General features: G+C 46.1%; 4 protein-coding genes and 1 long non-coding RNA gene across 6 annotated transcripts; 1 reads left to right on the top strand and 4 right to left on the bottom strand.

Moving 5' to 3' along the window:
• Positions 1 to 40,753: 40,753 nt before the first annotated feature.
• Positions 40,754 to 50,047, bottom strand: LOC131572681 (DNA replication licensing factor MCM5). Its single transcript, XM_058825942.1, has 17 exons — positions 49,916 to 50,047; positions 49,492 to 49,674; positions 48,502 to 48,628; positions 48,276 to 48,404; positions 47,817 to 47,989; positions 46,386 to 46,541; positions 46,125 to 46,291; positions 45,364 to 45,535; positions 45,150 to 45,261; positions 44,258 to 44,401; positions 43,892 to 43,957; positions 43,157 to 43,333; positions 42,948 to 43,060; positions 42,588 to 42,716; positions 42,229 to 42,371; positions 41,542 to 41,669; positions 40,754 to 41,115 (listed from the first exon to the last, which is right to left on the bottom strand). The coding sequence occupies exons 2-17, from the start codon at positions 49,656 to 49,658 to the stop codon at positions 41,014 to 41,016; spliced, it is 2,205 nt and encodes a 734-aa protein (XP_058681925.1). The 5' UTR covers positions 49,659 to 49,674; positions 49,916 to 50,047; the 3' UTR covers positions 40,754 to 41,013.
• A 1,968-nt stretch (positions 50,048 to 52,015) lies between these two features.
• Positions 52,016 to 58,230, bottom strand: LOC131573414 (heme oxygenase 1-like). 2 transcript variants are annotated; one of them, XM_058827358.1, is made up of 5 exons: positions 58,053 to 58,230; positions 57,612 to 57,732; positions 54,818 to 55,309; positions 54,072 to 54,183; positions 52,016 to 52,738 (listed from the first exon to the last, which is right to left on the bottom strand). In XM_058827358.1, the coding sequence occupies exons 1-5, from the start codon at positions 58,193 to 58,195 to the stop codon at positions 52,602 to 52,604; spliced, it is 1,005 nt and encodes a 334-aa protein (XP_058683341.1). In that variant the 5' UTR covers positions 58,196 to 58,230; the 3' UTR covers positions 52,016 to 52,601. The 2 variants fall into 2 exon arrangements, with proteins under 2 accessions (XP_058683341.1, XP_058683340.1); XM_058827357.1 differs by lacking the exon at positions 58,053 to 58,230 and having other exon boundaries at positions 57,612 to 57,923.
• Positions 58,231 to 67,446: 9,216 nt separating this feature from the next.
• On the bottom strand, positions 67,447 to 88,256 carry LOC131592918 (target of Myb1 membrane trafficking protein-like). The gene is made up of 15 exons (XM_058864839.1): positions 88,072 to 88,256; positions 80,874 to 80,958; positions 79,056 to 79,134; positions 78,741 to 78,890; positions 78,495 to 78,629; positions 78,107 to 78,253; positions 77,013 to 77,129; positions 76,422 to 76,555; positions 75,733 to 75,766; positions 75,137 to 75,245; positions 74,034 to 74,154; positions 71,576 to 71,651; positions 69,360 to 69,419; positions 68,962 to 68,998; positions 67,447 to 68,856 (listed from the first exon to the last, which is right to left on the bottom strand). The coding sequence occupies exons 1-15, from the start codon at positions 88,121 to 88,123 to the stop codon at positions 68,708 to 68,710; spliced, it is 1,485 nt and encodes a 494-aa protein (XP_058720822.1). The 5' UTR covers positions 88,124 to 88,256; the 3' UTR covers positions 67,447 to 68,707.
• On the top strand, positions 87,978 to 91,542 carry LOC131592919 (uncharacterized). The gene is made up of 2 exons (XR_009280729.1): positions 87,978 to 88,058; positions 88,736 to 91,542. It is a non-coding gene; the product is annotated as an uncharacterized LOC131592919 (long non-coding RNA).
• LOC131592917 (HMG domain-containing protein 4-like) lies at positions 89,237 to 104,184 on the bottom strand. The gene is made up of 11 exons (XM_058864838.1): positions 103,970 to 104,184; positions 101,835 to 101,940; positions 101,111 to 101,226; positions 99,694 to 99,769; positions 97,631 to 98,787; positions 96,081 to 96,162; positions 95,510 to 95,574; positions 95,108 to 95,213; positions 94,417 to 94,586; positions 93,121 to 93,243; positions 89,237 to 91,541 (listed from the first exon to the last, which is right to left on the bottom strand). The coding sequence occupies exons 2-11, from the start codon at positions 101,863 to 101,865 to the stop codon at positions 91,497 to 91,499; spliced, it is 1,971 nt and encodes a 656-aa protein (XP_058720821.1). The 5' UTR covers positions 101,866 to 101,940; positions 103,970 to 104,184; the 3' UTR covers positions 89,237 to 91,496.
• Between the last annotated feature and the right edge of the window lie 37,926 nt (positions 104,185 to 142,110).

Genomic DNA, 142,110 nt, shown 5'->3' with positions numbered 1-142,110 from the left:
TGATTAAGGAAGAGGTGACTCATGCTTCAAGATGCTTGTCAGGCCAGCATTGACATTGACATACAAACACCTTCAGTGCCCCATTAGCACCCAGTCAGAGGTGCTGGGACTTCCCACATGGCAACCACAGAAGCAAAAAGCCTTGGCTGTCCAGGTTAGAATCCCTCAGTGCCTTGGCCTGCCAAACATGCCCTGATGTGTTTCTCAGTGAACCTGGCCTCTTTAGCATCATCAAAGGTGGTGAGGAGCTCAGACACTTCTCAGCTGCTCTGTGGCTGGATGGTTTTTTCTATATGGAAATTGTCTCTAGCCAGGGTGCAGTTTTCCAGCACTTCCAACTCTGAGCTTCAGGGAATTTATTAAATGGCTTGATGGACCAAAGCCAGCCCATACACATTCTTTTGTGGTGATTCCATTTTTTACCATTCTCTGAGATGAAAGCAGAGGAAGGTGGCAGGAGCTGGCAGGCTCATCCCAGCTAATTCTGAAGAAGGATGTACTTACAGAAAGGGAACAGCTACTCAAGCTGCCTTTAACAATCTTTTTGGCTCTCTTCCCCAACTCCTGTCTCACAATTGTCCTCTTTGTGGCACATGAGCATCATGAAAATACGAAGGGAACGGAGAAAGGGACGTTCACACCTCGTGCCAGTATCTCTAGAGGGAAACACTGCTCCTGATAGAGCCTGCCCCAAGCAAGCACAGATTTGTTGAGTTCACAGTGAGGAAGAAGGTTATAGTCTGTTCACCAGCACCTGAGCAAACTAACACTTACATGCAAGTCAGCCTGCACTGAAAGGTCCTCACATTTAGTGGCTTGGGTCTGTAAACTTCCTTCAAGCTTCCTTTTTGATCAACCCCAGCTATAAAATGAATATGAAAATTGCAGATAGCCCTAAGAATGACATGACAGGTACTGTCACCTCCCCTGTGGTTATTGGTGAAGGAAGATACACAGACCTAAGGCTGCAGCATGCCAGTTCCAACTACAATGAGATCACACAAAGTCATAAATGGCCAAGAAAAATGTTACAGAACAATTTTAAACTCTTCCTTAAGCTAAAGGTTTTGCATTCCCTAGTTGTCCCATAGCTGCAGTGCAGAGAGGTCCTGGAATATCACCAATATCTGTGTGTGGGAATGGAGATGTCCCTCAGCTTCCCTCAGACTGTCAGATCTTGCTACTGACCTCACGCAGACAGCATCTCCCTTCCTCACTGACCACTGTCTATCCCAAGAGAGTCTGACACAACAGGCCAGAGTTATGTAGGCACACCATTGCCTTTTGAGGCTGTGACAGCACCCGGTGCAAAACGCAGGCCAAGCACACATGGACTGCACAGCCACGCATGGTTTGCTGCCTGTTTCTCTCCAGTCAGTGCCTCTGTAGCTTTGCATTTCTCCCTTGCCATAGCAGCAAGAGCAACCCAGCATACAGACACAGTTAGGAAGTCAAATCCCAGGTGTTCAAGGGAGTTGTGGGAGACATGGTGAGTGCCTTTCGCAGTGCTTCATTGCTGTTGAAGGAAGTTGACAGGCACCACATTTAAAATGGGCTGAGTGGCTCTTGGAGGGGGTGTCTTGCAGGGGGTGGCAGAGGGATGACACAGAGCTGCTCATTGTTCTCCTGTCTAGCTGCTACCCCCTCAGTCTTCCTGCTCACAAAGGGATTTACCATCCATATCAGCCATTTTCTTGGCCTGACAACCAAAGCTGCCCTCAGATGAGAGGACAGACAGATTCCTTCACATCTCTGCTGCTTTCTATAGCCTGCCATTGTCAGGGAGAGTAAAAGAGGATCACGAATACAGTGTCCAAGCATGATGGAGTTGAAGTCAGTGGCTGTGGAGAAAGGCTAGGAGTCTTGCCATCAGACCTTTAAGGAGCCCTGTAAGACAAGCAGATGGCAATCTGTGCTCAATGCAGCGCTTGTTTTCTGCAAAACCTCCCTTTGCAGTCCTTTGTCCAGTAAGATAGAAGTGAGCATGCACTTAACAGAGCCCTGTTAGATACTGCACCCCAAGTGTGGCACCATACCACTGGAGGCTTTGCCTCCAGTGGCATTTGGGGGTGGGAAGGGGGAATACTACAAATACTTCCCTTTCCTCTGCCACCTTCCTGCACCCAAAACTTCCCTCTTACTCTCTAGTACTGACTCTTACCAGCCCCATGCAAAGTTAGGCACTGGTCCACTTGCTGTTAAGCTCTTCCCTTCTTCCAACACTTGTTCCACGTTGGGTACTGCAAACAGCAAGTGTCAGAAGGAAAATAACCATGTTAACAGAAATAGATTTTTGTCTCCACACAGATGGACAACGAATATTTTTAAACACAATCTCAGCAAGATGTGTTAATTTGAACCTCTGTAACCCCACGAGCCTTTCTCATAAGAAAGCAAAAAACCAGATGGATAATATTATGAAACTCTAGGGAGATGGATGGCTGCATAGTGTACACATTTGATCCTTCTCCAGTTCTCAGACAGGAGTCCAGCAAAGCACTTAATTTTTGAAGCCTAGCCTGCAGTCACAACTAACCCTGAGATTTGCAGACCAGTCCAGGTTCAAAAGCATCAACCACAGTTACATCAGCAGTTTAAAGAGAGAGGAGATATGTAGACAAGTCAGTAAGAGCAAGTTGTGTCAAATGCTAACTGCTGGAAACAGCAAAAAGGCACATTGCTCCCTGGGAGGTAGAAACACAAAGCAACAGTGTCCAATGAGACATGAGAGAGGAATAGTGGGCAGCAAATTGGTCTTGGCTCCACAGGTCATGTATGTCAGCCAGGAAACTAAACACAAGCAGTTTGGTTGGCACTGCTTTCTGTCATAGCCTTGGAAGGCAGCACTTACTATTTAGGTGACTGTGACCAGCAGTCTTATGGAATAGTGATGCTGAGTGTGGGCACTTACCAGAAGGACACTGGGGAAACTCATTGCTTAGAGTCCAGCTCAGATCACTCTCATCTCCCAGAGAGTCACATCCCCCTCTCCTCAGTCACACCCTGCCAGAGGAATTCCACCACAGGAATCTGTAAAAGAAGAAACCTGTTTCTTACATACCTACATTGCCTTATTTAGAGCAGGGACAAACCCAAACTGCTGGAAGTGTGACCTGACCATCACACTCCTGAAGACTCAAGAGTTTAGGACTGCAAATCTTTCTGCAAGTACTCCTCTTTGAAAGTGGGGATGATTGTGACAGACCCTGAAACACTTCTTTCCTCTGCTCTCTTGAGTTTGCTCATGTTGATACAATGATACCTTTGCAAATAAAGGAATTATGAAACTTTGTGCATGAGATACCCATAAAGAGACACCCATAAAGCCTTTCCTATAAAGTAACTCCTCTGTGAAATGAGTAACTAAAATAAGAGCATCTTCTACCTCAAATATGGATAGGTTTTTCTACCCAAATTAAAGGCAGATGAAGGGCTTTTACCTATTACTGTTCCTGTGAAGAGCAGGCGGCAACATTTGGAAAAGGAAATGCCTGGAAGAATGGCCCTGGAAGAGGCTCTGAAGAGAGCCTGGAGAAAGACTGGCATGCTTTATGCTCTTTAAAAGATTTTAGGACCCAAGAGGAAAGAAGCTGCATGGAAGCAGGATTTGATACCTCCTTGTTAAACATACATGTCAAAAATCTCCAACTGCACTAACAATTTCTTTGCTTGGTGGAAATTATGCTTTGTTTGAAAGACACAGCAGCTGTAGATCCATCCCTCCATAGGTATTAAGGCCTTTGCATATGGGAAACACCTAAAATGGGGAAAATAATAGAGGATATAGCCATAGTCCACAAAAGCTCGACAGATGCAGACATCAAGGAAAAGAGAACTGCTTGACATGGTTTGTGGAGCAGACATTCTGTTCAGTGCCATGACAGTCTCTGAATGCTGGGATCCATCTGGTTTTGTACTAATCTCCAGGGAAAATGGTGAAACCCAGTTTGCTTTTTGTTGCTTGTATAAAGTTTGACAGACTCAGACTCTGGGAAGTACCCTGTAGTGAGCAGTCCTCTTCTGGCAAGGAGTTACCATCACGATAAACACCAGCCTTTCTTACCCCTAAATAGACCAAGCAGATGCACAGCCCTGTCTTTCACAAACAAGAGTCTCAGGAGTCCTCCAGGGCAGGCTGCAACACATTTCAGCCTTTAGACACAGCAGGGCAGGGAACTCCCACAGTCAGAAATCCAGGTCTAGTCTGCCATTATCAAAACTGCTTGGAGGCAGTGCACATAAATAAATATGGAGTGCATAAAATGGGAAACTGTCCATCTGACTGGATCCTTGAATAATTTTCTTTGCTTTCACTCAGACCCTGGGCAGCTCCTTCCCTGCTCTGAGGTCTGGAGCTATTCTTGGTAGTGCCACTGGAAAAATTGCAGGAAAAAGAGAGGTGACGTATGGTGCTGTCAGACATGGACAAAGGAGAGCATGCCCTTCTCCTCGGGAAGGAGAAAACAGCACAATGAGTGTGGGAAGGTGTCAGTCAACATTTGCATCCCTCCACAAGGCTGGACTCCAGCTCTACCAGCAGCAGGAATGTTAATCATCTGGGTGAGCTGCTTGTTCCACTGCTCCAAGGCTGACTGATATCAGCAATTAAAACTGCATTTCTTTATGGTGCAATTTGGTGTGGTTGCCACATCTTAGGAGCTCAGGCACTTTGGAGGCAGAGTTCAGAGTGGGCTTTGTCATCTGGAAGGGGCTGTAAAGGCCACACCGGCAATGAAGTGAACACTCAAGTCATACAGACCCTCTCACCATGTTAACTCAATTAGCATGTGCTTTGTGTTTGGTTTTTTTTGCTGGTTTTTTTTTTTTTTCCTGTGTTTTGTGTTTTCATGCTGCAGATCAACTAATTTTCTTGGTCCAATTAGAGATACAGCTGCTAAAGCCTAAGGCATGACTGGCTGATTGGGTTTTGAAGAATGTGACATTTGCAGCTAAAAGCTTTATCAAGGGTAAGCAGTATTAACCTCTTTTCTTGCTTCCTTTTTTCTCTTTAAGCAATAGAGATTTGCTGTCTCCAGCTGGACACACTGCTCACACCAGAGTCTGGGCAGCTCATGATAAATGATTGCTTCACCACAGCTTTGCATCCCAGTTCTCCCAGGTCAGCCAGTGAGTGCCCCAGCCTACTGCCAGGGTGGTAGATCCCTCTCATTAAACCATACACCTGGTGTGAAACAGTCCCAGTGCACAGGTGTGGCAGAAACTGCCCTAAATGTCCCGGGGATCTGGGGCTCTCATTTGCTTTTGGTAGGAGTGTCCTCCTCATCCCACCTCCCCAGACTGAGTTACTGTCACACAGGGATATAACATAGGGATATAACATTCCCTGCTTCTCTTCTCATAATCTTGCTGCACTGCATCTGCACACACACACACACCTGTCTGCACACTCACAGGAAACTCAGTGCACTGGGAGTTAAGGGGACATTACCTTAATAAACAGGCAGATTTAACCCAAGCCAGCAGTGCTGCCAGAATGGCCCCAAGCCCAGCTTCAACGTGACTCTGGAAAGGCCACCAGCACATGGATGAACGAGCCTTGGCTTCTCTGGCTTCTTGAAAGCGAAATGTCACAGTGCAGAGAAACAAACGTCCTTGTCACAGAGCTAATCTAGGCTGGGCAAGAGACACCTTGTCCTAAGCCTCCCTCTGTGTGATTTATCTGAAAAATACTGGCTTGCAAAGATCTGATTAGGAGTCTTCCAAAATGGCAACATCCCTTCACACTCTGTTCCCCACTGAAGGGATTTCCTCCTCTCATCTCACCCAGATTTCCTCATTCTAAAAAGGGTCTTAAGACAGAGGCTGCCAGAGCTGTTCTGGGTCTTGGTACTCCCCAAGCCAAAGGAAGAACCAGGGAACCCCACAAATAGTATTTTTCTACAGATACAGGCTCACAGCAAGAAGGGAAAGGAAATCAAATCCTTCAAAATGTGTCTACTTTGAGGATTAAATCATATTCATTGCAGCCTATTTGTATATTTAGCACATTTTCTTGGCATAGATATAGATGCAATTCTCATTTCGTTTACACAGCTGCAAATCCCTGTCTGAGTTAAAAGAAGAGGGTAAAGTCAGAGCCTGTAAATCCACTCTGGAAAAGATATTCAATCTTGTAAATCACAGTTTACACTAGACCTTAGCCACGAGAAACTGAGAGGTTGTCTATTTACTGTTACAGCGAGGATGCAGGACTTACAGACAGTTTACTTCTAGAAGTTCTGCCCCCATCTGTAACTGCAAAGCATCTCAGCACATTATGGGTAATTAGCTGCTCAGTGGTGAAAGACTGCTGTGGTTTCCTTTGGGATAAACCATATCCATAGTCTAAGCATTGAATGATAGCCTGGCACCCCTGTCAGAGCCTGGCTCATGAGTTGTCTCTGCATCAGCATACTCAGCAATCCAGAAAAAATAATGCTTCCCTCTTCTCCCAAAGGAAGGTTTTAGCAAAAAACCTGTGAGAAGAAATATATCATGGATACCTGGAACCATTGGATACGTTGGTTGGTGTAATTTTTGGAAAACGCCTTTTCTACTTGCTCAGGGAGACTTTAGAGATGATTCAAAACCACCACTAAGACCCCAGTCCTAAATGAGGCATGAGGATCAGCCAGTTCTCTCCAGTTTTCTTCTCTTCCTTACTGATAAAGCCAGCTTGGTGCAATTTCTTCTATCTGTATTCATTCCTGGTAGATCAGATTATTCTTTCAAGATTATTAAATATGGCATTTTACTGATGCCATGTTTTTTACACTAGGTCCAAAATATGGCATCTCCGTATGGCTCCAAAACATATTAGCCAGTCTGAACATGAACATGGATGTAGAGTTAAATATTAGAGATACAGTAAAAATCTGCTATAGCTGATAATTCTGGGTTTCTTAATATGTCTTCAACATGAAAAAAAATATACATATTAATATAAATATATGTGACTTTTACTCCTTCTATTTGAAGCCTGGATCTGGACTCCAGAATTTTCCTACAAGCCTTCAGACTCAGATTTGGACAGATGAAAACAAATATGAGAGGCAGGCAGGTGGAACATCTCTGTTCAGTGCTGGCGTAGCTCAGAAGGCTGTGCATGGGTGTGGGGGAAGATGGGCCTCCACATCTCCTAAACACTGTGCCACATGCCAGCTTTGTGCAGGGGGTCCTTTAGCACACAGCTTACCTGGGAGAAGAGCAGGGAAATCATGAGCTGGGGAAACACTGTGCTGCAGTTACCACCTAGGTGGTAAGACTGATGGTCCCCCAGCCAGTGTGCACTGGTGTGAGTGCAATCAACAATCCTGTGCTGGGAACTGACTGAGGCCCCTCCCTGACAGCTCCACAGGCAGCATCAGAGGCAGTGGGAGAAAAATCAGGTTCTAATATTAAAAGGCAGTTCAAGAGACTCCAATACTTGGGCAAGGAAATAGTCTGCTGCTTTGGCCATGAACTCTGTCTGTCCTACACCCCAGCAGAAGGACAGGGCTGATCTGATCCTGGGTCAGCTTTCTCACTGCAGAGTGTGGTTATGGGAACATCCACACTACACATATGTTAGTTTACTCCTAGACTCTGCTGGAGCAGATAAACCAGCTGCTACCGAGGCAAAAGCTGTGTGTTCTTCTATGGACATTCAGCTTTACCCTTCAGGGAGAATAGTGGAGTCCTCATCAGACTTGTCTTCCTCAGCCCTATTCAGCCTTTCAGTTGTTGTACCCACAGGCACTGACTGCTTATATCTTCTGCCAGGGGTGCTTTTCTGGCTCTTTCTCTGGCCCAGTGCTGACTATCTGGTGTAAGCCTTGGAGTAATCCCTGGGCACTCTGCCCAGCAACCACAGGAGTTTCATGCGCCTTCCAAATCTATGGGAACTGGTTTTGAGATGATGTCCTCAGCAGCTGCTAATCAGTTCTCCCCCAGGATCTGAGACTTCATGGTGAGGTGGCATCTAACTTCCACCCAAGACCTTCTGGAGCAGATTTCTTAGATGGGGAGTTTCCAAGTCTAACTTGCCCCTTTAGGAGTTTAATAAGGCCTATAAAGGCATGAAAAAGCCTTTGATTAGGAACTCCTAACTGCTACTTATTTCTCCGGAGAATTTGGCTGTTTACAGCTTTGCTCATTCCTCTGTACTCTCACTCCCAACCAACTGGAGGTTGTTATTTTGGGGCTGCATTCAAAAACACCCATATGGGAAGAACATAAGTTGTTTCCAGAACAAAAATAAGTCATGATTATGCACATGCCTTAAAAGACAGTCCCTGTCTGCTTCTTGCAGTGGTATTCAAGCACCTTGATCTTTCTACCTTGATCTATCTACCCAGCAATTCAGTCAGCAAAGCACCTGGGAAAGATGTAGCCATAACTCTCTTTTCAGATGTGTATTGTCTAGTTTTGGCACTGTCTTAGTCTACAAGGAAACCAATTGCAAACACTGATTCTCCCAATTAATTGCTTAGGCATCTAACTCAAAGTGGGCCACCTGGGCAGCCATCTCCTCCTCTCCTATACCATCTGCCTGTAGCATCTTCTGCCTTTTTCCTCTTCCCTCTCCCTATGCAAGAGGTGCCTTCTATGCCTGGCTGTACCCTACCCAGCTGCCTTCACAGACTGGGATGAGCTGGGGGACACAGATGGGACAGGCTGTGGAGGCTTCTCTTAGCCTTAAGGATCTGCATTGCTTCCTCTGGAGCATAAGAAATGTGAATGACTGAGGTTTAAAATTAACAGTTGTCAGGAGAGATTAATTGCTAGAAATTAAAAAAAAACTGGTTGAACTGGCTATTTGCCAAGAGTGAGAGTTTACTGAAGTGGATCACTTTGACAACTGAGATCCCTTTTGCAGCTGAATAACATTTTCCTTGCTTTTGTTTCCAGTTTATATCAGTCCGACTGTTAACCCACTCAAAGCTAAGAAGCAGCATAGACAATGAAAAGGGAAAGGCTGTTCTCTTCAAAATTAGGCTGATATCTACTAGTTCTACAGACCTGATGAACACCAATATGCCACTAGCATATTTTCTTTGGGTAACAAACCATATGTTTTAATGTAAAATATTTTGATAAGTGACTTCTGTCCAGCACATGTAATGTTGTTTGACTTAGCTTATAATACCAGTTAAAATGCTATTTTTCTGGATTCTAAGCTGCTTCCTAATGATATTTACATTAGGAATTTTAAAAATGTAACTATTTAAAAAGCAGTGAATGATTGTTCTACTATACTAAGATGTTTAAGTACATGGCCAAGTTGTTCTCTTGGTTTGCAAAAAAAAACCATCTTATTTATTCTTCAGTGTGTAACTAGTTGCAAATCAGACTGACAAGAAGCAAGGGGGAAAGAAAAACTACTTCTTTTTTCCAGGGAAACAATTTAAAAGAAAAAAATGAAAAGAAAAAAAAACTCACAAAAAACTCAAACTCATGAATAACAATAATAGATTAAACTTTCTTGTTTGGTAGCTTTAGGTACAGCTAAATGCAGTGATTTTAAAAACACATTCATTTCAGCCAGCTGCCCTTGCAATGATGACCTGACATTTCTGAGGGGGGCAATCAAATATGATCCTGTTATTTGTTTGTCCACCTGTTACAAAGCAGGGATAGAGAGTGTGCACAGATTCCCTGTGCTGAAATGAGATTGAGTTCCCATGTCCTCTGGCTCAGCTATCTCTAACCTTGTGTGCACCATGCTGTCTCTGTACTCTGTGGGACTGTGTTCTTGCCAGACACATTCAAATGTGCTTCATTGCTTGGACCCTGGGGTCTGCTTAAAGGAGTGAATTGTATAGCTCACGTGTGCAATCTTTATGTGTGGTCCTCTCTTCCTATGCTGAGGAGTTTGCTGTCTCTGTAAGAATCAACCAATAACCTCCCACCCAGTCTTGCTCAGGACGCTCTGGTTCAGTACACTGTGGACCTGAAATACCTTTCCAAGTACAGCAGCCTTGTGATGCAGTGCTTAATGTTCCTTGATCATGTAGCCAAGTAAGTTAGAAAGATTGATTGCCTTGTCTTTTCATGTTGCTGGAGCTCTGAGCTGGATGATGGGTGATTCCTGGCTTTCTTGGTCTAGCTCTGCTCTTGCAGCTTCTCCTTGCCAACCTCTTGTCAGCCCTTTGATGCCTCCTCCAGCTTTTGCCACTGGTGGGTCTGTCTGTATGCTCAGTTCACACAAGCTCCAGAAAAGGCTTTTGCTACAAATCCCTGGGTCTGTCCAGGACATGGATCTTTTTCAGTCTGGGAAGTCACTGCTGAGCTGACTTCTGCTGTCCCTGTGGACTTTGTAACCATGGCTCCTCATCATAGATGTGAGCAATGTTTTCTTCTAGCTCCCAGCAAATGTGTCTCAGCAGCACTGCAGCTGTGGGGACCCCATGTCTCCTCGGTAAGGATGCTTCCTTAGAGATACCTTGCAGATAAACACAGTACCCTGTACTGGAAATACACTGGGGCACCTTTAAGGAGAACTTGAAGGGTAGCACTTACACCTATTCAAGAACTCTCTACTCCTCCCTTCCTACATACACCATACAAAAAAAATAAAGTGCCCATATTTTAACTAAGATTCAGGTTCAGTTAAGTCAAACCAACATTTTAGGTGTAAGTGTACATCCAGGTGATGCTGCACTACAGACACCAGATCTCCATCATCACAGATGCAGTTTTTCTGGGACATGTCCTTCAGTTCACCCCTGTCCAGGTGACACCAGGGCTTTGCCACTCCTCGAAGGGTCAGAAGTGTTGATACCTGAAAGACACTGTGCAAGTGGAGGGAAGGAGCTCTAGGAGGAAGGTGTGGAATGGGGGGATCAGCATGTTCAAGCCTTGCAGGAACCCTGGGAGTGAAAAGCCCAGCTGTTGTGAACTCTTCAGATCCCACAGGAAGAGGAGCTGCAGAAATTCCTCAGGAAGATGGATAAGCACTCTCCCAAATTAGTCAGCATCTAAATATAGTGGCTCAACCCTTGCTGAATGACATGTAATCAGACCTCTACCTTAACGCTGTATTATATTGTTAAGTTGCATTATCAAGAATAATCACCACATATGTATGATGATCAATACCAACGCAATGTATTATAATTAATTTTTTTCCCCCAGAGGCAACAGATATGGGTGTATGTGGTAGTGAAGACATCCTTTAAAGGCAGGCTTTAAACTTTCTCGAAAATGAATCATCTTGAGATGTGTGGGTCAAAAGATCGCTGTAAATATGTCTATTACGAACTTTAGGATTACTGCAGTTCGCTGGCTCTCTGTTCAGATGGGGAGCTTTGTTCTTCCAGTTTCCTGAATTTTAGGGGAACTTGGGGGGATTTTTGGCCAAAAGTATTCAGGTTTTAGTATAGAAGTATAACTCCTAAAAATGTTAAATGGCCAGCTGAAAAATAATAAAGACTAAATGACTCAATGATCACAAGAGCCTCTTCAAAATATTCCTTGTGGAAATATCAATCAGATATTCCCACATTTATAAAATATACTATGATGCTGCAATAGCAACGAGACTTAACAAGATTTCTGTGTAATGCAGAGTTTTTTAAAAAAACTCATTGCTTTTTTCTAGAAAAATGTCTTATGAAGGACAGAAGTGTCTTCTTAGAACAAAGGCCTGGGAGGACCAATTAACTCTATTCCCTTTTCTATTGCAAAAAATCATTGCAATACCCAGTTCACAAGCTCCACTTTAAAAGCATTGCTAGTTTTTGCCTCACTACTCCTCTCAGCAGAGGTTGCTCAAAGGTTAAATGCATTTGTAGAAAACTTTTGCACATTTACCACTTTTTAACATTGTCCTGTGTCTGGAATAGCTGCTCTCCCAACTTGATAATCTTTTCCTCCTGCTGTGTTTAGCTGAAGCCAGACTCAAGAGATAGGCTGTTGCGGCCACTCTTTATACAACAGCATTTCCTTAAACTCCCCAGGAAACTCCTTTCCCTGCCTGTTGGATTCACCTTCCCTGAACATGGCTTGACGAAGATTGAATGCAGCTTGAGTTTCACTGCAGCCAATACCCACTATTCTTTAGATGTCTGAGCATCTGAACAGATGCTCAGATTTTAATCCCCTGAAAAGGTACTCACATGTATTTTCAGAAGTCCTGGACTCACTCCCTGTTCCCTTAGGAATTTCCTGTCTCTTTCCAAAGGCTTCATTCCAAAGGCTTTTAATTTCAGAGGTGAATGCAGAACAGGTGATTAACCCATGGAATTTACCTTATCACAGCTGCTGTCATTTGCTTCCCTATTCCCACCAGGAATCATTCCCACCATCTCATCATTGAGATGAGATTCTTTTGGTGTAAAGTGAATTCTCAGGGAAGGCAGCTCTGGGCAGTTTTGGCTGAAGCAAGCAGCAGATTAAAACCCTCTGTTGTATTTTTGGCTGTGATGTTGACTTGATATTAAGCATTCAGAAGGTCATTCCTTCTCTGTATCCCCTCCATCCATATTTCTATTTTGTCTGTTAACACATTTTTTAGTCAGTCCTTGTGGCATCAGCTCTTCACTATAGAGCACAGAATAAAGCCCAGCACAATGCCTCTTGGATTCAGTGACTAATTGCTGGTGTTCTAAATACTAATAATGGTAATTCAACAAAAGAAATAGTTTTTGAAGTAGGAATTCTGCTCTCATCCCAGAGGCTGATTGCTGTGATGTTATCAGTGCTCAGTTCTAGTTTAGCTTTACCATTTCAGTCCAAAGCTGTAATACTGCATCATGGGAGCTCAGGGCTTTTAGGAATAGCATCTTTCCTATTCATATCAGACCATTCAGCATGTAATCTTTTTATCTCATGCTGCAAATGCTTCTTGTGGTGAGTCCAATCTTCTACTGCAGCATTATTTGAAGTGATTAGCTTTGACAGATTCTTAAATTCTGACTCCCAAACTTGATTTTTTGAGGTATTGAGCCACGATGCTTCATGATACATTTCCCCCCAGATTATGATCAAAAATGGAGCAGTGGTTGTTGTTTGTTTGAGGTTGAATCTTATTTCCCTTTAGGCATCTGAATAAGGCAGTTTTCTGGAGCTTGATACTCACAGAGGAAACACAAGATTAAGAGCTTAATCAAACTAAGAAACAATGCCTGCCAGGAGCCAAATACCTCCCAGTCTCTTTCTCAGTATCAGCCTGTGCTTAGAATCCTCTGTAACAAAATTCCTTGTCAGGAACTTTCCAAAGAAGGTTTGGGTTTTTTTTAATGTTTTCATGCCCATCCACTGAAACTGAGGATTTTTTTTCAGGGATAAACCATCTGAGTTGAAACTTGTCCTTGGGGGAGATTGGTTGTCATTCAGAGACTTTGCTGTGTATTTTTCGCCATTGTTGAAACTGATGAGAGAGACCCATCCCCCAGTAGATTTATATCAATGCAGGAATAGAAGAATATTTGCCCTTCAAAAAACTTCTAAGGATGGAAAAATATATTTACTCTACATATTTATTCTGAAATCTATCTCCCATTGAAGACTGCAGGGTGATTTCCATCTCAAATGAATTGCAGAAACTTGTACTGGCCTGTAGGGATAATCTATATCTATGTGGTCTTCTTATCCAAAAGAACTTGCAAATATCTTTACAGCCCATAGATACATGATCCAGAGTCAATAGCAAGTTTTGCTACTGGCTTTGAAGGCTTTACATTAGTCTTCTCTATACACAGTAGGATTTACTTTAGGAAATTCACATCTGGTATGAAATGTGACATCTGTGTAACAGTCCAGAGAGAGATTTAAGGTTCTCCATAGTCAGAAAAAAAAAAACCAACCAAAAAAACATCCATCCCAAACTGCAGTTAAAGTTTGTCAGACTGCAATAGGATCAGGACATGAGCAGTGTGATCACTGCTCTTTGAGAAGGTACTTACAAATGATCATAAATGATGAGTAGCCTGGGTTTCTGTCTGATCAGAATTTAGAAGGTCTTTTTATACCTGAATGTCAGGCTCCTATTAAAGATATTATTACATTCCTGAGGAAAGAAAATGGTACAGTTATGCCAAACAGCAGGAAAAGAAATGTCTATTTTGTAAGAGTTAGGCTTACACTAACACTGTCACTAGTTTGCACTAGCACTGTAAACAGAGGTCCAGGAGGCGGCCAAACCACTGAAATAAAATGACAGGGTTCATACAAAATAAGAGGCAAGTTGTCTCTTTCAATGGGAAATGAGAATTGTGGAAAATCAATATGTATTTCTAACATTTTGAAAGTTATTCCATTCATCTTTTGGACTGCAGGAGGTGGAATAAGTCTTTATTCTCCCCTGAAATGACTGATAGTTCCTTTTGCAAAGGACAGGACAAAAGGCTACACTTTATTTTAATCATCCCTCTAACTCTAGCTGGTACTGAAAGCCACCTAATTGGCAGCCCACAAGAGTGAAATCTTCCACTTACCCACAAAAAAGCTACAGCTGTGATAGTGGGAAGGCAAGCTACTCACCACCAAGAGAGGACCATGGAGGAAAATACTTAGACCAAGTGAAAAAGGTGCTGTTCATAATACATTTGAACCATTGAATTCCATTGAAAATTACACTGGGGGGCTGTGATGTTGGCATCTGGCCATTGTGTCAAGGATCCTCTCCATTTCACCTCTATTTATGTTGCTCAATGAAAAATCCATCAGGCAGGAACCACTTCTAGTTACTAAGGACCAAGGCTGTGTTTGAATGAGTGGCTGGCAGGGGAAAGTATTAGCACTCCCTAAATTCAGTCTCTTTTGTAAGGACCCTCTTAAACCTGTAATCTCTTGCATTGTTGAGCGTTTGATTACTACTGTTTTCTGAAGAAAAAATACCCTTCAGTTTTAATATGACTATTTTTAGCAAATATCTGTAGTGAGGGAAGAAATATGTCAGTGAGGCCCAGCAGTTATAGGTGAACAGAAGATACCAGCAGTTCAGCATCGAGACAGCATCAACATCCTGGCAAGCATTCCCCATCTGCTGGACCAGTATGATCTGGAATGTGTGGTTTCAAATCCAGTGGCCACTTATCTCTGGTAGGTTTGTCCTGCCCTCTGTCCACAGCCAGGTTCCCTAATCCCTTCCCTTGTTGTAATGCAGTTAGAAAAAATGGTATGACCCAAAAAATGTACCCCCAAAAATGTAGACTTGTAAGCTCTTTCCCTTATCTTATTCTCTCCAGTTCCCCTTACTGGCTGTGTAAATCTCCCACACCCCCTTCCCCTGTCCTGAAAAAGGACTGGTTATCAATACCTCTTCCTCTTTCCCTCCTGCAACTTCACCCTGAAAGATCCCAAGAAATAAAGCTGTGACTGCCATCTCAGCAAAGGGAAAGAGCCTCGTTTTTAGAGTCTTCTTTGGAAGCTAATCTACCTCCCCGCCTCCCTGGCTGCTGCAGGACGGACAGTGGTAGCAGAGGGGCAGGGGAACTAGTAATTATAGCATTCCCTCACCCTGATGATTTTCTGTACCTGCAGTGAATCAGATAACAGGGTTAGGTTAAAGAAAAAAAAATAAATAATTAGTTCTCAAGAGGTTTTTTCTCTAAACCAGTGTGCTGAAGGAGTCGAATGAGCCCCAGTTCCATCAGGAAGGAGAGGAGGGGAAATGGTACCTGTCACACACCTTTCTCATCTGGACAGTCTGTGATGATGGCCAAAGTCTCAGCCAAAGGCTGCAATTAGGATTTGGGAGAGGATTAGGATTAAAAAAAGCCACAAAGACTGGAGCTCCAGGGCTACTGGAAGTGCAAACTCAGTACCTTTTTACAGACTAACCATTTTTATTTTGTTGTTGAACTGATTTTCCTCCAACTTCGTGAGTCAAAGCTGCAAACAACGAAGTCCAATGTGTGTCAGAAGTACCCATGAGAGGCTGCTGGGGATTGTGACTTTTCTCCTTTACTGAAAGCGATACCCTGGATCCATGGCAGTGCTGGTCTTACGTGCCTATAGCTGCTGCCATGACACAGAGTGCTTTTGTGAATTTAAACTAAGGGATTAGACAAACAATCAGCTAAACTAGAGTGCAGCACTGTTCTGTTAGAATTAAAACCTTTCTACATTTTTCACCAGATCTTTATACTTTGTCTAAAAATACATTGCTTAGATATTTCATTTTAACCTTGGCATGTTTCTTTTTTTTTTCCTGCTGTATTTCCCTGTTTGTAACTACAGAATGCAGTGCTGTCTAGTCCTTCTTCAGCTCTACATATCCAAGCAGTTGTTGGTCAGGCTGGGGCCTATACTGTGCCCTTATCCTGCTGAGGCAGTGTTGCTCTTTAATCACCCTAAGCCAAGAGCTGCTTCCTCCTGCTCAACAGATCAGCCTTGCACAGCACCAACCTCTGCACAGCCTGACTCCTCTGCTGCTTGAGCGAGCCTCCTCCCTCTGCCTCCACCACTCAGGCAGGACAGAGCCACACTTAAATACTTGTAAAATTAAGTGAAACTAAATGAAGATGTTGAGACTCTCTGACATTCCCTAGAACTGGACTTCCTGTGTTCCTAGTTGGTATTTTTACAAGGAAATCATTTTCATGGGTTAAAAGCTAGGGGAGCTTAGACGCTTTTTTTTTTAACCCCATTTTCATGGCTTAGAAGCCTGGGGAGCCTATAGCAAAGGCTTGAACATGGTGTGGCACTCACTGTGGAGTCATTCTTCCTTTCTGAGCATACCCAAGAGCTCTCTACCTGTTTTGTTGTTTTCACTGGAAAAGCATTCATAAAATGAAAGGGCACCCATGAGAAACAGGGAACTAAAGGCAGAGTATATAGTACGCAGCCAAAGCCAGAGACAGCGACTCTAAATCATCAGGGATTTAAGGATTTTGGTCTCATGTTGAACTGAGAAGGATGCTCTCAGTTTACTGACAGAGGGGAGAGCATGAGAACAACTCACTGTGTGTGCTGAGCAGCAATGCTGATTTACTCTAGCTGAGGATCTACACAACTATTACTCAATGCAGAGGAGAATCAAGAGCTTGCAATAACTCTCTCCAATTAGCTCTGGAGAGATGACTACTATTTATTCCCTCTCCTTTCTGGAAATTCCCCTATCTTCCTTGCCCAGATCTCTCAAGCATCCCCCTGTGTAATGCTACAGCAATCCTATTATGTGATGACAGACATATCTAGCATATCAGGGAGGATGGGGAAGGGGCTGCAGTGGGAAACAGTAGCTGTGGAGGCTGGTGCACTTCCTGTGGCAGTGTGGTACTGCAGTGCCTCTCCCACCCAGGTGCCATGGATCAGAAGACACAGGACAATCAGCTCTATCTGGCTCAGGAGGGCTTTGGGGAAAGAAATAGCTGGAATATTGTGTCCTACATACAAGGTATGGGACACCTGGCCTGCTGCAAGGAAGAGTAAGGCAATTTGAGTTTTGCATTTTAATCACCAGCCTCTATTGTTATTTGCCTATATTGTTATATATCGTTATTGGCTTATATTGATATGTATTATTATTATTTGCCTCCTATCACCACTGCATGCAGAAATCCAAATCTGCCAGGCTTCCTTTATACCTAGATATTTTCTGTATCCTTGAGGAATATCCAAAATATGTGGGCTTTCCCCAGCCCTGTGGGTGAGTATCCTTTCCCACTGATGTCTCTTCTTAAATATCAGAGAAAAACACAGACATGAACAGAAACAAGTCTAAAGTATTTTGCTGTGGAAGCCAGCTCAAGAAGTAAATAATAGGAGGGAGCACAGGTCCCCATGGGCCCAGAAGATCTGCTTGGCTCAAACTGCTGTGACATCTAAGTGCTGTGTACCTCTACCAGACGCTTCTGTCCCTGAGCAGCCCTAGAGGGACAGATGGCCATTTGTTCTGGTTTGAAAGTAAACTGTCAGGAGAAGTGAATCCCACTCAATTACCTTAAGAGAGATTTCAAATCTCTCAGAGTTACAAGTTAGAGAGATTATAATAAAGGCAACAATAAAGAGAAAAACTGGCTTAAACCCACCAGCTCAGAGTGGAACCTGTTGGTCAGGGTGGTGGCCACTGTCCTACCAAATGGTGGTTGCAGTCCTGTTCAAAGCAAGTGTCCTGTAAATTTCTAGTACTCCTCTGGATCTATCGAGGGGTGGTGGTGGTGTCCCAGGTCTCCAAACCCAAAGATTATATACCCTCAGGTTTGGGTGAGAATGCTCAGTACCTCCCCCAGGGCAGGGAGTTTCACAATGGAATGATGTAATCCTGTGAGTCATGGGGTACTTTGGAAGTCCTTGATGGTCCAAGTCTTTGCAGGTGTCTATTCTGGTGGTGCCATTGCATCCATCATGACCCATCAGAAGAGATGATCCTCCCAGGACCAGGTGACCGTGCTGGTGCTTTCCCCGAGGGAGTTATCACAGCTAAGTCATTTGTGAAGAGAAACAAACGCTACCCTGCCTCCAGAGTTTGCCTTCTTTTACTTATCTAATTTAACACCCAGCTTGTAGCCTGAGGCGTCAGGTGTGCACTGGGCAGTTCCTGCAAACCACCCATCATCAACAGTTCATCAGACATTACTTAGAGGGGAGTAGAATACAGAGTTTAGTTACACTCCCATAGCGCTAAACTGGCACTCTACTTCTCTAACCAGGACACCATTGAAAAAGGGGAGACGGGAAAACTGACTGCAAGTTTTAAAGATGTTGTTTCCTGAAACCCTTTCCTAGTGCTCCTGATCTTTATGTTTCAGTGTGCACCTGTCTCAGTTTTCCTTTGCTGCCTGCAGAGGCCGTCCCTGTTTTCTTTCACAGTTCAGCTCTGTTGCATGCCATGGGCCTGGCCCTGTCACCTGGCCACAGGGAGCTGAGTCAAACCCCGGGCTATGAAGAAACAGTGTTTGAACACAGAAGCTTTACCTTCAAGAAGCATGGTAAGCATCTGCACTTCACCTAAGGGCAGAAGTGAATTTGAGGGGTATCATCTGTGCTTTCAGTGAGTTATTCACATGGAACCAGAGTACACAACACATCTCCCCCTCCAGGATCTGTCTGGGCATTGAGGGGCTTGGCTTCTGTAGCCACCACAGGCATAGCAATGCAAACAGAGCCTGCTTCATTGCAAGTGAGATTAAGAGCTCACAGTCTACTGGCAGTCTAATGGGAAAAAAATTTGAGCCAGCATTTTGGACTTCACCCTCTTCCCATTCCTGTTTCGGCCAGCTTCAGACAAAGATGTTGCTCAGCTGGCTGAGCTTAACCCTCTGCATGCCCATTTGCATAGATTTGGGTCTGCTTTTAATCCCTTTTGTTGCATTCAGTTCCTTATTGAGCTATGATGAATTAGTGTGGCTTTACTGTCACCAGAAAACACATTCATGCTTTATTTTGGATGTTCCAATTAACTCTTTCTCTCTTTCCCCTCAGCTCTTCTCCTGGAGCCTTCCACACTCCAGGTTTTCCTCCCACTTCTTCCCTGAGTGGTTGTGACACCCCATTTGCTGAATTTAAGCATCTACAATGAGGACAGTGGCCAGAACCTGCTGTGCCCCTGCTCAACCATTCCCACCTCTGCCCTCTGTTCCTTCATCACGTAGCCCTTGCTGCATCCCATGTCTTCTCCTGGCCTCTCACCCCAGCACAACTAGATCATCTGGAAAATGTTTTGACAAGCACTAAATGGAACTACTTGTAAAAATCAACAAATAATTTTGGCTGGGAAAAAAAAAAGTTGTGAAGAGAAGGAGGAATTTTGAAAATGCCATGCAATGTCACTTAGACATGTGCAAAATGAGATGTTCCGTTTTGGAAAAGCCTAAATCACATGAAAGATTTTCTGACTGGCTTCAGACTTTCAAACAGCATTCCAATCACTGGATTCCAAAACAGTGGGTTTTGATAGTTGATAGCAGTTTTGTATTAAAAAAAAGAAAAAAAAAAAAGACTTGCAGAAGATTCAGAAGACAATGTTTTCTCTTGGCCTGAGCAAAAAGGCCTCAGGATGACCTGAAGTGCCCTTACTTTTGGGTTTCCACTTTTTTATTTTGAGAAAAATATATTTAAAATTTTCTACTTCACTCTGACCCAAACAATCCCCTCTACCTCTCCAGTATTCATCCCAGTGAAAAGACACATTAAGAAGGATCCTCTCACTCAGTCCAAGCCACGGCCTTGTTTTCTACCATTTTAAACAGAATTTTGTACAGCTTCTTTTATCTTTGACAACAGGGGCAGCTCCCCAGGACAGATTGGCCTTGCTGGGCTAACAGCAGCCTTTGAAAATCCACCCAGGAGGCACACCTAGAGTTTAAATACAACATGAAGAGATTTGAAGTTAATGTGATGTGTTTTTAATGCGGCCAAGCCTAGAGGTAACAGCACAATGCCTCACTTAGAAAATGAAGTGGGTGACCCACTCCACTGAAGTTTGAAATTAAAATGGAAATGAACTTCCTCACTCACCCATCATGACACCCTCACCTTAAAAAAGCTTCAGTCACCAAGAAAAAAGATGGGATGTATTTTTTAATTTTGTTTCCATTATGCTGTGAGTTAATTATCATGGAAATTCTGAGAAATCACTTGGGAGAGAGCTCAGAAAAATAAGGCAAAGGAGGATGGATTTTAAGCGGAATTTGAAAGAGAAGACTCTATGATTCATTTCTGAAGTGCAGTGCCACTTCCTCCAACCAGGGACAGTCCCAGTAGCCTCCTGGCATTCCAAGGAGTGAGGTTTCCAATTGGGACCTGCTGTGCCTGACCTGGCTTGGCCAAGGGCATTGGTGTTCAAAGCAAGGGTGACAAATGGCAGCCAGCAGCACCCCGAACCACAGCTGTACCCCGGATGCTGCATCCCCAGCCAGTGCCTGCCCACCCAGGGCTTGCAGGCTGTCACTGCTCTGCTCTGTCACAGCAGTGATTTGTGCTATCCCATCTGCATCCCATTCTGCACATCAGGGATTGCAGTGTGGGCTCATCTTCACCACACAAAGGTGTCAGCAGAAAATGTGACTTCAAAGGCTGGAATTGCCCCCCGACTAAGCCAGGAGTCTGACTGCAGGGTCTGAATCTGGCTCAGAGTTGAAATGCACAATCCTGTGAACCATTTGTGGCATTTCTTTTCCTCCAGCATCTCTTTGGTGTCTCTCATCACTGCCACTTGCTAATTAGCATGCTTATTGTGGGTTGCTTGCTTCTTTTGAAATGTGCTAAGACACGCAGTTCTGGAAAAAGCATACTGACAAACTTGAAACACCTGTAATTATCTGCACTAATAGCTACAACTTGGGTCCAATGGCAGGGAGCCACGCTATCACACTGTATCACATCCTCTGCTTATGGGCAGGCATATGTCCCCTGCCTCCCAAAGCACCTTCCCCACAACCAAATAGCACTTGGCCCTCCACAGCAAGGAGTGTTCATAACAACCAGGCAGCAGCGCCGTTTCCACACCACGCTCAGAAGTGTGTCTGTTGCTACAGGGGATGATTGAGTACAGCTGCCAAAAATCACCAGGGAATCTTTAAACTCCACAGTTAAGATAATTTCACTGCCTTCCTTGTAATTTCCTTGTTAGATCTGAATCCTTTAGGATTTACTCAGGACCCACCCCATCTTTCTCGCCTGGCCCACAGTGCTGGAATCAAACGCGAATGCTGTGAAACCTGAATCACTGTATGTCTCCTTAATCAAACTTTGGGGGATAGGCAGTATGACACAGAAAACCACTTCTGGAGAAAACAGACATCGTGTTTTAACCAGCACTAACCTCTCTGCCTGATAAGGAGGACACCAGTTTGTAGGTTCTTCCACGTTCTTCCAACCTACGCATCAGTCCCTGCATCCTTGCTCAGATCACACAGCAGCTGCATGATCTGAATCCCACAGGCAGGGTTTATTCATTGTCACATGGCTGGGGAAAACCCACACTCATCACTTGACAGATCTGCAATTTAACCCAGGACAACGGAGAGACCGACAATTTAGGCAGCAGTTGGAAGCTCCCTCTCTAGAAGCTCTCATGGGACACAGGGACCTGATGAAGCTGCTCAGGCCTCTAGGAAGCTCTGTACCAATGAGTGCACCAGCCACATCAGCACAAAATTGAGCATCCTGAAAAGTGCTTTATCTGAAACACAGAAGAGTAACAGGACAGTTGAACCCAAAGAGCAAAACATTTTCTGCCCCTCGTCAGAATGGGCAGAAACACTCTCTGATCAGTCTAGAAAAAAGAGCTCCATCTCTACCTTAAAAGAGTATCCAACCTGTCTGCTCACTCCTGGAAGTGCACCCATAAACATTCTTGCTCCTTTAGCTCCAGTTAAAGGATCCAGCTGCAATATTAACTGGGGCTAGGCTCTCAGGCTGATTCTTGTCACCTGTGTCATTCCTCTTCACTAATTTAAAAATACTGGTATACTCCATTACTTTTTGCTAGGTACAGCTTTCTGTGAGCCCACGGAGTGGTTCCAGCATGGTGATGAATTGCACAGCTCAGGCTATGTGTGGTGAAAGTGCAAGATGGAGAAGATGAAGTGGGAGTTCTACACTTGGCATTTGCAGCATTTGCCCACCCGTGAAACACAGTGATCTGGAAAGGGATGATGACATTTCTTCATCACCCCTGAGATAATGTCTGTGCCTCTGGGCTTTCCTTGCTCAGATCTGAATCACCCCATGATGGTTGCTTGCTTGATTCCCCTTCCTGTTCTCTGCCAGGTTCTCACCTGGGCTTTGGAGCAAGTGAAGACATTGTCCCGTGTGGGCACACACCAGTGACCACCTACAATACCTTTGCACATCCTTGCCAGTGCCAGTGCAGCCTTTGTCTCACAGGTGCATGACCATGAAGGAAGCAGGGTGTTTCCATCAGAGGATGACAGTCTCTCTGCTGACCAGGGCCAGCCACCATGTCAGAGGGAGGACAGTGAGGGACAGAGGCAGGAAGGGATGCTCCTCACTGCATGGATTAGGGTAGGAGGCTGGGAGGGTGGTTGGCCACACTGTACCTCCCTGTCTTGGGTCTGAAGCCATGTGGCAGCAGATGCTCTGCATGATCTGAGGGGTCCTTGAAGAGGCAAGAGGGGTCAGAGTGGTGATTGGAGGTGCCTTGGCCCTGCAGCTCATGGAGCTGGGGCTGAGCTACAAACCCAGGCTGGGACCTCCTGCCTCTCTTTGACACTGCCCTTGGTCCTGCTGGACACCAGTCCAAACCTCAGCTCTGGGTCCTTGACCATCCTTGCAGCCAAAAGCATTTTGGAACACGTATGTTTAAGAACTGGTCTAAAACCATCATGGCAACGGACCAAACCATGTCACCCATCTTCTTAATATAATTTTATATATATGGTGTGCGTACATTCAATGGTCCAAACTCAGATTCACCAAAATAAAGAGAAGCAGCTGATATTTGACAGCTGTTTCTGCAGATGACATAACTAAATTTTCTTACCCTTTAATGCTTGTTTTTAATAGCGAAAGATGATTTAATTGCATCTGTATTTGCAAGACAGCTTAAATTCATTTTATAAAATAAGTAGTGTAAAATTCCGTTACCTAAATTGTCTGATTACTTTTGATTCTTTATCTCTGTTTCTTCTCAATTACTTGTCTTCTTTTCGCCTCTCACATTATCTTAAAATGTAATTCTTCCTTTGTTCACCATACTTCTCCCTCCCTCCTTCTCCACCTTCCTCACTTCTTTACTCATTTTTTGTTTCTTTCTTTCTTTCTTTTTTTACTTCATTGAAATATTAAAAATAAAGGTGGATTTATTTACTGTTTTTCATCTGGCTGTCCTAAGGAAATAAGACATGAGACAATGCAGTCTAGGCATCACTCTCCTTAGTTTCTACAGTGAAAGCCTCAAACATAACAAATTCTTACAAGTTGCATGAAAACCAAGGGCCAAGTGAAGATATTCAAGCTAGGAATGTGCTGAGGGGGAGGCCACAGCATAAATTTAACAGTTATTTTTCCTGTTCAGTATGCAGTCAAGCCAAACTGCAAGTGGGGATCAGACACATGATCACTGTCTGTGTTGTTTGGGCTCTTGAGTGGATATAGAGACAGGGACAGTGGGTACAAATTTACAGGAACTCACACTGCATTCTTTCTGCTGTTCACTGCACATCTTGCTTTCTGAATTTCCTAGAAGACATTTTATTACAGTAAAAATAAACAAAACCTCTGCTACATCTGGTTTATGAAGGGGGGAAAAATGCTGGCACTGAGAAAGAGAAAACATAGCAATAACAGATTATAGAGAAAATGGTTTTGGGACTAAATACTGCCTCAGAGTTGTGAACAAAGAAACTGTTTCCTGCTGTTTCATTCCTGTTTTGTCCAAAGAATGAGGGTTTCATATACCTTCAGTGTAAATAAAGCAGGGCTGCAATAAGAAAATACATGGCTCCATTATTAGCTTTTTTCTCCTAAATGAAGCAGTCCTCAGGACGTTTAAAACTGGCTAAAAATACAAGTCAAAAAGGGATAATAGCTTTGTGAAGTGATAAAAAATGATCCCGACATTGCACAGGCCTGGTGTGTGTGCATTATCTTAACTCTCCACTGGTGTTTATTTTATATGTGTTGTCACGTCAGAGCTCTGACAAGGCTGGAGCTGAGTTTCCATTCCCCTGGAAACACTTAACCCTCCCAAGACCAACAACCTTGTTCAAATGAACAGAGATCAGCCTAAACTTCCTCCTGTTCTCTTCACCTTTCCCCATGCCCAGTCTCCCCTCACCCCATAGTACACCTTCTAAGCAATCCTGTTCTCCAGTGGCATCCAGATTGTAGTACTGATGGCTCCAGAACACTAAACTGGGGCCTAGGAAATTCCCAGTTGTACTTTGAGCTGTGAAATGTTAATGGCTGAGAAACCTTGGGGTCATTGTTTTTCCCTTCTGGTTTTGAATTTCCATGTTGGTCTTTTTTTGTTATAGTTTTCTCTTTTAACCTAAAAAGTTTTTTTTTTTTGGTTTTTTTTTTTTGGTTATCTAGTTCATGGCTTCTAGGGTCTGGGTTTTAGAAAAGCAGCATCCCAGGCCACAGACAAAAGTCGTGATAAAGACTGAGTGGTACTGGCATCTGTTTTAGTACACTTACTCTGCAATTCCTGCCCTTGTGGCTGTGAAAGAGCTTTTTTGACTCCAAATATCAGACTCTTTGCCCTCCTTGTGAGGAAGGGGATTTTTGATGCCAAAAAAGAAAATCATATTGATAAAGTGCTTTATGACTCAGTCCAAAAAGAAGTCACAGATTGTTTTGCTTTCCAAATTATTTCAATAACCTCATGCTAATCTTGAGCTCTGGAATCCTGATATCACCATTTCTCAGATTTTCTTTTGCCTGATTGATGCATGGGGCACTGTCCGGTGACTGAAGCATTAAGGAAGCTTCCTTTATTGAATTGAATTTTCACTCTGTCTGTCTCTACTCTTCCCCACCCCACGCCCCCTCAGGATTTTATAACCTCCATGCTCTATTTTGGCTAGTGATGTCAGAGGCAGAGCAGTTACCATGGAGAAGGGGACAGACTCCACTGAGATGGACACAAACATAGCCTAAATCTACAGCAAACTCATGATTCATCAGCCAAATTGCGTGTCATCATTAATGACTTGCAAAAGGGGTCACTGATAATTCTTCATGTTAATGTATGTGGTGGTGGACAAGTTTATTAAAAACTTAATGAAAGCCTGGCTAATGTTTACATCAGAAAAAGCCACAACACATGTTATTAATGAATAAGTGGAACAATATCAGGCACCCTCTCAAGAAGGGTTACAAGAACATGGCTATAGAAACCAAGCTGGGGGCTGGAAATTTTCACTAAAAGAAAACACAATTACTCATTGCATGCTAGGATCAATGTCACAATGATGTACAGAAAATGCAAGGAGCTCCTTAAATGGTGAAGAGAGAACAAATCCAATGGCACTAGCTTGATTAAAGAGCATCTCTATGAGGATGCACTGATGCATTTCAAAATATTTCTGCTTTTCTTTCTGTTGTTTTGCTATTCCTAGTGCTTGGCTTACTTAAGGTTTGCTTATTATGTGAAGTATTTCTCTCCTGCATAACCCTCTTTTCTCAACAGCTGTTTAAACTTTTTCCTTGTCCATCACTCTAGGAACATTTTCATAAGGTGAATGCTCCACAGTAACCTTTGCTTGCATATCAAGGGGTAAGCTCAAGTACCAGGAGAGGCTCTAGGAACACCATTTGGGTCCAGAACACTGTGGCTTGCCATGTATTCTAGAGCCAAATAAGTGTCTAAGATCACTGAAAAATCCTATATACTACCTAGATTCAGGAAAAGCGGTTCAGAAACACCAAGAAACCCTTTTTTGGTCATAGAATTCAGCACTGAGATGCTCTGCAAAAGTTTTTTTGTGAAAATAGCCTTGCACATTATTTCATAAGAATAGGAAATATTCTCATCTTATAAATAATAACAGTTTAGAGTTGTTTTCTCAATTTCCTTTATGATTGGGAGGCTTTTTTTTTGCTCATCATCAAGGTGCTGGGAGTATTTATCTCTCTAGTAATACAGAGGCTAAGCTGAAACCCCAAATTCAGCTCCAGCTCACAATCTAACATAGGCAGAACAACATTCAGTTCACTCTTGTATAATTTTATAGTGTTTTGAAAACTGTCAAGTATAAAAATGCAGTAAAATGGCAGCACTAGGAGCTCTCTGGATCTTGGCAAAAAATGCCCATTATTGCTCCAGTGGAATTTCATGATGAGGTGTTGTGGTAGCTGTAACTGGCTTCTTCAATGATTATTAAACACAGTCACCCAGAAGAATCTCCTGGCTCAGGAATTCCTGTAACTACTGATTTTCAGAAGGGTTCTTCTGAGGCAACACCACTTAATACTTACCCTGCATGCTGTACTCTTCCTTACGCAAAACTGCCTGCTGGAAGAGGCAAAGGAAAGTTGAATCTCAGGGTTATACCACCATGTTTTCTTCACCTTACATTTTCACATGAGCGCCACTGGAATGAATCACATGAACCTATCTTGGAAATTATGGAGTTGTAAGGGCTCCCACCCCTTCAGGATTCAGGATTCCAGAGAGCATTCTTCCATGAGTGGAGTGTGCACACTACCCTTGTCTCTGAATGTCCTGACTCCTCTCATCTGGGCTTGTTCTCTGCCATGGAACAGGGAGTTCTGCTCTGGAAAGGTGGGTATAACACCCTTCAGAAACACATCCCATCCTGCCAGAGCAGGGAAAGAAAAAAGGGGAAGGAAAAAAAAAAAGAAAAAGAAGAAATAACGGAAGACTCCCAACTGTGCAGCAGAGTACAAAGGAATATCTTGTTCTCTTTGAGATCCATATGGGAAACTCAAAATGAATTGGTTTGCTTTACAGATTTTGAACTCTGAAGCCAAACAACCCCATGTATTAAAAAAACTGTGGGATGGGAGATCCTGACACAGATCTGCAGTTCCAAGAGAAGAAGAAATACATCTCATTTTTCCCCATTTGTTTCCTTTCCTCATCTCCCATCTCCCAGCTAACGGAGCACCCCTGCAGAGTGCTTTTAATTAAACAAAACCCATTTGTTTAATGTCTGGAACTCAGGGAAGCAGGAGTAAACATTCCTGTGAAAGACCAATGTAAATTTATTTAAGGATCGGAGTTTGTAATGACCAAATCATATCTTGTACTCAAACTCCACTTAAATAATCAGATTGAGAGTGCCCAGAGGCTGCCTGGGAGCTGTTTTTAGAAGAAGAAATGTTTTGTTCTGTTATCTGAGCTGTCCCAGGACAATCCTGCTGAGAGGATGTTGTTACCAAAGGGTGTCCTAAGTGGGTACTCATGAAATGACCCTCTGTGCAAACTGAGAGAGACATGGAACACAGCATGACAAAACACTGTTGTGGATAATCATCTCACTTTTCCCTTAATGTGTTTAGAGATCACCTATTTTGTTCCTTTTAAGATTAATCTTCATTCAATCCATCTTTGTGAAGCCATCTTCACCAATTTCCACTCCTGGATTTGGTAGGAGATAAAGTATTGAAAATTAAAAAGTTGGGGATTTTTTTCTTCTGAAATTTTAGCATTTTTCTTTGTGAGAAAGCAAACAATACTAACATGAAGTTTTGTGAAAAAAAATCCTAATTTTTTTTATTTCACTAATATTTTCCATTTGCTGACCAGGTCTGTCTGCCAATAAAGACCCCTGCCTCCATCCCATTTCTGCTGAAATCCACCCTCCTCAGGATGAGATGTCACTGGGTGAAAGCTCTCAGGGCAGTGGTCTCCAAGAAGGGAGATTCACGGTGGCCTCAAAACAAATCATCTGAAAGTGGTCACTGCTGCGTGTCACGGCTTGCACGCTCACCACGAATTGGCTCTGGCAAATCAAGTGTGGCTGACCTTTTTCTGAGTGAGTCATTTATTTCTGTGTACCACTCAGCAGTGCTCCAGCCTGATGGCCTCAATACTCAGAGATAATGCTTCCCTCCTCCTTTCTGATTTCAGGTGGTCAGTCCTGGGTGTTAATCAACATGCTTTCATCTCTTTCTGCTGTCTTCTGCACATTCCTCTGCATGTGGAGACATGGGAGATATGCTGCCACTGTCTCTTCAAAGCAGCAGTGTCTTCAGGCTTGGGGCTGGGTGCAAACTGAGAGGAGATGCTGGCCCTCATGGTGTGAGAGATGAGAGGTCTGCTGAGGAAAGGTACTGGGAAACCCGTGTTACCACTGCATCTTGCACTGGCTGTCAGCAAATGGTCACAGGTGAAGCCCAGACCAGTGCACAGCCAAGCTAGAGGCCCCCAGGGATGCACACAAGAAGGAAGAGTGCAGCCCTGCCACTCTCAGGGCACAAGAACAACTCTGCCCTTTTTGCCAGAAGCTGGGATGTATCCAGTCCTACTGCCTCAGGGTGTCACAGTGTGCCTTGTTGGAGGACAGATAGCTTTTAGGTGGAGAGCAAATTTCAGAAGCTCCTGCTAATCTCTCCTCTTTCATCTGCCCCTTTTCCTCCTTTCTGGCACTGCCAGTGATGCCACCCTGTCTGCTCTGTCATACATGTACCAAAATCCTGTGTAACTTTCAGCTCCCTCTTCCCTCTCCTCCTTCCCTTACTTTCTAACAAATTCCTGCAGTTACAGTTCAGCAGACCAGGGCTCTGCAGGGCCTTGTTTCAGCCCTGGCAGGGCTGGTTCTGCACATCTGTACACACACTATAAATAGTGCTTTCTGCCTATTGCTGAGACTAGAAAGCAGGGATTCATTCAGCCACAAGCGCCCTTTAAAAAAAAAAAAAAAAATAAAGTATGGTGAGAAATTGGAGCCATTTTCCTATTTTGGGTTTTGGGATGTCGAAAATTGCAGGTCTCCCTGGTTATTTATGCTGGTAGTGTTTCCAGCCAGCAGTTCTCCAGGGTGTTGAGAAGGAGCTACAGTGTCTTTTGGTTGAGCAGCACAGTAATTTACAGCTTATGGATGAGTGCACACACACAAAAACTTGTGCACATATCAAACCCCAAGCACCAAAACTGCAGGCAACCATGGAGCCACACTGCAGAAACCCTCCTGACAGGTTCTGTGAGGAACTGTCAGAGGTAATGGCACGTGGTCATCTTCACCATCCTGGGAAAAATCCACATCACCAGGCACTGTCCTGCAAGGCAGATTCTGCTGTTGCTGATCAGGTCCCCTCTGGACAGAGTGAGTCAACTCTGAGCAATAAAGTATTAGCAAAGCAACCACCACGGATCCACTGGGACTTCTCTAGAAAACCAGCCTTGCTTCATTCCCACCAATTCAACTTTACTCATCCCTGCTAGTAGAAACTATAACACAAGCAAAAAATACTAACATAACATGAAACAGACCTTCACTCCTTATCTGAACACCCTACACAGATCCCACTCCTTGAAAGCCTCCACTGCTGGGGCAGGTTGACTGGCTTGGGTTGGGGTATGCACAATCTTCTTTCAAGGCCCTGTTCTCACATAGTGACTGTGATACCCTTATACCTTGCACACAGAGAGGAGACAGACCCATTCCATGCAAAATAACAAAATGTGGTGGACAGGATCATGGGCAGGGCAATACTTTAATTTTGGATAACTGCTTCTCTATGCTTTTCCTTACATAGATTGAGAAGAGATTTCTGTCTAAGTCTATAAAGTGTGTGGCTCAGAAGTATATTTAGCCCTCATGGCATAAAATAAACCTCCTAAATGGGATTGCTGTAGGCTTGAGCACTTACTCGTCTAGTAAACTGGAACAATCTCAAATGTACTAATGATTATGGATTTTATACAATTTCTTTATTCAATAATTGTGGCATTAATCTCCAGCAAAACTGCCTCAGACCTCAACAGGCTCAGATCAAGGGATCCATCTGAAGTGAGTATTTAGAGTGACCTCACGTTCTTTCCATTTATTTTCCAGATCCCATCATCATCTGCTGGGTATGTACCATACCGTTCCATCTATTGGCATGGCCCTGTACAAACAGCAGATAAGAAAGAGTAATTAGGTGGAGTGGCAGAGAGGAGTTCCATGAGGGACGAAGCTCATAGCACTGCAATGTGTCCTAAATATCATGGGCAGAGCACTGCTACAAAGAGGAACCTGTCACTGGGCATGGGACTGACTCCCTTCCTTGAGTCTGCTGCAGTTGTGGAGGCCAAGAGAAGAAAAGGCAGGTGTAGGAGTGGAGGCTGGGGAGCTGGGACTGAGCAGAGTGTGCCCTTACAGAACAGCTGACACTCTCTGCTTGCCTCCTCAGAGGCAGCTGTGTGTTTTGTCTGAAGCCAATCTCTCACTGGAGCTGCTTGAGAGCAAGCACTGAAGAGCCCCTATTGTAAAAGCCACACAAAAACACAAAGGAGAGAACCCAGAGTAAAAAAATATTTCCATAATAAAACTGTCAAGGGAAAATGAGAGACTAGAAACTTCTGTACTGCCAAGTAATTAAGAACAGTGACTCCTCTCTCCAAAGCACTTGAGATAAACTGCCTCCTTGGAGAGAAGCATTTGGGGTGAGATGCACACATGGACCAGGGGAGTAGATGACCCATGGAAGAGTGCCCAGGAGCTGCAGGGGATGGATACGTGTCTTGAGCTCCTGCCATGGAGCACAGAAATTCCCACTTCCCTGTGGGCTTCCTGATGTTTCTCCCACAGTTTCTCCAAATTAGGTCACTCCCACACAGCCTACAAGTGAGAGCAGCCAGCACTGGACCACCCAGGGCAATGGGGAGGACACTAAGGATGATAAAGCAGAACCCCAGATGATATGATGCAAGGGAGGGTTGGGCAATTAGAAACACACTCCAGGGGATAAAGGACAAAGAAAACTCCCAGATGATGGTGGAATCTGGTGATGGTGATCTCTGAGTTGTGGCCCAACATAGGTGGGAAGTCCCCATGTCATCGTGCTCTGTGCATGCACTAGACCCAAGCTGGCACATGGGGGTCCATCTGTGGCCTCGCTGCACCCGTAGTATGGTGGATCCTCAGCTGAGGTGTTTCTCTGCCAACAGAGAGGAGTTGGCTTTGTCAAAGTCATATTTGCTCTGGCCAGCTGCGAGAGCTGTCCCCATGCTTAGCTTTCCACCAACAAGGAATGAAATGAGGTGTCAGGGCCCCAGGTTGCTTCTCAGCTAAATACTGAGAATCTGCCTCCTATGAACCATCTGGGATTCAATTTTCTCAGCACTGGACCAGTGCCTGTTTCCCTGCTGCATCTCACAGTCCTTTTCCTACCCACACTGCTTTTACCAGAGGGCTGGATGCCTGTGACAGTAAAGAATCACAGCAGCAGATCACCAAAATTCATTTTCTTGCCCTCCTTCTGCTCTTACTTCCCAAGTCACAGGAAGCCCTATCAAGAAGTTGCCAAATGAGAATCAGGCCTTTCTAGGGCAAATATTGATGAACTCCAAATCTGGATGGTCTTACAGACTCTCAGAATAATTCAGTTCACATTTGGTTTTGCAAAGTGAATCTGTCTAACAGGCACAGGAATACCTTCAGGCTGATTTTTTTCTCTTCCTCACTGTAATTAGGAGAAGGCATCTAGCTGATGGAGAAAAATTATGTTTGGTTCAGCTCACAGAGCTGAATGAAAAAGTCTATGTCCCCTGAAAGCACTCATGCACCTCATGGCTCAAAAGAAAGACAGTGGGACTAGCAAGAGGTCCCATATTTTTGAACAAATCACCTGCTATTTTTAGTCCAGACACTGAGACATAGAAATGCACCAAATGAAATAACAGATGAAACACAGATGTGGAAACCAAGACAACCAAGAACTGATGGAGTTCAAATGACAGAAATAACCCTAACAGATCAATACCAGACTAGACAACCTGGAAGAACCTGGGGTCTCAAACACTCGTCTGTCAGACTGAGAGCAGAAGCTACTTTCATTTCAGAAGTGATGAAGTCATTCACATGCCAGGTATAAAACACAAATGCCAGACCGTTGGCATTGTGCAGCTACCTGACAAAGGCATTAAGTTAGTTGGACTCATTTGAAGCAGTCTTTTTATATTTTCAAAACACCAAGTTCTGTGCAAGTATCCAGGCTGCCATGGCAACGTGGTACATTTGTTCCCAAGTGTCATTTCCCATCACAATTGGTTAGGATTTTTCTTCAGAACTTTGCCTAACTTCAAAACTTTGGTTGCTGAGGCAACATCTCTCTTTAGAGGGAAGTGATTGGCTCTGCCTGTCTGTGCCAAGGCAAGGGCTCTTCTGTGAAGACCCGTGTGCTACAGCAAGGGTGGAGGTGAAAGGGAGGCTACAAAGATATCCAAGGAAGCAGAGGGAGAGGAAGCAAGTGTGCTGAGAAGTGGCTGCGGAAGGGCAACACACGCCTTCGTGTGAGGCAGGTGGGACGGGCTCTGAGTGGGAGGCTCCAGGCTTAGCACAAGGAGCTAATGTGCACATTACATCACTGAGGAGATTAAATGAGATCTCGTTGAGAAAACACTTTGCCTTTGATATATCCGGTGAGGATCTCGTGGAGATGCATAGTCCTCACAAGACCTCTGCAAGAAAGGAATTTGTCACTGGGCTTGTTTGACAAAAAAAGTGATGGAGGAAGAGAAAGCCTGAATGAACTACTGGAGGTCACACAGTAAATTAGTGGCTGATACAGAAATAAGCCCCTGGGGGTGTTATGTTTCATTTGTAAGATCATCATTCCTCTGATATTTAACTTACGCTTAAGCAGAAACCCATTTTCCTTCTGCAGAGAAGCGCTGCAATCCCTTTCTCTCTCACTAACATATTACAGTCCTCACCTCTGCTATTTGTCAGTGTATTTGGCTGAAATGCACTGAAGCAGGGATTACTTTCTTTCCAGATAGTAAGGCCCGGATCTCTTACTGACATCCTGCTGCAATAAATGTGATCACCACAAACAATCATTACAGACCTGGGCAACAGTTTGGGAACCAGTTTAGAAGTGGGATTGCCTTGGCATGGTTTACATAAGATCTCCCTCCCAGCAGCTCCCACTAGCCCTGTGTTTCCCTTGCCTCCACCAGCAGTCAGTGGTGCCCTGGGCAGCCTCTCACTGCTCCTTTCGCTCTGCTGTCACCTGCATATGAGGGAGGCCACAAAAGGGGCCAGAAAAAGCAGAGAAATTAACTAGCAGAGAAGTGAGAGTCATTTGGACTGTACAGGTTTCTCCTATCTCTTGCTGCTTGCTGTGACCCAGAACAGAACCATTTACATTCTTTTTTATGTCATATGCAGGCAGATGACATGCTTAGAACAAATTACCACTTCAATAGGAGATCTCCAAAGCCCTTGGCTATTGCAATGCCTGTGAGCCAGCATCTCTTCCAGCCTGGAGGTGCACACAGGATGTGCTGCTGAAAAGCAAAGCCAATGAGTAAATATATCAGGTTGGTACCAGCAAAGGCTTGACCAGAGGGCACAACTGATTCATTAGGCCAGCTCTTGCCAGGTCTCCACTTTTCAGCCTGAATCTCAGTGCCCCAGTTCCAGACTGATGGTGACTCTGATGCCTGTGTATGGGTCACTGGAGATTAGGCTTTGATTTCTTTCCATTTCAGCATTTCATAGCTGACTGCATAAGCAGAGTCAGATACAAACCCACTGCCTGGATCACCACCTGCCTGTTCCAAATCTGGGTCAATGTAGCATTAAAAAACATCAACAGCCAACGCAGCCCTGGCAGGCAGATGCAAAGAAGAAAAGTAAACATGAGAAGTGCTCTTGATGTCAGCAGAGAAACATACAGAGACAGAGGGCATCAGGCTTTGTCTTTCTCCTGCCTTTAATTGTCTTTGATGCTTCCTTCCCATGGGCATTCAATTTTAACTGCCTCTTCCAAGCTGATGGAGGAGATCAAAAATGGCCTATGGTGATGGCCATGTCTGGCAGAGAATCTCCTGGGAGCTGCATCCTCCACATCCTGGGACATTTTTCTTCTGTCCAAGTGACCACAAAAGCAGCCTGAGGAATGACTCCCATGGCAATTATATTTTCAGGGATTGTCTACACCCCAAGACTTCTCTTGCCTGAGCACTGACTCCAGGACTTTTCCCTCACTGGTTCTGGATGTCTTATAGCCTTGGCTATGAACCCCAGCTCATGTGTAGCAGTATTTGCTGAGGTTATGAGACCCTGAGGCAGAGCATTGCCTCTGCTCTCCCATGGGTAACACAGAACATCTCTGGAGCACACATGAACCAGGTGAAGAAGTCAAAGGAGGACCTAATAGTGCCTAAAATACTTCAGCACATGGCAGATGTTGAAGAAGACCTCAGGACCTCTTCCCTGTCTGCTGATCCCAGTGTGGGGGGAACACGTCCTCTCCCATGCTCTAGCATCTGAGAATTGCCTGGGAGTCTCCTGTTCCCAAAGGCAGGCCATTCAGCAGCTGCTGGACAGCCCAGCAAACAAACAAGCAACTTCTGCAAAACGTGTCTGGACATCAGCCATGTTAACCATGAGTGCTGCTCTCCCCTGTGGATACAACAGCTGCCCATTGGAATAAACAGGAAACCATTTTATCCTCTGAGGAGCAAGAAAGGTGAAGGGATCATGACTGTAAATTGTGGCTCTGGGTTTGGGGCATGCAGCATGAGCCACAAACAAATAGGTCTTCTGTATTTTCTCATAGAGGATGGACTTGAATGCTGAACTTCTCCTTCTGAGCTGGTTCTCTGACCTAGCTTTTCTCCAGTGCAAGAGATGCAACCGCAGAAGCTCCACCCTCTGTGCATGTGATCTATCCATTACTAGAAGTTGCATCTGTACCTGAATAGGGTACAGTAAAGCAATGTTGGTGCAGTGTGGCAGTAGTGATGTTACTGGGGAAACCATGATATTTTAATTGCCTGACTCAGGAGAAGCCAGGTAAATCAGTCATTGGAGTTCCCCCATTGCAGCAGCTATGCTGCCAAAAAATCTGGACTGAGCATCAGGTACGTAGGACTCTGGCACTGAGCAGTTTGTCAGAGCCATGTGGTGCTGGCAAAGCTGTTTTCCTCTGTGTCTTCAGTTCTCCCCAGCTCATGCCCTCACCCTTCACCTGCTGGACCCATGCGAATGGCAAACCTCCCAGACCGGTGGCAGTCTGCACTCCTGGGCAGACCACCAAACACCTCCTCATTACAAGGCACAAAGGGAAGATAACTGATAATGTAGAATGTGCACCTTATTCTGGTGCAAGGGTCTAGGACAGTGATATTACCTGTATGCTAGATGGGCTGTCAGCCATTTCTCTAAAAACTTTATAAATATCTTTAACATTATGCACTTCACTGCAGAGTCCTAGTGAAATATTGAAGTTCACCTTTTTGGTCATTCGTGTCAGGGTCTAAATAATACCAGGTGCAGTTTGAAACCTGACAGACTATCAAGTGAAGGATTTCCAGCAAGGAAGGATGCCTGTGCATCTATTTATAGATGTATTTTTAAACTGCCAGAGGTGCTGGGTGCTGACAAGTGACAGTGTGTGGCCAGCTATGGACAGACCTGCTTCCCACTCAGCAAGCAGTCCACGGTTACTGGGATCAAGGCAAGCAGGATAGTGCTTCTGCCTTTGTTCTGAGGATCCAAAAGGCTTATAAACCAGTGCTGCCTGGCTTTCCTGGCCAGAGATCTGTGGGATTTCGGACCAGATTGCCCACACATCAGTCTGAGAAAAAGAAAAGCTTTATGAAAAAATAAAAAAGGAAGGCAATATAAGGCAAAGATAAATAATGGGGAGAGGAGGTGGAGCACCTTGGCTCAGTGAAAGCTGAAGGGCAAGGAGAAGAGGAATAGCCAGGAAGTAGCAGATGGTCCAGGAGATGTTCTCTAAGGAATGTCTCTTAGTGTTTAGTGTCCTGTTCCTAACATGCAGTGCTGAGAGTTGATCCAGCAAGTTATACCCTGATGTCATGCCTGCATGTGAAGCAGGGAAGCTTTTGCTAAGCACTCTGTAAAGTGGCATGGGACAGACCACAATGGCCAGGAAGGGAAACAGGAGGGGATGACCATGCAGATGAGAAGAGAGAGCAGGCATGAGGCATGAAGTGGAGGGGAAGAGAAGTAAATGGACTGCCTGGGATTGCTGGGAGAAACCTGGAGCAGAGGTGTCCAGGAAAGAGCAAAGGATGCTGCAAAAGGATGGCAGAACATGACAAAGAGCAGTAGCAGACATAGGTACGTTACCACTGTGGGAGAATGACTGGTTTGGGATTTTGAAGGAGCCTAGGCCAGAATTAGGGGATACAGGCTGCTAGCCAGATTTAGAGGACTTGAGAGTCAGCATGAGAGCCCCACCCAGCAGAGCACTTCAGAGGCACCCCAACCCATGACACATGTGCTGTTCCACATGGCAGCACAGCATTGCTGTACCATGGTCTTCCTTGGTTTCTTGATCTTTTCTGGCATTGTCCAGAGCAAGTCACAGGAATTTCTTTGCCTGCAGGAGATCATTTCTCATCCTAATAAGGGCTGGAGAAGCCCTAGAATGTGTTAATTATTTAAGCCAGCAGGTAAACTCTTCCACTGAGACTGGGCTACTGGTTCTGTCAGACACTGCACAAAATCATGGTAAGAAGTGATGTGTGCTCCAAAAAGGTTATTATCCATAACAGGCAAAGAGATAAAGTCCTTGCACAACTAGTCCAGTAAGTCAGCAGCAGAAAGGGGGAAGGAGTCCCAGCTTCATCTGTCTGAGATTGGTGCTTGCTGGACCAGATGAGATTATTTCTCACATTGCCCATATGAGCATATCCCACTCGCCAGTGTTTATCTCACATCCTTGAGCAATAGCCCTCAGGACTCTGCAGTTCGGTTCTGTTTTATTTTATAGAGGAAGTGACACTCACAACATGTTCAGAGGTTATGTTGCTGCACTGCAACAGCTCTCATCCTACACAGAGATGGAAGAAATCTGAGTGGTGCAGATGTGATGACTCAGCTTTGCTGGAGCTCCACTGACATTTCATAGAAATATTCTGATGAGCTTCACAGAATCACAAATCAACTAGATTGGAAAAGACCTTTGAGATCATCAAGTCTGACCTATGACCTAATACCACCATGTCAACTAGACCATGGCACTAAGCACCACATCCAGTCTTTCCTTAAACACCTCCCTGGGCAGCCCATTCCAATCACCTTTTCTGTGAAGAAATTGCTCCTAATGTCCAGCCAAAACCCTCCCTGGTGCAGCTTAAGGCTATGTCCTTGGACAACCAAACATTCTGCCAAGAGCCCAGTGGACTGTGTCTCTTTGGAGTGATCCACTCACGCAGATTAACACATCTCATGCAGAATTAGATGTAGTCTGCAAGTTCTTTGGGTATTAACTCATTGTGGCAAGAGGTCAGTGTCTTCTACAACAGCCCAAGCTTTGAATCAAAGGCACCTTGATGGCTGCCTGGTTTGGGGTGATTACTTTCATCCAACTGTGCTTCCCAAGGGGATAAACCATGGGTAGGGAAGGGGCTTCCTGTGCCAGAGACAGTACTGAGGTGAGGAAGGGACAAGGTCCGGTGAGTGGGCTAGGTAAGGGAATGCTGTGCTGCTCAGATCCAAGTGGCTAAGCCTGACTGGTTTTGCTCTCTCTGTTAGTATTGTATTTGAAAACAGTATTTTTGGTCATCTAATGACATTTGGACATGGACTTTATCCCAAATCTCAGCATGCCAGAACTTCAAATGAGACCAAAAAGAGACACCTTCACCAGGAGGATGACAGTCTCAAGTAGTTATCATTTGATTTGAGGAAAAATCTGGTCATCTTCAGGACCAGCAATCCCTTATCAGGTAGGTATTGCCATGAACCTACCCAACTGAGAACTGTTCATCACAAAATTTCCACTTGCAGTGCTACGTTCAACACAAATCAGCACTAACCAGTGATCTCAAGTTCCAAACAATACCAGTTGCGCACATCCCAGCTCTGCTCCTTTTGGTAATGCTGCATGCATTAATTGCTAAACAATGTTGTTTCAAGTCGTACGTACACTTACATAACCTCATACCATATAATCAACACATTTCTTGCCACAAAGAGATCAATCATTCTGATCCCCATCACGGAAATCTACCTTCGCTCTCTATCATGTCACAAAAACAACATTAAAAAATTAGAATTTCCAACCTCCACACCTGCCAACGCCCAGCACAGCTTGATGTTCCTGGAGATGATGGCTCATTTAAGACCTCTGAACGACACATGACCACCACTGGCAGCCAGCAGCAGCCAAAATCCAGCCCTGTCCTATTGCTCCTGTACAGAAAAAAAATTGTGATGATGAGGGGGTGTCTGAGGGAAGAAAGGAGGCAAGGAAGGAAGGAAGGTACATGATGGAAATAGAGCCCTTTGCATTGTGTTCCATTAGCCTATCCCCATCTCTCTCCCCACACAGCCCCATCACTGGGTGTTGTTTTCAAGCCTGGGAACAGAGGCATTGCCTCTTAATGCTCCAGAGGCAGCATTAATAGAGGCTGTAGGTACTGGTCCCATACTCCCACACCCACTTCCCTTGTTTGCTGGGCTCTTGTGCACCTCTGAAAGAACCACAGACAGATACTGCCTGCACCTTCAAAGCAAGGACAGAGGTACTTGTGGGATGGTGGCAGGATCTGAGAAACCTGCAGGACCCATTACTGCAGCTCTGCAGGGGCAGTGGCTCATGGCAGAAAAACAGCCACAACACCAAGCTGCTGCCTCAGGCCTGTGCTGGCCCTGCTCTGAGCCACTCCTGATGCTGCAAGCTTGAGAGGAGGGCAGGATGCTTTCTGACTGGTAGTTTTGAGAACTTCAGTTTCTAGGGGAGGATGTGGCTGTTATTCCTAAATTCACTTACTCTTCTTCCTGTAGATGATCCCCTCCATGGAGCAGCAACATCCTTTTCTTGTTTTTCCATCCAGGGAGCACTGTGAGAATAGGAGGCGCCTTTTTTTTTTCCTATGGGGAAAAGAAGGGGCCCCCTTTTGCCCCAGCATTGCTTGCTCTAAGAAGCACTGTGAGGTGCTTGGCACATGCAAAAACATGGGGCGATAAAATCACTAGAATGAGACCTATCCCTGCATATTCTCTGAGGCCAGCCTTCTCTTCCTTCTAGCCCTACACAGAGGCTGTCCCCAACCAAAAAAATTGGAAAATGAAGAGCAGAAGGCTCCTTCTCCTAATTTGCAGCCAGTCTTTCCCATGTCACCACCACCCCAGCCCCTCTAGACTTCCACAACCACATAAGGAGTGCACCTTATGTGCAAAAAAAAAAACCCAGAAGCAGAGGGATGTTGTTGAACTCCCCAAGTGCTGCAGTGGGGCCCAGCCCTTGTGTAGCAGCTGCCACACTGAGTGCACACCACACCACAGCCCTTGGGACCCCTTGGTTTTCCCTCTAGAAGGAGGCAGCACCACAAGCAGGGCCACAGCTCGGCATCCTCAAGGCTCTGGTACCCTCTGCTGGCCCTGAACGCTTCTGTCGCTATTGAAACCTCTCCTGGGGTTTTTCAGCCTGAAAGCAGACATAGGCACCAGCCTGTCCACCACGTGCAGCAGCTTTGCTCACCCAACACTGCTGTCTTCAAAGGCCCCCACCAGTGTTCTCACAGCCAAGGTGGCCCTGACCTGCTGAGAGCAGGGACCTACCAGCACCACACATCTTGTGAGAACACTTAGGAGAGCCAGTACTAATATGCTAGAAATAACAAAATTCTGCCAAGTTTGTAAGTGCAAGATTGTGCTGCAAATGTAGAAGGGTGAGTAGCTGCACAAGGACACCCTGGGGCAGTGTCCAGGAAAGGCTCCTGGTGTGTGCCATTGGTATAAAGGAGGAGGTGGCAGGGACTACTTGGAGGACAGCACACAGCTCATGGGGATTATCCTGCATCCACATCCCCACTGGAGCAAGCAGGGAACTCAGCCCCTGCCTCCTCTTAAAACTGCAGGCTAAAGGGTTTCCCTGCTGCAGCCCTGGGAGAAGGCAAAGGGATTAGCAAAGAGCAGGGAACAAACAGCAAATAATTTCCTTCACTGCCACTGGCCAAGGGGGAAAAAAGCAGCAGACTGCACACAGGGAGTGGGTAAAGTACCTCCTGCACTGCTGAGCCCAACTGGACAGCCTGTGCCAACAGGCTTTATGCCTTAATAGACAAACCCTGAGTGAGAAATGAATTTCTGCCTTCAGGGCTGCTGGTGCTGCCCATGAGGCTGGAGCCTGAGTGAGATTAAGTGCGTAACAGAAGGCAGGCAGGAGGGCCACCTTTCTCTTCAAAATCCTGCACCCCCTTCAAAGGAGGAAGGGGATCCCTATGTCCTCTGCATCGCAGGACCAAAGATCCCGAGCTACCAATATCAGGTTTTATTTTAATACAGACTAAAAGCTTTTGGAGTTCAAAGAAATGTGGGCGTGACACAGCAACATAGCACACAAGGGACACCTGGAGCACCCCAAACCCTGGTTCAAGATGGAGGCCTGGAGCTTTTTGGCTCCCCAAGGAGAAGCTTCTTTCAGGAGCAGGCCCCAGCTCCCAGGGGCACTCTGCCTACTCCTGGGCAGGTGTCAAGCAGCAGCAGCAGTTCTCTCCTGGAGCCTGGGACAGGGAGGTCACTTGATGCGATACAGGACCTTGCGCTGCATGCGGTGCTGGATCTCCCCCCGCCGCATCATCAGCTGCAGCACCTTGTAGATGGCATGTTCTGGGTATTTCTGCAAGAGAGGAGAGCGGGGAAAGATGAGCCACCACGAAATAGCAGACAGGAGCTCAGCAGGAACCTGCAACCTTTGCTAGAGCCTGGCTAGGACTCTCTAGAAGGAGCAAGCCCAATAGTCAAGACACTGATGCTCACTTCCCCTTTCACTATTTTAGATCTGACTGCAGCCAGTGTCACAAACCAAAATTCTGGTTTCAAGGGTAGGACCCCAAACCAGCCCTAGACCTCAGAGCTTTTGCAGAAACTCACCTGAGTCCCCTTAAACTCTGCAATCACATTGCACCCCATTCCCTACAAACAACTTCAAAAGCATGACCAAATGGCTCGCTAGTCCACTCTTGGGGAAGGGGTTTCATGCTCCCAGCAGCAGCCTGGAGTCCCTGGTTTCACAGCCCAGCCCTCCATGGGGTTCCTGACCTACCTGCCGCAGGAAGTCCTGGACGATGCTGTGCTCAGACACCTGGGAGCCGATGGCAAAGCGGCGCTTGAGCTGCTTCTCAATGCGGGACAGCATCTCTTGGTCCTCCTGGGTTGTGAAGCCTTCTGCCCCTGCAGAGAGACATTGTGTGAGCTCTCTGTGCCGCCCAGAAGTCACTCTCCAAGACAAAGCACTCATCTCCTGTGTCTCTCACCACACCTGCACAGCTTAGAGACTTTAGGGAACCCATGAACAACTCCACTGTAAAAGGCTGTGGAACTCCAACCACACAACTGAACATTGACCTGACTTCTGGAGTCCTTCAAACCCTTTGTTCCATCCTGCTGCCCAAGGAAACATTGTCTTCACCCCCACAGAGAAAGATGTTAGAGGGTTAACTGGTTGGGGCGTCATATCCAACACCAGACTCTGCTGTTGGGACCAGGCCAGCCCTCCCCGAGCAGCACAGGAGACCCTCAGTGTAATTTGCCATTGCTCTCCCTGGGAGGCACAGCCCCACAGCCATGATGGCCCTTGCTGCCACAAGCATTGCTTTGTCTTTGTCCAGGAAGGAGGTCCAGCACCTGCCCCCGACAGCCAGGTTGTGGGAGAGGAGCTCATGTCTCCCTGCCCTGAGCAGCCAGGTCCAGCCATGGCTCCTACCCCCAGCACAGAACATCTCCTCCTCACCTGACAGGTTGCCCGACATGGCCGCATCGAGAGTGGACACGTGGAAGAGCCGCAAGGCCTCCTCAACATCTGCCTCGGTGGCAAAGGGCTGAAGCCTCATCTTGGCCAGGGACTCGGCAATGCGCACAACGGCCTCCAGCTGCCTGCAGCCACAGGAAACATTCTCTGCTTTCTACTGCAGCTAGGGTGTTTTCTTCCCTGACTCCTGCCTGCCATGCCCATCTACCCCACTCCAAGCACCTCCTGCCTCCCCCCACACCACTTTCAGTGTTCAGGGCCACACCCTCCCATACCAGTCCCCTTCCCGGACCAGCCCAGTAATGCAGCCCTAATCCCAGCGGTTTCGGGGTGCTGCTCACCGGATAGTGATGGGGATGCTGGAGCGGCGGTTGCTCTCCTGCTCGTGCTGGCGGGTGCCGCTGCGCATCAGGACGTAGCGGTTCTTCAGCTTCTCCGCCGCCCCTGCCGACAGCCGAGGGCCACACTTCCTGCAAGGGGGGACAGGAGCTGGAGGCAGCGCCACTGGGGACAGACCCTTGGGCCCCCCTCCCTTCCTTGGGTGCTGCAGCACCAGAGAGAGCCACTCTTGCACCCTTTTTTCAAGACAGGAGTTAAGAGAAAGGCCACCCAGAGTGCTGCATGGTTTTCCTCTCACCACTCTCCCCATGCCTCCCCCTGCGCAGCCTGGGCGCTGCCAGAAAGACACGCATGCCACTCACGTCCGACAGAAGGAGATGAGCTTCTTCAGCTTGTTCAGCTCGATCTCGCCCTCCACGGCCTGGGTCTGCGTCAAGGCACTCACGTGTAAGGACATCACGTGCTTGGCCAGTGTCTGGGAAAGCATAGGGCAGTCAGACAGGAGAACGCCCCCACCTCCTCCTCCTCCCAAAGGAAGGGGCACCAGCTGCACCCATGCGGCTCAACGCACCATGTCTCGCTCCTCATTGTGCTCATCCTTAACAATGAAGATCATGTCAAATCGGGACAGGATGGTGGGCATAAAATCAATGTTCTCCTCGCCCTTGGTCTCATCCCAGCGCCCAAAGACAGAGTTGGCAGCTGCCAGAACAGAGCAGCGGGAATTCAGTGTGGTTGTGATTCCTGCCTGTGGGTGAAGGCAAAAAAAAGGGATGGTGTCAACACCACCTCCATGTCACAGCAGGTCATTAATTCAGTGAAAGGTTGAAAGCCATTTCCAAGGACTCATTGTCAATCACTTGCATTTAAATAAAGTCCCATAAGTAGCACCAATTGCTCTGTAATTGAGGGGCCGGAAGCACATATCCTTTTGGAGGGGGACTGGCTTCAGCTGAAACTTGAGCACTGAGTAATTTCATTTAAAACCTCTTGACAAGGGCAGAGACACAGGAGACCTCACCCCAGGTTTGTGATCTGACACTGGGCAAACAGGGCTGAGTCCTCCTGAGCAGCTCTGGCACAAAGCACAGGTTTGCAGGTACAGCCTGACAGCCACCAGCAAGGAGAAGCCATGAAGTTCAAGCTGCCCAAAGCCTCCAGGCAGGGCTGACTGATCTCGGACCAGCAACCATCAATACCACTGCCTGGACTCTAAAATGGGCAGTTCTGTCAAAAGATGTGTGACCACTGGTTGCTGGGCTCTCAGGTCCCCCCTCAGGGCAGCATGCATCAGTGCACAGCTCACCTTGGCAATGGAGATGGTCTGCTGCTCCATCGCCTCGTGGATGGCCACACGGTCGTCCTCCCGCATCTTTTCATCCCAGGTGAGAGAAACCAGGCAAGGAGAAAAGGTCACCATCAGTCACCTCTGCCACACCTCTGCTACATGCTTACTGAAGTGACCCCCAGCAAAAAGCTCTGTGAGGACCTCTGCCCAAGAGGGCAGGATGTAACTGAATTCCCCTGCAGCCCCATCCCCCTGACCTTCCCTGAAAGAAAGTGAGGGTCTCAGAGGAGTTGCCCTTCCTTCTGCAACTCTGGGTTCGTCTGGGACAGGCTGGCATCCCAAGGGCTCTCCTTCCCACTCCCACACAGGCAGCCCCAGCGGTACCTTGTCAAACTCATCGATGCACACCACTCCCCCATCTGCCAGCACCATGGCTCCTCCCTCCATGAAGAAATTCCTGGAGACAGGGTCACGGATCACTGAGGCTGTCAAGCCAGCAGCACTGCTGCCTTTTCCTGAGGTGTACACCTAGTGGCATGTGGGACAAAGAAAGGGACAGCACATCAGCTGCAGCAGCACCCAGGAGCCCAGTGCCCCAGCCGAGAGACAGAACACCCCTAGCACCACAAAATCTAGAGCTCCTGGGGAAAGAACCTCCAGGAAAAGCCCTCAGCACATGTAAAAAGCGGATGTGCTGGGTAAAGAGAAGGACTACTGCCTTGTCCAGAGCCTTGGACTAAGCTTGACACACTGAAGGGCGTGCAGACACAAACACAGATATTAAGTACAGAACAGGGAGTGATTCATTGTTTGGTAGGCTGCTGCATTAGCTTTGTTTGCCCCTGGAGGGAACAATACAGTCAGAGGCTGAGTTTAATAGAGACTACAAAAAACCACAGCTGAAAACATAATTCTATGCCTGGGCTCAGGCTGGAGGTCCGTGCCTGAGATGCAGTCAACTCAATTTGTCCTGACCAGCCAGCCCCTCTGCTGATCAATTCTCAACAATAAACAGCAGCATAAGGCACGTCTTTGGACATCTGCAAACAGCCCAGCTCACAGCATAATAAAAAGCATTACCTTCTTCCCCTTCCCACCCTCATTCCCCATCCCTTCTAGGCTAGTACCAAAAATGGCAGTTCATGCCTCTGCCACCAAGTCTACTTGGGGATGCACAGGCAAGTGTCTGCTGTGACCACAGTCTCATCTCTGGGGCTAGACAAGGAGCAGCAGAGAGAAAAGGGGTGTGCTACAAGTGGTACCTCGAGCCACGTACCCCAATGGGTGAACACTTCTCAACAAACTTCAGCAGTTGGGATTTGGCTGTGCCAGGGTCCCCCAGCATCAGCAAGTTGATGTCCCCTCTGCGGGTCAGCCCATCCGGAAGCCTGGAGTGATGGGGTTGGAAAGAAGAGAGGGAGGAGAGATGGTGAGCCTTTATTTTGATAAGAAAGTACTGACTTTGCTAAGAAAGGCTGACTCTTCCCCACCTCTTGCGGGAGCCTCCAAATAAGAGGCAGGCAATGGCCTTCTTGATGTCAGTGCTGCCGTAGATGGAGGGCGCGATGCTCTTGGCAATGGTCTCGTAGATGTTGGGTGTGGCAGCAAGGCGACGGAGTTCCTCCTCTTCTTGAGGGGTCACCGAGCCAGTGAAGCTACGTCCTGCACAGGGATGAGGGGAGTGATGCAACAGTGAACAAAAGGAGGTTTTAAAGGAAATTATATCATCCCCCCTCACCCCACAACCAAAATCCCCTCTTGCAGATCATGCCAAGTGCCACCACGTGGGAAAAGTGGAGAAGGCCTGCTAACCCAGCAAGGCAGGCTGTCCTTAAAGGCTGGTAAGAAAAAGCAAGGACCTTGGGCAAAGCAGCTCTGCTAGAACCAGAGGGAGAATTACAGTCAGGACCACTGTTTTAAATACAATTTTAAGCATGGACTTCAGCCAGGATCCTCAGGGATGGCTTAGCAGATTCTCACTTAAACACCCTGAAGGACTCAGGCTGAGACCTCCTCATTTAATATGACTGAGAAAAAGCCTTATAGGACATAACTATAGAGAGCCCAGGGCAAGTCAGACCCCTGAAATGGCTTGAACCCTCTGTTATATAAACAGCAGAGAAGGACCAACAAGGCTGTGATTTCAAACAGCTCTTGCTGAGGGATCACATTGTTCAGGAACAGGGTGGGGAGTGTCTCCCTACACCAGGCTACCAACACAGACCAAATGCACACCAGAAGCTGCCCTCACCTGAGCCCTCTGTATCCACCTGGATGCCCACCACGCGGATGTAAGCGCTCCGGATGCCCACCCCCACACTGTAACGGCCTTTGTTCTTGCTCTGCACAGATTTCTTGATGGAGTAGATCCCCATGATAGTGACTCTGTTCCCTGGGACAACTTTGTCACACAGGTACCTAAGGGGAGACAGGGGAAAGCAGAGGATGGTGGTGGGAAATGATGGCACCAGCAACAGCCAGCAGGGGCAGGGTGGGAAGGCTGTGCCAGTACCTTTCACAGTAGAGCTGCAAGTGCCGGGGCATCTCCCCGTGTGGCACAGCATCCGGCGACTCCTGCAGCTTCAGGACCTGGAAATCCACACACTTGCACTTATCTGGCATGATAAAGTAAGGGTCCAGAGGGCACCTTGGGCGTCCAGCTTGTTCTCTGTGCAGAGAGATCAATCAGGGAAGGCTGTTAGCACTGAGGAGTCAGCCCTCAGAGCACACCTGTGGAGGGGATGGCAGGGATAGCAAGGGGCAGCTGCCCCTTCCAAGCAGCGCCACATCAGCAGGTAAGGGTAGACACAGGGGGTCAGACCAAAGGCCACCAAGCCCTCTGTCTTGTCTTCAACAGGTGCCAAATGTGTACATTAGAACAAGCCAGAGGCAGGGTGACACTTGTCTGGGCACTCTCCCTGCCTCCCACCCCTCCCCTGCTAGCTATAAGCAGGAAAGGTAATTCATTAATTACACAGAAGGTAGCAGCACAGACTCTGTGACATGGCAGGGCGTTTTTCCTTACAACCTCATGCACGAAGCAAATGTTAAGTGGTTTCTGGTGAGAAAGCAATTAGCAATGTGACAAGGCTGACATCCACCTCCCAGTCTCTCAAGACATAGCTGCCTTGCTAGATTTACAAGCTCTCTGAGACAACGAGCAGCTCCACATCCTGCTGCTGTCTCAGAGCGGCATGACTGATGCCTGACTCCATGCAGGGCTTTCAGGGAGGGCAAAACCAGAGCGCAGATGCACTCATGAAGTCAGGGATCAGGAGTGAGGTGCTGTACAGACCACACACAAGAATGATCCCCAGCCCAAACCCCTTTCAAGCTGCATTAGAGGTCAGGTGCAGAAAATAAATACTGGCAGGAATGAGCCCAAAAACCTAACCCATCAGGACTGGCTGCCTCGACAGCTGCAGCACAGTGGCAGCCTGATGCTCACAGTTCTGAGGCACCAAGAGCTGTAAAACAGGATAAAAAGGCTAGTAGAAAAGCATCCCTAAGGAAGGTAACACAAAACAGCCCCCTCAGGAGTGCGAATGTGGAAGCAAGGAGTTTGTTTGGAAAAGAGAAGAGCAACTTAACACAGCTTTATGAGACAGCTGGAGTCAGGAATGAACCTTTAGGTACAACAGGCGAAATTCCCTATGAATAAAAAGAACTCCCTGGACACGCTCACTCAACACTGCATGCTGCACTGACCACGCAGAGTCACAACCAGTACGTGCACAGATGGACAGCTAGAACTTGCCAGTCTCAGAGTTGCACACTGGCACAGGAGCAGCATGAAGGGTGGAGGCAGAGCAGTGCAGATGCTGCTGCCTTGTGGAAATGGGAGCAGATTCTGCAATGCACGGGATGTAGCAGGAGCAGGAAGGGGGAATGCAGTCTTTTCTCGCCCTCCAGCCTGCTGGTGCACGCCCATGTCCGTCCTTACGTGTTGCATTTCCTGGGCAGAGCGTAGCCCTCCAGACCCGGGCGCACCGAGATGTTGCTGATGGTGTTGCGGCAGCTGCGGCACTGGATGGTGATTCTGGTGGCTTTGGCTCTCACAGGGGTTGCTGCAATTACAATCCCAGGGATCTTCACAAGGTGGGACATCTGGTCAGACTGAAAAGGGAAAGTGAGAAAGCCATCAATGGAAGTTGGATGGGAAAGTAGAAAGCCTGAGAGCAAAGGAAAGAACACTCTGTGCAGAACAGCACTAACAGCAATAATGTCCCTGCAGCAGGAACCAGCAATAACAGCCCTTTGCAGTCAGAGTTAGGCTGCAGAGTAACGCTGCTTGTTAATTAGTGAGTGGCCTGTGCCCTCAGCCATGTGACCAGGTACCAAAAGCTCCCCTGCAATCACACCCACACAGATGCTGCTGTGCACAGCAGCCAATTCACTTCACCTTCAGGCTGCGGATGTTGGCTGAGTTGGCATCCGACTTCAGCATCACTTGGATGTCTTGGAGAGCCTCCTCCCCCGAGGGACGAGGACGAGTGACCTCATCTGCGACTTCTTTTGCTGCTTCTTCCAACTAGAGAGGGAACAATGGGCTATCAGTGGGTCTGTTACAGCAGGACATCAGAGCTCCTCTCGTGACCATGTTCTAGGTTGCCAGTCTCCATCCTTACCAGCTGCAGGTGCTCTGCCGGTTGCTTGTACAAATAGTCCGCAAGATCTTCATCAAAGCTGGCCAAGTCTTCCATCTCCACCTCCACCCAGTACTGCCCCAGGTTGTAGTGCCGTTTGAGCTCATCCCTGGAAGGCAGGAAGCAGCAAAGGTTTGCAGGGTAGAAAGCACCAGTCACCCACAGTGGCCTCAGAACAAGCAGGGATCAGAAAAGACAGGTTCTGCAGGGAGTCCTTGGTTTGGAAAGCAAGAAAGGGTGAGTTCCAGAAGTGCAGGGGAACTCGGGCAATCTTTCACCCAAGCCCACTCTGAAAGGTGACATAAGACCAGGGACACCAGTGCTTGCAGTGGCAATGTAAAGGATTTACTGGAGTTACATGACCAGATAAACAAGGAGAAAATTTCTATTGTAGGATAATAGTGACTGTACATAAGATCTGGTTTAAAACAAAGGAAGTAATAACAGAACAAACAACACTTTCCTTTAAAATGCCAGGATTACTGAAATTCAGAGGTGAAAGACTATTCTAGTCCTTGATTATGATGTATCTCCATGTTTTCTCAACACTGTGTTTCCAAACTTCATAGGCAAAGGGTGGCCAAAGGAATTACATAGACTTAGAAGGCACACATGAGGAGCGGTGCACTGATTTAACGGATGCAGACAATTCTCCAGACCAGAAAGCACTACAACTGCAAAGACAGACCTTGAATCTCAGAACTAAGTGCAAGCCTGGCAGTGTGGATCCCTCTATTGCCACCTTTTCTGCTGCCTGGATGCCTAAAAAACAGTAAGAACACCAGACCTCTGCTTTTCTATCAGGTTAAATACGAACATCTCTTAATACCGAGCTTTTTACGGCCTACAAGAAGAGACAAAGTGGCTATTGTGTATGTAGGGTGTGCACTGCAGGAGGGAGGTTAAAAGCAGACTGGATGTGCAGGTGGGAATGGGTAAGGCTCAGAAGGAGAAAAGGGGCCACAGCAGCACCTGTATTTGAAAGTGAAGCCCGTCCGGTCCGTGCCCACCCGGTACTGCCGCAGGAATTCCTTGAAACGCTTCTGCAGCTGCGACTTCCGAACCTGCCCCTCGTCCACGGACGCGTCTCCCCCGAAACTGTCGCTGTAGTAAATGCCGGGGTCGTCGAAGCCGGACATCGCGGCTGCTGCTCCGCTGCGGGGGCGAGAGCGCTCGGTCAGCCCCAGCCGCCTCCTCCCCCCGCCCCGCACCAAATGCCCCGCGGGCCCGCCCCTCGCCAGCCGCCCCGCACCGCACCCCACCCCACGCACTGGCCGCGCTCTTTCCCCGCAATGCCCCAGGGACATCCCGGTGCCAATCCCGGTGCCAGTCCCGGTGCCAATCCCGGTGCCAGTCCCGGTGCCAATCCCGGTGCCAGTCCCCTGCCGCTCCGTACCTCGCTCCCCGCCGGAACCCGCTGACAACTTTTTCGCGGCAAAAGCGGCGCGCGGCGGAAACCAAACCGACGCAAGGCGCGCGCGCTGCCTCCGCCGCCGCGCGCTCCGATTGGCCGGCCCGCCGCGCGCCGCCGCCGATTGGGCCGCTGCCTCCTTCTCGCCCCGCCCCGAGAGGAAGCGCGCGGCGCCGCTGCCACCGCTGATTGGCCGGGGTGCTCCGCTCCCTGCCCGCCCCCAGCGGTCTGGCGCGAAATCCGCGAGCGAAGGGCGGGGGGAGGCGAAATGGCGGGCGGGCCGCACCATTGAGGCGGGGCGCGGAGGGGGAGCGGGTGATACCATTGCGGGCGGGGGGAGCGGCCTGGACGGCGCGGGAATAAATTAAATTAATTACTGTTGTGGGGGGCGGCTCGGGCTTGTCGCTGCTTCAGGGCCTCAGGACACGAGTTCTCCGGGATGCCTTCCTCCTGGCTATTAGTGAACTAAGGGGGAAGGCTGGCAGGTCGCTGTGTGTGCATTTTGGCCCTTCCAAAGCGTGGAAATGCCCGCCCTAAATGCAGAGTGAGCAGTGAAGCGCAGTGCATGGCAAAGCAGGTTTCAGCTGCAGCCCCTGGGAAATAAAGATGGTGTTGTTGTTGCAGAGAAACCAGATGTGTTCATAAAGATCGCAGATGAGTGCAGAGCCTTAGTCTCCACCTCTGCAGGCTCGAGGCTCAGTCTGGAGTGTGTGACAACAATGGTTGTGAGATACCCAAAGCACCATCTCTGTCCTGCCGTGAGCAGGGAGGGTATGATGCCAGTCAGAACACATATTTTCCAACTTTGAGGTCACAGTCAGGCTCTCTGAGCAGTGGAGAGGGGCTGAGTGTGGTGCAGCGTGATTCTGAGCTCCTGGGCATTTGTTTGGCTCTTTGGGATCTTAGTTGTGTCAGCATGTTTGAATGAACAAAGTGGTTTAGTTGGGGTGGTTTAGAGGGACTCAACAGGTAGAATTTAATTCAAATCTGAATGAACAAGTTCTTGGATTTAAATAGCTATCAAGCCTCATATCCCTGCTTTTCAAACACCCAACTATCTTTCCCAAGAATTAACTATTTTTTCTGGCAGGTGGATCCAAAGAGATAATTATTAAAGGGAGTTGGGGAAGGGATGCAGAGTGGAAAAGAGCCTGAGAATGATGACAGTCGTGTTTTCCCACTGCTCATTCTCAGCAGGACCTGCTTTCTGATTCTTGTTCTTTGAGCAGGTTCAGTGCTGGTCATTAAAACAGATCAGTAGGAACACGTGTCTTCGGGATTAAGGTCACAGCCAGAACAGGCAGATCATGGGGACAGGTTGATCACAGAGGCTTTCTGGTAGAAAGAGAGGCCTCTGAGGTGGTAGTACGGCAGTTCTGTCAGTACCATACCCAAACTGCAGCCTCTCCTGTGTTGGGAGAGCTCCTGGAGCAGGCAGGGTCTGTGGCTGGGCACAAAGCCAGCCCTCCCAATCTGCCTCAGCAAAAGGCAAGGAAAACAAGCTGTGTGCATGGGCTGCTCCAGCAGTGCTGTGTTTGGAGTGTCTTTAGCAATGCCACGTGTGTGCCAAGTCCTGGGAGTGGGGAGGTTGGTTTGCCACTTGGGTGGAGGCAGTGGTTGTGTGCTTGATGCCTCCCATTCAGCCAACTCGACCAAAACCTGGGATGCCTTTAACTTTTGAGTGGTGAAAACACACTCGCAGTTCTGATTCATGCTGAAGTTCTTGCAAAGGCAGCCTGGTAACGCAGCCCTTTGCTGGCACTTCAGAGAGCACCTTTTGCTTCTGATAGAATAGCAACCAGCTCTTATGTACCACTTCCACCCCTTAAAAATACTTTGCACACTGACTGAATTTCAGGCTGTTTCTAGAAATAGCAGTGTGTAGGAGCAGAAGGAGCCTGCCCCAGCTTATAACAGGTTATTGTTAGCAGTGAGTGGGAGCAGAGTCTGGCTTTGATGATAGCTCCCACTTCTGTCTATTGTCATGTCTGTGCAGGGAGTAGCTCCAAAAGACATAAAACTGTGAGGAAGGCACCTCCTTTCTCCCTGGGTAAGGCTTCAGTGATAGGAAACACCAGGCCTGAAGATTTTATGTTGAAATTTATTATGTGTATAAATTATACAACCAGACAAGAATGACACTGTATCTTCAACAACTGTCTTGTTTTTCAAAGACCAAAAATTATTGGAAAAAGAAATAACAAAGACCTACTAGTGCCATGTAAAACAGTCTGTAGCCCATGGGAGCCATGTGGCTCCACAGAAAAAGTGATCACAGTATTATCTAGCAGTATAAAAAATCCAAGCAAAAGAGCTCCGAGGAGCTCTGTCTTTCTGAGGAAAGACAGATGTCAAAGCTGTGTTTCTGATCCTGGGTTTTTGTAGGCACTCTGTAAAGCAACGACAATTCTTGGCCATTGCTTTTAGCCTTTTCTACCCTTGGTTTTTGGTGATAAAGTTAGTCTCTGAGAAGAGCTCACACCAAGCACAGGAGAGACTTTGCCCAAAACCCCTTACAACACTGATTTCTGGGGAGAAAAGTCTCCTAGTATTAGTGGCAGAACCAAAATCACAGTACCCAGTCAGGGGTAATTTCTCTCACAAGGACTGGGAAAGTTGGATTAGTTCAGGGTGAAGGAAGTCACAAAGAGAAGGTGAAGGTCCTGCTCTTTCACATGGCAAATAAGCCCACGGCAACTGTCATGGCGAGGAAGCTGAGCGCCATGATCCACCGCACCAGGGAAGTGGTGGGTGTCGAGTCTGTGTTTCTCATCTTTGTCCTCTCACTTTCTTTCCCAGCTGCTGGACCTAGATCAAATAGGGAGAAAAGCAAATAAAGACGATTGAGAAGAGGCTGTGGCAAGAAGCTGCTAAGGTGCGGTGCTTGCTCTCCCCAGTGCCAGAGCACACCCTGCTGGAGTCATCCAGGGAAGAAGGAGAAAGCCCAGAGCCCAGCTGGGAGAAACCATGGCAGCAGGCTCTGCTCTCCCAGTGGAGAAGGGAAGCAGCAGACTTGACCTGGAAATCACAAAGGCCCACAGCTCCTCTGCCTGTAGGTGACTACCAGCCTCTTCCCGTGTCTCCTTACATGCACTGCCCAGCTCCATCAAACCCCTGATGTGTGCAGAAGACAGGCAAATACTGAAGCTAGAATTTTAAAAGGCATTCTGTCTCCTACTTCTCACTGATTTAATTAGTTAGGCGTCTAAAGACAGTGAGCAGTCTTTAGCACTCCAAGCAGTTTTCGCAGTACAGGAACTTCCTCATCCAACACCAATTTTTTCTGAAAATCTTACTTGTATGCATGTATTGGGAAAGGAATGGCAAAGTTTCACAGAGAACTTTTAATGCCTTTCCCACAGAAGCTGCTTTAAGCTTCATTATCTAGAGATGCTTAAGGCAAGGTTTGCTTTTCATCTTTGCCATGGAAAAACTGTGGTTCAATCCATTATGCACTGAAAACAAATCTCCATTTTAGTTTCAGAAAGGGTAGGCCATAAGGGTTTTTTTATTTGAATTGCATGTCATCATGGAAACCACTCTGCTCTGTAAACATGTGAGCTCGCTCCTCACTCAGGTACAAGCCTGACTTACGAGCTGATTACATTCCACTACCCAGAGCCCTGCTCACTATAAACCCAGCACACTCTCTGGAGTGTTTTCAGTAAATACTTCTGGAAGGCAAGAAAATGATCAGAGGGAGATACAGTCCAAATAGACAGGCTGCTGGATAGGGCTGTGTCCAGAAGAACCTTCTGTCAGCATCACAGCACCACAGCTGATCTGCAGCACCCAAAATTGATGCCTTTGCTTCTGTGAACTCAAGGTCAGTTTTCCCTGTGGTGAATGAACCTTAGATTTGTTAAGGCCCTAGAGGTGGAGAGAAGAGTCTCTTTTTGTAAAGCTTCCTCACTGACACACTTTCTGGAGAGCCCCCATGTGTTATCCTTGCTCTGTCATGTCTAGAAGAAGCTTTGCACACAGCAGTGCCTCTCCTTGCACCACCTGCTGATGGCTGGAGAAGAGATGGGGCAAGCACCCCATGCTTGTTTCCCAATGGCTTTTACAAACAAGGACAGAGGATAGGAGGAGAAGGAAATGAAGGAGCACTGTGAAGCACCTGCCCTTAGAAGTGTCTTACCGTGCTCATGTGATTTGTTGACGTTCCTCGTGCGAAGAAGCTCTGTCTTTGGCTGCACAGGGTGACCATTCTCCTGGCCCTTGGACACCAGCTCCTGCAGTGCCTCAAACACCTGAGAAGAAGGAACACTGTCTCATTATGTGGCCTCCTCTTGTTCTTTCACTGGACCACTTGCCCCTTCCCCAGGCACTTTAGGAACTAGAGGAAGACATAGGGCTTCAGTTTAAGTCTCCTGGCACATTTTGCATAGAACAAAAGTTGTCTGTGAAGTCAAGAGGATGTCTTTCAAACTCCTCATTCACTTTACAGGTTCTCCCTGAAGCTTTCAGCCAAGGAGAAGGCTATTTGCCATCTTCTGATGCGAAGAAAAGCCAGGGTACCTGTAACCTAGTCAGAGTGCACAGCAGACCTGTGGAATTTCACCACAGAGGCAGGACAGATACTAGATGGTAATCCCCAGTCCCAGGGTTAACCCTCATTCATATCCAAATGAATGAATGAATCAATCGATCACATGTAAGAGACTGAATTCAAACACTAAGGGAGGGAGAAGAGCTTTTCAGAAACCATTGTTTTATTCAGCTCCCAGGTTGGAGAAGCATGGCCATCCAACTCTGAGCAGCTTGCCCTGATCCACAACTTCTCATAAGTTCCCCAGTGGAAATACTAGCCTTGTATTTCCCCTGTAGCTATTTTCTTGTTTGAGAGAGGATGTGGGCTGGCAGGGCTGGCTGGTTCTTACTCACCTGTATATTTAACAGGAATGCTTTCTTGGCTTCCTCCATGACTCTTTTCTTAGTGGCAAGGTCCATCTCGAGAGCATTCATGCGGGAGCGATAGAGCTGCTTGAACTTGGTGGCATTGGAGACCCCATCAAAGGTGAAGAAAGCCAGCCCTTCCCCAGTGCTGGGCAGCTGGAGGGCCTTCTGGGCAATTTTCTTCAGCACCTGGCCCCCAGACAGGTCTCCCAAATACCGAGTGTAGGCATGGGCCACCAGGAGCTCTGGCTCGTTCTTGCCTATGTAATGGAGCCTCTCAACATATTTCTGAGTAGCCTCAGGACATGGGATCTCTTCCCTCCAGTTTTGGCCATAGAAGTACTTCAGGTCTTCCTCCAGGGCAGCTTTGCGGTGCAGCTCCGCCGGAAAATACACAGGGGCATAAACTGGATTGTTCTTGTTACGTTCAATCTCTTCCTCCAGAGCAGAGTAGATGAAGTACAGGGATGCTGTAACCAGCTGAAAGAGAAGAAAGAGGATGAGCTACAGGTGCATGTGTTTGTCTTTTCAAGTCTGTGGGACAAATTGTACTAACAAAAAAGGTACTTGTGGGCACACCCACTGTGAGTCATGAACATCTGTAATGTTGCAGATTTCCCATGTGGAAAGCAGTGCAAGGTACAGGGAGACACTGTTTAGCCCTTCCCCTTCTGCTTGAGACAGCAGTCAGGTGAGCCCTTTCCAGCAGGTATTGGTCTTACTCGCTCTTAAAGTCACTGTCTTTCCTTCAAGTTAAAGTCCTGCAGCTTGATGTAATGTAAACTGTTTAAGCATTCCTGGTCTCTTCCCGTTCCCTCAGTCAATAGAGAGGGTATTCCCAAAGGTATCCTTTCTGGTACATTGTTCAAATTTGAATGCTCCAAAATGTGGCTTCTCTTTGTGGGGCCTTGTGAGATGATGACACACCCTGGTTATTTTTCAATGTATTCATCCTGTCGGCATCCCACCATCCTGGGAACTGAGGCACCACCACTCTGCTCACTCTGGCATGCAAGTGGGGTTGCCTCCTCGGTTGCCCCAGGGAGACAAGATAAAAGGGATCTGGAAGCACAGCCTGCCTCTGAAAGACGCCTTTGTGAAGGAGTGCTGTGAGGCTGTGTTCTCCCCTCTATTTTGAAACCATTGTTACTGTTGTTTTTCCCAGCTTATGCGATACTTTCTTCTATCTGCCAGCTTTTCCACGTGGTCTGAGACAATATAGCTGTGTTCTTTCCTTCCCCAGGCATTCTGTTTTCAGAGGCTGTTACACCTACACCACCCCTTCCTTACCCCGGGACCCCCTGTGAGCAGCAAACGGTAAAAGATGAAGGTGTTGCAGTAGAGGTGAGTCAGGTTTGGGTAGGGGGGATTATGCTGCTCACAGGAGAGAAAGCAGTTTCCTTTCTCACAAAGCAGTCAGTTCTGCAGTGAGAGAGTTCCCGTTTCAACCTTTCCCCGCTGTGCCAGCAAGTAGGGCTTTGATAAGCACAGGGGCAGTGACTGGCTGTGGAAACAAATATCAACCATCTGGGGAGTCACGTAGCAGGCCAGATACATAGGTCTGCCAAGAGAGTAAACAAAAACAGAGTTTTTTAAACAGTAACCTGTTACCGGAAAAGAAACAAAATATGGGAACATTGGCTTACAAGTTAAGCAAAAATACAGCTCAGCTGATGGTTTTCAGAAGCAGGTAGTGGTTTAATGAAAAACATGGCTTTTTAAAACTTGTTAATTTTTAAAATCCATGTCCCATCTCATTTGCCTGACAGCATGTAAAAAAAAACAAATATCGAAGAAACAAAGTTTTGTTCCCGAAGGTCTTTTTACACTCTTGCCTGTCTCAAAGTTCACTGCCTAACCAATACTGTATTTCTAACAGCAGGAAGTCAGCACCTGGGATTGAATTTATGCTTGGCTAAGTATTCTGAATGTCACCTGTCAGAAATAAGTAGTCTCTTTCCTACTTTTGTGGATTTATTTGCCAAGGAACAATTCAACAACAAAGTAATTAAGCCACAGGTTGAATTGGTAGCTGTTATTTGCAATGCTGTGCGTCACATCCTATAGCCTCTCAGGAATTTCTGGCCCAGGTGTTTGCTTTGGTTTTGCTCATGGCTTTGTTATGTGGTTGAGATCCCAGGAACTGTATCTAGCCAGGTTAGGCTAATATGTGGAAATGTTGTCCTTTATCTTGAAAAAAGCAACAGGCTCATGCTTGTTAGTAGCAGACACAGATTGCTCAAACTCAGTCTACTTTTGAGTTATTGTTCATGATCTCAGCTGTGGTATAACTCAAGTGACAATGCAATGTTCAGTGCCAGCAATGATCCCATATCCTCACTTTCTCACCATCCCATCATTATTTCTAGCTGCAGCTGCCTAGAGCGTTGTAAATATAGAATTCCCCCTCTTTTGGGCATTTCAGCTGCTCAATATCTGAACATAGTTCTATCTCTATTAACTATGACTGGCAATAATTAACATGCAGGCATTTATATAGAAAGAGAAAAGCAATAGCATTAGTCCCATCAACCTCTTTGTCCTTCTGTTTCAGCTTGGCTGCCCATCGTGATATGCACAGTCCTTCCCCACCTTCTGCAAGAGGAGCCAGTAAGACCCCAGGGTGCACAAGTTTGATGTTTTTCATAGGAGATGCTGATACATCATGTCCCCATCCTCCTTACCTGTACTGGCCCCATCCTCCCCCCTTTAGTCCCCTCACAGCCCATCTGATGGAACTGGTGAGGAAATCCCATCCCCGAGCAATGCTGCTTTGAAGTACCTTAAACTCCTGGAGTGACACCTGCCCCTTTTGGAAATTCCTCATGAACGGTGTGTTCTCTGCCTGCTCGTGCACCTCCTTGGTAGCTTCCTTCAGCAGCTCTGACAGGTCTGTGGACATTCTGGGGAAGAATAGTGAAACGGGTGTTAGTGCTGTCTCCTCTGACAAAACACATCTTGGCTCTCTAGGGCAAAAGGGGGAGCCTGGGATGGCAGAAAAAGCAGCTGAGCATTCCCGAGAGATGTGGGTGGGAAGCAGAGAGCACCAGATTTCCAAACAGTGTCCCGAGCGAGGAAGACTGAGGGACTCCATCCAGAGGTGGAGGCAGCAGCATGCCTTTCCCTGCAGAGCAGGAACAGGAACAGTATGCCTAAAAGCAAGGGGAGAAACACAACCCTCCTCTGACAAAACGCTTCCCTCTCATTCCCGTCCCGCTCTCACCTCTCGGAGCTGTGTGCCTGGGAAGTTTCCATGTTTCTCCACGTCGTTTCACTCCTCTGCTTCCCTGCTGTGGCTTCCTTGCTCTCTGTGCCGGCAGCTGGCGGGACAGTGAAGCTGTGAGCGGGGCAGCCCGGCTCGCACATCCAGCTTTATACCGCCAGCCCACGTGAGCACGAACCGCTGACCTCCGGGCGAGCACACTCTGCTTGCGACACAGCAGCACTTCCCTTCCCAGCTGGGCTCTCTCCTGGCCTGCAGCCCCCAAGAACCAGAAGGAAGTCACCTGATGCATCTTGATAACTAAGCAAAAAACAAGAGGATGTCCAGAAACTTCTCTTTTAAGGGTGCGTGGCTCTGTAACCCTTTCAGTGCCTTGCCTGTGCCCGGGTACTGCAAGGGGTGCTCATTGTCCTGGGACAGAGGGCTTGGACAAGGAGGATGGGTTTACAGGGGCACAGAGGGCAGCCTCCTCGCCCTCTGCCCCAGGCTGTGTGCCTTGCACCCTGCCTGGAGAGCTAAGCCAGCACTCACCGTCACCTGCTCTAGCACAGCTCAGGTATAAACATCCCATCTGCCCCGTCTGTGCTCACGCACCAGCTCTGGCCTGCAGGTGCCAGCCCTGTCCTTGTGCAGCTGCCCCTTCCCTTGGCACTGGGCAGTGAGCCCTGTCCCTCTGCACAGAGCCAGCACAGGCATGCCAGCACCGATGTGCAGCGAAATCCCTCCCGTGCTCTCTTGCTCGTGGAAACAATGGCATCTGATTTGTTTGACGGCTGGCTCCTGTCGTCACCACAGCAGCGTGCAGGGCAATTTAGGAAAATAGCACACCGTCTCCTAGACACCCAGAAGGGTGAGGTAGCTGAAAAGATATCATACAATGATTGGGGGAAACTGAGGACGTCTGCAGAGGCTTTCAAAGGCAAATAATTTCTCTGATTTGAGAGAAGAGCTAGACTTGGTGCTTCTGTCAGTAGCTGTTGCTCTGCTGTTTTTTGGGTTTTTTTGTTTTGATTTTTTTTTTATAAAGTGGTCAGGGAAGCAGCCAACAGATGAAGCTGGGCCCTTCCTGCCCACCTGTAGCTATGCTGGAAGCTGGGCTAGCAGGGACAGATGATGCACTGGCTGCCGGTGCTTTGGAAAAGCACACATTTGTGCTCAGCCCAAAAGAGCAGGGCACTTCCAGCCACCATTGTCCTGCTGCTGTGGATGTGAGAAACTCCCGGTTCTCTCGTGCAGTGGGTGGTGGGGAGGCAGAGCCCCTAGGTGGAAGAAGAAGGACTGTGGTGTCTGCTGTCCCTCTGCAGGCAGCCCTCTCTGTGGGTGCTGCCATCCAAGCCAGCAGCTCGCCTGTCTCCCTGTCACTGCACCCACACCAGCCCCAGCAGGGCTGGGGGCTGTAGGTTAAAAAGCTGTTCTGGAAAAAATATGCAGACATCTGGCATGCAGCGTTCAGGAAGGATTACTCAGCGTTTCCATCCTGACTCAGCCAGACTTTTCCTGTCTTGCTTTTGTCTTTTAAAGCAACAGTGCACACATCTGAATCTTCAAAGCAAGTGTGACAAAGCCCCAACCATCTGAGTGCAGAGTGCATGTGTAGAGCAGACAGCCCCATGGCCAGTCCCTCCTGAAAACATTGATACCAGTATGGCATAGGAAAGCCCCCAAAATTAATATTTCCCTCTGGCATAATTTTTTAATGCTCTTGTTTCTTGTAATTTTCAGTGAGTCCTATCCTGACAGGGGAAGCTGGAGCACAAATTGAACTTCTAGTTCTAGTGAAGCAGGAAATATATGAGAATTATATGAGAATAAGGATTATGTTATGACAGTATATTATTAATTTTGTGAAATAATATGAAAAAAATCCAATCCTCAATCCCTGCCCCTCCTTTCACCCGCAGCCCTGCTAATTCACCCAGTTCTTCCTGAGGACTTTCTGTGTGCTTTCAAGCCAATGATTTTTTCCCTAGCCTGCCCTCCTGCCTTCTTCCAAGCAGCTGTGTGCTTGGAGACTCCATAAAAGATATACCTAAAAGTCCTTTTCCCTTTCATCCAGGATTGTGATAGGTCTGAATGAGACTGGGGGGGAAGACAGAGAGGGTGTCTAGTCATGTTGCTACCATTCCAGGTAGGTTTTCTGGCTTTTAACCATACTGCCCCAGGACATGGAGCAGTACTTCCTCGGGTTCTTGGGCCTTTACCTTCCCCTGGGCAGGTCACAAGAGGTGCAGCTCACCTCTGCCAGATGGGCAAAGGTGCAGACAAGAAAGCCACGCCATGTAAGTGATTTGTGCTGTCTGATCTCTCTCTGATTTGGGTTTCTTGGGATGGGGCAGCTGTGAGACTGAGCCCAGCCCTCTGGAAAGGCCCAAATGCCCTGCAGCAAGATGGAGAACTGAAAGTGGGGTGTCATCATCTTTGCAGTTGCTGGGCTGGAGCATTTCTGGCCCCTCCAGTGTTGTACAGCAAGGGCTTGAGTTGCTTCTGCTGTGTTGTTGCTTTATGGTGGGTGGGAGGTCAGTGACACTGAGCTAGCCAATGTGCCAGCAGGTGTTTGTGAGGAACCATCTCCTCCTCAAAGAGAACTTTGCACTTGAGAGCAATGAACAGGGAGGGAGGTGAGTGCTTTCAGCAGAAGGAGCAAACTCCCAGAGCATAGTGGGCAATGGGAACTCAGAGGCCAGTCTGCATCCAGGTCACTAGGAAATTCTGCTTGAATATCACTGAAGTATCAGAGCTGTGGTCTCCACTGTGCCTGCCAGAAGCCCTGCTGTCTCCTGCCCTTCCAATGAGCTATGGCTGGGTAGTGCTAGAGCTACTCACTGTGAGGACACCAGCAAAACTACCCAGGGGATTTCTAGCAAAGGCGAATGAAGTGGCCTCAGGCAAGATATTTGTAAAAGTTCCTGCTGGGCTTAAAACCTGCCTGCACATCCCAGCCCCTGAGAAAGTTTAGTCACAAGATGGGAGATGAGCGGTTAAAAATCAACAGAAAGTTCTTGAGGGGTCAGTGTTTCCATGTGGAACAGGAAATTTCTCCTCTTTGTCCATTAACAGACTATTTTGCCAGTAGATTTATGGCCAGAAATGTCTAGTTACACAGGCAGTCACAGGATGCAAAATCAGCTCTCTTGAGTCCCTTGTGGGTAGTGCTGTTCCACGCTGGGCTCTGGCAGGCAGCTCCCAGCAGCTCAGCTCGGCTTGGCTTGGTTTCCATGGGGAAAACCGGCCTTAGCCAGCTCAGAGGGGCTAATGGGCTCTCTCAAACCGTGACACAGCAAAATGCAGCTGCCTGGCTTGCATTCAGCTGACTCAGTGACCAGGATTTGCTGAGTAATGGTAAGGGAAAAGGGAGTTACAGCAGCTGCTTAAAATAACTTGCTGGAGAAAGGAGTCTGTGCTGGAGTGTACAGGGATATCCTGTGTGTTAATCTGTGTTTACCAAAGGGAGATTACCTCTCCCAGCCCCACCTTAACAGAACTGACTGTGCTCACTGCACTCTCAGCATCCAGAAATCCCAGTCTAGAGCTAAGATACAGGTGGAAAAAAAGGAGGTCAAGAGTCCAATGCACTGGAAATCCCTATGGAGAGCTCAGGTGCTGCAGCTGTCCTTGGGGCTGGCACTGCTGGTACCTTTGGAGAGTTGCATGGACAGGCTGCGCTAGGCAAACCCCCCTCAGGAAACAGAGTGGTGGGAGATGGAGGTGCAGGCAGATTTCCCAGGGTAAATGAACCAGCATGACAAAAATAGGAAATGGAGATTACAATAAATATTTTCATAGATGTATAGGTATATGTGTGTTGCAGCGCACTGGCGTCTCCAGCACATAGCTATGAGCCAGGAGAGAGCCTGGGCTCTCTGGAAACAGAGCGGGGAGAAGGAGGGAGAACAGATCAAGTGCCCTGCAAGGCATGTGCCTGGCCAGAGTCAGGCAGTGACCTTAAGCACACAGCAGGTTATGGGTACACTGGGCTGAAATGTTGGGACAGGGCGTGCCACACTTCCTAGGGTCTTGGTGGTCAGGGGAATCAATCCTGTGTCCAGCTAGGAGCTGCTCTGGCGGCCAAAGGGAGGTGTGGAAGGGAATGGGGCAGAGTTAGCAAATAAAAGTCCCATTTGTGCAAAGGTTTCAGTCAGTGCTGCTGCATCCTTTGTTTCAGTGCCAGAACCGTGGAAAATTAAGTGCGCCCTGACTGCGAGACAGAACAAACGGCGCAGCTTTGGATTTGACAAATCACACGTACACAAGAAAGAGGACCTTGTACCTCACTGCTCGCACCCTTTTCCCAGGAGAAGGAGGAACGGGAAGCCAAGTTTTGCACAGAAAGCGAGACCCGAGCCCCCCCTCCCCGCAAGGTTTCCAAATGACCTCCGGGTGGTTCCCGGCTCCAGGAGTAAAGCTGGGCCGTGGGAAGGGGCTGTTTCTGGAGATTTCTCCAGTTGTCGGGAGCACTGGGACCGGGGCCAGCAGCAGCAGCAGCCGCCGCAATCTCGGCGGGGCGGAGGGAGCGCCCTGCCGGAGCAGCGGCCCCGCCGTGACTCAGCACAAATCGCCCCTCGTGCCGCCCTTGCTCAGCGGTCCCGGCCCGGGCCTGACTCAGCAGTTCGCCCCCGCTGGGAAAAGCGTGACTCAGCAGCCGCGGGAGGCGGTGGCCGCGGGCTCTGGGGCTCACGGCCGGGCGGGAAGCGCGGCATCGCTCGCAGCCATAAAATGTTCCTCTTTCAGCCGTCCTTCCCAGGGCCGCACCGGCTGAGGCGGGAAGGGCTGGAAAAGCTGCTGCTCCAGGCTGGGAAAGCTGCACACCTCTCTCAGCTGGGGACGCGCGGGGTTGCTGTGTCCATCTCCTGTGGGTCTGCGACAGCCTCTGCTCCGTGCCGGGGAATCGAGGCATGGCAACGCTGGGGTGCCGGATGGGCACCCGGCTGTCACCTGTGCTGGTGCAAAACAGCAAACCCAGGAGCAATGTGTGGGAATGAATCCATTTTAGAGACCGGCATTCAGGATGCGGCAAATTTAAGTGACTTACTCAAGACACACATAGGGTGTCTGTGGCATAGTCTGTGCTCCCTCCTTCACTCCTCACCAAATATCGCTCCAGGGCAGCAGGCAGGACTTGCTGTCTTGAGAGGGTGACAGGTACACGCTGAGGAGGAGAAATAAGCCAAAGAAGGGCAGATATTACTCCAAAGACCTTAGTTTAGGGCAGAGTGGGCTCAGCATGGGAGAGCCCTGTGCACTATGTAGCTTATGGACTGCAGCCGGTGCAATAAGGAGCCAGAACATCTCCCTTTTTGGGGGGGATGCATTGCCTAGAACCCCAGGCACCGAGGAGTCAGGGCTTTGGGCTCAGCCCTTCCCCTGAGCAGTGCTGGGCACAGCGAGACCTCGGAGCGGTGCCGGCAGCTCTTTAGCTAAATAATCATTAACAAGGCTGTAATTTCTCTTTCCTTTTCTTTGCCTCCTTTGGGCTCAATTCTCTGTGAATACAACTTTTCTCTAGTCTCTCAGCCTTCTTTGGGCTGAATTCTTCTGGGATCCTCCCTCGTGGGGAGTTTCACTTATCTCAGTCTTTATGATTCGAAGTAAACTCTCGAGCTCTTGTTTCTCGTGTTTATTGAAGGATCCTTACAAAACTTAACAGGTCTCTCCAGGCTGGTTACAAGGTTAATCTTTGCAATCTGGTACATTTCTTTCCTCTGATGGTACAAACAAGGCCTTGTGGCACACTTCGTGTCTGATACACAAATGGCCCCGAACTACGCAGTTCTTTTATCTTTATACTTATTTTTATCCAATTAACAATAGACACGTATATTATTTTTCTTAATGACCCAATGACCCATCACCTCTGTGATGCACTGTGGCATTTTCTATCCAATCACTCACTATTACCTAAAAACCTCCAGGAGAAGAACATGAAGAAGAAAGAAGAAAGGACAAGGGACAACACCCTAAATCCTCCATCTTGTCTCCTGTTCTCTAAACTACTTTTTTTCACCCAGTGATTTAAGAAACTTTCTAATCTACACACTTACACTTTTAGCTTTTTCTATCTAACTTTAACATTTGTTTTCATGTATCACCATGAAAACATGCTCATGAATTTCATATTATATGAAATTCAGTGTTTTCTTGAATCTTAGAACTAAATATTAAAAACAAGGGCACACAGTCTGTATTTCAGACTCCAACAAAGGCAACGTGGGATTTGAATGGAAGTGTTCGGCTGCTGGGTGTGGTCCGGCAGAGGCCGAGGGAGACCAAAGGTACTCGGGAAGTGGTGAGACTGAAGGTGCCTGGTGTGGGGTGAGCCACCGCCTGACTGTCCTGCCGGAGCTGGTGGTTCAGAACATGTCCCAAGGGCAGCGGGGCACTGCTGGCAGATCACCCACACCTTGACTTTTTGAATTTTCTTTTTGGTTTTTCTTCCTCCTTTTTTGGGCTAAGACTGCAGAAGAGCTCAGAGAAATTTGCACCTCTCTCTCACTGAGACTGATCTGCCATTTAAGCTCTTCTTAAATTTTTTTTTTTTTTTGGTCAAGCAGCTAAAAATACCACTGAAGTGCCTCACAGCAACCTTTCTAAACACAGATTTTCCTACCACTCTGTGCTGGTGAAAGAGATTTCCCTAAAGCCGCAGGAAGGCCGTGTCCTTGCCTCACCCCATTGTCAAATTTGCTTCATGCCTGATCCATGCTTTTCTGCTGAGATTGGCCAGGAAAACAAGCGCCTGGATACAGGCACATGTATCTTTTCTGTGCTGTGAGGGAATTCCTGATCCTCTCCAGAAAATCCCTGCTGCAGAATCCCCAGCAGTCTCCGTGACAGGGCTGAGCCCCCAACCTCTCTGTTGCACTGTGTAGCACCCTCTGCACACCCCATCCAAGAGCTCCTGGCAAGGGTTGATGTCCAGCCTTGCAGGAAGGCTGCTGGAAACAGCACTGCAGCAAACTTGTATTCATGGGGAGTGATCCTGCCAATGGCCATCTCTATTCCCTTGCTCCCGAGCACTGGAGCACCTACTTTTCCTCTCATTTGTTTATATGGTCTTCATCCACCCTTAGCAGCACCAACAGTAATCTAAAGGAAAGGGGAAGTGGCTTTATTCTCAGTTTGTGAAGGGAGGGAGAATTTTGTTATTCAAAATAAGCTTTGTGGAAGTTTTGACATGGCAAAGCAACATGAAAGTCCTGTGGAACGGAGAACAGCCTTCCCAGTGTATTGGCTCGGGACCCCTCTGTGCTGGCTTTGTGAGACAATACTGTGGGAAATCAGGACATATTTTTGTTACCACCCTTTAAAAAACATTCATGTACCATTTGGAGGTTAGTGGTTGGTAAAAGAGAAACATGTAATTTTTTGCCTATATGAATGTGATGCTGTCATGACAAGTATCACACTACCCAAACATCATGGAAATTCTCATTAACTTTTAGTGTCTATTTAGTTTTTAGAGATGTCAAGCAACTCTGACCCAGTACTTTCTTCATCTGGCATAGCAACTGCTGTTCTGGGTCATGCAAAATATCTGTCCTGGATATCTGTTCAGGAGCCTGTTCCCAGTATGGTTATTAATGGATGCTTAGGCTGTGCACAAGCACCCTTCCCGTCCTCCGTGCAGTCACAACGTGTGGATAAATGCATGTGCTGGAGTGGTCGCTGTGCGAAGCTGCACAGGGCTGATGGTTACGGCATAATACTGGAATACCGTAAAACTTTGTTTTGTTTCTGTCCCCGGGGGTGGCAGAGCCTGCTAAGCAGGTCACTGCCAAGGGAGGGGCTGTCCTCTGCAATCGGGAAGCCCGGGCTGGGTGTGCGAGTGACCACAGCCATCTGGTGGTCAGGGCGAGCACGCAGCGCTGTGCTTTTTAAAGCAACATCAGAAAACTTTTAAAAAGGGAAAGGAATTTAAAAAAATTCCTTACAGTGCTGTCTTTTTTATTTTTTTTCCCCAATCATGAAGCAGTTTTTGCCAATGCAAAATGCCCAGCCTCTGCTTAAAATGATCCCTTGCAGACCTAGCAGGATTTTTTTTCCCCAGGTTTCTTCTTAAAAGAAACCGTGCAAAATTATTCAAGCTATTACTGGTATACTCTATAATACAACAGCACTAATTTGGAATCTTTCCATGCCTTTGTCCCCATTCTTCATATTTTCAGTCACTTGAAAAAGAGATACCTCATCACTGTTGGATAAATCTCCGTGAAAAGCACTGTGACCATGGCTGGCTGCACAGTTGGGAGGGGACAGGCTCACCCTAAGGGCCACAAGCAGCTCTCTGAATTTTCACCTGTTGGCCATCGATTCAAACTGACCTCACTTGGCAGACACCAAAAATGCTTTCCATCCGTTTGTCCCTTGACAAAAATAGCAGCAACCCATTTCTGTTTCACTCAAGTCTTCCTTGGGGACAGTTCCCTCCTGGCTTTGCCAGGTCCCATGCTGGCTGTCTGGGGAAGTAAAACCAAGGAGAGGGTGAAGATGGGGTCTTTATCCTGGGGTGGGCTCAGGGCATCCCGGATGCAGTAAAGAGGAGTTTGAACTCCCCATACTCAGGATACTCATTCAGGGATGTCTTAGTTTTTTCTTTTGGGGAATTTTCAGCAGCGCTCCAAGGCAGCTGGAGGCACAGAGAACTTTAAGTGCTAGATGAGGCATGACTTAGTTAAAGCATCGCTCGTGTGAGCAGGCTGGTACCCTTCATAAACGCTGATGGGGCACCAGAAGCTCTTCCTTCCTTCCCGGCTGAGTTAGGCAGCCTGAGGCCAGGCACTGGCCAGAGGGCTTGGCCTTGCTTGCTCTGGATGCCTTTCTGGCCCCAGAGTTACAAAACCAGCCTGTGTTCCATCATGATCCTGCTCTTGCTTCCTCCCTTGCACGTGCCCCAACAGGGGAAGCTCAGCCACTTGGCCCTTTTGTTTCTTCAGATGACATTTTCAAATCCACTCAACCTCCTTTTAAGAGTCCTTCCCACAGCTCCCACTCAGCTAGGCACTGGAGAGCTGGTATAGGGACAACTGAGGATGTCCTGTGGATACCAGAGGCCCCTTTAGTAGTAACTGTATTTCTTGCATGTCTTTTTAAGTGGCTTATGGGCTGCAAGGTGGGTCTTCAGATCTGGTCACAAGGCAGAGAGGGAAAGGAGAGGAGGTAGCTCATCCTCTTGCTATTTTGAGATGGCCTGTAATCACCTCCCCACAAGACTGTAGCGAAAAGCACCTGCCTTGGCTCCCAGCACCCTCAGCCCCCATGCTGTTCTCCTCTCAGTACCAGTGCCTTCGCCTTTTCATGGAGAGCAAATGTGGCTGCATGGTTTCATCCCTCTTCTCCCCACAGCATCCTCCCCTCCCACACCAGCACAGACAGCACACACCATCTCTTCAAGGGAGGCTCAAGTCTTTGCTCCTTTAATGTGCAGTAAAAAAAGACAACTCTCCCACGCTCATCAAGAAATCCCACGAGCAGGAGCCCTGAGCTTGGCACCCTCCTCCTTGGCTTTCATTTACAAGTGGGCAGCGTGTGCGGTTTGCTCTGAAGGGTTTTTCTCCCCGTGTGCAGAGGAACTTCTGGCTGCTGCAGGGCTGTTGCACTGGCATGAGATGACTGATGTCTCACTTCCCCTCTGTGTTCACCAGCTGAACGAGCTTCTGCAGCAACAGCACGTTCCCATGGGTGTGACAGTGGCGATGGAAGGGCCTCCTGCTTTAAGGGGATGCAGCTCTGTGACCCCGGCACACACAGCCATCCTGAGGGAGGCTGTAGCATTGGCCTGGCTCACAGAGACTCCCCACACCACGGCACGATGTGGTGGAAGGCATCAGTGGAAGTGAGAGAGGGAGGTAAGAGCACATTGGGAGTAAAGTATGATAATGGAGAATTAAATTAACTGCAAATAGTTTGCTGAAGGCACATCCTACCCCGTGGGAGACAACCCCTTGAGCCTGGGGTACCGCTTGCAGTCCTGTCCAAGTCCGAGGGCTTGGATGACTGGCTGTCATGCAGTGGAAGCATCTGGGCTGTGGGTAGGATTCTGGATAAACTGATGGGGAAAGGGAGGCAAGGAAGAGGAAGAGAAGGGGTTGTGAGTGGGAAGGTGTTGCATACCACAAGCACTTGTGCAAGAGAGATTAGAGCAACAGGGTCCCTCTACCATTAGTGTTCCTCCTTGGCCACCAGTAATGCTTCACATCCCCGTGCTTTCCAGTCTAACACTGGCAGGCAGAGGGCTGGAGATACATTCTAGGGGAGGGGTGAGGAAAGAGGCAGGCAGGAATGATTTCAGCAGCAGACTGCAGCCTCTCCTGTTTCTTGGGCAAGATCTCTAACTACCTCACTGGAGAGTAGGATTGGGGAGCTTCTTCTGGAGCTTCTTCTGCTTTGCCCACACTGTACCATAAAAAGAAAAGCCCACTGAACTCCCACATTCTCTAGCAGCTTTGAAACCCCCCTTTACAAGTCTATTGTATGATATCCCTAAACACAACGAAGATTATCTGATGTCTGAAAGCAACTTAAAAATAAAAACAACTCAAAGGTAAAACAGGAAGAGAATGGAGGAAGGGGACAGAGTCCTTCCTCTGCTGGCCCCTGGCTGGAGGCAAGCAAAACAGCACACACAGCCTCTTGCTCCACAGCACACCGGTCCATAGCATTCACAAGGCAAACATAGCATCATCTTCCTTTGCTTGCTTCTGATGATGGCTGGCAGCAGGAGGGGACACAGACCTCCCTGCTGAGGAGCTGGACAAAGTGGGGAGGCGGTCTGCAACTTTCGCTCGCTCTTCCAGAAATTTGTCAAACTCTGAGGGCAAGAGAAGAGCAGACCATTAACGAAGAGGAAGATTTGTGGAAGAGCCAAAGTGCTGCCAGGAAGAGTTAAATAAAAGGGTTGGCTGGCATGTCTTACCTTCACTGGTAACACCTTTTGGATCCTCTGATTCTCCCTAGCAAAGAAAGAGAAGGGCATGGTGAGAAGGAAGGTGGGTAAAGGCATCTCACAGATGTGATTCTTTGTACACAGAGAGACAGGATAATGTTCTCCCCACTTCTACAGTACAGATATGTTAGAGGGGCCCTGTGCCTCAGTTCATTAGCTATGGCTCCCAGAAGGCTGATGATACTGTTGTGGTATCCCAAAGCTTGTGTCCCTGGCTTTTCCTTCTCTGGTCCCTTCCAGCAGCCTGTGCCACACATTCAGTGATGCCAGCACTATTAGTTGTACAGTAGTTATACACTGCCTGAAGTCCAGCCCCACAGACAGCTCTGGCTGGACTGCTGGCTCCAAGAAGGCAGCCCCTCACTTACCACATCAGTGGAGAGCCACTTTTCTATGTCTTCCATGAAATTGGCTTGAGGAACTGGTACCTGGCACCAAAAAAAAGGGTGATGAGGCCAAGAAAATAGAGGATGTTCCAGTAAATCCACTGTGTAAGAAGAAAGCCTAACCCAGGAGCTCAGCCTCTTGCTCCACTGTTCAGTCAGCTCAGGCCCCTCCAAATCCAGCCACTGCCACTGCAAAGCTCTCCCAGCTACCAGTGCCATTGCTCACCAGCATCCTCTGTTCCATCCATGCCCAGACACACAGTTTCCAGGATTCATGCCATTAAAAGCATCTGTGGCTTGGTGGTTGGCTTTGGGGTATAACGACTGGAACAGAATTTACTTTTTGGTGAGGATGCACTAGGTGGAAGTTGGCTGCTTGTGTAGGCAGCCAGAGAACAAGAGATGTGCATTTCTCTGCACTTTTTCCCTCTACAAACCAGTGACAGTCTGATGTCAAAGTCTGCAATGCTGAAGATATTGGAGGTGCCAGGTCTGACAGCACAGTAAGGGGGAAAGACACCTGCCAAGAACTGATTCCCTGGTATGATCATGAAGCACAGCAGGATTTGATATCTCACTAAACTACTGAAACAGACCCATCAAAGAGAAAGTAATCAACAATTAAATTTTACTTCCAGTAGGGATGAGGCTAGCTCAGAAAAATTCATGGCCTTGGTCAATTTAAACAGCAAAGAGACATATTCCTAGTGGACAGAGGTAACTTTGAAAAAAACAAAGCTTGATTCAAAACCTCAGATCCTTTTCTTGAGTCAAGAGCTTCTGAACAAAGCCGAGCAAGAAGCAGCCCTTGCTAGAGGCTCCCCAAGCAGAAGAATGAGAGAGTATTTGTGGGAACTTATTTATTAGTTTTCTAATATATATAGCTCCCTTGCCCTCAGGAAAACACCAAGACCAAGAAAAAGAGTAACACCTTCGTACCAAAGACAGGCAGATTTCCTCAAACCAGGGAGCAAGCGCAGATAGTTATCACAGCTGGCAGATGGATAAATGGGAACAGAAGAGGATGTGTGAGATTAGGGAAGTTTCAAAGCAAACTAGCTTTGCCTACCCAGAGAGGATCTCTTTGGGGTAGAAGTGCATTCAAGCCAACTGTACAGCATGTGGGGAAACTTCTTAGAGCAGACATCAGCCTGGGTTGTGCCCATAACAGGAAGACAAGGCTAACAAGCTTCAGACCCACGAGCTGTCAAAGCCTCTGTGTGCCTGAGGGAATGTAATTGCAGGAATTCCTACTGCCAAAAGACCAAATTCAACTGCCTGAAAGCTCAGCCACTGGCTACAGGAGGAGGCCTTCAACAGAGTTAAAGTTGGAATGTGTTTCCCTTCAAATGAGGCACCTCATGCTAAGGAGAAGAGACTGCAAGGAGAATGAATGGTAACAGCTGCCCTCATGATGCCACCAGCTATTGCCTCTGCCTCAGACATGCACCCCAAAACAGGCCACCCTCTAGCTCAGAGTGGCACATCTTTTTTGGCCTCAGAGCTCCTAGGATTTTTTCTTACACATAGGTTTACTTGAGGAAGGACTGGCACACTGCCTGCTTCCTTCTCAAACCTGGTCTCCACTACTGGCCCAGCCCAGGGTTGCTCTATTTCAGTTAGCAGTATCTGCTGATGTCTGCTGTGCATCCTCATGTGCTGTGCCAGTGACACTTCTGTTTCAGCAGCCCCATCCTCCTTCTTCCCTGCTGGTGCTCCACAACCTCAGATCTCACCATTCCTTGACGCATCATCCACTTTGTCAGCTGGGCTCCTTCACCAGAGGCACCAGACTCCCCCTGGATGACAGAGAGTCTGCATTGCAGTGTGAGGGAGATGGGAGGCAGTGGGTTTTGGGTGAGGGAAAGAATATACTAATAATGGTAGCCTACTTCTCTGATTGCAGAGAGAAGGCAACCAGACTTGGAAATTTGCTGAAGAGGAATAAAACATTTCCAGGTGGAAATTTCCCTGTGGGGACATCTTTCAACTGCCTGAGGCAACCCCAGACTTTTCACAGCTCCTTACCTCAGGGCTTTAAGGAATGAGGTATGCAGCCCAGCTAGGAAATGCAGGTTGATGGAAACTGGGAGTTATCATCACTTGACTTTTTCCAAACAGACAGCACCCTTAGTGCCTTGGTGAGGCAGGAGGTTACTCTCATTCCTGGTGATGCAGTAAAAGCTGTGGCCACTTACCGCTCCTGTGCTCTGCTGCCGGGCATCGAGGGCACCAGCAAGGCCTTTGGTGGCTTGGGGGTCTTCGTACTTTACCCTGGAAGCAAAAAGAGACACAACAGGCTGATGAGATGCCTGAGAGTGAAGAGAAGGAACTTCTAAACATACATTTGGTTCTTCTGACTGCACAACTTTTCATCCTTGTCATTCTGCTCCCAAGAGCTTTTAGAAAGGTGTGCAAAGCCCTTATTAAAAGTGTAGCCCACCACAAAACAGACTAATCTGCTCACTGGAACATCATTGTGGGATACAACATCCTTGGTACAGGGACAGAAGGCTGACAAGGACTCATCTGGAAACCAAGACATAGACTTACAGAGCTAGGTGCATTAACCATGACACTTACCTTCTTTAGGGTGGACTATAAAGAGAGAAAACTAACACTGACTGACCAGAATATTACAGATATTTTAGAAAGGATTTGAGGAACAAGCCCCTACATACATATCTTCATGGACATGAACAGGTCAAAAACATCTCTTTAACTAACACCACATGACAAGTGATGGTGGAAGAGGCTCACTGGCCTGTGCTGGCCATAGGTGAGACTGGATAATCAGAAGAGCCTAATGTTGCTTCCAGGTCTCCAAATGCACCATTACAGCAATCTCTTTCCACACAGTTTTATGTCACCCATAATTTCCCTCATCCCAGTCTTGTGTCCCCTCTAGGCTGCCACCACACATGACAATGCCACACGTCACCATTTGATCCATGCCGAGTGAGGAAAACTCTCCATAGGAAAATGAAGCCTTTCACAGGAACTCTCCACAAGTTTCCTCTCCAGCTGCTCCCAGGCCCATTCCCACAGATCCAGGAGACCATCAAGTGGAGCTGTTTTTGTTGGGGGCCAGGGGCTTGGGCCACTGCCGCTCAAACTTCTCAAAGAAGTGTTCATCAGTGAAGGGGCTGCTGTGGACAATGGCATCCAGGATGAAATAAAGCGCTGCTATCATGCCACTGATGAGGAAGAATGGCAGGAAAGGCTTGAAGTGCCTCAAGCACTGCCTCACCGAGACACACATGAAGCAAGGGGGGGTCAGGAACAAACCCCGGAGGATCTGCCAGCACAGTCCTGTACGGGAGCTGTAGAGCAATGGGTCTTTTGAAGTGGAGGGAGACACTGAGAGCAGAGGTTTGTGAGTGAAATGTGAAGCCTGAGCCACGAGAGGTTACCTGGCAGGAGTGCAAGTGCAGGCAGATGAAGGGCAGTGAGGAATAAATAGAAGATGTCTTGTTACTTGTGCAGAGATCATAAGCCTCAGCCTGTTAGGGACTGTGCTACAGCAGAGAGGATACAATTCCACCTCTGTCCAGAACTCCAGCGCGGAGCGCATACCAGTGGCTCCGGTTTCAGCCCCAGATTGGGTGCTGTTGGTACAACTGTTTCTGTGCTGGACTGCCTCTGTCCTCAGGCAGCACAACACACAGTAAAAGCAGTGGGGAAACCCAGGGACAAAACATATGAAGTTGTGAAGGCCATGGGTTTCCCCACTACATTTACCAGAACCGTCTGAGGCAGAGGAATGGAAGGAAACATTGTTAAGAGACCTTAACTTGCTACTGGCCAGCTGCAGGACAAGATACTCCAGTGGCTGCAGGAATGCAGGAGCACAGGCCTTGGAGGGCTGGAGGCAATGATGTACCCATGGGCTCTACTGCTTGGTACTCTATGAAGAGCAGCAAATGGCTTTGCCAGGCAGAGCAGCATGAGATCAGCCACAGTGTCTAAACCCAGAGGATCTGGTCAGCACAGCTCTTGTCAGCTCCTCCAGAACAAGGATTCAGGAATCCACTCTGCAGTGGAGAAGACCTCTTCAGTTCAGCCAGTACTGTGGAGACTCAACTATTAGGGCTTTACACCAGGAGGTCTCAAACACACCATGGAGGAGGAAACAGCAGTCCCACTTGCCAAGATTGAAGCTGAAGCACAGAAGAGTGCCCTCTTGCAAACCACAACTGACTGCACTCTTCCTGTACTTCAGCTCAATATTCTGTTAGTCTGAATCAGTAATCAGTGATTCACAAATTCAATATCACCCCAGTCAGCATGTGAGTTCAGAGGCAGACAAGAAAACTGAGCCAGTCCCACTTCACGCCTTCAATCCCCAGACACTGAGTCTCCCAGAGTATGCAGCACTGCAACTCTCACATGCAGGGACCAATTCCATCTCCCCATACCTAGGAGGATGCCATGAAGGGGAGATGATGGCAGCAGGAACAAGGACTGGGATCATAGATCTCATCCTACTAACACGGTGTGTGTGAAGAGTGCATTTTTGTTTCATCCTACTGTCTCCCAGGAGCTGCTCCCAGGAGCTCTCTCCAGGAGCTGCTAGTTGGGGCATGGCCCCATTTTCCCTGAGCCCTCATCCCTTGCAAGAAGGCAGGATGGGACAGAGTGAGCTGCTCCACTCACCCTCTGCGCTGCTCAGCCAGCGAGCTGCCACGGGTCAGGGCAAACATGTCAAAGTCTTCTTCCAGCTTGCCAGAAGTGTCAAGGGAGTGCAGCCCTGCACTTACACTGCTTGAGCCCAGGTCTGTGGGAGAGAGAGCAGGGTGAGCACGCAGCACAGAACAGCAAATGGAGGACTGTGGGCTTAGAGAGTGCTGGATGGAAAAACTGTCATCAGAACAGGCTAAACTACTCTAGGCCCACTCCTCCATCCTGCTCCTCAGCTGCAGCACAGTCTATGCATGTGTGCAGTTGTAGGTGAAGTAACAGAAGCTGTTTCTTTGCCCACTCAGTAGATATTTTTGGCTCAGTTTCAGACAGAAGCAGCAGTATCAATTTACTGATGCTGAAGGCCAGATATTCCTGAGCATCTTAGACAACTCTGGAGGGAATTACTGCATAACCTATGGAAGAAAGTAACCTGTGCTTCTGGGCAAGCACCTCTGAGACAGATGAGTGGATTTTCATGACTCAGGCATCATCTGAAAAAAACACTTGATTTGAAAAATATCTCACCTGGCTTGTCTGTAAAAACAGTCTGATGCCAATTTTCTGCAACTGCATCCAGGCAGTGCTATGTAGGCTGTTGTATGTCTCGAAGAACTCCCAGGACCCATTGGGCTTTTTGAGTAAACAACCTGTCAAATCCTGCATCCTGAACCCAAGATGCTCATGGCTGCCTTTGCAGCATAACTTCAGATTCTCTGCTTCTCCCAGACCTCAGTGGTCAGCCTGACACCACACGGCAAGAGAGGCAAGCAGGCAATGCTGCCAGGCATTGCAGAGGGAGCAGCTTTATCCCTGGTCCTGCTGGAAGGCCAGGTCCTTAGCCACAGACTAATGGCCACCTCCTGCACAACATGAGGTGAGGATGCCAAGACATATGCTTGAGTGCCTTGGGGCATATACAGGTTTCTTCATGAGCTTATTAGTTGAAAACACATGGCATTTTTCTAGGTTACTCTAGGAATCTGACTAAATAATTCTGGGAGGTGAGTCAAGGGCAGGAAAGGATTTTCAAAGCAGCACAGGAGAAAGACTCAGGGGAAAATCACATGGCAACATACTCATTCCAGCCAGCTGAGAGGAAAGGTTGCTGGTGACTTCAGGCTGTTTCAATGCTGAAGGAGTACTGGGTCCCAGGTCAATCAAGCTGTTCTCTGCCTCATTTGGTGCCTTTGGAAGAAGAAAAAAGAAGCTGGTGGAGAGTTTCTGACCCTACAATCCTAGCTCATTGATACTGGAGAGGAAAGCCCTTCTTGCACCTTCTGAAGAAGAGGGACAGTGATCAGAGAACTGTTTGGCAATAGTGTCCCAGGGCAGCATATGCCTTGGTAGCCAGCCTCCCAGATCTGCTGGATGTCAGTAAGCAGGGCAGATGCTGGTTCTGAGGGTAGTGCTCAGAGAATGCTCATATGGGAATGGGAATCTCACTATTCAATAACTGCTGCTGCTGCTCTGCTCTTGCTCTTTGGGCAGGGCAGGAGAGGTTTGCAGTGGGAAATGGGGTGTCCTACACACCAGGTGCTCTGGTGCAGCTTGGCTAGGACAGCAAAGCCCACCATTTCTAAGTGGAGGAGACTGAACCTCCCTGGAGGGAGGGCACTGCTGGACCTGCAGGATGCAAACCAAGCTGCACAGAGGGGCAGTTGCTCTGAGTTACCTTAACAGGCTGTCCTGTCCGAAGTCGCTCAAACCTGTAAGAAAGATGACAGGACGCATTTCAGTAGTGTGGGCTCATTCACCCACAGCAATAAAAAGAGATTTATAAGATTTGGCACACGCTGCCCTTTCCTAACCACTAGGAAAGGGGAACAATGGCTCAGGGCCCAATTTTCCCTCAAGATACCCCAACAAGACCCACAGGGTTGATGTCTCCTGAGAGATGGTGTAAGAAAGTTTCTTAGGATCTTTCAGAGTTACTCCTAACCAACAGCTCTCCATACAGTTCATCTGAGGATGAACTCCCCAGACTTCATCCCAGCAAAGAGATGTGTTTGTTGAAATGGAAGGGAAAAAAAAAGATATGCTGATCCCACCTGGGCGATTTCTTTCTGTTCCCATCTGCCTCAGAGCTAAAAAACCAGCTCTTTCCATGCACTTGCCTCCTTCTTTTGGGTTATGCCACAGGGACATCTTTATACCCCATCAGGAACTGACACAGCAGCTTTGAAAGGACAGGAATTAGTCACCAAAAACTGAGAACAGGCTTTGTTCTCAGAGATGGATGATACAGACTGATACATCTCGAGTATTATACTCATGGGAAGATCAAAAGGGTGGGATAGGCAGTCTTCAAGGGCTTGTAAAGTCTTGTGGGAGAGCAGGGAAGAGAGGGAAGGAGAGAGGTACCTTTCATGGCGTAGAAACACGTTATTGAGGTTGTCATTGATGATGAGCAGCTCCTCAGTGAGTTGCTCATGGAGGACACGGGGAATCAGCTCCAGGACTCGCTGCTGCATGGCTCTGCATGTCCGATTCAGCTCCTGTTCAAAGCAGGGCAAGTCACCACAAAAGTCACACTATGGCTGAGCACTCACAAATTTGGAAGTCTGACTGGAACACAGACCCCAGAGGCTACTGGGATCTATCAGGGACAACAAATCTATCATGGGCAACAAATATTGGTGTGAGGGATAAATTGAATCTGAGCTTTACATGGAATAATTGTATGTTTTTTGTGTAACACATAATCCAGAAAGAAAGGTCCTTGGGGATGACAAGTTCCCCTGTGAGATAATTCCAGCCTCAGTAATGTGATTTCCATCCACCACTGAAAATCCGCTTTCCTTGTGTCTCCCTTATCCCTTCACTCCCTGACAAGCCCCACACTAAACTGTCCAGTCATTCCCCACACCTGGCATGCATTGGGCCCCAGTCCATCAGGTCATTGCTAAATTGTGCTGCATGTGCCAGCCCTCCACCCTGCCCAGTGTTCCTTACTTGCAGCAGCTCCAGGTCAGAAGGCTCTGCCTGGGACGGCACCAGCTCTGTCAACATCTCCGACATAACCTTTGTGTTCCCATTCACCACTTCCAGCTCACTGCGCAGCTTCCCAATCTGCAAAAACAAAGTGAAGTGACAGCTCTGCCAGGGGAGGCTGGGGACATAGCTGAGGTAGCTCTGAATGGCAGGGAATGGCACCACATTGCATGCATGTGTGTGCATGCCTGTTCACAGAGCTGGAGAGAACAGTCTCCAGGGAGTTCATTTGTCACCACTCATTTTAGCTCTCAGAAGCTCCCAGCAGGAAACCTCTCCATTACTTACCATCAAATTCATTTGCTGGCAGCAGATGCCAGGCCCTCACCTGGGATCTTTGGCAACTAGTCTAGCCTTGATTTTTAATAGCCAGCACAGGCTGTTGGTATGATTCAAATATCTCCTCAGCTAACAGCTCCCATGTGGTAGCCATTTAAATTGTATAATTTTGAGAGTGGTGTAAGAGAGGAGAAAACAATTAATTCCCATTCAACAGGAGAGCCTCAGCTAAGTGTGCAGTTGAAGCTTTAGTCCTCTGGTTTACAAGGTGCTAATGAGCCTCTTTAGAACAGACCCTCTACCCTCTGTTCTGTAAGGGAATGCAAAACACTGGCAGCTGGGGCTTTGGTGCTGAACATGGTGTCATATGAAATCAGGGTGAGGAAGGAGAAAAGAGGATGGGGAAACAAGTGAGGAAGCCCTAGCCTTTGGAAACCACATAGCCACACAAGGTTGATTCATATAAAGTAAGCAGTGAGGCAAGACAAACAAAGATGATAAGGAGGCATCATGTCCCAGCTCCCCACTTCCCTCTACCTGCAAGCAGCCCTGTCTGAGGGAAACATAACCACTCCATTTGGGTTGCGGTATCCCAGTTCATCAGTGTAACCACAATGGAGTTCTGGGGAGCTCTTGAAGGAATGTGCTTTAGAGGAACAGCTCCTTGAAGACAGAGGCCAGAGCGGGAGCAGTACTGCAGTCCCAGAACAACGTTTGTGAAATAGCCTCAAACACAGGAATAGTCAGCAACATCCTGGGACTTGTGTCCAACTCACCTGCTCTGGTGTGGGTGTGATGGGCGCGTCACTGGATGTGCCTCTCCCAGGGGGCAGGGTGACAGGGTGGAGGATGGACTCCATCTGCTGAGGGGAATTGACTGCAGGTGAGTTCTGCCCAGATTGAGAGTTGGAGCTATAGACAGTCTACAGACAAAGGTGGGGAGAGAGACAGAGAGAAGGAGATGTTAGACACACTTGACAGGGCAGTGCAACTAGAGGAGAAATATTGATGTCAATTCCCCATCTGGTTCCAACAGCTCTTGGCTGTCCTGGAGCTTCTCACCACCCAAAACCCCTCTAAATTCAAGACAGAGTTCCTGAAATCCCCTCACTGTTCCAGAATGGCAGCTGCCCAACATTCTTCTCTTCAGCAATACTCACATACCCTCTGTGGTGTGTGGATGGGTGACAGCATGTCCAGATCAGTCATGGGGAACTCCAAACCCTTCCGTCTCAGGTCTTCATATACAGCAACGACACCAGTCAAGTCCGGAGAGCTGCGGAAGGCATCTGCCCAGGACTGGGGAGAAGGAGACAGTACAGCCCATCACCAAATACAACAGCCTTCTGTACAAACACCTAAAGACACACACTCTCTGGACTGGTGCAGATGCTCACACTTCTTGCTCACCTGGATGAGGGTCAGCACCTTGTCATGCACTATGGCAGGTGGATTGTTCTTTGGCAGGATTGTTCTCACCAGGACACCTTCTACAAAGTCCTGGCTGGACACAAGGATGTGGAAGCGGTGGCCGCAGTTCTTGACACAGGTCTCCAGGACCTTCAAAGGCAATAAAGCTTTAGCTGTAGCCTTCTCTGCCCTCATGTGTTACCCTTGTTGGTTTTAGGTACATGTGTCTGTTCAGCATGTGTGCTAGAACTTGTGTTCAGCACTCAGCTTTACAGCAGGATATCAGAGAGCAGAGAAAGAGCCCTGACCGCTCACCGTCAAAGCCAGCATAACTTCATGGAAGTTCTTATTCCCTACAATTCTCTTCTTAATGGCTCGGAAGGCATCTTTGGGCCTGAAGGAGAAATGAGATGAAGAAAGATCATCAGAAGGTTGAGGCAAAGGAAAACAGCCACAGGTTCTGGATACCTCATACTCAGCGAGTGTCCCTCCTCACCATGTTTTCAGGTTGGCTTGAAGCAGTGTCTGGTAAAGCAGCTTTTGCTTGTGCTTCTGCAAGAGGAGTGGGGTTGGCTGATCACAGAACCATTTAGGTTGGAAAAGACCTTTTAAGGTCATTGAGTCCAACCATAAACCAAACACTGTGAAGTCCACCATTAAACCGTGTCCTTGAATGCTGTTACTGAAATTAGAGGCCTCTGTGCTGATGTCTGCAACAGCTCAAGGTGCTCAGGACACAACAGAGAACACAGTAAAAACAATACTAGAAACTCCTGGGGGATAGAGCAAAATCCCATGGCAGAGAGACTGAAGAGGAGATCACAGAAGAGCTTGGTGTGGGTTAGAAACAGGAAGATCAAGCTGCGGCAATTCCTGTGTTACTCAAAGGGGAGCCGTTTAACATTTCCATGGAGAGAAGGAGGCTCAAAAGCTGCAGGGGAGATGCAGGGGTAAAATCTTTTGTATATTGGAAGTGTGTAGGAGAGCAACAGCATCGCAGGGCCTCATTAACCATTCTCAGAGGGGAGAAACCCCATGGTCTCAGACCACTGTGGTCTTAAGAGGGCACAAATGAACCAACATGTTCTTGCAGAGCACAGGAAGAGAAGCTGAGCTGGAAGAGAAGCTGCAGGAGAAAAGTGGGGTGGAGACACTGAGGCAGTGAGGAGGGCAGAAGTGTATTGGCCTGTGGGGCAGCAAGGTGCCAGTGGATAGGCACTAGCAGGGCAACAGGAGAGCGTGTCCAGCTGTGTTATCAGGTGCTCAGATCTGAAAGAAGTGGCCACAGCTCAGGCCTGAGAACTGTGGACAGACACAGGTGTATTTGCACCGTGGGGATAGTGGAAAAGGAGTGGTGACAGATCTGTAAGTAGAGATGTTTGACTTTGTTTCCATACAACTATGAAGCTGAAAACTGGGCTCGCTAATCCTCTGTCAACATCACTGTGGGGTAGGACAGCAGGAGTGAAACCTACATGTTTTATTCCATGTAGCACCTTCTTTTTTAAATGCTGCTCTTGACATCTCCACTGTGAGAAGGGGCATTCTCCCTTGAATTCACTGGCAAATCCCCAGCTCCTGAATTACCAGGTCTGGCAGATTGATGAACATCTCCCTGCAGGGAGAGGGAGACAAGATCTCCCCCACTCACTTTGTGTGTGTTTGAGTACATGAAAATACTTGAGAAGAAACTCAAGAAAGACTGGCACAGTGAGAGGACTGAATATCAGCCTGAGATTTTCCCCTCTTCTCAGTCACCAGCCCTTAGATTTTTACATTCCCAGAGGAGAGAAAGAGAAGGGTATGAAGGGGGAATAAATCAAAGTGGAAGAAATGCAAATATGCCTTCTGGAGATGGGAGGCAGCCTGACTTGAACAGAAGGTTGTCTGGGGACCCTGAAGGGCCATTTGAATGGCTCCTAGTGCTCACCAAGATAATAGAGAAGCATCTAATAAATGCTCTGACAGCTTTGCTATGTCTCTAGGTCTCCTAGCAGAGCCTTGTCTCAGGGATTGCTGGGAAGCCTAGCTAATTACCTCCATCAGTGCAAACTACCATTGCAGCCTAGGGATGTGGTGTTACAGGAATGCAGGGACCTGCTGCTGGATATGGGCCCTTGTCAGCTTTCTTACCCTTCTTCAGTCTCATTAATGATGTCACAGATCTCCATGTTGAGAGCCCAGTCCTCACTCCGCAGGGACCCATCGGTAGCTCTCTCTGGAAAACAGAAACCAAGACAAGGTTAAGAGCAGCCCCGGCACTTTTCAGTTAAGCTCTCACAAGACCACAGACCCCAGCCTGCTTCTCCCTGACTGCCACTACAACATGCTAGGAAGCAAATCCATATGCAAATTCCGGGTCACCAGGTGTTCCCCACTAGGTGTCACCAGGGCAGAGCACACTGCTGGGATGGTGAGTGCCCAGCTCTGCCCATGCCACCAATGACCACTGACACACAAACACCTCTGGTGTCCTGCACACGAAGAAAAGGGGCTCAGCATGGCTTCAGTTCCACAGATGGGGAAAAGGGGGCTTGTTTGCTTTGTTACTGCAAGGTGAAAAAGTGTGAGTTCAGCCTGCTCACACTGATACGGATCTAATGCCAATAGCTCCAATTCTTAGTCTGTACCACATAAGGAGACAAAAGAATCAACCCCCCTTTTTTTGTACACCAGCTCTATAAAAACAAACAAGCAAACACAGAAAGCCAAAGCAGAGTTTCTCTTGCTTAACATTTACACCTCTCCCCTGAACTTCTGGCCTCTAGGGAGTGTGGGCAGAAGCAAACCGCAGGCTGAAGTTGAAGCAATATTGTTCCAGCTTTGATTGTGTCCCTTTTAATTAGGAATTCCTCAGTCAGCCTTGATGTTATTTATTCAAGGCAGAGATTTGGGAAATGAGCAGCTATTACTGGGAGCACCAGTGTCTCCACCCTGTAATCATCCATGTCTCTGTCCTAGCCATGCCATTGACTGATGCCTTCAGGGACACCACCAGTAGCTAGGGAAAGAACTGCCAGTGGGGTGAGCAGGACCCAGGCACTCCCCAGACCACAGGGAAACACAGAGACGCGGCAAAAGGCAATCACAGGACAAGAACCATCCTTTCCAGCTCTCTCATCCTACAAAACACTTAGCACTGGGGCAAGAGAATTAAAACTGGCCAGACCGGTTTAGCATTTACCAGGTGCTCTTCAGGAGATCTCAGTCCCAGCAAGGTACTTAGAGAAGTGCCTGCATTTTCAAAACTGCTGTCCCTGCAAAATCTGGGGCTGTCCCTTGCTGCTGTGGGTCCTCTACCCCTTTTGAGAGGTCCTTCCTCTGCAGAGCTGCCTTTTTCTACTTTTGGCCCAGCACTTAATGATCCCTGTGTGGGAATGAAATTAAATTCCTGTTCAGATAGTAATGGGATAAGGCCATAACGCAGGAAGAAGATGACGTTTTAATTCCTGCCTGGGTAAGCACATCCATCATGTCCTGTTAAGGGTCAGGCACAGAGCTACTCACACCACTGTGCAATGCAGCCTCTTACAAACGTGTCCCTTCCATAGACTGCACACCACAGTGTGAAGCTATCTGGATCTTATCACAATCCTGCCACCACCTTTTCTGTTGGCTACAGAATGCATTGATTACACAGTGATTATGCTGATGACATTGTGGCCACAGCCACATGGAAGAAGGCAAACAGGGAAGGAGAGTGGCAGAATGTTCTTGACGCTCTTCCACCTTTTAAAAGGTCTGGCTATTATTGGAATAACCTTAAGGCTCCTTGATTCAGGTAATATTTTGTCACTTTGAGTATTAACTTTACATAGGGATCCTGATCTCTGGCAGATCCAAGCTTCCTCAGTGAGGCACAGGAGGAAGGATTGCACTGAGAGATGTGGTGGAGAACACATCCAGGGCAATAGGCATGCACCAGGGCATGTACCAGTCAATGGGGGAAACCTGTGGTAACATGAGGGAAAATGTTTTCCATTGGGGCTCCTTTGGAATCAGGACTCACAATATCAGAGCTCCAGGTTTCCTCCTGCCCTGGGTCACCAGCCTTGCAGGTGGGCAGGCAGGTTGTGGCTCAGGTCAGTCTGGTGGGTTTGGCTCACATGGTCACAAAGCCCCCCTCACTTGTGCTCTCCTCCAGGATACCCTGCTCATGACATATCATGGTTTGAACAAGGCAGAAGTTTCCCTGCACTGCTGGAACTGCCAATGAATCACAGAAATCCACTACACAGGGGTTGCTCTGCTGAAAATGTCTACATCCACTCTTTCTCACTGCACACAGAAGGAAAAACCCACAACTTAGGAACAGGGCTGAACCTGCTTGGAAGCTCTGAGCTTCAGAAGAAACAAAGGACAAAATAAAATCTTCATTTAACCATCAATCCTTGCTGTTCAAATCTCCCCAGCCTTCCTTCTCATTGTACACAAACATGAACTGAATCTGCAAACACCCTTTCCTTGCTCTCCAATGTTAGGTGGCACATTGTAACCTGCTCACCACCACCCTTTCCCTCCAAATGCACCAATCCTGCCAAGGTCGAGCAGCAGGTTTGCTTTTCAGAAAGGAATGTAAATAAACCATGTGTGCTCCTTCACCTGGCTGGCCAACTAGGGGAAAACTGGGCTTCCTAAGAAGTGACACACCTGTTACCTGCCCCTGTTACCCCACAATACGGTGATCATCCTGCTACTGTCACTCCAGTTCATACACTCATCAAGGGAGAGCTGCAGGAAAGCAACAAAAGTGCCATAAACACAACACAGGGTCACAAAATGCAAAGCTGGAAGAGCAGTATTAGAGCATATGGGAAACAGGAATGTGACCCTGAGGCAATTCCAAGGACAAAATGCTTGAATTTACCCAGTACAAATTAAGGCCTGGCCTAGCTGGCATTGGGAAAGCTGGAGTTAATGCCCTTCTAATCCTCCTTGCTCTCTTCCAAGCTGTAAGGGACTGTCCAAGCCTAGTAAGATATGGAGTTTTCTCCAAAATCCTGAACTTTGCTCTTTTGTAAAGCCTGCAGAAGGGAAGGAAACAAAGCCTAATTAGTCACATGAAGGATCAGGGTGGCTGGCCCCATTTCATGAGCTGTAATTAGCACATGAGCTGTCTGCTCCGCACGAAATCTGAGCCCAGGATGGCTGGGGACAGCGACAAGTCCCTAAAAAGAGCGAGCACGGGAGGCAGGGCACTGCCACACGCCCAGCATTCTGCTTGGGAGGACTCATCAGGCAGCACCTACTTCTGTGTGTTACCAGCCGAGCCTGACCTGCAGCAGAGAATTCCCCTGGCAGAGGTTATTGCAAGGCTGTGAATGGCATCCCCCTCCAAGCCCCAAACCAACTGGCTGCTGAATATACAGGAGGCCCTTCATGGGGCTGCTCCAAAGCCACATTGTTCTGGCAGCCAGTCTGGCTTCCCGGGTGTGACAGCAGTGGGGTTTGTCTGATTCCAGTCTGCTGCCTCACAAATTGCTCAGATTGACCCAGAACCGCGCAGGACTGTGGTACGGGTTGAACCAGAGCATCAGCTCTTTTCCTGCATGGCACTGGATGTGCTCCTGCTGACTGCAGCTAGGTTATAAAAGTTATTTGGAACCAACTGATAACAAAGAACTCCAAACACTTGGCATAACTGGCACAAAGGAGCTGTACATTGCTTTGTGCTATGAGTACATTTCAAACTTTGCTTCTTTTCAAGGTTATTGTCCCTGGTGGCAGGGGAGAGCACACTGTGGGGTTGGGGATCCCACTCAACTGTCCCTGCAGCAGCACACCAGCACTGCAGTCAGTAGTTTGGGGGAGTACAGGAGCCAGGGACAGAAGGTACTGTGCAGGCTCCTGTCCCCTTTGCTCCCCATTCCCGACCTGAAGCACCCATAACCAGCCAGATGCTGCTCAGAAATCCTTTGCCAGTGGTATGCTCTCCCCTCCTCCAAATGAAGCCTTCAAAAAGTGCTTCCTGCAGTGCTTCTTGCTGGCTCTAAGTTCCTCAGCAAAGCATCAAGCACCTTCTCACCCATGTCAACAGGTGTTTGAGGGCACCAGCGGTTCATTGCATGAGACAGCTTAAGTTCAGCAGAAAGCAATGCAAGATGTCCCTTCTCCCAGCTTCCCTTCAGTTCACAAACTCACAGGCCCAAATCAGCATCCTGTACAAGCCTCATGCTTTTACTTCCTTTGAGGGAACTTCAGCACCAGCTCTGTCAGGACTTTACCATTTAGCTGTATCCTTCCTCAGAAGCCTGAGGACAACGTGCATTCTAGAGAGACCAGAGATACGACTTCAAACCTAATTCAAGGATGGTGATGGACACAGACTGCGTTGATATAGTGGTGTGGGTATTTGTGTCTCTGAACTGCTCCTTTCCTGTGAATCAGCTCATATTCTCAGGGATCAAGTGACTTCAACCGCTGCCTCTGTTGCTTTTCCTCCAGACAGAGCAGGCACAGAAGACAAGGCAATGCCTTTTTGAGAAGCACAACCTTGCAGGGACCCACAGAGGGGAGCAGGAACACCTGCAAGGTGGGATCCAAAAGGTTGTGGGGATTTTTCTGGCATATTGTTTTGCATCTGCCTCTCCTCCTCACCCAGGAGCCTTTTACTTGCTCTGTCTTTACAGTCTCAACATTTCCTGGTCCTCATGCTTGAAATAACTCCCATCCATAAAAAAATCTGTGTCATCTCTGTGCTACACCGTTACTTCTATCCCTTGCCTGCCCTCACTCACTGAAATAACCTGCCTCTGTCCCTTTTGGTATTGCTATAATTACTAGTTATTTTAGACTTCTAGGGTGAGGAGAGAGCATTGGTGGTTTCTTCTCCATTCTCTCACTCAGAGACAATTCACCTCCTTGAAATTAGATTTTCCATTTTGAAAATGGAAAAAAGCTTCTTCTAGATGGAGGCATAGTGGATTTCCCTTTCAAGGGGGGAATCTGAACTATGATGCTTTATCAGTCTTTGGAAATTTTCCCACTGGTGTTTAAAAAAACCCAGAAATAAATAAAAAAAAAAAATCCAAACAAGCAAGTCTGTATTCCTCTTATTTGGGAAGAGACATCATGGCACAAAAACAGGACAGAGACAACTTTTGTGACTAAATCTCAGAACTGTGAGTAAGAAACTAGAAGACCTACTCCTCTGCAAGTGACTCATTCTGTCACAGATCACTGAGATTATCTGAGCATTGCTTTCCTAGTCAGCGAAAGAAATGGGTCTTACTAGATTAACCTTAATGAAGGAATTTGAGAACATTGCTGCGGTGTGCCACAGAGGATTTTTTTTTTTATTCCTTAGTCTTCATCTAAAGCTATTTTAGACTTCATAAGCTATATCAAGCATACATGACTTTGCCCAAATAATTTACAAGGACGCAGCATTATCTTTCTGTAGACAGCCCAGGGCAGCAGCACTGTGCAGGTTTGGTGATCAGGCTCACAGGTTGGACACACAGCTGCCACAGACCTACCAAACGAGTTTGGGGAAGTTGTGTTTGTGTCCCAAATTAAGTAGGGAAGATAGCATTATATCCATGTTCCCAGGATGTTGATAAGCAATGTACAAAAGGAGAAAATATTCATAATTTCAATCACCAGCCCTTTCAAGTTGTCCACAGAGTTCCTTTCCCATATGCTGTACTCCCATAACCCCAGTGAACCCCAGTCAGTAAGATCTCCCTAGTATCACACCTCTGCTTCTCAGTTCCTCTCTGACAACACTTTTGAAATAACTTTTCTTTTTTCCTCTTCTTTGCTGTTGCTTTGTTGCTTATTTATTTGAAACAAAGCCTAGAGGTATAAGCCAGTTACAACCTGGTTACTAAACTGATGAGAAGATCTGTAAGGCAGCCTTCAGATTGCCTCCACCCAAACACAAGGACACATCTGATACACTCACCGAGGGAACAAAGAGCATTCATTTGGGAAAGGGCAGGATGAAACATGTGATGTTCTTCTGGGGGTATGCTGAAGGTCATCTGGAGAATTTTGGTAACAGAAAGTCTTCTCTGATGATTCTTCCACCACCTAACTGTAATGCATCTCACCTATCTGTCCCAACACCAGAGTGGCACATCACAATGCCCCTGACACACTTTGGGACAGTGTTAAGGTAGCCCCTAAAATCATTATAATAAAAGCATTACCTAGAGCAGCTCCTTGCCCTCTTCTCACCTCAGGCAGAACCTCCTATTCACCCATGTAAGGACACCAAAAAGACTTAATGTGGGACTGGATGTTCACAGCAAAGAGCAAAGTCTGACAAGCAATGAACAGCAAGAATGAGCAAGTGAATAAACTTACAAGTGGAGAGTTTAAATGGGCATCAACCTTCAAGCACAACTTCAAGGCCCTTAGACAAAACAACATGGGAACAGAGAGTCTTCATCCTAAGCATTTTAAGAACTGCATCCCTGTCCTGACTCCAGTGCAGCTGTTGACAGTCTTTCTCTCTAACTGCGGCATCTCTGCACGACTTTCTCAGGCCACATCCTTCTCCCACGTTCCACAAGCTGCCCTGAGCACAGGCACTGCAGGACACCACAGTGCCCCTGGGCCCGCCGGGTGACAGGATGGGTGCTGTGTTCACTGCCGGAGCTGCTGCTCCATCCTGTGAGCCAGCAGGAGCCAGGGCGCGGCACTGCCAGGCACCGCTTGTCCCACAGCCCAGTGCAGGGAGGCTCAGGGCGGGCAAACACTCCCAGCTGCCCAGCGCCTGACTCCTTCGGGTAGGAGACATGGGTCCGACTGGGTGAGCTGTGTGCCCCAGGGCCAGCCCAGCCTAAGGCTGCTGTCCCCACATCCCCGCATCCCTCGCTGACCCTGTCCCACATCCCTCGCTGTCCCCACATCCCTCGCTGACCCTGTCCCACATCCCCGCTGTCCCCACATCCCTCAGCCCCGCTGTCTCGCGGCCGCCCCTCGCGCCACCGCGGGTCACGCACCCCCGAAGAGGCGCGGGCGGGAATGGCCTCGAGCCAATCACAGGACTCGGCGGTGCCGGGGGGCGTGGCGCGGACCACCGGCCCGCGGCCCCTTTAAGTGAGCAAACTTCACCTCGCCACCCCGAGACCCCCTCGCACCCGGATTGGCTGGCGGGGCCCCCGACGGAGCCGCCTCGGGCTGCGCGCCCGCTATTGGCCAAAGGCGCCCGTCAGTCAGAGCGGAACTATCCTCTGATTGGTCAGCGTGCTGCCGGTCCCGCCGCGGAGGCGGGGGCCGGCGTTTCCCCGAGGAAGGGTCCGGCGGACGCCCCCGGGGGCGCAGGGCCGGACGGGCGACGGGGGGCGCAGGAAGGTTCGGGGGGCGCGGGTACGGCTCTCACCGATGCGCTGCCCCACGGGGGAGCTGAAGGGGTTCCCCAGCAGAAAGTCCATCGCCGCCGCCGCCGCGCCGCGATCAGCTGACGCCGCCGCCGCCGCCGCTCACGTGACCCGCGCGCCGGCCGGGGCGGGCCCCGCCGGGCCCCGCTGTGACGCCACCGTTCGCCGCCCGGAGCGGCCCCGCCGTGCCACGGGCTGAGTGAGGCGCGGAGCGGCCGCGGAGGGGCGGCGGCTGCCGGCGCAGGGCGGTGTGCGAGCCGACGGGTCCCTGGCCCTGCTGGCCCTTAGCCCCCGGCCGCAGGAACCGAGGGGCTCCCGGCGCCGAGAGCCTCCGCCGCTTTCTGCGACCACGCCGAGCTCGTGCAGAACACTCGCGAGCCTGAGCGGTGCCCAGACCCTGGAAAGCCCGTGGCGATGGGCTTGTAGTTTTGCATAGCCCGGTGTGGGAGTATACTCGTAGGAGTTAGGAAGAAATTCTTTACTGCGAGGGTGGTGAGGCACCGGGACAGGGAATTGTGGATGCCCCATCCCTGGAAGTGTTCCAGGCCAGGTTGGATGGGGCTTTGAACAAATTTTTTTGTGGAGATGTCCCCTGTCTGTGGCAGGGGTGTTGGAAATGATCCTTAAGGTGCCTTCCAACCCAAACCATCCTGTGTCTCTCCACAGGGTGGTTGGCACGTTCTGGGACGTGTTCCTGGCCCAAGCAACTGCCCTGCCCAAGCTGAGGCTGCAATCAACCAACACCCATACCTGGAAAATGGGGACGTGTTAATAACCAGCACAAAACCTGCTCTAACACTGCCACGCCTGACATCCTGAATAACACACTCGAGTCCTGTGTATCGGTGTCACCTGAACACCATGAACCTAAACTGAGGTGAGGCAGCAGGGAAGACAAATGCCCTGATGTTACCTGCAGTGCTCCATGCCACATCTCCTTTCTGGGGGGTCCCAAGCAGTCAGGAACCTGAGCGATACTTTGGGTGTCTGCTGCTGCTGGAAACAGTACAGCTTGCCTGCTAAGGGAGTGAGTTAAGCAGGTTTAAGATTGGATGTGTTTTCCTGAGAAACTCTAAATACAAATAGTAACAACAGCTGCAGAAAACAGCACATACCAGAAATGAACGACAATACTCCAGAAGTTAAAAAAAAAAATTATATTGTAAGTACAGTACAAAAAAGTCTGTGTAGAATTGTAATGTAATCTGGACCAAACAGCAAAGAAATAACAAAAATATAAAAACTGCTAAGTCTTGACAAAGTTTCCCTATAGTACCAAATACCACAAGATACAGATTATACAAAGTGTACAAATTTTAATAAAAATACAATACACCAGGGTCGTGCGTGTTTTTCACTCCTCAAGAGTTTTCTGTTCTACAGAGGACAAAGCTAAAGCTGATCCCCTTCTGTTTCTTCAGAAGCAGATCTACCCCTTCACCACAATGCTCTCAACTGTAAAGGGCTGGAAAGAGCCGGTTATTTTGTGCTGCTCACAACAGCAGATGCTTTAATATGGGCCAGGACATGAAGCACGACTGGACTGCCTCTCTCCTGGGCCCTGTCTATTTCCAGGCTCATTGGGATTTGTCCTAAGCTGTTAAAACATGTGTTCTGGCCTGGTGGTCTGAGAACCTTCTGCACCTCCCCTGCTGAGAAAACCCCTCACTGCACTGAGAAAAGATCCGTAGGAGACAGACTACCTTGTACAGGCACATCTGTGGAATACGTGGCAAAGAGGCATGGGGAGAAAAGCCCTCCTCCACACCCCAAGATTTAATTTACTTCTGATTTGTGGCTCAGCCACAGTGAGGGACAGGTTACTTTCAACTGTCCTAAAAAACAGAAACTAGACTTACTTGGAAGTAAAAAATGCCTCTTCTGTAATTTTAAAACTTTTCTGTTACAGAGCTGATAAGGCCTGAGTCGAATGATATTTCAGTTGTTCTGCCTACCTTCACAAGATAGCCTGTTTCTACAAACATTTAGAATCTTCCTGGTGTTTCCTTACACAATGCCCATGCTTACTACTATACACAGAGCTGATTCCTGCAGGAAATGAGGTGAGGGAAACTTGATTCACATTTTTCACACACTGTTGGCTGAGGGAGGAATTTTTGCTTTTAAATTATGTATATATATATAAATATATACACACACACACAGAAATATACAGGATAAATTAAAATCTGTTACAGATATTGGTAAAAGTTAAATACATGTGATATGAACACCACATACACATACATACACACAGACAAAAAGCCTAAACAGGAATCAAGTGTTCTCCTGCGGCTCCTCTTCCAGAGGAGCAGAAAACCAAACTCCAAGTATGTGGCTGGAAGGAAGGGAAACTGCCCCAATCAACCCACATGTGCCTTACGTGGCCGTAACTGCTTCAAACTGGCCACTGGCTACTGCCTTGCAGCAGCACCACAGCTCCTGCAACAGTGCTGGTGAGAGGGATGGGGGATGAGCCATTTCACAAAACAGGTGCAAGACAGGCAGAAACAATCCAAGTTTGTCCCATCTGCTTCTCTACTCCTTTCCATCAAAGCAGACTGACCATGCCGTGGAAGAATCAGCAGGAGGTTCATTCTCTCAAGCCAACACAATGGGTTGATACATTGTGCTAATGATGATTTGAGTATGAGTCCACAGAAAAAAATAAAAATTCTTGTCATCTTCTACTTCACTTCAAATGCCAGCTACCAGACCAGCCAGCCAACACTGACAACTTTCAGTTATTACTGACTGAGGAGTAAGGGCTGGAGAAAGTGACCAAAAGAAAGAGGCAAAAACCTATCCAGCTTTCCGCTCAAGAAGTGGGTTTTAAACAAAAAAAAAGTTACAAATAGGGCTGGTGAAGAATTCAGTTCTATTCCTTGGTCCAAAATATATTATCATCTCTACCTGCCCATAGAATATCAGAATACTTTAGTTTAGGCAGGGATATCAGGAGATCATCTGGTCCATCTCTCTGCTTAAAACAAGTCCAACTACAGCAGGCTGCTCATTCAGTTTTTGAATATCATCAAGGAAGGAGACTCATGAACCCCTCTGGGCCACCTGTTCCAATAACCCCTCTCATGGTGACAGCTTTCTTCTTTATATCAAGAAGTCCATTCTCTGTTTGCTTCCCCCACTAAATCTGAATTTAAGGCGAGTATCTCAAAAGCTTTCTGAATTCTTCATACAAAATACTTTCAGACTGGAGGACATTTCACCCATCAACACAAAACGGTTTTCTCAGCATAACTTCACAACTTTTCATAAAATAGAAATCAAATAGTTACAATCCTATGTATATACTATACATATACAAAACTTTAAAAGCCTCCACACGGAGCCCTTTGGGAGCGTCGGTGTAGTGCATGTACACAAGTCAGTTACACAGAGGTTGAGTACATCCCAGGATCCTTTCTCATCAAAGTCCAGGCATGATGTAGGCAATGTTGTCTAGTGTGTTCGACTGGGAAAGGAAATTCAGTGGTTTTTAGTGTCAGGAAACAACTCAAAATCCTTAAAAAATGGATCAGGTTCTAAGCACAGTCACTTGTGTTACAAGTTATCATAGGATAAGACAACCAAATCTGCCTACTGATCACCTTTAATAGCGTGTCAGCAAAAAGAAGCGCCCTTCAGTTTTTCTTGGAAAACGTAACAGAGTTCTGAGAGTAGGAACCCTTCTCATGCACATCAGAAAAAAAGACCCTGCTGTATGTTTTTCAGATGCAGTGTTTCAGTAAGCGCAAACCCGTGGCTGGACAGCTGAAGGAGGCCTTAGAAACAGCACCTTTAACTGAGAGACGGAGGAGCTGACCTGCACCAGTTGTGATTCTAGAACTTAGCAATGCCACCTACTGTCTCAAATATAAATTGCAACACAACTGCTGGGGTTTATCTGTGTCTTAGAACACTACTGTTGTATCTGACTGTGAAAATCAGATTTATTATCAGCTTCTGAACAGAAGTGAAGGGTAGCTGCCATAATTCACCTAAAGCTCTATTGGTCCTCATAACAATAAGTTGATCGGGTTTCTAATAAACGCACCACTTGTCATGTGGCATCACTGCTCTGAATAAACTTGGCAAGCAGGAAGGAAAAAAAGCATCAGAGTTTTTCCGCAGCTTAAGATGGGAACACCCCACTGACTCAGCTTTTGTGCACAGAGCCAGTTTGTGGGTGTTCACAGACTAAACTGTCAGCTTTGTTCCTGTTATTGACAACCCATTCTCTTAATGAATACATGTTTGGGCTGCCCTATTATGACATGTCAATTCATATCCCATTTGCTCCCTCTGACAGATGTGTTTTTAGTTTCTGAACTTCTGCAGACTGTATTTTTTTATTTTTGCTCCTCTCCTTTGCTGCTTTGTTCATGTATCCTGTAGGAAGTATGACTCCTGATGGCTGCTGTCATCTTAATCAATGTCCACGTCAGGCTACATAGATGCCATGAGCTGTTGCTAAATCAGGGCTCAATGGTAAGAGTAGCTAAAAGTGGAAAATAAACTGTAGTCATGAAGCTCCTTAAGACAGAGAGTACTTTTCTTTCCTCAGAAAAGGTTTTGGCCACTTGTAAAAGGTCCTACACCGTCACATTAGGAATTCTGAGATCACAAATTGCTTTTATGCTGCTGAAGGAAAAACAGCTTGTATGATACAGAGCAGCTAGAAGGTGGGTTTTATTTTTACGGAAAATTAGAACTTTCAAAAATACTGGTATACTTTTATTTGATTCAGATTGACTGACTCCATCATGACATAAACAGGACCTACCCACACTGCAGTCAATTCTACAAATATTAGGTCAGTTGCTACTGAGAGAAAAAAAGGTTGCACAGCATTGTACGACAGTAGTATCTGTAAAAATTTCAATAAATATTCCTCTATAAAAGCCCATGACCAAGACAAATTTTCTAATTTTCTTATTGCATTGGAATTATAATTACATGACACTGTAATGATTAATGATTGATCAAGAAAGCTCTATTTGGACTCTACCAAAATTAATAGTGCTAGAAAGAAAATAACACAAAGAGCTCACCAAAACATGCTTTGGGCAGCCATTCAGCTCAGGCAGTTGTGTGGTCAGACATGCCAACGGACCCAAAGCACAGATGATTGAATCCAGGAGTACTGACAAACTTCCTGAAACAGCCACCATTCCCTGGTAGTGAGAAAAGAAAAAAATTGGATAGGGATGGGTAGTGGAAATTTGGCTTCTTTCTCAACTGTTTCTGTTCTCATGCAGATACTGTATCTTCACCTCCTCCAGACCACTTTCACTATTTACACAGTAACAAAACTGTGCCTTGTGCTTCACAGAGAGACTGTTAGTTCAAAAAATTGAGAGTTCAGTAGGCAACGAAATGGTGCAAGGTAAAGTTAGGAATCAACAGAAAACAGCAGAAAGTTGTCAGTTGCATAAAAAACTGATTCCACAAATTTTTGTAATATATTTTCTGTGCCATTTTGTACCATCTATGTTGTTAACCACATAAGTCCTAACGACAAAGTTGTTTTATTTTTGAAGTTAAAGGAATGCTAAGCCTATAGCAAATGCTTTAGTCATTGATATACTTTCGGGAAAGGGAATTTGTGTGCTTTTCTGGGCTCTGGTCATTCCTCTCATGATCTCAATCAGTCATACCAAATCCAAAATACAAGAACATTTATTTCACTGTTTATAAAATAAGCAAACATAGTGGGGTGAGATCATCATGCTACTCATAAAATTCAGTGATATTATTTGAGACAAATATGTTTTCTCCTTAGAGGCTGGGCTGAGTTCTCAGAGTGTACAGGTGTGAATGTGCATTTACAGAGTCACTGTCATTCAACAGTAGATAACCATTAAAAATGTGACATTATGTTACCAGGTAAGTTGAAACAATTGTAGCCCTATCCAAAGCACTGGCAATATGATACTGCCAGAAAACTAGAGGACATGCAAAAAACTTCTTGGGAAAGGCTGATAGTTTTCAAAAAAGTAGAACAGTAGCAGAAACTGACCAGAGACTGACAAAATAGCAAGGAAATACCAAGTCCAAGGTGAACATACAGTGAGAAAAGACTGAAGAGTTTGCTGAACTACAAATTGCTTTCAAGGACCTAGAACTGCAAAGCACCTGTCTTTCTTTGATGCCTACTGTTTACTAAAGCCTTTTATTTCACTGAAAATAAATAGTGATGCATCAAAGAAACAGGGCATGCCACCTCTAATTTATCTTCCTAACAGGAAACCATTGGTTAAACTTTTAAGAAAAGGAAAGAATCATCCCCCTGAATTCATTGTGCAGATTATAGGACATCATTGTGACATAGCTGGTTACAAGCTCACCTCTGTTTCCTGCAGTCTGTGTCCAATGAGGCTCAGAGATTCACCCAGCAACTGTAAATGTGCAGCTACATCAATGGGATCTGTCTCAGGGACTTTGGCTGGTGAGGAAGGCACCACCACAGTGCTGGTGGGGGATTTTTTGTGAGGAGAAATAACTCCTGTTGGAGAAGCTGGAAAACACACAAATTAAAATTCCATACTCCTTGCTTTCACTCTTTTACTCACAAGCCTATTTAGTTGCTACAATTCAAATCTCATAGGCATGAGATGCTTAAATAGTTCTGTTGCCCCAGTTGTGTAGTCTTTGGAGTTGAAACTTTTTTTTTACATGCACAGAACATCCACCTCAGCTGAATGCAGTTGGGGAGATTTGGTATCAGAGATGCTAAAACAAGAACCCATCTTCCCTCTATCAGCAAACTAATCCCACTAGAACCTCCTTTCTGCCTCTTTAACTTATTTTACACTTCAATTCCTAAACTGCCAAAACCAATACCATTCTACAAATCAGATGAGGAGATATTTATGAAAAATGCTGACATCATTCTCGCTCTCACAGAAAAGTTGATTTGACAAGTGATTTAAATGTCATGCTTTGTGAGAAAGCAGGTAAGGACCTTTGCTTTTTATTCTACAGGTAACACTACCTTCCCTGTCCAAGAAAAAAGGTGAGACAAAGTTCAACAATTACCTTTCATTTTCGGTGCACCATCTGAAGATGATGCTTTTCTCTTCACAGTGGTGGCCTCTGCTTTATTCTGCTTGTGTTGGAGATACTGAGCTTTCTGTTTCCAGATCTGTAGTTACAATGGTAAGAAAATAAAGATTCATAACATTAGGTAATTCTGTTACCTGATGCCAGGACCTGGAGGCAGAATGATGTTACACAGCTAGAAGGTGAAGCAATCACATGAGAAGAAAATGAATGCTTTCATGTTTGCAAGGGCAAGATTTCCATACTTTCCACCTTTACATGCTTTAGGGATATAGGTAACATATTTCAAGGCATTGTGGCAATGCTGCCAGCACATTCTGATCTAAGCACCTAGTTCACAGATATCTTTTCACAAAAAAATCTCACACAAACACTCACCAGTTTATCCTTTTCAGGTAGCTGCTTCCACACTTCTGCCAGTTTTTTACTTAGCTCTCCAAAATCTGGCAGAAAGAAAGAAAGAAGAAAAATGTTTAAATTAAATTTGATAATAAAATCCTGGAGAGAACATAAGAAATTTACTGGCCCATCCATACACATTTAGGAAGCAAGCCATTCTACAACTGGAACTGTTCCACACTGTCCTGAAAATATGCATTTCTGTTACTCTTTAAAATTAAAAAAAAAAAAAAAAAGCTGATAGCAAGAAGATGAAGAGATGAAGTCAGAGTGTATTTACAGGAAAGGGACACAATGAAGGTAATTCTTTAAGTAAAGAAAGACATAGGAAGTTCTTTATCTAGATTCACAACTTGGTTAAAATACAATTATAATACAATCATGAAATCCACTCCTGTTCCCTTTGTCACCTCTTATTCTAAATAACATTGGCAGATTCTCTGCATTATGTCAAAATTAAGAAGTTGGTCTGAAACAGATAAAGTACGTTCTGCTAGTTAATCTGCCTGGTGTAAAATCAAAAGAAGAGAAGGCTGGATTTTTCCCTTACCTATTCCAGGGTGCTCAGACACAATAGTTGTACGATATTCCTTACAGAACACCTGATAAGCAGACATGTTTTTCTTCTTTGGCTAGTCAGAAGAAGAAAGGAAACAAAGATTTTTAATTATGATGAGACCGTCACCAATTTAATACAAATTTGACATTTATTAAAGACTTAAAGAAAGATATGGTACTTAGATCAGGAACCTTAAAAAGCAGTCCTTTACATCTTCTGGCTCAATTTAGTCTTTATGAAAGCACAGGAATCAGCCAGAACCAGTCTTAGTACAAGGCTTATCTTGCAAAACTCAACAAGCTGCTATTCTAAATTCAGGGTCAACATACAACACCATTAATGTATCTCAGTTTTAAAACCTATAATAAAACCCAGTATCTGTTATACTATTCACAGTACCTATTATAGATCTGTCAAAACAATTTAGTCGTCATGATGTTTTGTTCCGTTCCTTGCACACTTACAAAGTACTTCCATTAGGGAGGAAAAGAGACTGTGTAGTTAGTACATTGACAGCAAAGGCATCGCAATTGCTGAGCTATGATCAGGGAAAAATTCCCAAACAGAATAGGATGATGGCTGAATAGACTTGGGCTGTTGCTATATTTTATATATTAGTAAAGGCCTGTATGCACAAACCAGCCTTTGAAATAAGTCGTAATATTAAGGGCTAAAGTCCTTGAAACCTTCATGCAGAAGAGAGAGTAAAGCAAAACAATATCCCTGTGTGTAAGAGAAAAAATGTAAACTGTGTGTGTTAGCCAATAGTAGCTTGTTCTGCCTGCAGACCCTGTAAAACCCTATAAAAGTGTGCTAAAGATAGAAATAAACTGGCATTCACGATTACTTCTGTGAAGAGTGGTGAAGAGCTGGCAGTCTCTCAACATTGGGCTCTGTCTGTCCATTTCCTCACACAAAGCATTATTTCTCTATATGAACATGCACAAGCTGCTCTTCCCCATTTACTTACACAGCTACAGTTATCTCATTTGCAAACTTGTTCATATGCTAGCTACCATTTCTGCTACTTGTATCTTTATGCAGTAACCATGGAAAACTGAATATATAAGTACAGGACAAAACTGGGAACATGGTAGTCTATTAGAATTAGAATTTCATTTGCATACAGGAGTGAATAGGTAAATATCTTCAATTTTCAGGTAACAGCTTGATTCTTTTTTACAGGAACTTTGATCACTAGTCCAAAAGTCTGCCTGGGAACAGCTAGAGCCAGTCACATTAGAAAAAGATGCAGATGTGCTTGGTACATGACCCGTACCAAGCAAAATTAAGTATAACTTTCCCAGAGAACCTCTATTGGCTAAAGACTGTCTGTGCCATAAGGCCAGAAGAACATATATTCCTTTTGCTACAAAGAGAAATCACAGTGTCTGACACATTTTTCCAAACATGCTTCAGTTAAACCAGTGATAATTGGTATCAGTTATCCTTTGTTTCAATTTAACATGCCTTTATAATGGAGTGCCTAATTCACCATTTCCCACCACCCAATTTCTATTTTCCCTACAATTTTTTCTTACTTTGTCTCTTTCTCTTTCCTTTTCTCTTTCCTTTTCTTTTTCTCTTTCTTTTTCTCTTTCTTTTTCTCTTTCTTTTTCTCTTTCCTTCTCCTTCTCTCTTTCCTTTTCCTTCTCCCTTTCCTTTTCTTTTTCTCTTTCCTTCTCCTTCTCTCTTTCCTTTTCTTTTTCTTTTTCTCTTTCCTTTTCTTTTTCTCTTTCCTTTTCTCTTTCCTTTTCCTTTTCCCATTTCTCAGCCTTGTCCTTCTCCTTGTCTTCCTTTTTCCTCCTCTTCTCACCTTGACCATCTGAGTGAAAAACAGCAGGAGGTGGAGGGACAACATAGGGAGTACTGGGAGGTGGTGGTGATACTCTTACTTCTCCTACTGCCACAGGAGAGTGCCCAGAACTCTTTTTAGACTTGGAGTGCTTCTTCTCCCTGTGTTTCTCCTTGTCCTTTTTTTTCTTACTTTTTTTTGACTTCTTCTTCTTCTTGATCTCCCGGTAGGAGTCATCTATAACCAGCTCTCCAGCCTCCAACTCTCCACCAGAAGAAGAACCAGATTCTGGCGGTGCCTCCATACCTGAAACTTCGTACTCACTTCCATGGCCCTCTGAATGAAGGGAGGTGTCAGCACCAAAACTCTCAGAAGGTGGATGTGAGTCCGGAGGAGGTTTGTGCTTTTTCCGGGATGACTTCAGGAAGCTCTGCAGATCGTGCCCCAGCAGGAATGAGCCTTGCTCATCTCGAGCTGATTTCTTTGAAGATTTCTTTGCAGCTGCTGGTGCTGAAGAGTAGGATAAAGAATCATCATCTGCTGCACTACTTTTCTCTTTTGGTGAAAGGATGAGCTTCATCTTCAAGCCGTCAGGTTCACGAAGAGTAAGTGTCTCCGTGTTCACATAAAGAGGTTTCATCTTTTTAGATTTGTGGGAGCTGCCATCATCCACTGAGTGCTCCCCACTGCTCCCACTCAGCTTCTTCTTGGGATGCTCCTTTCTGCTTTCAGAATGGCCAGAGGAAGAATGAGATGATTTTTCAGAGGTCCTCTTTGAAGACTTTGAGCTTGTGGCCAAAGGTGAGTTGATAGCCTTGAGTAAATCCATGGTTGTATCAGCTGAGGATGGGCTAGAAGCTGCTTTTTTCTTCTTCTTTGATGGCAGATCCAAAGGCGAGACACCTGAAAAGGATCAAGAGAAATGTACATTGAGATGATTCCCTTAAAGACAGTGAAGGAGGTAAGTGAGAATCCTGAGCTTTACAATTACAGGTGGGAGATTTACATCCTGGCTGAAACAGAACCACATCAGCACAGCTTTACTGATACAATTCAGAGGATGTGACACCTGAGCTGGTCAAATCATTTAAGGAAGGGAGAGACAGGAGGAAAATTCTTGAAGTTTTGTGAGACTCCATTTCTGAGTTGTGAAATAAAATGTTTTGATGAAAATACATCTAACTGAAATTGTATCTCAAGTGCAAGGTTTTCATGACGATTTTAGCCAAGGTGAGATCAATGAGTCAAAAATTTGAGCTTTTCCATTCCGTGGACGGATTTTGATGGAAGATGAAATTTCAGCTTGGCTTTCTCCTTCTATTGGGCCAATAATAAATCCTAAATGTGTTAAGCTTCTATGAGCCGAATTGTCATTTTCTGGCCAACCTATTAATTGTGAGAATAACTGAACAGAAAAACACTAATTTTTCAGCCTCAGACATTCTATTTTTATAAATTCAGAGCAAGTTATACTACCTGTAAGTGTAATTAGTTTGTAGTGCAATAGGAAAACAAGAAAAGCAAATGTCAAATGTGAGGCTGTGAGTTAGAAAACTACAATTTGTCAATGAAAAGGGAGTGGAAGAATCTCTAACCCCTGCAACAGAAATTTAAAACTCTGAAAATATAATTCCCTAATCTGCTCTCTGGTGCCAATCAGTGTCAGGTTTCTGATTACATGTTCTAAGACAGGTTGATGTACTGTCCTATAAAATGCTAACCACAAATCTTGTTTACACTGGCTTAAGAGCATCCTTTCCTTAAAATCATGATCTGTTAGCCCCTTCCCCTGCTTGATTACTACCTTACCTCTGTAGCAGAACTCATCAGAGGAATGCTTTCTCTTTTTTTTATGAGCTTCTGTCCCCGGAAAAAACTCACTGTCCTGGAATAAAAAGAAAAATTTTGCTGAACAAAAGGAGGGAAATAATATGAGAGTCACATGGACGATTAACATGGATAAAAATTTGTAGGAGGTATCAAAAGTTATTTCTACCACTGTAACATCAAGGAACCATAGGTATGAACTAGGATCATCATTCTAGGTGCTAAAGAAAACCTACTCTGTCCCCAAGAGCACACAGTGTAGGTTCAAAGTAAGACAAAACACATGTTACAGACAGGTGTGAAAATACAAAAAAATATCATTAGTCAGGATTGGTTTCAGCACAATGGTCATCTAATTGACACTGAGCTTTCTGTAGGCACAGCAGCACAACAGGGCTCCAAGGAAACTGAAAGACACATCTCTGTAGGGAGACCCCCAAGTGAGAGAAGCAACATAAAAGATAAAGCACATTTGCAAAGTGTTGGGATATGGGCAATAAAAGCCATCACTTGGAGATCAGCTGTTAAGCTGACAAAAGACAGAAATCTACCCTTCAATAAAGCTAAAAAATAACCTCAGATGCACAGACTGTCAAGCCTTGAAAACAAAGGAGAGCAGTTCATGCTTCCTATGCTGAAAAAGAAGCAACAGGAGATACAAAGAGGTGACAACTAGAATGATGGGGCAAAAATATGTCCATAATATTCCATATCACCTAATTATTATCTGTGTCTTGATCAATTTATAAACCCAAAACTGAAGCTCCTCTAAAGAATTCCAACTGCATGGTAGAAGATTTTAATTCTAAACAAGAACTTGCTTTTGAAATGAAAAAAAACCCAAATCACTAGATAGCCACCTCTGACCTAACAGCAGAAATTGTAGCTGAAAGAGGAAAGCTTTGAAGAAACTTAAGTTGCAACTATGTGATTTCAAGAGGTAAGGCCTCAAAGAAGTAAATAGGGCAAAGTTCATTCTTCTCAAGAGCTATGGTTTCAGTCTGTCTGCAAAATTAGGAAGACAAGAGTGCATCAATTAATATTCTATCCATCCTTTGCTGGCTATTTATACAACCGTAAATGCTATTTTTTAAAAATGTAGGTAAGAAGTTATTAATAGAATTTTCTGACTTGCAAGGTTCTACATCAACACTAGAACAACACTCCTACTATCTCATTTTCTGAGGCCAGAAAAATCAGAATCAGGGACTGATTCCCTCCTTTTCCCCAGGAAAGTTACTGAACAATACAGGCCATGATTAGCTGCTCTTGCTGTCTTCTACGCACACTTCTAAATAAAAAAAAAAACAAACAAGAAAAGGACAAGAAACCCATTCCATCCCATTACTACCTTTATGCATGTCCTTACACCTTGAACCTTTTCTCTGAGGGTTTCTACCTGAGTTGCTATCTCATCTTCCTCTTGCAGCAGATCCTTGTATGAGCGCTTTTTCTCTCGCTGTATCCTGCCAGGTGCCAGCACGTCATCAGCACTTCGGTGACTCTCTAGGAACTCTGTGATTTATGTGAAATGGGAAATAGGGAAGAAATTAAATACCACATTAGGAAGGACAGAAAAGTGGATCACTCATAAAATAAGCTAACAGAGAAAATTGGCACAGAGTGATGCACAAAACTGAGCACAGAGGCCTGAAAGGTAACAAACAGTCTGTAATGTCTGACTAGAGGGATGGGACTCGGTGCTCTAACACAGGCATTCCAGATTTAATCTCTAATGCTTGTATATTCCTTCCTAAAGACTTGTGGACCTAGAAATACAATGACTAAATGTATCATTATACCTCATCCCCTGTCCCACTGACCTGGCAGAGAGAAGAAAGGCTGCAGTGGCAGAGTTCCTGATCAGGGAAAATACCACCATTCTGCACCAGGAAATACCACCCATTTCTCTCAAGTTCTAATCCCAGTGCTTTACACCTGGAAGTCAAGGGCTTGGGATCTTCCAGTAACTTGGCCAGGTTAAATTTAAGGGCTTCACAGCACTCTAACTTCTTTCCCACTCTGACTGCATGGTCTGGCAAGGGCTGCAAGGGGCACCCTTTAAAAAAATCTATTTTTATTTTATTTTTGCAAATCCCTCTGAGATTACGAAGCAGTCATACCTTCTTTCCTCTTGGAGCCATCATAAGCCATGGTGGTCCTGCAGGAGCCTGTGAATGAGTTGCCACGTCTGGGCTCCTTCCCCCGTTCCCATCTATAGGAAAAGGTCTGAGAAACAGAGAATGAAAATAACCTTCCCATAAAGAAAAATCACTATGTAAATGGGGAAACTTTCTCTGAACCAAATAAGGATTCTTTGGAAGACAGTGGGAAAGGAAATGAGTGACCTGAAAGGTCACTCTTCAGGTTTGACAGATTTGTGTTTTTTAATCAAAATGGATGTTGCATTTTTAAAGACAGAAAATACCATCTCTTATAAAATATCTGAATCACTGAACTAATTTATTTACAAAAAAAGAGAGAGGGTGAGAAGACAACTGAGTTTGATTTTCATGACCCACAAAACCACACACAAACTGTGTCAAAGCCATTTTTTGTCAGGAGCCACAGTAGCAAAGAGTGGGATGTTTAAATAGATTTCAAACCCTTGAATCTCAGATGAAGAAAAGAAGGGACCAGGCAGAAAGAATTAAATTACAAAAGAATCATTCTTTTTGTTTGTTTGTTTGTTTTTACTAGAGGATCACACATTCTGTATTAGAGGTGTGTATCCTTCTGATGTGTTTCCCAATGCTACCACTGCAGCCATTCTGAATGCCAGCCTGGGAGAGGGGATGGAAGAGTGCATTCCTTTTAGCCGGGCCTGCAGCAACCCAACCTCTGCCCCCAGGCTTCAGGCCTCCTCTAACTGAGTCACTGTGCCAGCTAGGGGCATACAACAGGGCAGTGCTGCTGTGGAATAGCTACACTGATGTTCCCTCAGCCAGTGACCAGCTCAGCAAAAAAAGATCCACATTCTGCTCTGACAGGATTAATCAAATCGCTCCCAGCTGCCTTTGTGTGTTTTTGTGTACGTGCACACGTGTAAACACCCAGCCACAAAAACCATGAAGTCTGCTTATCCCAGCTGTCATGGTAACCTCGCCACACTGAAGCTACATGGCAATACTTTGGGAGCAGGGAACTTGTGCTTGTACATGCAACACGATTTTATAAACAACTGGCTGATGCTGACAATGTACAACTTGCTCATCCTATAGTGGTTACTTAGCTGATGCAACAATGTCACAACTCAATCAGGCTTGTGGGTACACAGGAGATGTTTAAATTGATAGGAATACATGTTATTTCTTCAGGTTTTGAGAAAACACCCACTGCAGAATGTCGAGTCAGTGCTCTGACCATTATATATTGCTGGTAGTAAACACAAGGATTCTACCTACACACAAAAGCACTGCATGTGTATATGCAGAGAGCACTGCACTCAGCAATGAAAAAGAGCATCTTGCCACTTGTGGGCTCATAATCTTAAACCAGACATTGTCAACATTTTGTGCTGTTTGTCATACAGACTTCAGTGGGAAGACACACAACACCAGAGTATTGTGCTCAAGATGGTAAGGGCCTAATCCAGATACTGCTAGCAAAACAAAGCTGAAGAGTCATTAATGAATGGAAGGCTTGGAGAGCCTAAGATTTCTCTTGTACCTACATGCATACCTTTTAGTCTCTTTTTAAACCTTATCTGCTTGGCAGGTACAAAGATTGGTAGATACCGCCCTAAGGCCCTCACAGCCCAGACCTCCAATCCGGCAAATACAAAGCATACCCTTAACTACTCTCATCCTGTGAACCTCAATTAGGTTCCCCTGCTTCAAACTCCCGGGCTGCAGCAGCGATGGCCCAGGCTCAGGGGGGAAGCTCTCCCTTCGCCTCTCCCGTTCCTTAGCGCACAAGCCTGCGGGTTCAAGGCCCAGCCTTGCTCTTCTGCAGCCCCGGGGCTTCGCACGGAGCCCCGCTGCTCACTGGCCGCAGAGGTGGCTCCCTCACCCCGTGTCCCGCCAGCGCTCCCAGCCGGGGCCGTCAGGGCAGACGGGACCGCCGGGAATTGCGGGACCGCCGGGAATTCCACCCGCAGCCGAGGGCGCCAACCCCGGCACCGGCCCCTCCGCGGGCACGCACCGGCGGCCGGCCCGTCCTGCGCATGCGCCCCGACACCCCCCGGAGCCCGGGCCCCGCCGCCGCCTCCGTTCAAAGCGGGCTCGTCCGCTCCACTCCCGCCCGCGCGTCCCCTCACCCGAGCGGGCTCCAGCCTCACGCCAGCCTGCGGCTCCGCCCCTGTAGCAGGCCCAGGCGTGCCCCGACTGTGGGGCCGCCCAGCGGCGACAAGGCCCGCCGGCGCCGAGCCGCGGCCGCGGAGTGGGGACGGGCCGCGGCCGCCTCACTCGGCCCCGCCGCTTCCCGCCGCGCCGCCGCCCGCGCCCGCCATCTTGGACAGGGAGACAAGGGAGCCGCGCCAGCGCCGGCCAGCCGAGCGCCGAGTGCCTCCAACGCTGCAGCCGCCGGGCGGGACTCCGGCTCGCCGAGCGCATCGATGGCCGGCGCGGCTCCCCGGGAGCGGCGTGTCCCCTCGGCGCCGTGCGACACACGGGTGACATCTGTGCCCAGAGCCGGCTCTGATCCCGACCACCACCACTGGAGGGGTGCCTACCTTCCCCCTGGCTTGGCGCAGCCTCCTCTTCGTGTGTGCGGGTGCTGCGAGGTGCCGGCACAGCTTCCCCTGTGTTGCCGTCCGTGCCTGTAAGAGACTGAGCTGGCTGCGCTCGTAGCCCGCGCTGGTTGTTGGCGGCTTGTTGCTGCCGCGGTGGGTCAGTGGGAAATCCTGTTATTAAACAGTTACAGAGCCAGCAGTTCCGTGAGATTAGTCACAGACGCACACGAATGGGCACATCTCCCCCAGGACTGTCTGATTCCCTGAGGAACTGAGCGGATGCGCGGCACAGGTGGGGATTCGGGGAAGCTGGGACAGAGATAAGGCTGTTCACGACTGAGCTGCACACTCGGGACTACTGCCTGTGAAGGCATCACGCAACCCTCACGCTCATTCCTATCGATTGTCCAAAGGTGGCAGCCAAGAGAAAGGCAAATTTTTCCCAGCATCTTCTAAAGAGCTCATTCATTGTTGCAAAGGCTTCAAGACAGAAGTTAACAAAAAGCTCAGGAAACAGCCAGGTCAGAAAAGAATCCTTTTTCCCACTAGGTTAGCCCTCTTTCGCTCTGACCTGTCGGGAGGTTCAACAAACCTCATTTCACTGTTACCTTAGATCCCATAATCTCCACTGATCCAAGAGTTGTCCTGTGATTTAGGTGCCGGCAGATACCCCCGTGCCTCTTTGGCAAGGCTGCTCACACTCTCACAACTCACATGCTGTCTGCAGACTACCATTCCCAGCCGTGCCTGGGGTTAGACCTGACCCAGGCCATTCCCCAGCCCCTACAGATCCATCTTCTGGTCCTGCTGATGCTTTTGTGTCCTAACAAGTACAGGATGATGACGGTAATTATTTGCAGTAGGGCTAGAGGGATTTGAAGAGAATAGAGGCCTATGCCTGTTATGCTGTGGGAAAGTGTAGTTTGATCCAAAGTGAGGGGTACAGCCTACACATACAGATCAGGGTCTGCAAGTGCAGCAGCTGTAACATATCAGGGTAAAAACTCACCAGCCCCTAGGCTGAGCACAAAGCCTGTGCAGATGTTCTCTTGCATGTATATGGCAAAACCAAAATCACTCTGCCCTCCAGACTGAAACTGAGGGAGGAATCACCAAGGTGGACAAGTGACTCTTCAAATCTATGACCAGGATCTTGCTGATCAGAGCTGAACCTGACATGATCTGCTCCTTTACTTCTTATTGGTGATGTTTCTAGGTGTCCCAGTGGTGGATTCATACCCCATTTGACAGTGCACAGCACAACAAAATCACAGTTCCCGTGTTTTTATAGTTTTCAGCTTTCTTGCTCGTATTACAGGCTGTACAAAAGCATCTATGGACATAACAGAAACATCAGTTAACTCCTGGGGGCTCCTGGCCTATGGGTCAGGTGGAGGCAGAGTGGGAGGAATTAAGAAGCCATGAGCATGGTTGGGAGAGGCTATGTGCAACCCAAAGAAACAGGGATTCAGATTGCTTTGAAAATTGAGAGTTTAAATTAGTCTGGTATTTGATGATAGCAAGCCTTTGGTGATGATAGCTAGTAAATGCGTGGGGATGGTATGTTTAATATTCTGCACCCTAGAAAGGGAAAGCATTTGAGCTCCCCTGCAGTTTAATATTTTTAGTGCTGGATGGTTCATAGATATTAGATTGTGTCAGGGACTGTGTGTGTATGAAAGAGAATGAATTTGCAGGTGTATTTGCAAAAATGAGCATCTAGCAGGATACTTGCACATAAAGCCACTGAAGCACCAATCACTCAGACTTCCCCTATTGAGATCCATTCACGTTTCTTTCCTCCCACAGAACAAACATAATAGTAATAATAATAGGAATTGTAACAGTAACAACAATAACATGTAGTCCCTGCTACTGCACTTCTCATCAGCAAAGAAATGCTCAGAAAAATTCATTTCAATAATTCCCATTCTTCAGTGCTCATAAAGGGAACTAGCTACTACAAAACATTGGCATTTATTGGGTGCTTTCAGACAGCTTAGCCTTTCACTTTTCTAGAAAATCCAGGAATCTCTTTAGAGTATACATCAAGATTAAGCAGGTCAGGTGGGGAAAATGTCAGAATGCTGATAGCAAATTTAAGAGAGTCACAACCCCTTCAAATCCTTAACACTTGACAGAATTGTTTCTTTGTACTCGGGAATGAAAGAGGTTGTAGCAAGGGAATTAGAAGATCAAACAGTCCCTATAGCTTTTAAGACCTGTAGTGCAGCTTCAGTCAATCTCAGACTGTTGTGAGAATATTGCTTATTCCTTTTGTTCAGAGCATCTTGCATTCTTTTGCCTACATCCCTGGGAAAGAAACTGCAAAAAGGTACATGGTATGTTCCTTCAGGTGTCCTCTTGGCTGTGAGTTACATATTGTATAAAATGCTCTTGGCATTGCAGAACATTTCGGGATGTGTGTATAGTTCCCTACGCTTAATGCAAGATTAGTTATGTACTAAGGACTTACTGCCCATGAAGCCACTCTCTCTGTCTTGCTTTCCCACTTTATTTCCACCATGCATCCTTGTTGGCTTATTTTCTCCTGACTTAACAGCCCAAGCTGCTAGATTTAGTAGCCCTCTTTTGTTTCATTGGGTTTTAGTACATAGTTTTGTGGTGTCTCAAGTGCAGTGAGTGTAAGAAGAATGAATAATAACACGAGCATGAGCTTACAACTAAGTTATGTGCTGAATTAAATTCAGCACTCAAAGCTGTGTGAACAGTTATCAATTTTACCTGTCATCATTTTGCAACTCATAAGTCTCTTTTCACTCCTGCCCCAGTTTATCATATTTTTTCCCTAGATTCTGAGATGATTTGGCATTAACTGGAATGGGACCTGGTTTAAAACCTCTGCTCTTCACCTATGGAGAAAAAGCAGCACACAGGCAGTGCTACTCTTGTAGCACTTGTTAGTGTTGTTGCTTGTTTTGTGAAGACAGTGTTACTCTTTGCGCACATTACAAAATTTGTGGGTTACCGGCTACCAAGCTGCCCTTAAACAGGAAAGTGGAGGAAGTGACCACGATGCCACAGTGTCATTTAGGTGTAATGAACCTTGCTTGCTCGCTTGCCAGTTGCCTCACCCATACAATTTCCTTAGTCTTATTTATAAGCCATGCTGCTGACTCCTCTTTGGATACAAGGACTCGCTTCCCAAGAGGATCAAAACCTCGAAAGATTTTTTACATGCATTGTTTTGGTGTTGGGGCTTTATTTAAATTACTTCCCATTTGTCTTTGCTTTTTTTGCAGGATGCATTCATTTTCATGCCTCTTCATCTGTCAGTTCAGTCATTAATGATACCACAAAGGTGTGTGCATTCATTTGTAATGTCAGCACGGCTGCCTGAATGTTCCCTGGAGCCACAGCATCTGTCACAGTGAGGGACACACCTTCTCCCCGTGTTCCTCGTGCTGCACCCTCTGTATTCATGCTGAGAGCTGACATGAGATGGGAGGTTAGTGTCCATCTGGTAGGGAAAAAGTACGGTGAACTACAGTAGGATTTGTGTGGTCTGGAGAGGAAGAGTCTGTTCCTGGAAGTGGTTAAGCAAAGGGGAAAGGACTATACTGGGTTGATAAACAAAAAGGAAAGGCTAAATGCAGACAATCAATCAGCACTGAGTTTGCCTCTTTTCACTGATTTTGCTGTCTTCTACTGCTTGCCAGGGAGGTAGAATTGGTTTAATCTGAGTTTCACGGAGCCATGCAAGGCGTATTGCATTGCTTTCAGTGCTGAGGTCGTCCTCCATGCCTGTTCCCTGGAAACCTTGTTGGTGTCTGCTCACAGCCCTGGTCCCATAAAACAGCAGGCAATCAGCTCTATCTGTATTCTTGTTTTGCATTTTCCTCTTTTTCCCTTGAATCTGTTAATTTATTTAAATTCCTCCTCTCATACCTTGATTCCATTATAGGTAAAGGTCAGACTGACTCGCTCTTCTCCTTTTAGGCATTGTAGCATGATCCTTCACTTTTAGGAAAAAAAGCCTGCAACTCTGGGATGCTTCATTCCTGAAGCTTTCTGTTTATGACAGATCAGAGCGTTGATATCTTGTCCTGTACTGGGTAACAGAAATTGCCATATTACTAAGATTTCTCTCCAGATTATGTAGATGGCTCATGGCTATTTCTGTGGACCAAGACTGTATGTTGTCTCTGCTTTCTGGCTACAGATGCCATTGCTGGAGATCAGAACTCTCTGGAAAAGCAGGAGATTTCACCATTACCTGAACAGCTAGAAAGTGGCAGTAGAGTTTGCAGAGGCTGGCAACAGGGCAGTGTTACCTGCAAAATTCTTGAGATGCCAGCTGGGGTAATGCCAAGCTTGTGACTGTAGTGTGCCATGGACTATGGAGCTGCTGCAAAAATATGGGCAAGAGACAGCATGTGAAAAGGGCTCCAGACTTACCAAGGCTGGCGTGACACTAAAGGCAAGATTTACTTAATGTGATGAGAAGGGAGGAATAACAAAAAGCTATGAATTGCAGAGTGGTACGTGTTGGGAGAAGTTGGTGGTGTTGCAGGACATTTTATGTGTTTTACATTACAGGTAATTTTCAATGCTTTCAGGGTCACTGGGTAAGACAACATTGTCTGAGTCATCAAGTGCTGTTTCCTGCTGTTGTACGCCCATTGTCATTCAATCCCTTCTTGTAAACTGATCAATCTTTAAAGTATCAAGTCTCATTCCCCCAGAATGCTCATTGGGAGACTGTTCCAGAGTCTCTTTTGTCTGATGCTTAGGAACCATCTCCTAATTACCAGCTTAAATGTATACATGGTTAGCTTGCATTCTTTTGTTCTTGTGCCAACATCTTATTTTAGCTAATATAATTATTGTCTTTTGTTGCTGTTTTTGCTCAGAAGTATTTCTAGAGGGCTGTCATACCTGCACTCATTCTCATTTTGCAAATTGAATATGTCACTCAAAGGAAAGAAAAACTGTACTTCATGGAGACATCAACCCTTCTTTCCCCAAATACGTAAAAGCAGTTAGCCCTTGGTATGGGGGTAAATATAGCTGGTCAGGGATACAGTGATTGCACTATTGTTTGTTTGCAAACTTGCTTAAAGAAGCCTCACCTCTCACTGCTCCACAATCTGAAATAAAATTAAATCAAGCTCGCTTTTCTGGATTACAGGAGAACCTAAAAATAATGACCTGTGGCATCACAACCTGGTACAAGAGAACAATCTAATGGGGGATTCTGCAGTCTAGGCTGCGGCTGAGCTCATGCTGGGAAAGATGGAGGAATGAAAGGCCTCTATAAAATGAATTTTAGCTGTGCTTTGCACCAAGCAGACAGAAGAGTAATAAAATTTTTTTGTGTGAAGACAGTATTGGTCTGAAGTGTAAGTACAAACGTGGGATAAACATAAAATGAGAACGTTTTCTTCCTAATGCACATCAGAAACCTTCAGAAGAAGCTAAGGTGCTTCAAGATGAATCAGAGTGGAAGCTCCTTCAGCTCATAACTCACTGCAGCATGCAACAACATTTTGAAATTTCTTCTTTTCTTTCATCAGTTGCTCTCCAGATGGAAGTTGAGGGTTTTCAATATTGTCTGGGGATGCTGAAGCTGTAACAGTCTGAGAAACAGTTTTGACCAGCTTCCTGGTAATTCTCAAATCCTTATCACGTGCCTGGGCTGTGCACTGATCACTTGTACACAAGGGGGATAAATTGTTCTCCCATGAAGTGCTGGTCCCAAATAAGGAACCAGCATGGGTTGGTTCCAAATGGGGAACCAAATGGGTCTTCCCCCACATTTATTTTGGTGAGAAACCTAGGGAAGAGTTTGGTCGGTTTCAGTCATGATGTCAGAATGGGGGAAAGTAAAAAAAAAACCCAACACAAAACCTGTTGTTTGTTTCTATGCAGGATATAACAGTGTACTTGTATAGAGAGAAGCAGAGAGATTATACCAGTGTATATCCCAGCCATAACTCATTTCTTTTCTTAGCAGTACCAGCCAGGGAAGGCTATTGTGTATTGGTGCTGCACTTGGAACACAGAAAGAATGGGTTGTTTTGCAGTCATGGATTCAATTCATGGTTAAATATCTCAGGTAATGGAAGCATTTACCACATCACTCAAGAGCATTGTATTGTCTCCTAGATTTCATAAGCAAGGAGTTGTTTTTTTTTTTCATTTGGTTGAGCTGCTTGCTTTTTCTGAAGAAATAAATGACCAAATAAAAAAAAAATCTGAAAACCTCCCCCATTGAGCCTATTACAGTTATTGCCGTTTTCGTCACATTTTCCTCCTTGAAATGCATTAGTTTACAATTGAAGGAACCTGAAGAAAAGATGATTATTACCAAGAAATTTGCAAATTAGCACAGCTCAAAACACCCCCACATCAGTGTCCTAGTAAAATGAGTGAGGCTGGGCTAAAACCTCTATATATTTATTTAGATCATTCTATATTTGGATTTAGCAATCCTATTACTGAGCTAAAATTTAGGACTCTTTAGACACATTTGTCCTGGAAACAGCACTGGGAAATTATAAGCTCTGATAGGTGGGAGGATGAGGACAATGTCTAAGCAAGGAAAAAAGTAACAGACGTTCTTCCATTTCTATTAAGTGTGTTTGCATATTTTCAGCACATTCAACAAATGAATAGTTCTGTGCTTGGACAAAATTAGTGGTTAAAGAGAAGCAAAATGCACCAAGTATGGTGTGTGGGATATTGCAGTGCTATTATGCAAATTGGTGCTATGCCTTCAGCAGGAGTTTTCAGTTCAATTTAGATCTACTCCAAAGGAGGAGAAGACTATGTTTTAGTCAGAGCACTGGGACGAGACATAGAAAAACTCCCATATAAGGGAAGATTGAAACATAGGTGAAAAGATGAAGAAGGGATGGAAAATGTACACCATATAAGATAGAGTGCAGAAGATGTGACCACTAATCACTGAGAATTTTTTGTGAAACAAGGAGAAAGGAGAGCTAAGTGGACTCGGAAATAACTGGTAAAATGAAGGTTTGTGCTATGACAAAAGGAGGCAGTGGAAATCCCTGCTTTCAGGTTTTTTGGAGTACAGAAGCACAATTTTAAGTAAGGGTGGAAATGTCTGTGTTAATTCTAGTGTAATTACTATAGTTGAAAAATGTACTTTTAATTTAAACTCTTCCATTCTGTAGAGCAGAGCCCTGCCATATTCCAGAACAGAAGTCAAATTTGAATTCTGAGAACCTGTCAAGAAATGCTCATGGGAGACAAATGATCACATAAATGTCAAATGCATCATTTCTTAAATGTTTCTGCTCTGGACATTGCTAGCAGTCATGTCTCAGCAATATCTTTTGGCCTGAATGTGGATCTACACAACATTATGTTCATTATGTGCTGAAGACTGTGTTTTTCACCGTGTTCCTCTCCTTACCGCAGGTAAGTTCACAGTTTATGTCTGTGTTATTCTGCACTACTAAGCTAGTGCTACCTGCCAAGATTTACATCTTCTCTTAAGCTCAAATGGTTATAAAACTCACTAGATGGCAGCAGTGCCATTTCTGGTCTCCTGTTGCCCTGAACTCCTGGTCACAGCTGTGTGCTCTGGGGTGCTCCCTTTAGCCAGTTCCCAGCTTTGCAGGGTATGCAAGGGCAGCTATACCTACCGAGAAAATACCTGTCTCTTCCTCAGCAAGAGATTTGTGCTCTCCATTTGGTGCCTTTGCAAAGGCTGGGTTTTAATGAATGAGCCCTTATTTTTCCTTCAGATTTCTTGTTTTTCTCTGAAATTGCCCCAGTTTGTAGCTTGCAGACACTGGTGTATATATATATATGTGCTAATGGCTGTGTTGTTATGGTATGTTTTATGCTTCCAAGATAGTGCAAAGTAACTAACTCAGCTTTGGCTGAGAGCAGAGAGTATCCCTGGAACCAACAGAGGTTGATTCCACGGCTCAGGTATGAAACTTGATAACAGGAATTTGTTATTGGCACTGTTTGTTGTTGTTGCACTGTTGCAGTTGTCTTTGCTCAACAAAATGCTAAAAGCAAAGTGCTAAGAGGAGAGAAATACACTGGGGAATTAAGAAAATCAGAATAATTTTGGTCTCAAACAATCCTCAAGTTTCCCAGTTCAGGAATTTCCTGGGAAAAGGAACAATTCCAGCCAGTTCCGCACCTACAACCTTTAGACTCTGAGGCTCCATAGCAGTGTGATGAATGGGTGCACAGCCTATCTTGGGGTCAGTGTTGTTTTGCTTGTTTCCCAAAGAAATCTCACCAAACTTAAGCAGTCTCCAGGAACCCTTCAGATGTCAGTGTTAAAACCAGGAGAAAATTTCCTCTGGTGGTCACAATCTGGTCTTTGTAGGTTCAGTAGCTCCTTTCCCATCTGCTTCAATGACCATCTGAATTCTAGGGCAGGGGCAAGAAGGAAAGGTTATTGTGATTCTTCTGGCTTGTTTTTTTAACAGATCCTCTCCCCACTCCCCTCCCCCAGTCAAAAACCAACCCACACTTTTGTTCCTCATAAAAAAAAGCTCTTTCCAATGGAATCTTAGGTCTGGAAATGGACCAAAGCAACTGTTCAAATGTACTGGGAAGGATGTGGCTCTTGGCTCTTGTCACAGATTTTTAAGACAACCTTCACCAAATTCTCACAAAAACAAGATAGTGCTCCTGTACTTTGCAAAAAGGCAGATGGGGGTTTCAGAACAGAGGGTCATCAAACATAATTCTGGATAGAGATTCTTCCAAGGTCACCTCCTCTGTAATTTATGAAAGTACTGATTTTTTTTTTTTTTTAAATCAATACTGGGGATTGGTGCATCTGGAAACTGTCAGAAGGTTAAGGGCTTAATTATTATTCCCAGAAGTTCCTATTACAGTTGTTGGTGGAAAGAATCCCCCAAATAGGTGCTAATCCATGCATTTTTGAGGCCTTCTTTACACAGCCAGAGTTGTGGAAAGGTAATTAGAAAAGGTGGCCATTTTATATGTTTGCACACAGAAATACACATTTTGGGCTACGAATTTTCACTTTCACTTTTTCCCACCTACTTCACTTGCTCCATGCTGTCCTTCAGCAGGGGTTGGAATTTTGAAATGGATTTAAAACAAAAATACATGCTCTGTTTTATTATGAGCATATTTCAAGGGGAAAATGGATTGTATTTTTATTGGATGCACTGAATGCATTCAATTGCAGCAACTTTTATTATTTTGAAACAAAATTCTGTTATTCAGACAAAAGCCTAAGTGGTACCTACAATGCCAACTCGAAGCATTTTTCTACAGCTCATTTTTAAATTAGCCTTTAGGATTTACTTGACTAAATCAAGCCTCAGGAAAGGGAAGCTTGCAGGGGGGAAATCACTGCATTAGAGGTGATAAAATGAGAAATGAGAGAGACTGAACATCAGTGCAAACTCATCAGCATTAGAATAAACTCAGAAATAGACATTCTACATTTCCATAATTCTGTCAGCTGCGACTACAGAGACAGGGATCTATTACCTCTGTTTATACTGCTGCTAACTTAATTTATTGCAATTTATTGTATAAAAGTAGACAGTAACTTGACTGGCTGGGAAAAAAATTCCCCTTTGTGCTGAAAATAAAAATGATAATGCACATAATAGATTTCTGAAAGTAATTTGAATGGCCAGTTAAAACACAAGGTGAGTTAGATATATTTTTAGTAAATCTCAGCACGAATTACCTACTTTCATATGCACATTTGCAGATGGATCGATAAAGGGCAGACATGGGACATTTACTTTGTAAGATTGGATGGGCCCAGATTATTCACCACTTGCAGGCTTCTTTATTTTGCTGTGGCTGCATGGGAGGATGAAGCAAGAGCAGAAATGGGCACAATGCCCCCAGGGCTGAAATCAGGTGCCTATTCATGATCAGCTTTGTGAGGAAAGAATCTGATACAGCTTTGTCCCAGAAAAAATGGGAAGTTCATGCGATTTCTGTCCAGATGGTGGAGAAGATAAGAAACACCAAGCTTTCCATAGCTTTCAATCTAAGGAAATATCGGTAAGATATTTTTCAGGCAGACACTGATTTTGCTCTAAACCACCTACCACAAGCCCCAGACTGGAGGCTTTTGCTAATGCCTGTCCCTCATCACAGTGTCTCAGCCCAAACTCAGCCCTGTGCTCACCACCACTGCTCCGTGTTTGGTCTGGAGCTGATGGCATCCTGTCAGACTGGCTCCAGAGCAACTTGACATTGGTTTGCAAGATACCATGAAGACAAACCTAGAGGTGGTGGGATCTCAGCTCTTTGTTAAAGCCCATGGCCTGACCCTGTCAGACCTGTCCTGCTTTCAAACACTGGTCCTCAGTCTCTTCACTCCCTAAGCAGGAGTCTGGACCTTCTCTGTAGCAAACATGCCTCTTGGTGAGAAGCTTGCTCTTCTTAAGTACCTTTCATGCCCCCTTAGGAGTAGTTCATGAGTCTCTAGGGGTTCATAAACCAGAGACAGAAAAGCATGGCTCTGGCAAGCCTAAGTGATACAATCATCAACCTGCAGGTAAACATGTGCTTAAATGTTTTGCTGATCAGAGACAAACTGCTGAACCGGGGCCTTGGGAGCTGCCTTGCGACCACAGTTACTCCCTTTATGACATGAAGTTGATCTTTAAACTGAGGTGGAATGCTTTTCTGTTACAGCATAACCTGGTTTTGCAGGGAATAGAAAAGGGAGGATAGGACTGGCAATCGTTTGTGGCAATCTGTGCTCCGAATTAAAATATATTGGAGCAAAATTTGAAGTACTGTCACTGCTGTACAGATACTACCAGGTTGAAATAAAACAGGGGATGAGGTACCTGAGAACTGAGTTGCATGGACCATGCCACAAAAGGAGAAATGTAACATAGAAACAGCCAGGTCTGGCACATCTGATAAGGACTTTGGCTGGAGAGAGGCATGAGGAGTTTGCACATGTCAGCTTTCTTTCTCCAGAGAGTGATGGTCCAGAAGAATCTCACATCTCAGGACATTGCCATGAGCAAAAAAGAAGCCCCTATCACATTTGGCACCACAGTGATCCCACTGTCTGGCATCTCCAGTGTTTCCAAGATTAACAGGTGTGTTTGCCCTCATGTGGATGCCACTTCAGAACTGCAAAGTCTCCAATGATAGCCTGTGTTTCTCAGCCCAGCTCCTTCCATGTCTCACACAATTTGGAGGCTCCAATGTGCTTTCCCCTGAGCAACTGCAGGTTGTCACCACATCCTCATCTCCCACGGCTGTGGAAATTTCTGGGGTTTGTGCTGCTGTGCAGGATGGGAGAGGACTGGCAGAGTCCCCTCACAAACAGCCTTTGCATGGACTCCCTTCAGCATGGCAACTCACCTGGAATACACACAGCCCCTAGGTGAGTCCCGTCTGGATGGTGCAAAAAGCCAATTCTGAAAGCAAGCTCTCAGGTTGGTACCTCCTGCTTTGCCTGTGTCAGTGCCTCAGGATCAAAGCAAGTGGTTGAACTACTTTGTTGATATCTGTGCTGCTTCAGTTGTGAGCTTTGTACAAATAGTTGTTGATAAAACAAAGCTGGACTATGTTCAAAAGTCAAACTAGTTTTCTCTGCTTCAGCCACCTTAATTTGTGTCTAGGGGAGGCTTATCCAGCTGCTAGCCACAAACTTCCTGCTGCAGGACTGTGCTGCATTATATGTCTCCGCTCCACTCAAAGGGAAAAGAGGAGACAAGGGAAGTGCTGAATTTAGAAGGGTTTTGATTTGATATTTCAAGGCTTTACAAAATACTCAGGCAGGGGTCTGTGTAGACTCCTCATTCTAACTGAAATTTTAGGTTAAGAAGAACAAGCTGTTGATTCATTGACTTAGGTCTTTAGTTCTGCAAACCAGCAGGGAATTGATTTATAAAAGGTGAGAGTCTAGGACAGTCTGGAAGCCCACATCATGAGTAAGCACACAAAAAGATTTATAAGAGTGCAAAAGGATAATGTTTCTAGTCCTTATTGGTTTTTAGCTGCTTAAATACCACAGTAGGTGTCAGAGGATTAAGAACTTTGAGGATCTGCCATCTTGCACATCACTTAAAACCTCCTAATGGGGTTAAAAGAGCACAGACGAATTTTCTGAAGTTTGGCATACGTCAGCACCTGTTACAGTCTCTCCAAATTCATACAGTCAAGCAGACAACACTGGCATGTGCAACAGCATTGTGGGAAGGAAGGGAAATGTCACAATGTGTGGAAAAAGGTGGCAGGTCTAAGACATGGTGCCATATGAAGCAGGATGCCAGGTTGGTTCTTGGAACAGGGAACTAGACAGAGGGTGAGGAGTGACACTGAAGTAGTGAGCGCTGAAGTGCAAAGCAACACACGTGTCAAGTTGAAATCTTCTCACTGTACAGGATGTACCAACACAAAAAGAAACACTGCCTATGATTTCAAGCCTGCTTGAAAATTTTACTTTACTGCTCCTTGAGGGCCTCAGTATAACAGTTTATTATCGATGTGAAAGCAAGAGATTCCTAGGAAACATGGTTAAATAAAGATTTGAACTTTAAAAGCTTTGATGATAGGGATAATTTGTGTCCACTTCAGCCCAACTTACTTAACATATAGAATAGCTCATAACAGAATTTTTGATAGTAAACATTTACAAATAGTTTTCTGACCATACATCAGAAAGAAGATAAGAGTCAGTTAGCAGTGCAATGTAGTGCATTCAAATGCAACACATACCACACTACTCAGCCACTCAGCAGGTTATAAACAACATCACACATTGCATTCAAATAGCTGCACTGTTAGGTCTGCAGAACTCCATGAGGTTTGCCTTCAAGTGCCATCCTGCTCTGAAAAGTAGACTCTAAAAAGCTCATTGTGTGGCTCTGAGTTTATTCAATTGTTCTAGTCCTTGTCTGATCACATTGCTTAAAAGAAAGTCATGGAATCGTAGTTGTTTGTGTTAGAAGGGACCTTTAAGCACACCTCATTGCAACCTCCCTGCCATAGGCAGGGACACCTTCCACTAGACCAGGTTGTTTAAAGGCCCATCCAACCTGGCCTTGAACTCCTCCAGGGATGGAGCACCCACTGCTTCCCTCGACAGCCTGTTCTGCTGCCTCACCACCCTCACAGTAATTTATTCCTAGTATCTAATCAATCTGTAACCTCTTTCAATTTAAAGACATTAGCCCTTACTAACTACATGACTCTCTAAAAATTCCCTCTTCAGCTCTCTTGTAGACCCCTTTAAGTACTTACAGGTGTGATAAGGTCTCCCCAGAGCCTTCTCTTCTCCAGGTTGAACAACCCAAACTCTCTCAGCCTGTCTTCATAGGAGAAGTGCTCCATCCCTCTGATCATCTTTGGCTTCTTCTGGACTTGCTCCAACAGGTACATGTTCCTTCTTACTTTGGGTGCCCCAGAGGTGGATGCAGCACCCAGGTGGGATCTCACCAGAGCAGAGCAGAGGGGCAGACTCTCCTCCCTTGCCCTGCTGCCACACTGCTCTTGATGTGGCCCAAGACAAGGTTGGCTTTCTTGGCTTACAATTGTGCATTGTAATGGAAGGATGCTTCCTTCTATTCAAGAAAGATGCCTTTTTCCTTCTGTTTCTCAGCTCAAGATGGGTTCAGAGAAGAAAGATAGATTGTCCTTCCATGTCATCTCAAAGAAGATAACTGAGACATGAAATATTTCCACTATGTTTGGGCAGCCCTTGTTTTCTCACCTGATTACACTGCTGCTGGAGCATTCACCACAGTATTTGCTTTTTATAGAAGCCAGCTTTACCTTCCCTGCCCAGCGTCATTTAGGTTGAGTTGCATTTCAAGGTAAGGCAGCTCACAGGTCAGCTGTGGTACGGCCTCCTTCTTTTGATGTCTGTTCTCAAAGGTCTGTCCAGCCTTAGATTCCTGGGGATGGATAAAAAGCACCATCAGACACCAAAGGGTGCATATCTGCTTGTGTGTGCATGAATCAACATCCCTGGCTAACAGATGAGAGGGAAACCAAATGAAGTGAGACATGGGGTATTGAACACATCTGTCAGAAACATCTGTCAGAAAAGCTGAGCCACTGCTGTGCAATGCTCTTTTCTTTTCAGGAAACTGAAAACTGACTGGGCCTTCTGGGTCTTATTTAGCTCTCCTACACAGCTGACTCTACCTGTCCTCTTCTCCTTTCTTTCCCCTCCTTTTGTGGAGGTTTTCCTGTTGCTCCAGCAGGCAGGCATAGATAGATACGTGCTGAGACTTCAGCCCTGTTTTCCAAAGAGGGCTGTCCAGGAGACAGGGGACAGAAGTGACCTGGCAGGAGGAAAGGCACTGTGAGCTGCGAGCACCAACACAGCACAGTGTCCTTTTTGGGGTGGTAAGTTCCACCTCAAGTTCTTATGGTCGGGGTATACTCAGGTGTCTCTTGCTTATGGATCCTCTAATCTCTGAGTGCTGAGCTGACTCTTGAATGATTTTTTTTTCAGCTGTGCTATTCAAGTACTTGCCACTCAGACAGCTTTTGTTCATTGACTTGCTAAGACATAAAAGTCTTTGACCCTCTTTGTCCAGTCTGGCTGGTCTCACAATCAACCTCTTCAGAAGCTACTCATGAGAAGGGAGAAGGACTGAAACCTGATCGTTTTATAAAATTTTTTATTTTTATTAACTTTGTTTCTGTGGGAAAGCAAGGTAACAAGTACACATCCAGTTAATTTTCCACCATCTAAGAAGATGACTTACAATATTTATGCATCTGGTTTCTTCTGACATGCCAGTGGGTCTCATGATCTGCTCTGACAGTCTTCTAGGAAATGCTGATAATGAGGAATCTTTGCTTTTCCCAACACATTTGTTTGTTTTCTTCCTAATCCACTCTATGGCAAGGACAAGATCTCATGTGGGGTCCTATCTACACTATCTTAACAGAAACATTTACACTTTCTGCTTTAATTAACAGTGAGCTTGACTTTCCTTTCCAAAACCAGAGGATGAATTTTCCTTACCTGTAGCTGTGCAGCTTTCTCTGACTTGGAGATCAGACAGGTGCATGACAGGTAGCACTAAGCTTCTTTCAGCATTCCCACAGGTATCACCATGGGGAGAGAGTCTCCCTTGCTTTTTCTCAGAATAAACTGCTCAAATATCTCCATAACCTCTAAGGGAGGGGAATTAACTCAGACATAAACACTGCCTTCAGCTGCAAGCTGCTTATCTGAGAGCTGAGCAGGGCTCTGTACGGGAACCCCTTAGGAGGCACTCCATGCCAGGCTTCCTTTCCAAAGCAAGCAGTCAGATGGTGAGTCCCACAGCGAGAGACAGTGATACAGCTTGAACTACCCTACCTAGCCACCCCAGCAGCCTTGAGCAGGTTCCTCAGGCTGTTGGCACTGCTCTGACACAAGGGAGTCCCTGTCCTTGCTCTGCTGCCTCACATCCACAGGCTTGATGGCTAGATGGGGCTCGAAGACTGCTGCCTTTGGGCATCCTCAGCTGCATGTGTTTGAGTTTCGGTAGCGGTGCTCCCTGGCCCCTGTGCTGGCTGTGCAATCCATAAATGGACCTTGATGACCTCCACCGCTGTCCTTGGGCCCTGACAAGGTCTCATCCTCATGAGCTGCAGATTGGTAGTAATGCAGGAAGAGGGAAGTCACCTGGGAAGTAATAGTCATAATGAAAAATAGTTATCCTCTCACTCAAGGGCAGTTTAGAGGAAGGTGAGAGCAAAGGATAGTTTCTTCCTTTTATATCATTACAAGAGAAACAGGGAAAACAGAGCCTCTGTTCTGCCTGAGCATCCAGAGGGACAAGTGGATGTTGGAGGAGCAGAGGTAGAGTGTCTTTCCTTCCCCATCCCTATTCACCATTAAGAATCAAAAGGAGGGAGGGGATTCAGTGCCTGGAGAGGAAACTGCTGATGGCCCAAAAGGTACTGAAAACCTGCTGGGAGCCTGTAAGAGGCACAGGAGGAAAGGAGTGAATAGTTGATGACGACTGGAACTAATGAGACCTGGGTCAAGTTACTCCAGCTGAAACTTTTTCTGTGGTTGGGGCATTTAAAAGGTTTTCTATCCATATGGACTGTCTTGAGTCTAATGAGCTATGAGTTCAGCTTGCAGACTTTCCATAATTTAGGACATGGGACTATGTCCTCTACCCAGACATCCTCTTTTTTTCCTATGAAACCTTTCATTTATGCCTGTCATTAAAATCAGCTAAAATTTCCCAGTGAGCTCAGGGGAGTGAGGAAAAGAAAGGCAGACAACTGAACAGACAGACACATGTGCATTAACTCATCTGCACAAAGCATAATTGTTTGAATCACATTTCTGTAGAAAATATGTGATTTTTCAGCTAGTGGAAGACCCTGAGAGTCCTGGGGATGTGAAGGACTGTGCAAATAGGATGCTCAGTTTTTATTGTCCAGCTTCCATGGACATATACATTGTCCAGCTTGTTACAGAGAAGGAAAAGTGCCACATATGATGCTTAAAATCTTCAGCCAGAATCTACCTCCAGCTTCTCCCCTGTAATTATCCTCTACATGGAAGAAAATTGTTTCTCTGCTCTCAGTCTCTAACACATGCTTTCTTCTTCTCAATTTTTTTTCCATAAACACCATGAAATCATTATTTGAAAAGAGGGAAAGAGGGAGAGATTAATTAAGAAGCTTGTATTCCAGTTTGACACTTTCACTGGTAATCAGAAATTGCTTGAGTTGTGCTTTCAGAGGTTTGTAATATGAACAAAATCTCTGGATAAGAAGACAGGCTGTAATTAATTTCTCTCTTCAGGACAATTACAGATATAAATAGTAAAACAAAGATAGACAAATATCAGCAGGGATGCCCACATTGCATATACTCCATTGTAATGTGGCTCAATAGCAGATTATTTTCTGCTCAAGGTCAGTGATTCACAGCATGAAAAGGATATGGCACAGGATTTCTAGGATTTCTTTGCTAACACACACCTGATAATCATCACTTCAGCCCTTTCCCAAGTGGAAAAGAAACCACATGTAGGAAAGAAAGCCAGCATAGAAAATAAACTTTTTCTTTTCATCCCCTCCCTGCACTATCCTGTCCTCTGGAGACCTGGCAGCAGAAACCAGTTAAGCTGGGGTAGTTTGAGCATGACTGCAATAGTAGTGTGGGTAGCAGGAAGCCTTAGCAAGGAGATGAAAGGGAAGGATTGGCAGAAGCCTTTAGCTGTTTTTCAGCATCTCAGGTTTCATGGAAAAACAGTAAGTGCCTGGCTGCCAGGGCTCTGCAGCAAATTTTGAAAGGAAGAGCTGGCCTAGTGTTGCAGCACTGGAGAAGTTTGCAGGAGCAGCTGTGGTGTGTGAATAGCATTGGTTTGTTTCAGTTTGTTTCCTCACAACCATCACTGACACTTGCAGTGTCTTCAGCATGGAATGTTGCTGCTGCCCGAAGAAGCCTGGGGAGAAGAAGGGGAAAGCTGGGCTCACAGAGGTTCATGTGTTCTTCTCAGGCAAACCAGTGGCCTGGGCAATGTGTTGGGCTGTAAGACAGCAGCAGGTAGGGCTGGGGGAGAACATGTCCTTGCTTTCATGTCCTTGAGGATAGAGAGATGGAATGTTCTGGAGGAGGGGCCAGTCCAAAACTAAGGAAAATTACTGATGCAGGACAACAGCCAGCTCTTTCCTAGAGCTCTTCATTAGCAACCATCAATATGCTTGCAAAGCAGGTCAACAGCATCACTGCCTGTTTTACGGAGAGGGACAAAGAGGCATGAGAGTACACAGACCAATGCGCTCACCATTTCTGCTAGCAGCAGACTGTGTTTTCCAAGACCCATCCTGAGCCTTACTCCAAAACTACAGCTTATTTTAAGGGCAAAAAAGCCTCAAAGAGCTAAACTATGGGCAGCTTCCAAAGCAAGTCGATGCCATAGCAATAAAAACTGCTTCTGTTCTCTCCAGGCTTGTCAACAGCAATATCCAGCTCTGTGTGTGTGTGTTAGGAGTAGAAATGAGGGGATAACTCACTTTGAAAGCTTTCTTCTGAGGTTTGTGTAAAGATTTTATCAACTTGTTCTTTCACTGACAATCTGCCTAAAATAAAGGACTTTTCTTTGAAAGCAGGGACTCCAGTACCTACTTTTAAATAAGCAGAAAGCAAGCAATAGTCAGGGACTGACTGAATAATGCAACAGGCTCCTTTTTAGAGGACAACAGGAAGGATCAAGCTGATGGAAGGTCAGAAATCATTGTTTGTCAGGTGAAGAAAAATTTAAGAGATATTGAAAGGTCCAGAGAAGGTCAGTGAAGATAGAAGTGTCATTGAATTTACAGATGATGAGAGATTGCAGGGACTCTTTAGCCAGAAATGATGACTAGTTGGAGGGAGCCTTGTCTGAGACATTCACAATGATTAAAGATGGAAAGTGAAATTGATTGCTTCTTCCTTTCTCTCCTTTTTTTTTTTTTCTTTAAACTCTGTCCTGCAACACGGGAACAAGGGGTCATTCACTGAAATTAAAGGGCAACAGCTTTAGAGCTGATAATATTTTTTTTTTAAATGCTGCATGTAGTTTATCCATGGAATGTATTGCCCCTCTCCAAGTGGTCATGGACACAAAAGCTGTGGCTGGATTTTAAAGTGGCTGGACTAACTTTACAACCCTTTACAACATGCTTGAGGCAAAACAAAAGGGCAGGTATGGGATCATATGCTTTGGGATAAAGCCTGAAAAATCCTTCTCCTGAGGCAGGATGGACATCTCTTTGTCAGAGCATGGCAGGCAGTTGAAGTGAGCTTAAGCATGCTCACCCCCATGCCACACTCTTTTGTGAGGGGTTTCTGCCTCCCTCTGGAAGCACTTGAAGGGAACATGGGGCTCAGCTCAGCTTCTCTCATTCCCAGGATGGGACCTTAACAAAGATTCACCTTCCCAGCTGCCGTAAGCTGTGAATTAGTGCACCCCATGCCTCGGTTCCACCACTGCCAGCCTCACGCTGCAGGAGGCTGCAGATGCAGGGCAGAGTCACTGCAGGGTGGGAAGTGCCGCAAGGCACGGATGGGAGGGGATGTTTATGATGTACACCCTGCTTTGAGAAGCACTTGTGAGAATCAAACATCATTGTCACACTGACAAGATAAGCCTTCTGTCAAAGAAATAAATATATGTCAAGCCCAGTGCATGACGAGTGCTCTCCCAGAGTAACTGGGTTCAGAGCTGAAGGACAGCTTCAATTCTCACGCTCATTTGGCCTTGTCTTTTCTTGAGGAAGATACCAAGATCATGTTTAGTACTGTGGAAAGAGATGGTTTCATTATTCATTGGCCATGAAACTCCATCTACTAGGGAACAAAGGACAGATAAAACTGCAAATTTGCTATGATATGAGTCCCAGGATGATTCTGCTAAAGATGAAGGACTCTCCATTTCACCACCTGGGCCCTACAGGTAAAATTAGAGCCTTCTAAAGTGCCACAGATGGCTCACACAGAGGAAATAATGGGCTGGGGGTTATCTTTGGGGGCTGGGATACAGTTTTGTTTGCCATTCTGTTGTCAAGGGAAGATGGTGATGGAACATACATGCTTGTTTGAAAGAGAGCTGCCCTCTGGCAAAACACAGATCAGGATTTATTAGCATTTATTAGCATTTATTACTGAATCCTTCTCTGGAAATATCACTGCTCACATTCCTGTGTCTTGGAGAGCCATCAGATATTTCAAGTGTTAAGGGAAACACAGGGCTCTCAATGTCCTTTCCCAGAATTTTCTGAAGTAGGGATTACATGTCAGTGCCCCTTGGCCCTTTTCATGCCAGCGATTTTCTTTTTTTCCTTTCCTAACAGGAGCCATGACTAATAGATGAGGTTCTTTATTGCTCTGCTATGCCACCAGACACAGTTTTCCCACTTCAGCATTTAAAATAGGGTAGTGTCATCCTATTGACAATGCTGTCAGCTCACTAAAATGTTGCATGATGCCCTCCCCGTGAGGATTTTAGCCAGGCAAAGCTCTTATCTTCATGGCTTTCTGGAGAGTTCTGGGGTGAAATCCCCCTTCACCTGCACACTCTTCACATTCTGATCTAATCAGGATAGCTTCCTGATTAGTTCCATTAAAATAAGTAAACTCTTGTGCTCTTCCTTGTCACTTCATCCTTCACCTGTACCCTGCATGGCCAGCTGGAAAGGATGCTTTAGCTAGTACCTGAGATGATGTCCTAGGTGATGGACTGTTTCTCAAACTGACACAGAAGAGCAGACTTCTCGTGAATTTTTTCCAAATCCCAGACGGTGCCCTCCACTGAGATTGCTGTTGATCAGGTGGAGCACTTTTCCATCTGGGCCACAAACATACACATATACACAGAGGAAGGATTATTAATAATGCAGCAGTGATTTTGATGAACCATGATAGGTGGTGACAGAAACTGGGAGATGAATGCATTCAAATCAGCGTGCTTGGCAGGTATGTGAAATATTATTGTGTTAGAGAGAAGACCTTTAGCACTATCATGCCAATACCACAGTCAAGAGATCCAGAACTGAGGCTGTCAGTCAAATTTGATTTTTCCTAGGTTCCTCTCACCCATCACTGCGGTGTAGGAGTTCCTTTTATCAAGCAATATCAGTGGTGTCTGTCACTGGTTCTTTCCTCTTTCCTCCCTTTTTGGCTCCAGAAGAAAGAGAGCAAAATTGAAACAGTCAAATAGAGAGGAGGAGAACTGGTGCCTCTGTGGGACTTGCGTTACAAAGAAGACTGCATGACTCTACAGGCCATTTAATAGCTCTATCCAGGCTCCCAGAGCTAAAGCAATTATTCAATGTGAAATCAGGGAGAAAGATCTTCCACTGCAAAGAGGATCACCCTCATGTAGGCAAATGTGATGACTTTTTGAGACCACAAGGAGAAAATGTGAGGTGAACTTTTTCAAAAAGTCCAATGATCAGGAGTGTGCCTTTCTTGATACTTTAGACAGGAAAGGATGAAAATATTTCTAAATTTGAACCCTCCCTTCATTGTCTGATTTTTGTCTCACAGAAACACAAAATATCCTGCTATTCTTCTCTCATCCCTCTTGCAGGGAATATTTTCCCTTTTTCAGCCCTAAGAAATCAAGGCTGAAAAGAATGGTGTGGTTGACAGGTCCCTTGGCAGTATGTGAATGTTGAACTCGAGTGAAGGTCACATCAAATTATTTGTAGATGATCCATGTGTAGTTAAACATGTTTGCACATACTGCTCATCAAATAATTTTGAATAATGAGTGCAGGTGCAAAAGTCTTGATGTGTTTGCAGGCATTTCATGATCAGAAGTAAGAGCTTCAAATTTGCCATCTTAAGTTGCTCCTGACAGAGTAATCAGTGTGCTCTGATATGCCCTGTGGTTGCACCCTCTGTTCTGTGCCTGAATTACAGATAGAGGAGATGCTCTTAGTCCTCCCCATCTAAATGTTTTAACAAGCCAGTTTTCCCAGTCTGCAAAGCAAGAAATCTCAAAAGCAGACTCACTGAAAGGTAGGTTGGGTTTGAGGAATTCAGAATGAAAACCAAAACTGAAATCTCCTCGGATTCAGAGGAGACTGGAGGTGACCAAAGTTTTATGAAATGAGGCCACTGGCATTGGTAGTCAATCTCATCAGCTCTTGGGTCCTTGTTTCCTCGTTTTACACACAGCATTCATACTCCACCCAGATCAGTTTTGAAGAGAAATGACTTGGCTTGGGCTGGCTTGCTCTGACCCAGTGATCTGTGCTGGTTCATATCCGCAAAGGCCACATCCAGATGTGTGTGAAGGAGAGGAGCCAGTCACCTGGGTGAGCTCAGCACTGCTCTTCATCCCAGGCTGAACTACACAGACACAGTCACAGCAAGTCCTCTGTGATCCATGAGCCTCTGGGTTTGGGGTTGTGCTTTAACTCTTCAGTCTTGGGAAGAAACACTCGCATCTCATGTAGGAGCAGATTGGACACTGGCCAGGAGTCAGGCAGGACTGCTGCCTGGGCAATCCCTTGCCTCCAAAGGACTTTATTCTTTAGGAATACTTCAGACCACTTAATACTACTTATGGTATAGATGTGTCCAGCTTTTCTGATCCTACAAAATCATGTCAACAACTTTTGACTGCCAAGGGTCAGCAGACCATTGTGTGTGCTTCCTGGAGCCAAGGCTGGGAGGGTTTTTGGGAGAGATTTACAGGCAGGGATTGACAAAGCCTGGCCAGAAATCCTGTTTCTTCATGGTGAGAGTGGACTGTGACTGCAAGAAAAGTTAGTCAGGTCTTTGAATTTATTCTCCCCTCACACATACCTTTCTCTGATGGCAATGTGTCCGCAGACAAGAGCACCAGGTGGGTATTGCAGGAGGAACTCTCTGGTTGCTTGCATAATTAATGCATTCCAGTGCTGGGGGAGCTGAGATGTTTCCTTTGCTGCACACTGGCTTACAGGAGGGCATAAAATACTGCTGGAGACTGGGACAACTCAGCAAATTGGTCTCCCAAAGTTGCAGCCTGCAGGGTCCATAAAGGCAGGGAACACTCACTTTTGGACAGATGATTAAAAAGCACTAATATCTAGTCAAATACAGAGATAAAATCCTAAAATAGCTACATAGGTGTTTTATTGTTTTGTAATTGGAATTTCTGAGGGCCAAATTGGACATTTCTACATGTTTACAGTATTTGGCCCTGCAGAATGACAGGGCAGAATGACAAATTTGTTTATAACCCTTTAAACTGTTAACCAAATTGGACACTAAGTGGGCCTAGCTGCACCTTGACTTCTCTGAGAAGTGTAGACAGCAGGGGGGGTCTCACTGAAGCTCATGACTCAACAGGAGGGACCATGACCTGATAATACTGTAATCCATTGTAATAGATGATAAAGCTGTTGTTTAGATACTTGCATTGGCAATATTTAGATATTGTATTAGTAATAAATCTAATCATAATCTTCCATATAATCACGGTGTCCTACTTCTCGTACCTGGTTGAGAGCCTTCTCTCCACTGCTCCGCCACAGGGACTGGTTTGACTCAGACATGAGGATGGGACTGTGAGGTTTAATCCATTTCCCATCACAGCTGGGGATTTGGATTACCTGCAGCTCCTGCACTGCCATGCCTCTGTCATTGGACAGATCCTACATTTGAGCTGCACTTGAATTGTTTCTGAGTTTTGACTCAGAACCACAGGCTGGTGGCTCCTGATTAAAGGTCAGAGGTACAGACATGGGATAGATGTCTTTGTTTGGATTACTCTTGTGTACTGACCAGGGCTGGTCAGTAACTATGCCATGATCTAAGGTAGCTGCATGTCTGATGGAGAGGATGAGGCTCCCTGAGAGGGCAGCATCTGTTTCCTGGATTGAATCTGTTTTGTTTATAAAGAGAGGACAGCGATCTTCAGAGCTGTTGGCTTGGCATATCACAGAGGTCCTACATGTTAATGTAATTATACATATGAAAATCCCCTGGGAAAAATCCAAATAATTCTCAATCTGGCACAGAGACTATACTGTTAAAGGTGGTCAGCCTGCTGGCCGCTGCATTTCAATTACCTTTACGTTCATTTGGTACTGCTGAAGTGGAGCCATTTTCACTGATTAGTGCCAAGAACTGACAGATATGTTATTCCTTTTTGCTTTCTCTTTTTCAAAATTGTTTTTAGTGCTGGTGAGCAGTGCCAAAATTACAGCTCTGCAGGCTGTAGTGTTTTATTCAGCCAGGGAACTAATTCTAGCACAGTATGAGCAAAGGATGCTTTGCTCAGGAATGGATGCACTGAGGAAGCAGGAATAAGTCAGCTGCACCTCCTCTTTTAGCTGTGTGGTGCATACTCCCAGTGCTGGGGATGGAGTGGCAGCTTTGTGAATTTTCACAGCCCTAAATCAGCTAAATGAGGCACATTTTGACTTCCCTGGGAAAAGGCATCATTTTTGGACTAGAGGGAGTAGGTGGAAGGGGATCCTACACTTGTGCAGTGCTCAGACACTTGTTTTGTGCCTGACTTTGGTAATAGGGTATGCATACAGGGGCCATAGTGAAGAGAGTCAGTTTTCTTCTCTCAGAGGCAGCATTTAATTGAGCTCCCTATATCCATGTAGTGCATTTCCCAGGGGGTAAGGTCATGGAAATGCTGCAGCCCAGTTAGCAAGGGTGTGTGCCTGCCTGTGTAAGGGCTGCTCCTTGTGCCTTGGGCACATTTAGGTTGGAAAAGATCCTTAAGATCATCCAGTCCAACTATTAACCCAACACTACCAAGCCTGCCCCTAAACCATGCCCTTACTGCTTGTGTGGGAATTGTTGGTGCTGATGTCTCCTTTGTGCACTCTCATGGACCAGGTGGATGAGCCCTCTTGTACCCCTGCTAATGGGACTGGCAAAAATCAGGTTGCACAAACCACAAGCAAAAGGTGGGATTACAGTGCTCTCCAGCCATATGTCAGGCACTTGGGCACATTGACATACAGAACTAGGCTATGGTCCTTTCTGTATCCTTGTAGGTAGGGGAAGACAGTGACATCAAGTCTGGGCTAGGCTTCTTGGTTTGCTTAAAGCACAACCAAGCAGTGCAGGGTCTTGAGGACAGGCCAAATGTTCCCATGAGGAAAAAGAAATTAACGTCAAATACTTTTGTACATCATCACTTCCCATTTCCATGAAGCTGCTCACCACATACTAATGAATGAAAAGGGTCTCAGTCACCAGGAATGCCACAAACAGCCTTGCTGCTTGCATCTCACTCCCTTCTCCCCACCCTGCCACCTCTGGAGCCCTAAGAAAACAGAGGAGAAAGGTGGGTATTTATGAGCATGTCAGGGATAAACAAATGGCAGGAGTGCTTGAAGCCACGCTTTTCCTCTGACATTTTGTTACCATAATTATTATTTCAGTTGTCTTTGGAGAATAATCAACAGTTGTCTCCCCATGCATGTGCTTAATAAAAATGTCTCAAATGCACGAGAGAATCCATTTATTGCTTCTGTGTTGCAGGAAGCTGAAATTACTGCTTAAATAACCTCTCAGTTCAAGTGAGGGTAAATCAATGCCGACCATGGAGAACAAACAGTGCAGATTTTACTCTTGCGGCCCAATGCTACACACCATCACAATTCATCTGATCTTCATCTTGCCAAATGAAAATGGAGGTGAATTATCTATCTTTTTCCAGCTGGTATCCCAATGATGTGGACAGGAGCTGCATTATTACAAGAGTTTAAGGGATTTTTTTCTCTTCAGTTGCCTGCTTGTACATTAAAACAAGAAAAAACCATGATGCTGTCCTGTTTAATGTGCTTGTGTATATTGTCTCTTGCTTAAGGTTTTCTCTAATGAGTAATTTAAAATCTTATTAAGCATCTGCTTTCTCTGTTAAATATTTCACATGATTATGGACTGAATATTGCTTTCAGCCTTGCCTGAGCCACCTTCCTAAGTTTAAGAGGGTATGAAGTGAGAAATGAGGTCAGGTCCTTGTCTCCTCAGTTTTCATTGTGGTGTATTCAACATATGGGAGGAGCTGGTTTTCCCACCTGGCTTGCTCTAACCATGACACAAGCCATCCAAATATATGATTGCTTGTATTGCATCTTTATGGCCAACAAAGTGCTAGTGCCTACCAAATTAGTTTTGGTAGAATGTGGCAGAAATTGGTCTGGGATGCTGCATTTTCTGGATGCCATTTTTCTACAGTCATGTTCATCTGAGATTTACCTTCTTATACTCTCTGAGGTCCCTGGATTTTTGAACCATTTGTCCAGCCGTGCAACTTGGCAGACATTTAGCCATGAGTTTCACTGTTAACACTGGAACTTTAACAGTGAACAGAATGACTTCTCTCCATTTCTGAAAATTTAGTGAGTAGCAGTGGGTTATATCATTCTTTTGTGCTGGACTTCCATCATGGTTATTTTGTCAGTTTGGTTCTTACAGCAGATCCAGAACAACAGTGAAGAACAAGTGTAGACAAGATGCCTACATGTTGCAGGGATATTCTAGCACCCTGGGATTGTCTGTGAATAAATCTCACTTCCAGCTGTTTGCTTTAGCTTCATAAGGCTTTCAGATCTTCATTAGATCCTCCAAAATGCTAAAGAGTCCTTGAATTTGTTGATGGGATGATGAGTTGAGGAAGCTTATCATCTTCCAGACAAGGACCTTTTCTACAACAGGCATTTTAATTCTACTGCATATTGGTGCAAGAAATGGAGGGTGAAATTTATGATCTGTCATGTGCATGAGTGAGATTTGTGGGCTATAATGGTATCTTCTCTCACTTTAAATTCAAATTTTTTTTTTTTTAAATTAAAGTTGTGTTTCAATGGTTTTAGTACTCACTTAAGCAAGGGGTTGAAAATGTGGAATATGGTCATGTGGAGAAGGTCTTGGGAAAAGCCCTGAAAAAGCTGTTAAATGACCAAAAATTCCTCCGTGTGATGTGGGCACTAAGAGCTCACTTGTTTGTGACCAAAGAAGGGGTCACAGAGGGTTCTCACTGCATGTCTTCTGGAACACTCTGTGTCTGGCCACCACTGCTCTGACAGCAGAGCTATGGGCAAAGGAAAATTTACAGGACAGAGAGAGATTTCAACCACCTCCAGTTTGACTGAAAGAGAAAAATCCGTTTCCGTGGATACCATCTACATACTTAGACCCTTCCATGAGTTCTGAATTAGTAAAACCTATCTCCAGACTATTGGATGATCTTAATTAAACTAAATTAATTATTTATTTGAAGAAAATAAGACATGCCAAGACTCTCCAGGGAGGCTGTAAGGACAATCATGCCTCTTATTAGAAAAACATGCCGGTACCTCACACAATCTGGGTCCATTTTATTTGCATGGGATCCTGTTTTCTGAAATTCTTCAGGACTCAAAACAATGAATTACCATTTGCATAAGGTAGGACTTCTCCATCCCTCTCTTGCCATTATCCTCTTCCTACTGTGTGTTGTGGACTTGCAAATACTAGACAGACATCTCTTTTCCTAAGAAGCTTCTGGCAGACCTCACACAAACTTTTAGTATCAGTTATACAGAGAAGAGCCTAGCAATGCCAGGAAGATATTTCTTTTCCATGACACATTGTGAGTGATTCTTGCATAAAATTGCCGAAGCACTTGACAAAGTCATAATCACGAACTAATGATCCATAAGGCGATTGCTGTAATTAGTAGCATTATTGATATTACCTTACTAGAGTAATTGGACTCACTTAACCTTTGTTTGTAGCAAGAGAAATTGGGATATTGATGCTGACAAGGACTGGCATCAAGTGGACAATAAACAGTCTGTACAGCAGTTATTTGCTAACACGCCTGCAGCCTGGTCTCTGCTGCTCACCACAGCTGTGTGGCTGGCATGGAGCTGCAGGAATTTGGAGCAGTGCAGAGCCCTTTTTTCACTTGAGCCTGCTCTGACCTTTCAAGGCTATACCTTGACTGAAGGGTCAGGTGTGCTGTAAGTTCCATGACCAGTGGATTAAGCTTAATGTGTCCATATTCTTCATGGAAAGAGTCAGTTTGAGGGATCTGCTGGTGGGCAGGGCTGGAATGTGCTTGACCCCCTGCACAGAGGAGAGTGGGGTGATGCACCCCTGCAGTGGTATGGGCCTAGCTGTACACCTGCAGGGGATGAGGGGATACTCCACATGCTGTGCCATCTTTGGTGTTCTGCCAAAAGCTGGGGAGCCCAGTGGTGAGATGTGCTTGTTTTCCCCCAGCAAGGAACCGAGCTGAGACAAACCACCCATCAGATGGCAAGAGCTCTGGCTGCTGAGAGGCTGGGCTGGATTCAGCGTGTTGTCATGGAGCAAAAGGCTGGCTCGGACTTCACTGGGAAAGCAGCAGCCAGAAAGAGGAGTTTGCTCAGACAGGTTGGCTCCAGTGAGGGGGTGAAATGACAGATGACAGATGATGGTCATGTGGCACAAGGTGCCAGCTACTTTGAGCTGAAGTCCTGTAGTAAAGTCTTTGGGGAAATCAACATCTTTCTCTTCTTAATGACTGCAATATATTATATTGTCCTCCCCCTGTTTGTTTTAATAGGAAACATCCACCAAACCCGTCTGTCTGTGCACAGGCCTCCTCTCTGAAGGCCGGTGATGAGGATGAACACCACCTCTGTTCCCACTGCCCATCTCAGGCAGGCTGGGTAATGATGATGTTCCTCTTGGCTTTGTACCTGTACAATTTATGGCAATAATAATAATAATGATGATGATGATATTTGTAGAAAGAAACCATGTCTGTATGGAATTCTTACTTTCCAGCCTGAGCCCCATTTTGAAGGATGCAGTGGGGACAAAGGCAGAAGTGTAGAGAGGGGTTCTTCTGCCTTTCATCTTAGCAAAGCTATCCCTCCCACCAGCTCACCCCAGGGCATGGGCAGGAGCCTCTCTGGCTGCATGGCTGCATCCAGTCTCCCAGAGCCTCACAGGGCTGGGTGAGGGCCAGCCTGATGGCTGTCTTCCATGCTGGGCCAGCTACCTTGGTGCCATTCCAAAGTTATCTCCTAATTAACCTTGACACAAGACTTAGCTTTTCAAAAGTCTGCTGGACCTCTGAAAAATTCAATTTTTTCTCTGATGAAATGTATTCAGATGAGTTTCAGTATATTGGGGCCAACAAACAATTTCAGTCCCTTAAGTGTACAGGTGGATGCTTAACCATTCTTGTCTTCTTCATCATAAGGAAAACTTACTATGTGCCCAAAAATAAATTTGCTGATCTTTATAAAATCTATTTACGCAAAAAAAAAAAAAAAAAAAAATCTACAAAAGGGAAATTAGATTGAAAACTGACTCCAGACACCACTTAGTAAGAATTATTTCATGCCAGCATATTTTAAATTCAATATCTATTCCACTCATGCAGTGTAGTTTATTAGAATGAACAGCATCTCAAATATGCATTTCTGCATTCAGTTACCTCAGCCTAGTCTTGATGGATCTATTACTGCTGAAGGATACAAATTTCTGTCAACTGTGTGAGAGAGTTCATGGCCCTTTGATGGTGAAAAAAAAAGGGGGGAAGTTGAAGGCATAAAGTGCCTCAGCCTAAAAATAGCAGTAAGAACTAAACCAGCGAGAGACCCACTTCAGAGCAATAGATAGGCTGTCTGTGGCCTCTCTGGTGACAGAGCCCGACTGCCACATCACTGCTAACATATGGTTTACTGTGACCATTTTCCATGGGAGGGACGCATTTCTCCAGGGCTATCTCAGGAGGTGCTGGAGCTGAGGTGCTCTCAGCAGCCTTCAAAAGCATCCTAGGTCATGAGGGTTTGGTTTTGTTCGAGCCAACAGATGAGGTTCCTCCCCAAACCCAACCACATTTTTACGTTACCAGCCCTGTACCAGCTCTGCCCCTGGAACCCCTGTCAGCAGGCACCTCTCCACCCCACCCCTGACAGCACCTCTGGCTAGGTCTGCTCCTCCCCTCCCAAAACAGAGCTATCCCCACTTTTCATCCTGACCTCCATGCACCTGTCCAGCACCAGGCACCTGTGTATCCAACTATTTGTTTCTTGCACCATCTGTCTGCTTAAAATGTCTCCGTCCCAGGGACAAAATTCAGTGTGTAATGCACTCCCAAGGGGCAGCTGTCATAAAATTCTGCAGGAGTAAACAAAATCCAGAGGGTCCAAGACAGCAAATGAGAAAGAACTAGGTGTGTTGACTGATTTAAATGGGTGATCTTGGCTTCTCTGTCTGCACACATTTTCACTTTTCTGAATTTCTTGCCTCAACCTCAGATGTTTTGCTATATTTAGCTTGATAACTAACTGCATTTCCAGGAGCCTGGCAAAGCATTTTGAGCTAAATGAACATGGAAGAGCCTACCAGAAATAGTATGATGTGATTTTGTGTTATACATAGGCATTTGCCTTCCTGGGGTGAAAAAGCTTAAAACACACATGAGCCTGGTGGTTTTAGAGTGCTGCTTGAGTGCTAATTACATGTGTGAGCTAAGTACTTCCATTAGCTTTAAAGTGGGGGGAAAGATGAAGCAGATGGAGGAAGAGACTTGCTAAAAAAGTCAGCAGAGAGTCCATGGCAGAGCAGAGGATGAGAACATGGACACTGATGTGTGTTAAATCTGATAAATCGAAGCTCTCAGCAGTACTATATGCCTGCCCTGACTCACATGATTAGAGATTTGCACCCATCCTTTCTGGTGCATGCTGAACCCCTGACTCCTGAAAATCAAGTGCTTCTCCATGGGTAATAAAACCAAATATACTCCATTAGCCATCATGGGAAAAGTAGGGAAGGGATGGCTCTGGGGTGTTCTGCTACAGCTGGGCGGCGGTACCTGACATCTGCTGCAGCCAGAGATGTGCTGTGTGCTGGGACACACCTCTGTGAATTGACTCACTGAGGCACCTGGAGCTGTAGTCTCATAAATTAGGACTTCCACAAAATGCTGGGTAAGGACATAAATCAGTGGGTCACTCCACCACCAGAGATATATTTTAAATGGATCCATTTTCTCCAGGGTTAAATCTTCCCAATCAGAGGCAGCCATTTGGAGCCTGACTTTGTCATACGAGACTAATTGACAAACCTCTGTGCTCTAATATTATCCCTGTCACCCCACTGAAATGCAGTAGTAACACTGGCTTCTATAAATCAGACAGATCTTAAAAAGGAGAGTTAAATGAGCATCACATTATAAACCACAAAGCACATTCATCACACTGCTACAAACCATAAATATGACAAGTACATCCATCAATTCAGCACCTTTCTTTCAGGTCTGACTACACGGACGTTAGTGGCTTAATGGCTCCAGAAAGCTTTCCCTTCCTAAACACACTGTGCAGCCTGGTCTTTCGTTTACTGCAGCTACCAGAAGTGGAGCTTGAGCCCCTACAGTCACATTGCTGTGCTGGGAGCCCCTGCAAGGGAAAAATCCACCTCTTTGGAGGTTGCACCTAGCGTGACCCCCTTGGAAACTCAGGCTGGTGCTACACTGCTGGTGCTTTCACTGTACAAACCGGGCAAAACAAGGATGTCAGTCTGCTATAGACATGGAGCTACACAAACTAGAGAACAGTCCAATGGAAAAAGGATAAACAGATCTAGAGATAAGTTTTCAATGATTTGCTGTCAGACCATAAAGATTTATTGAGTGGGTGCTCTATAATACCATGTTTTCATTAAAACAGCTTGGTGGATAGGCTAGGGGATTATTAAATCTGCAGCTGAGGGTGAGCTCTACAAACATCTAGAAAGGCAGGATTTGAAATGCTTTATGGAAAAAGTGACCCTGAAAAGTAGTTTATGGTTAAAGTAGGAACACCATCAGTTGGAAGACTGCTGGGTTCTCTTTTGGACATGCCATCACCACACTCCAAGAGTTCTGAGCTAATTTGTGACATATAATAGAGAGCATAGATGGTGGAAAACATGTTGGGTTGGAGAATACTAAAAGAACTAGGCTAAACTGAGAGAAGAGATAACTGAAGACAGAGTTGACAATGGTTTCTAAAAACACAAAAAGCCACAGTAAGAAAACAGAATACTTTTTTTTTTCCTGACTTCTTTGGTGAGGGTAAGGAATAATGGCCCTGCATCATAGAAAGAGAGATTTTAGTTTGGCATGAGAAGAAAACTTCCTGACAGTAATGGCAGAAAAAGCAGCAGAGAAAGTTGCCTGGAAAGGCAGTGACATCTCCATCGTGGGAGGCTTTTAAGAGCTGAATAGGCAAACAGCAGATGGTGCCTTGTGGAATTGGGGTGGACAAGATGTTCTTTGAGCCCTTCCATCCCTGTTTTTTATAATTCTGCATTTGGCTAGCACCAGGGCTGTTAATCCTGTTTGTCCTACAGGATGTAACAAACCATGCTCTGCCTGCCCAATTTGCCATGTGCAGTTAGATTTTGGAGGAAGCACAACTAGCAGTTTCTCACTTGCATCTTTCCTACCTCCTGCTGAAGAACGGGTCCAGACGAATCGTCACATCTTCCTTCATTTCTCTTGATCCTTTGGGGTGAACAGCAGTGGAGCCCAGCTTCTCTGAGGAGAACAGATGGACTTCAGAAGCAGTACACATGCAAAACCTCATGGAGGCATTGCCACCAGAGTTCTGTGTGCCCTCAGAGACAGCTTTTAAAAGTCAAATCCCAGGCACTGCTTTTGGGTAGAGCGGCTGATGGCATAAAGACTGGCAGTAAAGTATCTAATCCTCCAAGGAAAGTAAAGCTAACAAACACTGTGCTATGCCCAGTGTAATAGGATCCTGCCACAGCTAGATTCTGGGATAGGGGATTGGTGGTTTGGGATGTGTGGAAGTATCACTAGAAAGGTTTTGGGAGAAAATTTCAGGACTTCATATTGCTTATTTGCTGTCTGTGGTTGTGAGGGTCAGTGACTGATGCTCTCAGGCTGACAGTGTTCTTCCAGATCATCAGGCCTGAGACCCTATGACACTGGTGCTGACCCCCAGCTCTTCCCCTCTTGCCTGAGGAGAATATTGCTGCCTTTCTGTCCGAGCAGCCCCCTCCCACTGCGTTCAGCCTTTGTGCCACAGAGCATCAGTGCAGCTGTAGCTCCCCACAATGGGGTGAATTGGCAAAGCCAGCAGACAAACAGCACCTTCATGGGCCTGGCTGGGAGGGGGAGAAGAGTGGGTCAATGCTGTCTGCCTAGATCCCACACCCTGCAGCAACTGGGATATTCCAGTGGGCCTTTTCCCACTTCACTCATAAAATATCTTTTGTAGTCACCAGAGAATTTGTCAACCTGAAAAAAAACCAAAACAAAACAAACCCCCAAAATCAGCAGCTTTCTTTCCCTTCCTTCCTCCTCTTCCCCTCCAAACTGTTGCCATAGACAGATGCTTGGAAAAGAATAAGAACAGGGCAAGCGTGTGTGCTGCTCCTTCTAATAAACATCACTTGTTAAATAATTTAGGTCAAGTCAATACACAGAAATCACAGCAGTTGAATTAAGTGGGTGCTGCGAAAGCTGTAGTTTTATTCTGTTTTGTTCAATGTTGCACCTGAAGCCCTGGTAAATGTGTTAGGGCAAATCCCAGGTGCTGATCCCTACCCATGCTGTGGGCAGTGCTGCGGGTAAGGAGGTGGTGACCACGTGAAGTGGAGCTGATTCCAGGGGCAGACAGGACCTCACCCTGGGCAGAGAGGGTCTGGGTGGGTCTGGAACCTGCGAGAAAGGCACTGTTAGTACGTTTCTTGACCTGATGAGCTCGCTCACATGCTGTCCCATTAGCCTCCCTAAAGACTTCTAGCAAGCTATGAAAGGACTTCTGGTGCATGTGTTTGACTTGCATGTGTGCAGCTTTAGAGCAGGTTAACTTATGTGCAGACTCTAAACTACCCAGAGATGCAGGGGTAATGGACTTACCTAATTAGATCTTTGTCTCTTTTTAAAACAAACCATGCCAAAGATACACTCAGCATGTAAAGGCAAATAGCCTGGGTGTTGAAAATATAAAATAGATTTCTCACCATACTTAAGCCCAAGCTTTCATACCAGTTCATTATGATGCAGTTATTGATTATCATGATCACTTATTTTTTTTCCACATGCCTCTGTGCACCATTTCTCATGACTAAGTTTAGTAACCAGCTGCTAGCAAGCTACAGAGGAAAACATAGATGGTAAAAGTTGATATTCAGGTAGTTTTAATAAGCCAAATTTGAGCAGATGCAGCTGGGCCCAGCAAATTCTGCTGCTTGAACCCCTCTCCGGCAACATTTCCAGTCTGTGATGTACAGCACAGAGGTGCAAATCTCCTACAAGCTCCATGCAGGCTTTTAAACAATGCAGAGGGATGGGAAATTTAAATAGGGAAGTTGTGGGAAGATATAGATGAAATGGCTTCAAGGATTTAGGAAAAGAAAAGGGAATGTTGTGCAGCTGCTGTTATTTCCAACAACCAGGAGAAGCATGTTGCATCAGGCAGTACTTAAAGACGAAGAAAGAGACTAAATCCTTCTAAGAGGTGTAACACTCTTTCAATCTGAAAACCGTGACTCAAAAGAAATCTGAACACAAGAAAATTTAACCTCTAGAGACAAACTTAATGGCTAGCACATAGCTCATGGGTAAATAATGACACCAAAGCATATCCTTTTCCTTTTAAATAAGGTCCAAATAGTTACAGAGGAACTTCTTTTTTTAGGAAAAAAAAAATGACCAAGCTAAGCATATCTTAATTAGCTTCCCTCTTCCCAAAGGAAAAAAATTAAATGAGGTGGCATACTTCTTAATCCACCATGCCAGAAAAGACCATCTTTGAATGCTGCAGCTGTTATGGATGTGTCACTTTTAAATGTAACCGAGCCTGGCTTAACACGTTTTGACAGGATATCATAACCTGGTGTGGCATGTTAAGAAGAAAAAGTCATCCTTTTGGACTGGGCTTTAGATCAAATAATATTGACATAGAAAAAGTACTGGGGAAAGAAAAGAAACCCTTACAAGTGGATTGTAGGAATGAGATGTAGCTATTTGTCAGGTGGTGTAATCTGATGGTCCCAAAGGTCAATGACATGTTTTTCAGTAGTGTTGAAACTCCTGTCAGCATTCAGTCATTGCTGTTCCTGAAGTGTGACAGCTGAGGATCCTTGAATAATTAAACTAGATCAAATCTAGCCATTTTCAAAATTTCACTCAATGATTTCTTTGTTCTTTGTTGCTGCAATAGGTATTTCACAGCAATTAAAAGATGATCAGGTTTTCAGATGGCCACAAAGCTGTGTAATTAACAGTGATGTCAGACATCTCACCTGGCTTCAGCCATCCAAACACTGTGCATGTGCTGAGTATTTGGTGGTTGGTCAAGTTTTCCAGTAGGACATCAACTAGGCAAGGTTCTACACCTTCAGCTGGGCTGGAAACATTTTTGGAATATTTGTTGTACCCTTGGGGAAAAGAGAAGCATGAGTTCTTTGGCCTTCTATGGTCCAAATCTTTGATCTACTGAGAGGCCTCCAACATTTCACCCTCATCCTGATCCTGTGAAATAGGCTATCCCCAGTTCACAGCTGGGATGTCTCAGGCAGAAGGCAAGCCATGGCATGGCTTGGCCGCGGCTCCCTGGGAAGCCTGGAGGGGTTTGGAGGCCAGGAGACATCCTCTCATCCCATGCTATGCAGATAAAGGCCCGTTAGTCATTAACTGGAGCTTATCGCAGCAGATGGCACTGCTCCACCTTCTTCACCAGGAGCCTGCTGCAAAGCCAGCGGTGACATTGGAAAGGCTCCCACTCACACGATGGGCTCTTGGCCAGCTCTCTGTGCTCCACCGCCAAACGTTTGGATTTTCTCGCAGTTTACGATTTCCTCTCTCTTCACTTACCCCCATCAAGGGCTTGGCTGAATGCAGCAATAAGGAAGCAAGGAGGGTCAAGTTTATAAATGACTGTGGGAAGTTTGGTTTCCATGGCTGCCAGCAATTACTGTGCAGACTCAGATGAGTGGAGATTACAGCCCAGGGCTGCTATTTCGCGCGCTGGCAAGACACAATAACAAATGACAAACTTAATTCACTGCTGCAGCAGGGAGGAGGCATCTCACTCTGTGAACCTGGGGCTTATTTTACAGGAGAAGCAGCTCTAAGTGGATTTCTCTCTTTTTTTTTTTTTTTTTTTTTTTTTTTTTTTTTTTTTTTCTGGCTGTGCTGATGCCAGCTAATGCATATTCTTCAGTCAGTAGCATCATTTCACCTCAGAGATCTTAAGTCTATTAGTCAGCCACCCTTTCTATATCCAGACCTGCTAAATATTAAAGAAATAGGAAAATTTAGCCCTTGGAGTGGGCTTAGAGGTCAGTCTTATTTTTAATTTCTTTTTTCTCCCAAAAAGATCTGATGAGCTTTTTTTCTTATTGAAATACAAAATAAATAGTTGCTTGGCCAAGATGCAGGGTGGCAGCTTGCATTCCACAGGGGCTGGGAGCTCACCTCTCTCCAGAACATTTCCACATGCTGCCTACTGTAAATACAAATGCCAGGGACTTTATTTATAAGACTACAAGTCCACACTGTGGAGCCATTTATTACTGTTAGCAATCAATTAATAGTGCACAGCCACCTGTACTAGCTCAACCTGGTATCATGGCTTAAACCACAGTACAGGGTGTGCACTTAGGCAGTGCAATGGTGCACACTGGTGTTCCCAGCAGGGAGGTTTTATGAGAGCCCCTCTGGCTATTTAGAACCTTTCCTGGTGCCTCTGAGGCAAAGGAAGCCATTTGGGGCAAAAGAGAGACTTTTCAGTCTGCTCAGTGCTGAGCAGACTCAATAATAAAACGTATGGAGCTATATAGTGAGCTGGCACTGAAGCAGTGCTTTTCAGCTGTTATCTCAGTTTTTGTTGCAATGTCCTGACAAGCAGACAAGTAATGTTCCGTATTTACAGGTACAGGAGGAAAATACTGGGAGTAGAGTGATTCATCAAGGACCAGCTCCGGAGCAGGTATCACTCAGCAAGTAGCTACCCCACCAAAATCAATGGTACTTTTGCTATAGATGCTTTCCTCTCCATTGGATGCCAAAAGATAATGTTCAGATCATCCCCACAGCCATCACCCTGGTAAACTGAGCAGTTTGGCTCTTGGAGTCATGCCTAGAAAGGCAGGTTTGCAAATCCCAAGAATATTGTCCTGCATCTTCTCTGGAGCATCCCCACCTCATCAAGCAGTTTCTTGAATTGAGCAGTCTGGGTCCCTGGTGTGGTTGCCAGTTTCAAAGAAAAGGTGAAATTATCTTCTTACTGGCCTCTGAGGCAGCCCTGATCAGGTGCTCTACCAGACCTTTTGTTGACAGTATTACACTGGATATTTATGCATGACTAATTTGGGTTCACAATTCATTTTTGAAGGCATTCCTGCCTGTTCCCTGTCCTTCAGGTATCACCTACATTTTCTGTTCCTAGATGTGCTTACTTCACGTTGGACTCAATTGAAACACATATAGTTCTACCATACTTGTTCCTCCATCATAACCAAGAAATCACAAAGTTGTTTATATCCGTTATGTATCCTCACTATTTTTTAGCTTTCCAATCTTAGTACGACAGATTAGTTACAGATTTCAGTAGATCACAGGTATGAAAGTAAAACACCATCATGCGCCCACCTCACCTTGTGGGACTCAATCCATAAGACAATTGCCATGATGACAGCTTCCTGGTTTCCATCATATTTTCAGAGTCAGTCACTTTATTTCATTTACTACATACTCTGTTGGCTTTTTATTGTTTTGTATTGTTCTAAATCCAGCTAGTGTGTGGCACCAAGTTGAATGCTTTGGAAAAGCTTAATTTTTTTGCCATCGACACCACTGACTTCATCAAATAAACTTGTAATCACAGCAAAGAAAGATATTAAGCTCATTTGACAGGGTCTGTTTTCCATAAACCCCTGCTGATGGGCATGAATTATATTTCCCCTATTAGCTGCTCCATTATTTTACCTGGGATCGATGTCAGCTTGACAGGCCTATAATTACCTGGGTCGTCTCCTTTACCCTTTTAAAATATTAGCTCAACCTAAGATTTCTGTCAGTCCTGTGGAAATTCCCTGCTGCTCCAGGAGTTATGGAAAATTAACCTTTGTAGTACAGTGAGTTGTAGCCAAAGCAGCACAGGGCAGGACAAGGCTGGATGCTCTCACTCCTTGCCACCTGCCACACTCAGAAAGTGTCCCCCAGCCTCCCTGGAGTCATTACACACTCTCAGGAACGTTGCCCTGATTTCTTGAGCACAGGACCCACTTTCCTCCCAGCACCACTACACAATGCCTTTCTTCTGCT

This window comes from Poecile atricapillus, chromosome Z (genome assembly GCF_030490865.1).
Source record: "Poecile atricapillus isolate bPoeAtr1 chromosome Z, bPoeAtr1.hap1, whole genome shotgun sequence".
Lineage (NCBI taxonomy): Eukaryota > Metazoa > Chordata > Aves > Passeriformes > Paridae > Poecile > Poecile atricapillus.
Note: the sequence above shows the minus strand (reverse complement) of the source record. Positions and strands in the feature narration are given on the sequence as shown.

Excerpts from the sequence above, each read along its gene's own strand:
- LOC131592917 (XM_058864838.1), bottom strand. The coding sequence starts at position 101,865 with ATGGCTTATGATGGCTCCAAGAGGAAAGAAG. Across the intron at positions 101,227-101,834 it reads TGGCTCCAAGAGGAAAGAAG|AGTTCCTAGAGAGTCACCGA; the intron begins GTATGACTGCTT and ends CATAAATCACAG. Across the intron at positions 91,542-93,120 it reads GCTGCCCAAAGCATGTTTTG|TCGAACACACTAGACAACAT; the intron begins GTGAGCTCTTTG and ends TTCCTTTCCCAG.
- LOC131572681 (XM_058825942.1), bottom strand. The coding sequence starts at position 49,658 with ATGTCCGGCTTCGACGACCCCGGCATTTACTACAGCGACAGTTTCGGG. Across the intron at positions 44,402-45,149 it reads AGAAGTGTTCACCCATTGGG|GTGTACACCTCAGGAAAAGG; the intron begins GTACGTGGCTCG and ends ACATGCCACTAG. Across the intron at positions 43,958-44,257 it reads GCATCGATGAGTTTGACAAG|ATGCGGGAGGACGACCGTGT; the intron begins GTACCGCTGGGG and ends TGGGATGAAAAG.
- LOC131592918 (XM_058864839.1), bottom strand. The coding sequence starts at position 88,123 with ATGGACTTTCTGCTGGGGAACCCCTTCAGCTCCCCCGTGGGGCAGCGC. Across the intron at positions 76,556-77,012 it reads CTGACCTGGAGCTGCTGCAA|GAGCTGAATCGGACATGCAG; the intron begins GTAAGGAACACT and ends TGCTTTGAACAG. Across the intron at positions 75,767-76,421 it reads GTGTTTCTACGCCATGAAAG|GTTTGAGCGACTTCGGACAG; the intron begins GTACCTCTCTCC and ends TCTTTCTTACAG.
- LOC131573414 (XM_058827357.1), bottom strand. The coding sequence starts at position 57,923 with ATGGAGTCCCTCAGTCTTCCTCGCTCGGGACACTGTTTGGAAATCTGG. Across the intron at positions 55,310-57,611 it reads TGTCACTCCAGGAGTTTAAG|CTGGTTACAGCATCCCTGTA; the intron begins GTACTTCAAAGC and ends CTTCTCTTTCAG. Across the intron at positions 54,184-54,817 it reads CATTCCTGTTAAATATACAG|GTGTTTGAGGCACTGCAGGA; the intron begins GTGAGTAAGAAC and ends CCTTCTTCTCAG.